Source organism: Zootoca vivipara, chromosome 13 (assembly GCF_965207765.1).
Source record: "Zootoca vivipara chromosome 13, rZooViv2.hap1.1, whole genome shotgun sequence".
Lineage (NCBI taxonomy): Eukaryota > Metazoa > Chordata > Lepidosauria > Squamata > Lacertidae > Zootoca > Zootoca vivipara.
In genome coordinates, this window is record NC_142596.1 from 38,925,979 (window position 1) to 39,029,609 (window position 103,631).

The 103,631-nt window shown below is 45.1% G+C and overlaps 3 protein-coding genes across 14 annotated transcripts; 2 read left to right on the forward strand and 1 right to left on the reverse strand.

Moving 5' to 3' along the window:
• The first annotated feature begins 679 nt into the window (after nucleotides 1–679).
• MPV17L (MPV17 mitochondrial inner membrane protein like) lies at nucleotides 680–11,292 on the forward strand. The gene is made up of 4 exons (XM_035131536.3): nucleotides 680–1,106; nucleotides 2,656–2,726; nucleotides 6,205–6,234; nucleotides 7,519–11,292. The coding sequence occupies exons 1-4, from the start codon at nucleotides 800–802 to the stop codon at nucleotides 7,696–7,698; spliced, it is 588 nt and encodes a 195-aa protein (XP_034987427.1). The 5' UTR covers nucleotides 680–799; the 3' UTR covers nucleotides 7,699–11,292.
• Nucleotides 11,293–19,296: 8,004 nt separating this feature from the next.
• On the forward strand, nucleotides 19,297–62,979 carry BMERB1 (bMERB domain containing 1). The gene is made up of 6 exons (XM_035131057.3): nucleotides 19,297–19,630; nucleotides 45,702–45,825; nucleotides 52,404–52,477; nucleotides 57,379–57,493; nucleotides 60,177–60,259; nucleotides 61,777–62,979. The coding sequence occupies exons 1-6, from the start codon at nucleotides 19,525–19,527 to the stop codon at nucleotides 61,896–61,898; spliced, it is 624 nt and encodes a 207-aa protein (XP_034986948.1). The 5' UTR covers nucleotides 19,297–19,524; the 3' UTR covers nucleotides 61,899–62,979.
• Nucleotides 62,980–63,006: 27 nt separating this feature from the next.
• Nucleotides 63,007–103,314, reverse strand: MARF1 (meiosis regulator and mRNA stability factor 1). 12 transcript variants are annotated; one of them, XM_035131054.3, is made up of 27 exons: nucleotides 103,174–103,314; nucleotides 100,898–101,102; nucleotides 99,144–99,830; nucleotides 97,310–97,484; nucleotides 95,898–96,124; nucleotides 95,257–95,374; nucleotides 93,089–93,261; nucleotides 91,666–92,094; nucleotides 88,484–88,650; nucleotides 88,245–88,403; nucleotides 86,837–87,020; nucleotides 86,081–86,259; nucleotides 85,208–85,288; nucleotides 84,845–85,081; nucleotides 83,317–83,436; nucleotides 81,805–81,980; nucleotides 80,190–80,410; nucleotides 79,254–79,396; nucleotides 77,957–78,090; nucleotides 76,926–77,128; nucleotides 75,416–75,643; nucleotides 73,934–74,164; nucleotides 70,449–70,658; nucleotides 68,806–68,866; nucleotides 68,590–68,697; nucleotides 66,913–67,083; nucleotides 63,007–65,674 (listed from the first exon to the last, which is right to left on the reverse strand). In XM_035131054.3, the coding sequence occupies exons 2-27, from the start codon at nucleotides 101,039–101,041 to the stop codon at nucleotides 65,439–65,441; spliced, it is 5,202 nt and encodes a 1,733-aa protein (XP_034986945.1). In that variant the 5' UTR covers nucleotides 101,042–101,102; nucleotides 103,174–103,314; the 3' UTR covers nucleotides 63,007–65,438. The 12 variants fall into 12 exon arrangements, with proteins under 12 accessions (XP_034986945.1, XP_088512683.1, XP_088512682.1 ...); XM_088656557.1 differs by having other exon boundaries at nucleotides 99,681–99,830; nucleotides 103,174–103,312; XM_088656556.1 differs by having other exon boundaries at nucleotides 97,298–97,484; nucleotides 99,681–99,830; nucleotides 103,174–103,312.
• Nucleotides 103,315–103,631: the final 317 nt, after the last annotated feature.

Below are 103,631 nucleotides of genomic sequence, written 5' to 3' on the forward strand. Positions count from 1 at the left end.
AAGACTTCCCTTAAGATGAGATATTTGTAGATAAAAAAGACCACTCAGAAAAAGTGATATACTCTCCCAAAGGATGCTAGGGGAACAGATACCGGTACAACCCTTGACTTTGCCAATGTCTCAAAACACTGTCACACTGTGGTGAGAAAAAGTGATCCCATAGCTCTTAATAGTGATCTGGAGTCTTGTGGCCACTCCTTTTAAAGACCAATCCACGTTTATTTACTTATTACATTAATATCCCTTTCCTGCGTGGACCTCAAGGCAGTTTACATGGTTATCTTCTTCCCCATCGGCATCTCTCTATCACAACAACCCTGTGAGGTAGGTTGGGTAGAGAGACTGTGACTGGCCCAAAGTCCACCAGTAAGTTTCATGGTGGAGCAGGGATTTGAACCCTGGCCTCCTGGGTCCAAATCCTCATTTCATAGTGCATATTTAGGCGCGCACCCCTCCGCAGGGTGCAGAGAGCTGGGTCACGCGTGGAGAGCGGGGGACCCGGGTTCCCATTTTCACATAGCTATGAAGCAATCGGAATGATCTTGGGCCAGTAGCACCAGTCTCTCAGCCTAACCTACCCCACAGGGTTGTTGTGTGGCGGGGAACCTAATCCCCCTGGCCAAAAAACGGGGGTGGCGGCGAGGAAGCTGCCCGCGTGCGTCGACGGCGAAGGAGGAAAAGGAGGCAGGGACTGAGGCGTCTCCCTCCGGCGGAGGAGGAGGAGGAGCAGGAGCTGCAAGGGTGAGGGAGCCGGCGATGCGAGCCGGGCGGCTTCCTTGAACCCCGAGGCGGGCGAGCGATGGCCCTGCTGGGCCGCCTGGTGCGGCGATCGCCCTGGCTGTGCAACGTGGCGCTCTACGGGAGCCTCTTCGCGGCGGGCGACGCGGCGCAGCAGCGGCTCCGGCGCCGGCCGGGCCAAAGCGCGGACTGGACGCAGACGCGGCACGTGGCGCTGGTGGCGCTCTCCTTCCACGGCCACTTCAACTACGTGTGGCTGAGGGCGCTGGAGAGGCTGCTGCCCGGCCGGGCGCCCGGCGCCGTGCTGGCCAAAGTGCTGTGCGACCAGCTCATGGGCGCGCCCGTCGCCGTGCTCGCCTTCTACACCGGTGAGTGAGGCCGCGAGAGGGGGAAGGAGGGAGGGGGCGAGCTCCGGGAATGGCTGCCGTGCCTCTGAGCGCACGCAGAGTGCAGGGAGCCAGCCAGTGCCGGATTTACGTATATAAGCTAAACAAGCTATAGCTTAGGGCCCCACTCTCTTGCCCCCTCCCCCCAAATTTCACTATTCATATATTTCTTCTTAATTGCATTTCAGTTCAACAATTACTTTGATAAAACACATACTTTGTTACGGTGCAAATGGATTTAGATACCCATTAGGTCCATAAATTAACATATGGCATATATTCAACACAAAAAACAGAGACAATTTGTTGTTGACAAAGGACAGCTGGACATATAAAGGACCACATTACCTTCAGTAGCTTAGGGGCTCATCAAACCTAAAGTCGGCCCTGGAGAGCCAGCCCTGGTGGAGCACCCGAAGCAGCCTTGCCTGACCTGGTTACGCTGGTGTTGTATTGCTTTATTGCATGTCTAGTGCACCTTTTTCCTCCTCCAAGGAGCTCAAGGTGCCATACATGGTTCTCCCCATGGTTCTTCTCATTTAATCCCCACAGCAATCCTGTGAGGTAGGTAGGCAGACAGGTTGGTTGGTTGGTTAGGCACCCTGTGAGCTCTGAGAGGGTATTTGAACCCTGGTATTCCGGGGTCCTAGTCCACTACCCTATAACCACTACACTGGCTTGCCATGTGCACTGAGTTTGGACTATGACTCCTATCAGCTTCCACCGGTAAAGCCTTGCTGGTTGTAGCCAAGGAGACAGATAAATTACCATTCTCAGTTGCATGGATGAATGGTCCAAGGCACTGGATTAAGGCTCCATTCTTTAAACCAGGGGCATGAGTTCGAATTCCACTCCTGCCTGTGCTTTGGGAAGGACCCTGACTCAGTGGTCCAGTATCTGCTCTGCACATGTTAAGTCCCAGGTTCAGCATCTCTAGTTAGGGCTGAGAGAGACCCTGGTCTGAAATGCTGGAGAGCAGCTGCCAGCCTGTGTAGACAAGATTGAGCTCGGTGGACCAAGGCCCTGACTGTATAAGGCAGTTTCCTATGTTAGGGAGAAAGGCCGCAGCTCACTGGTACAGCATCTGCTTTGCATTCAAAACCTCCCAGGTTCAGTCCCTGACATCTCTAGATAGAACTAGGAGAGAGACCTCTTTCTGAAATGCTGGACAGCTGCTGCAAGCCAGTGTAGAAAATACAGGGCTAGTGGACCAAGGATCTGATCTGGGCAGATTCTTGTGTTCCTATGTGAGGTTTGTTTATTTAAGAAATGGGTGGGGGACAGGAAGCAACTAATTCAAGAAATTAGGTTAGAATTGACAAGTTCAAGATGTGACTTTAACATGAAGCCATGCATTTTAAAAAAATAATAATTCAAGAGATCACAAGATACATATTTTATGGCAAGACAAACATGCTATTCAGGATGCATTCAGAAGGAAATGAAGTGAAGCAGAAGTGTGTGGCATAGTATTAAAGGCTGTGTAGATTTTACTTGTATTCTGACTTTCCTTAAAACATTTTGTGACCAGGCATGAGTATACTCCAGGGAAAAGAGGATGTCTTTGCCGACTGCAGGGATAAATTTTGGAATACCTATAAGGTAAGTGCAATGCTGCTTTGAACGTGGTCCCATCATCACACACACCTTACAAGTATGCCCACCTTTTTATATACTTACTTACTTACTTACTTACTTACTTACTTACTTACTTACTGACAGCATTTATACCCCAGCCTTAAGCCAAAAAGGCGCTTGGAGTGACTTCCAAAAATTATTTATTGGGCTGTCCCTGCCCTCAGACTCATCATCAAAAGACATGGCACATGAAGAAAAAAGGGAATGCTTAGGGAGGAGGAAAAAAGAAACTCAAGTTTACAGTGTTGGTTCTGGCTGTCTGGCCCTCTTCCCTTCCCTCGAATTATGCACACATTACATGCAGAATGCATCCTGCTTTTGTAGTGAGGGGTAAGGAGATAGGTAAGGTCCTTTGTCCCACAGCTGACCACTGGAACTTTTCCATTAGCTATCCTTTTGCCATTTGAGATTTCACCAAGTACTGTCCACTTGCATACAGGCCAGTTTTCACAGCTGCAAGGACTAGAAATGTGTTTTTAAGGACACAAACTGCGAGTCTGCAAAGACTTTCTGCTGGGGTCATAAGCCTTAAATTTTGTGATGAAGAAGCCCAGTCAGTAGATATGTGGGTAGGGTTGTATGGAGAGAATCAGTGCAGAAGACCCAGAACATAAATGGGGGCAGAAAGAGACGTTGAAAGTTATTCATATAAACACATTTTTTAAAAACCAGGTCTACAAGAGCATCTTGATTGCCTGCTGTCCCTAGCAACTCAGGACATTGTAAGGGAGAAATGCATTTATTTATTAGTAAGCAATTTCATAGAATATTGCCTGTATGCTTTTTCTTGTATCTCCACAACTGCAATGGCTAGAGGCTTGCCTTTTTCTTTTCAATGAAAGCTGAGCATGCAAGGTGTGGCTGTATCTCCACACAGCCCTTGCTTTTGTGGCCATGACATTGCTCATAACCAGTCTGCATTTCAGCTCTTACATCAAGCGTGCATTTATGTAACGCTCAGAAACGGTATTATGAGAGCAAGGAAGAAAAGAGTTTTGCAGGTGGTGTGAAATAAATATGGTTGTTCAGAGGCGTTTGTCCTCTGCGGTTGAAGGAAGCATTTGTTCCTCTATACCTTTGTTTGCCAATCTGGCACATGTGTGAGTATATCAGGTATCATGTAATTCTTGCGGCCCACTATGCTGTGCTTGTTGTGCTTAAAATGAAGCAGGGGTTCTTAAAGTGGCAGCTTGAGGAGGATTACCCAACTTCCCACTTGTGACAGGCCCCAACTGTGCTATACATTTAAAGCAGGACCATACCACTTTAAACAGTCATGGCTTTCCCCAAAGAATCCTGGGAACTGTAGTTTGTTAAGGGTGCTGAGAGTTGTGAGGAGACATTGTTCCCTGCACAGAGCCGCCATCTGTGCTTTAACAATCCATCCCTTTCCCCAGGGAATTCTGGGAATTGTAGTTCTCTGAGGGGAATAAGGGGGCTTCCTTTGGGTTGTGCAATATGATATCCAATGTAACAGTGGCACTAGCAGAAGCTGATTGTAGTAGGGAATAGCCAGGCTATCACAACCAGCCACAAGAATCATGCTGGCTTCTTGGCCTTCTCTTATGCAAACCATTCTTCTAGCACAGCTAGTACACCACTAAGGGACTTTAACTTAGCACAGCACTGAATTCCACCCATCTATGTTGTTGTTATTTCATACCTCTCGTGGGAGAAGGCAGAGGGCCTTCTCGGTAGTGGCACCCGCCCTGTGGAACGCCCTCCCACCAGATATCAAAAAGAAAAATAACTACCAGACTTTTAGAGGACATCTGAAGGCAGCCCTGTTTAGGGAAGCTTTTAATCTTTAAGAAATTACAGTAGTTACAGGTAGGTAGCCGTGTTGGTCTGACGTAGTCAAAACAAAAATAAAAAAAATCCTTCCAGTAGCACCTTAGAGACCAACTACGTTTGTCATAGGTATGAGCTTTCGTGTGCATGCACACTTCTTCAGATACACTGAAACAGAAGTCACCAGACCCTTATGTATAGTCAGAGAGTGGGGGTATTACTCAGAAGGGTGGTGGGAATGGGTGATTGGCTGATAGGAGTGGTAAACCTGTTGATGACTGTTAACGACTGCAATTGGTCTTGCAGGAAAAAGCAAGGGGTGAGGTGCTAAAGAAAGCTTTATCATGTATAATGAGATAAGAATCCATTGTCCTTATTCAGACCAGGTCTCTCCATGGTTTTAAGCTTGGTAATGAGTTGCAATTCAGTGACTTCTCTTGAATGACAAAGTTAGTTGGTCTCTAAGGTGCTACTGGAAGGATTTTTTTATTTTTGTTTGAAGAAATTAGTGTATTCTAATATTTCTGTTGGAAGCCGCCCAGAGTGGCTGGGAAACCCAGCCAGATGGGCGGGGTATAAATATTATTATTATTATTATTATTATTATTATTATTATTTTATGATGTACACCAAACAGAGAGAACAGTGATCACAACAGATGGAAATTAAAAGATGGAAAACAAAACTATAAAATAGGCACATGGAGTGAGTGCAAAGTACAAATAAAGACTATCAACACAACCAGGTCATCAAGTTTACGTAGTTCCAGATTTGCCGGGCTTGTGATGAGGGTTGCCTTGAAAATGATGGTTCTGCTGTATATGTCATAATGGAATGCCAAACCATATAAAATGTGTCTGGAGGTTCTAGTCTTGTGGAAATCTCAAATTATGGGTGACTTTCTCCATTTTATCCCAGAGTAAGCGGTACCAAGCATGAAGAATAAGATTTTTGGCTGTTTTCCGTTCCAATTACTATTTCTGCTGCCAAGATAATCTATAATCATAGAATCTTAGAACTGGAAGGGACCCAGGGGTCATCTAGTCCAACCCCCCTGCTATGCTGGAATCTCAGCTAAAGCATCCACGACAGATGGCCGTACAACCTCTGCTTAAAAACCTCTAAGGAAGGAGAGTCCACCACCTCTCGTGGGAGTCTGTTCCACTGCCAATTCCAAGACCAGTTCTTTTGAATATATGTTTACACTGGTAAAGGTAAAGGGACCCCTGACCATTAGGTCCAGTCGCGGACAACTCTGGGGTTGCGGCGCTCATCTCGCTTTATTGGCTGAGGGAGCTGGCGTACAGCTTCCAGGTCATGTGGCCAGCATGACAAAGCCACTTCTGGCGAACCAGAGCAGTGCACGGAAACGCTGTTTACCTTCCCGCCAGAGCAGTACCTATTTATCTACTTGCACTTTGACATGCGTTCGAACTGCTAGGTTGGCAGGAGCAGGGACCGAACAACAGGAGCTCACCCCATCACGGGGATTCGAACCGCCGACCTTCTGATCGGCAAGCCCTAGGCTCTGTGGTTTAACCCACAGCGCCACCTGCGCCCCCATTGGTAACTCTCATCTATTTTGATGGCTTTCTTGCGGTACTTTCCCCTCTCAATTAACTACTTTAAATATATTTTGCTTTTGTTTCAGACTGGGCTGATGTACTGGCCTTTTGTGCAGGTGAGTTTAAATTTACCTTCCTCCTCCTTAGAAACTCACGACAAAGACAACAGCAGCAGCTACAACAATGTCCTCATCAACACAGCCAGAAGATTGCCCTGAAGCATTCTTCACCACATCCCCATATCTCTAGTTCCTGAGTCTGGGGTTGTGGAGCAGCCAGAAACCTCCTATCTGTGTCTCCTTTGAATATTCAGCTGTCCCTGTTATTGCAGCAGCAGGAGAGGCATTCCTTGGGTGCTGGATCTGCTGTTCCTGTGGATCCTGCCGCCTGAGGCGGTTGACTCTCCTAGCCTCATGGGTCGGCCGGCCCTGACTCTTGACAGCCACCCCTCAAGAAGGTAACCCTCATGGGTTACCTCATGGCTAGATTCAGATGCTTTAAAATTGAGACACACCCTGTCAGGAACACTTGAGACGTCTGCTATTATATCCAGCAGCAAGGATTTTTTCCCACATGGGAAGGGAAAACCTTGGCCCAAAGTAATGAGGCAATTTGTAAACAAAACTGGAATTTTATTTAAACACACAAGGCGGGCTGTAGCTTAGTGGTTAATCTGATACGGCCCAATACTGTACTTCGTTTCAGTCAAAAACTATTTGCAGAGATAGTTAAAAACGTACTTGAAACTCATAATTTAAACCTCTCTCTAGAATGGTTATTGGTCTTGCACTACCAGTAAAACACTCCCAGCCCTTTTTATAATCTTTACCTTCCCCTTAGAAAACAATCTGGGTTGCCCTGCCTAGCTAATTGCTAATTTGGCCCTAACCAGGTTCAGAAACCAACATAAATAAATTCTCCCTGGCTTACCCCCATTCTGTTTCCCTTTTCAAAGCTTTTAGAACTCCAGACTGGAGTAGTTTTTAACTACAGTAAAATCCTAGAGTTTTGCCATTCTGTAGTGAAATAAACAACTATCCAACTTTTAGAAGACATCTGAAGGCAGCCATGTTTAGGGAAGTTTTTAATGTTTGACGTTTTATTCTGTTTTTTAATGTTCTGTTGAAAGCTGCCCAGAGTGGCTGCGGAAACCCAGCCAGATGGGCGGGGTAGAAATAAATTTTTATTTTATTTATTTTTTATAGTAGAGGAGGGTTTAGGAACCTGTGGCCAACTCCCATCGCCACACTAAATCTCACACTGCATCAGTTTGGCAAAGCAAGCTCATTTTGCAGCAAGTTGGACCTGTAACATAGATGACAAGGTGAAGGCTCTGATATTTCTCTGGTGTGTTTAACGCGGTTTCGTTCTGTTTTTCTTTTTTTCTTTCCCCCAAATAGCTTTCCAACTTCAGCCTGGTTCCGGTGCATTGGAGAACAGCGTACACTGGCCTGTGTGGTTTTATCTGGGCAACTTTCCTGTGCTTTTCCCAACAAAGCGGTGACGGAACTGCAAAATCAGTTTTCTTGTTGTTCCGAGGCAAGAAACCTGACACGGACGAGATGCCGCCAGGGAAATAAATATATTGCTGGTGCAAAGCATCCCTCACCTGTCAGGGAGTCAGCGAGATGCGTTGGCAGATGCCAGCTGCATTTTTTAAGAGGGTGGTGAGAGTGTACGTGAAGGTAGAACTAAAAGTGAACAAAATTGAGCATTTATGAAATGGTACCTTGTTGCTGTGGGAATGCACTCAGGTAACTTTTAGGGTTGTATCTTATTAATGGGCATGACTAACTTAGGCCCCTTAATTTTAATGCTTCTCCTCTGAGTGGGCTTTACTGTGGTACCTCTGATTAAGAACTTAATTTGTTCTGGAGGCCCGTTCTTAACCTGAAGCACCACTTTAGCTAATGGGGCCTCCTGCTGCTGCTGCCGCGTCGCCGGAGCACGATTTCTGTTCTCATCCTGAAGCAAAGTTCTTAACCTGAGGTACTATTTCTGGGTTAGCGGAGTTTGTAACCTGAAGCATTTGTAACCCGAGGTACCACTGTAATTGGCTGCCACCCATCCATTCTGCCAGTGCTATTTTTCTAGAAAAAGAGGTGCTGGAGCTCACCATGAACACCTCCCTTGTTCTCTTAGAATGGCAATGCGCCTACCTGAGAAGTGCCGGAACTGAGTTCTAGCGAATTCCGGCAGAAAAAAAAGCCCTGCATTCTGCAAAGATTACTTCTCTTTTATTTCAGTTGTGGATTTGAGGGTTCAGTGTGTGCCTGTAGAATTCGGGAACATAAAAAATGTGAACTACCAATCTATGGTTTAGGGCAGGATTGAGGAAGCTCTGTCTGGCTCTCAGGACTTTTCCTGTACTGCACTCCCCACCCCAGTCACACTCTCTTCCCCCAAAACGATACCCTTCGCTGTAGCTCCTTGAGTGATTTTGCTTTGCTGCGATGTGTTATTGAACTCTGATCATGCCTCTTGTTTGACTGGATGAAGGCTGTGTGCGTATAAACTACCCGGTTGCACAAAGGTAAAACTTAACATTTGTTGCCACACCCACATTTGTTCTGGCCCTGCCCACTACCAGCATGTGACTCCTAAAAGGTTATCCAGAAGGGAATACGGCCCCCGGGCTGAAAAATGGTTCCCCACACCTGGTCTGGAGAGATATAGTCCATTGCATTGCCTGATTTGGGTCTTTGTTGTGCTTCATGTGTAAATCCAGTCTGATGCATGGTTGCATCCTGCACAGTTGTAATTCAGCCTGTCATAACAACAAACAACAACAACAACAACAACAACAACAACATATTATTATTATTATTATTATTATTATTATTATTATTTATACCCCACCCATCTGACTGGGTTGCCCTAGCCACTCTGGGCAGCTTCCAACAATAGATTAAAAACACATTAAAACATAAGTCATTAAAAACTTTCCTAAACAGGGCTGCCTTCAGATGTCTTCTAAACATCAGGTAGTTGTTTATTTCTTTGACATCTGATGGAAGTAAGGGCCTATCCAAACTTGCCTTTTGCCCCACTCTTTTTTCAGCCAGAGGTCCACACTTTAATCCTCTGTGTATGAGTGTTTGTTTGTTTGTGCCCCTCCCCAGCTTTTCACATGAAAACTCACTCTTTGAAGCTGAATCGGAGCAAACATCAGCTTGGGCTTTTACTGCAGATTGAGATTTGCTCTGATTGAGCTTTAAAAAGCAGATTTTTTGCGGAGAAAGCTCTGGAGCAAAAAACACAGTGTTCAGATACAGAACTTTAAATGGCATGCCATGCCTGGAAAGAATGGAGGTAAGGTAAGTGTGGATAAGCCTTAGATTCCTAGTTGTTACATGGCCATATGTTTTTGCCTTTGACTGCAGTCAACTCCTGCCATCCTTGCCCATTGGCTATTCTGATGGGAGTTGGAATATGACAGTGTCTGAAAGGCAGCATGCTGACTTCTCCTGGAGTAAAGCCTTGGAGAAGTCCTGCATGAACACCTTGATCCACCTGAAGTCCAGGGGATTAACAACCCGCCCCTAATAGGTTTCACATGTATTGATTTATTTTTAATCTGTCCCTCCAGCTTAGAGAGGGTGAAGTCTGGTAGCAATTTCCGTTCTGCAGTTTGCCCAAGCAGTTCGATGTTCTGAACAGTCTTTCCAAGGTCGTTTTCCTCCAACCAAAAGCGCACAAAAGTGTTGCTATTCTTATTTTTATCTATTTACACCCTGTCGTTTTCTCTGACAGGACTCAAGGCAGCTTACAAATAAAAACAATGATCACTAAAAACAGAAAAAAAACAAATTTAAAAAATAAGCACTAATAGAATTAAAACTATGTACATATATAAAACCTGTTCAAAACATACAAAGAATGACAATAAAAATATTAATGGTGGCTTGGAGAAAGCCTGCAGTTTTAGTTAAAAATACGCAGACTGAGAAGCCCTGGTTAAGAAAACGCTCTGTGGAATCTCAGTTTCTGCCATTATGCCTCATAAGCAACAATAACTGATATTGCAGACAGAATGCAGCACCCTATGGCTCTAGTCCTTTAGGTTATTAAAATCAGGTTGAAAATAACGTGGGAAATGCCAAGGGAAATTGTGAGGGCTGGGCAGGGTCTTTAGTAGGCAGGGTGGGCCAACTAGAAGATTAAAAAGATTGCCAACCTGTTTTGGCAGCTGCTAGTTCCAGTCTCCAGTGCAGGAATGGGGAACGTTTTTCAGCCCAAGAACTGCCCAGGATGGGCAGGGCCGGATACAAAAGGAGGTGGAGCAACGGATGTAAAATTTTACCTTCAGAATACAGTAGGCTATATTCTAGCCACACAAAAACCAACTCACCACATGTATGCATCTAGGAGTTTTCAGGTGCTATCCTGGCATCTTCATTTAAATGGATCTCAAGGCTGGGGGGGAAACCCCTGCCTCGAAGCCTAAAGAACTACTATAATAATAATAATAATAATAATAATAATAATAATAATAAATATTTATACCCCGCCCATCTGGCTGGGTTTCCCCAGCCACTCTGGGCAGCTTCCAACAGAAAAATGAAATAAAATAAGCTATTAAACATTAAAAGCCTCCCTAAACAGGGCTGCCTTAAGATGTCTTCTAAAAATCTGGTAGCTGTTTTTCTCTTTGACATCTGATGGGAGGGCGTTCCACAGGGCAGGCGCCACCACCGAGAAGGCCCTCTGCCTGGTTCCCTGCAACTTGGCTTCTCGCAATGAGGGAACCGCCAGAAGGCCCTCAGTACTGGACCTCAGTGTCCAGGCAGAACGATGGGGGTGGAGACGCTCCTTCAGGTATACTACTGACTTTCATTGTAGTGGCTGGATGGCCTAATGCAGGCATAGACAAACTTGGCCCTCCAGATGTTTTGGCTTACAACTCCCATGATCCCTAGCTAGCAGGACCAGTGGTCAGGGATGATGGGAATTGTAGTGCCAAAACATCTGGAGGGCCAAGTTTGCCTATGCCTAGCCTAATGGACGGGGTGAATAAAAAGCCGTTTCATATATAAAGAATAATTTGAAAAACTAGCATATTTTTGTCCTAGGATTCAGATGTGATATAATGATAATTTGTTCTAGTTGAGAGCATGTTTTGTTGATTTTCGATTATATATTGTAATCCGTTTTATTAAAAAAGGAGTAATTCATGAATGGCAAAGGACACATTTCATTCAGAATCATGAAAGGCAGGAAGCAAAGGACAGAGGTCAGTTGGTTCATGAATGGAAAACAGTGTTCTCCTGTCTTAAGACTCATCCCTGCTCTTGCCCAGGTCCCATTAATTTCAACAGAGATAGTACAACAGAACTTCCAGGTCAACTGCACCTCCAAAATGACATCATTTATAAGTAACAAATATACCCCTTGATACGCCAGTGTTTAAGATCAGGGTTCCCATTTCATGAGTCACAAGTGTGTTATTGATCAGACAACTGAAGGTCAGTATATTCAGCAAATTGTTTGATTTTTGCTTCTATTTATTCCTGTGCAAAGGAGGCCAGTTGCTCGTTATTTCTCTCTTACAGTCTTTCTCTGTGCCGCAGGCCCATTTCTCGAGGGATTGAAGTGGCTTGCTTATTACAGGGCAGCACAAACATTTGCCTATCACAGCAGCTAACCTCACAGTGGAGAAACATTAACTGTATAATTTAATTTTATAGCAGAGTTTAATTGCTCAGATGGAAGGCGGGTGGAATATTGAGTCATCAGTGTTCTCCTTGCTAATTATTAAAATTCCTTGTGAATTATGCTTCCCCCTCTCCTGCAATGTACTTGTACTGGAAAAGCAAGGCAGCATGGGTTCTGTGCAAAGCTTGCAAGATCCTTTCATGAGGACCAAGAAAACATGGTGTAAAAAATTTAATCTTTAGTCTCATTCTGCTTCAGCATCTGGGCAGAAACGTAGCCCAACTTTCTAAAAAACCTGTTTCATCTGTTTTTGTTGACCCATATGTTTCCCCCCCCAAATGAATGGTGCTTTCTCTCTTTCTCTAACAATAGTGAAGTAATTAAAAAAATTGTATTATTTATTATACAGTTTTAAACTACTGACTCTGATCTGCTGCTGCTTTCAACTGCAGTATTGCTGCAGATATGTGAAATACTGCAGTTATGACAGAATAGTTAATATACAATGACATTCTCAATCATTTTAATAGTTTATTAAGTGTTTTAGGTTTTTTAAAAAAGAAAAATCTCTGTATATGTACACTGATTCCTTCTATTTGTTTCAAAGTAAATAAACTGGGTGGGGGTCCTGATAGCTAAAGAGAATATAAACCTTCTGCCTCAAGTAACCTGAAAATTATGTGGGGGTTTTAATGTGTTTTGGAAGCTTTGTTGTATTGCATTCTTTTGGGTTTTGGGGTGTGTGTTTTTGGGTGGGTTTTTTTTTTTTTTGCCTTGGGTGGACATGGTCCGGAAAGGCAGCATATAAATGTTTTTAATGATCAAGATAATAAAACTATGATATTGAAAACATTTTGCTGCTAACAGTATGTGGAAATGAACCATGTGACATGGACTACCTGTGGGATCAGCACTTTTATCTCAACCAAAGGGAAACCCATTTGGAAGAAGCTTGCAAGCAACAGAAGTAATGTAGAGACGTCTACCCTGGCCTGCTGCATTAGAGAAGGAGAAATTACCAGGTGGTTGTGCCACAGTGGGCCCATGAGCCTGCTTAGAACCACCAGGCCAATCCATGCCCCCCTGAACCTGCACCTGACGTCAGTGGTGGAACAGGTAAAGATGCAGCTGGAGTAAAAGGGACTTTGCAGACACCGCTGGTCAGAAGTGCTTGCAAAGCACTGTTGCACTTCGCTCTGCAAATGCCACCCCATAGCTGATTCTTGGGACTTTTAAAGCACTGTGCGTGGCGTTTTGTAAGCGGCACATTTCAAACTGCATTGGCGAAAACAGGTTGCCTGATGTGATGTCAGGTGATTGGTGGGCAGAAAGTGCCACCTACCTGCTGGACAGGAGGGCGGGAAGATAAGAATCCAACCCATCTGCTGACTTCATTTCTTCACCTCTGCCGTGCTCTGATTATTTATTTTGATTTATGTCCCACTTTTCCTCCAAGGAATTCAGGGTGGCTTACACAGTTTCCCCTGAGCCCGACTCATAAAGAGGAATCAAATGTTCCCCTGCTACTGTACCTGCCCAAGGGAGCATGCCAGGCTGGAGACCACCAAAAGGAGAAGTACCTGGGGCCACAATCCTTAAGCCAAGTGGCTGATGCTTGGGAGAGGTGACTTGAAGGGGAAGACCCCAGTTCACCTCCAGCCTTTGGGCAAGTTGTTCACTCAGAGCTATCCATGGTGCTGAGATCAAATACATAGAATCAGAATTGTAGAGCTGAAAGGGATCCCACGTGATATCTATTCCAACCCCTGCAATGTAGGAATCTCAACTAAAGCATCCATGACAGCTGGCCATCTAACCTCTGCTTAAAAACCTCCAATGAAGGAGAGGCTGCTGCCTTCCAAGGGAGCTATCCATGGTTCTGGAATAACGCGCCTGCCTTTCCCCCATGTGTTCCTGGCGCAGATTGGTCAAAACAAGAGTTGGGCCATAGTGCTCATGGGCTCACACCTCCTCTGCTGTCACACCCTGGATCTGTTCATTCACTGTGAGCATGACTGAAGCACAGCAGCCTCTTGATGTACGTGGGCTAACCCTGTAAGCTGGTTCCCAGTATGCCCACCCCCTGACAGCCGTTTTTAACTTTCAAAAAGCCAACTTCCTGATCATGGATCTATCATGCAAAATCTCATCTGACCAGATGACCCATACCAAATGCTGCGGTACGGCTAGGGTTGGATCTCAAGGTTGAGATCCAGACCCCTGCAGCCCAGAGGGCCTCCAGATGAGCACCCAGATAATGGTCATGGCAAACTGTCACCTTGGTTGCCACGGACATGCATCCTTATTTTTATTTTTTCTTAAAGCTTACAGCCAACTTGCAGCTGGGCAGACATGCACATGGTTACAGATGGCCGTATATAACATAAACTTTAAAAACACATTATCCTTTCCTCCAACAGTTCTTTTTGACGGCCCAAGTTGGTGGCCGTCACTGCTTCTAGTGGGAGTGAGTTCCATAGTTTAACTATGTGTTGTGTGAAGAAGCACTTTCTATTATCTGTCCAGAATCCTCCAAATTTCAGTTCCATTGGATATCCCTGAGTTTTAGTGCCATGAGAAACACTTCTCTGTCCACTCTCTCCATGCCATGCATAATTTTATAAACTTCTATCATGCCACCTCTTACTTGCATTTTCTCTCCATGCCCCACTCCCAAATCCAAACTTTCCAGGCACTGACCAATCTGACCTGGATAGAAATTCTCTCTGTTCTGCAATTGCTGGTTACACCTTTGGAACAAACAAACCCCATTCATTTTAACTCATGTACATATTTCCCTGGGCTTACATATTGCGAACAATCCAATCTGGTAGTCAGAACTTTGACATAACTGCAGTATGATTCATTTGCAGGATCTCTGCGTGTCAGCATTAGCCCTTTTCTTATCACCTGGCTAATACTTGAAAGATGGAGATGGAAGTCCTGCATTTATTTGTTCAATGAAATATGCTCAGCTGACTCCATTTCATGCACCACCTCTTTTTATATCCATAACCAAAGCTCAGCAGGGACATTAGCACTGAGCTGCTGTGGGGAAACCCATGACATTGATCGACGAACTTTACATGAAATTGTAAGCTCAATTGAGAATGGTCAAATACATGCTGAATAGCCCAGGTTCTATATATAGCAGTAATTCTGGCTTTAATCTAAATTGATTGGATAGGGCATAGATGAAGGATGGTGAGAGGGTTTTATAAAGAGTTGTGAGGATGGGGCTGTAGCTCAGTGGTGGAGCATGTGCTGAGCATGCAGAATGTCCCAGGTTCAATCCCAGCATCTCCAGATCAGGCTGGGAAAAGACTTAGGTCTGAAACCCTGGAGAGTCACTGCCAGTCAGTGTAGACAGTACTGAGCTAGATGGACCAATGGGCTGACTCACTATAAAGGTACAGATTTTGGCAACTTTTTCCTGCGAGAGATACTTCTGCGCACACTCAGACAAGGGGATGCGGAGATTCCTAGGGGCAGAAGAGAGCATCTAAAATGGGAACAAGCTGCCTATTTATTTATTTCATAAAAATTATACACACCCTGACTGTTAAAAAAAAACCCCCAAACCCTCATCACTGCCCATGTGAATGCAGAAGTGTGACACTTTAACAATCCCCTGAAAATGAGGGTATGATTTCCACTGGCAGCCAGCACACTTGCATTTACAAGTCCTATATACAAACCATTTCTTCTACCTCCAACCTCAGGTGCTGAGTGCTGTTGCTTATGTAGCCAGAACGTTGCCAGGAGGCAGTATTGTCATGCTGCTCAAGCCATGTGTTTTGTGGAAATATGTGCAATGTTTGGGGGAGATGACCCCCAAAACAGCCCAATGTGCACCAAGCATGCCCAGGGACCGCAGAATTATGGCTGCTGATTGGGCTGCTCTGCCACTGAGCTACGGCCAACAGGTGGCGGAACGGAGTGACTGGACTCCTGAACAGCAGCCCTCCATGCCACAACATTTTGCTGCAGTTTCCACTTGTGTGCTTATACTTCTATTTGAAAATTCCCCGTGGGCCGACTTGCTCTGCATTGTTTTTAATGGTGGCATTTTTAGCTGGCTGTTTTTATTACTGCTTTATGATACAGTTGTTATGGCTTTTCCCCCCTTTCTAAAATGAGAACTGCGTTTTATTTTATTTTTTGTTGACTCTTCAGGTGTTGGGCACGTGGCAAAGAATGCAGCACACCAGGTGCTGAAATTAAAAAAGTGGGAGCTGCAACAAAACATTGCTGTATACCCTTGCTTCATAGAACAGGAGTAGGGAACCCTTTTCATACCAAAGGCCACATTCCCTTCTGGGTAACCTTCTGAGGGCCACGTGCCAGTGTGGGTGGAGCCAGAGACAAAAGTGGGAGGAGCAACGAATGCACATTTTACAGTACCTTTCTCCTTGACTAGTTTCTCTATTCACTCACAAACCCCTCTCTATCCTCTAACCAGGCAAGCAAGAGGCATTAGCAGAGTTCAAGGACATTTTCCAGTCAGGCAAAAGCACGCAGGGTTGGACAAAAGACCAGTGAGGGGTGTGGTGTGGAGCGAGGAGTGTGTGACCTGAGGAGAGATCCAAGGGCGAGATGGAGAGGCTTGGTGGGCTGCAATTAGTCCCCAGGCCTGAGGTTCCTCACCTCTGTCCTAGAAGAATGTCCCCAATCAGGATTCATGCTAGTTTGTCATGGGCCCAGAGTCAGCTTCACCTGATGAACAGCAGCCTGAAGGGGGAGAAGGGGGAGTGACTCCACTTGCAGCTGATCCCCAGCAGGCATCCCCAAACTGCGGCCCTCCAGGTGCTTTGGCCTACAACTCCCATGATCCCTAGCTAACTGGACCAGTGGCCGGGGAAGATGGGAATTGTAGTCTAAAACATCTGGAGGGCCGAAGTTTGGGGATGCCTGGCCTTCAGGGACACAGAGAAGAAGCTGATTAGAACCAGCTGGCTTCAGCCTTCTTAAGCAGAGTTTCCAGCAGCAGCCAGATGCCTGGCCCTACCTTCCTGCTTGTCTTGACCCTTGACCCCCATGACCATCAGATTCCCTGACCCCTGGACCGTCTGACCACATGGCTTGCTGTTTGCTTGACCCTAGGCCTGGACCTGACTCTGCATCCAGGCAAGTACACCTCATGCACTCCGCTGGCCTCCCACTCCACTGAGCTCTGCTCGTTGTTGCTGAGCATGAGACTATTACACAGTTAACCAGAGCCTCTGTCCAGGATACTGTACTATAAACTGTAAGGATATCGATAAAAGTTCCTGATCCAGTGTGCTGTAGTTCCTGAGCATCCTCAGTCCTCCTTGAGCTGTTTTCTTGGGTGGGTGGGGGTGCCCCCTTAGGTTTGAGGCTTGTTTCAGATTTCTTTTGTCCTTCTGTGAAACCTAGGCATGTACAAAGCTGCCTTATACCGAGTGAAGCCTGTGACCCATCTTAACTCCGTATTGTCTACACTGACTGGCAGCAGCAGCTCTCCAGCCATGTCTCCCACATCCTATCTGGAGATACTGGAAATTGAACCTGGGAACTTCTGCCACAGCCCTCTCTCTTTACCCAAGCATTCTAAAATTTATTCCTTGCTGCACAACAGGTCCATTGGAGCTCCATTTCTGTTGGCACCCACCTCCAGCATTCACAATTAAAGGGAGAGAAAAGCCATTTCTCGCCGTCATATCTGGATTATTACTACTAGTATTTTAGAGGGTGGGCCGCTGCCGTCTTTTGAGCTGTATTCACCACCTCTTCCTCCACCATAACCCATATGGGTGCCTCGGCTTCCTCCCACTCCTGCACTGCTTCCAGTGAATCAGTTCAGCCCACCCCCAACAACATCTCCACACAGTCATCACCCCCAAATTAGCAGTAAAAACGGCACCACCACCTGCTGCTTAAGCTCCTGACTCATAGCACTGTCTGGCCTTTCTTGTTGTGGATGCACAACAACAGTCTGTAAGTTACTCTTGCATCTGCTGTCCTTTAAAATAGCCCAAGGGAAACTCTGCCGTGTCCAGACCAAATGGAAGATCAGGCAAGGTGGAAAGGCATGACCCAACCTTGGTATTCTTGCTGCCTGCGATGAAAATCTCACGAATAAACAGAGGTGGCAGGTGCCCTTTGAGGCTGGTAAGGTGGAAGGAAGGGAGACCAACAGCAGGTGGAGCTAGAACCATTGATGGGTGTAGCCAACTAATTCCAGAATAATAGAATTTTAGAGTTGGAAGGGACTCTGAGGATCATTCTAGTCCAACCCCCTGCAATGCAAGACTATGCAGCTGTCCCATATGGGGATCGAACCTGCAACCTTGGCATTATCAGCACCATGTTCCAACCAACTGAACTGCACTGTGATGGTGGTACTCAGAAAACAATATGCATTGATAATTGCATTTTAATTGCATTGACAAAGCAATCAGTGGGTTTGCTGTTTCCTATCCTAACTGAAAATTTGGCCTCTTCCTAACTTCCTCTGACCCACCTAATTTTCTGAAAGAATGTCTAAGTTTCCCAGTGTGTCATCACATCTGACAGAGCAATTCAAACCCTGGATGGACAGTGGTGGCAAAATGGCACAGCTACTGCCATCTCTGCAAACCCATTGCCCATGCTGGCTGGGGCAGAAGGCAGGGGTCAGGGAAAGCTCTCATATCCTGGCCAGATCACTGCCCTCTTCTGGAGAATCTGAATCTCCCCTCACTGCCCCACTCTTCTTTCATATTGATATAGTTTCTACACATAGCAAGGGTTTTAGTGTAAGGGTATCAATACTTTGGGGCACTATTCTCCGTTAAATCAGGCAGGCACCTACAATCCTGTTATTCTGTCACCTCCTCAAAATGTTTTTGTTTCACCAAGTATTTTATTTTATTTGTTTAGAAAATTAATTTAATTCAGCATTGGTTCTTTCTTCTGCACTTTATGAGTTTATGATATTTTCATGATTTTATTATAGACCCCCATTATATCAATATTTATTATTTATATCTATAGAGATTCAGAGATATAGACATATGCAATGCACAATAAAATAATTTGCAAACCACCAGAACTCTCTCATGAGTTGGTGGTTTGCAAATATCCTTATCAAACAAATAAACTCTCCTGAGTAGGGCCTTGGACTTTTTAACTTCTTCTGCCCCATCTGCCCCAAAGTCTTGCCCTGTTGTTGGCACCTCTGCTCTTAGGGTTGGGGATTTTTGGGGGGTGCTCCTGCTGCTGTGTTGTTGCCTCTTCCTCCCTACCCCACGCCCGAACACACACAGATAGCACAGAGACTCAGAAAAGGTTATCCAAGGACTGCATCTCCCTCTGACCCCCTGCTATGAGTGGGCACCGATTAGCATGTTCCCATACTCAGTCAATATGTATAGCTACATACCCTCCATCCCCACTACGGCATATTTGCCCTCATTGTTTGCCTGCTTCCCCCTCCCCTCCCCTGCGTTCCCTCGGGCGCTTCCTTTCACGAGCATCTTCGCACTGAGCATGCGCGCTGCATCCCTCCCCTCCCCTCCTCCTGTCTGGGTACCAGCGCGAGGCAGGGAGATGCAGTGAGCTCAGCGAGGCTGGCCAGCCCCGGCGTTGGAAGCAAACAAGCCGAGAAACGCGCACCGAGCAGCTCCCGAAGTCCCTCTGCGTCTCCCTTTCCTTCAACCCCCTTCCTCCGGCTGGGATGGTCTGCTAGGAGGAGGGGGAGCCCCCCGAGCAGCCGAGGGAACAGGGCCCAGGCAGAAAAGCGCTCCGGCATGGAGTTAAAGAGATCCATCTCGGCCAGCATGGAAGCAGAGAAGCCTCTGAGACGCTATGGGGCGGTGGAGGAGACGGCATGGCGAGCCGAGGGGCTAGGGAGAAGTAAGTACTTCCCACCTCCCCATGCGGGCTTCGTGGTCTGGGCTCCCCCGGTTTCTGCATCGGATAGGATAAGCTAGGGAGCTGGGCAGCTAACAACAATGTGAGGAGCTGCTTTTGCCCAGTCGAACATAGGTCCATCTGGCTCAGTGTTGCCTGCACTGGCTGGTAGCAGAAAATCCCCAGGGCTTCAGGCAAGGGGTCTTCTCTAGTCCCAATGCCAAGGATAGAACTTGGGACCTTCTGCATGAAAAGCAGGTGCTCTCACTGAGCTGTGTCCCTTCCCCAAAGCAGAACAACACTGTTTATCCTGGGTCAAGACATTGATCCCTCTCTGGCTCAATATTATTTGCACAGAACTGCAGTGGCTATCCAGGGTTTCAGAGAGGTTTCTTTCCAAGCTCTACTGGGAGATGCCAGGATTCAAACCTGGGACCTTCTGCATGCTAAGCACCGAGTAACAGCCCTTCCCCAAATGGCCTTCAGTCTGTCTGTCACACACACACACACACATACACTCTCTCTCTCTCTCTCTCTCTCTCTCTCTCTCTCTCTCTCTCTCTCTCTCACACACACACACACACACACACACACACACACCCTCCCTCTGTTCTAGTATCACCAAGCAGGCGTGCAACTGAGCAATTGCTTCCTAGGAACAAAAGGGAGTTGTGCCTATATTTGGCAAGGATGTTCTCTAGTGCTTTTCTGGTGATGCTTTTTGAGGCTGTGAGGAGGAGAGATCTCCGAGAAAAAGGTTTCTCTCTTATTACCCCTTAGTGGGAGAAAATAAACCAGGGAGAGGGACAGAAGAAAAGGGGATCTTCTGGAGGTCTCCCTCCACTCCACTCCTTATAACTCAAGTTAACCGTACACTTTATTATGTCTTTGCAAAAAACAAAAAAAAACCAACCCCCAATCCCGAAACCAGACAAACCCTGGCAAAGTGCTTTGCTGTTAGAGAAGGGGGTCGAGAGGCAGGTTTGTGGAAGCATCTCAGAGGCAGACTTTTCCTTTGTTATCTCTTTCTCAAATGGCATCACAAAAGCATGTGGATTTTTATTTTTATTTTAAAGAAAACTGCCAGCATCAGTACAGTATGTTTAAGTCATAGGAGAAGGGCAAGAGGGACATCTATGCACTTTGTTTTGCCCCATGGATGATGTCTTATGGGAGCGAGGGGGAGGATGGTCCCTTGTCAATGGCGTTTCAGACATGCTGAACGGGCTAACTTAACAAAGGCTCTGGTGTGCCAAATCTGTTGTCGGTTCAAGCCTTCTTGCTTCTTACAATCATTAATAATCACCCACACTCCAAAACCTCCAATGGAAAGAAGCTTGGATCCCCCCCTTCAAGTCAACTGCCCCAAAGACAGCAGCTGTTAACCTTTTCATTGGGAGGAAGAATTAAATTCAGTTGATTATGCACCAATTTGTTCCCTCTGAAACTTTCCTGGGAAATCAAGATGCCCCCAGAATTCATTGCAAAAATCACTCAAAGTCCTGGACTCCTGGGATATAAAATGCCTTCAGGTTTCTCCTGAAAGTGTAGAACTGATCTTACTGAGAAGCTTTCTGGGTGTGGCAGCCTCGCAGGACACACTAAGCTACCTTATGCCCACTCAGACCCGTTGGTTCATCTAGCTGTGTATTGTCTACATTCACTGGCAGCGACTTGCCAGGGTTGCAGACTTGAGTCTCTCCTAGCCAGTCTTACCTGGAGATGCTAGGGATCAACCAGGGACCTTCTGCATTCATAGCAGATGCTCTAATACTGAGTTATGGCCTTTTCCCTTTGGGGATAGGCAACGAAAATAATTTCCACCCCTACAGTTTGATGATGTGCATCAATGTATATTATTAGGAGGTTGCCCTACATCTTACACCAAAGAGCTTTTCAAACTGGTTGGTCCCATCGTTGGGTTTCAGCTGCCTCTCTTGGTCTTTGGCACCCCATCCCTAGACTCTGATAAGAATTTCCAGATGCCAGCAGCATTTTGATCTAACTCTGCCCCCACACCTACTGCTTCCATTGCAGCGATAGTTTTTGTTGCAGTCGTTGGCATTGATTCAGAACTGGTTGGCTTGGTGCTTCCCACAACAGAGCTGAACCAGACTAGCAGTGCAATCCTAGGCACATCTATTCAGAATAGGGCTTACTCCAGTGGTGACTGGTGCCCGTAAGGACTGGTAGGACAAAAGGCAGTGAGACCTACAGGTAGGTGGAGCCAAATCTAATAATTGGCAGAGAAAGTCCTCTAAGGAAGGCAGACTGAAGTTGGTGGGGGCAAGGCCCTAATGGACCAGACACCACTGGCTTACTCCCAGTAGGGATGGGGGAGAAATTTGATTCAGTTCACATTTAAAGCTGAATCCATCCCATTTGTACTTTCCCAATCCATATGAGAACTGGAGCACAGCCATCCTTTGAAATCCGCACTTGTTCAGATTTTCAATGTCTATTGAAATGCATCTATTGGGGGAAAAGTGTGGGTGAAAATGAATATAGAAGCAAACATACAAAAATGCTTCATACAAGGGGGGAATTGCTTGCAAAAACGTATGCATTAGTCAAAACTGCAAACAAAATTGTGCTCATTATTAGAAAGCCCCACTGAAATGCTGGTGAATTTTTATGAGCATTTAAAAACAAACAAAAACATAGACTGCATCGAAATGCGGAGAAATGAATTTAGGAATGAAAAAAAAGAGAAACCGAAAGAAACAAAATTGACAATTCCACTCCTACTCCCAGGAAATACTAAATATAGAGATTCCTATACAAACTTACCTGGGAGTAAGTTTTCAGCGAGATTTATTTCTGAGTAGCCATGCATAGGATCACACTGTAGAACACCTTTTTTGGTAAACGGCTTTGTTGCTGTTGTTTTACAATTGAATGGTGTATAGGGTTTATGAAATAAATAAGTAATAGACAAGACTGGGGTTAGCTTTGGTGTTGACCACTATGGCAAGTGGATTAGTTTCCTGGAAATGTTCTAAGAATCCAGAAGTGATTTTTCTTCTTGGTAACTTTCTGTCGCTGCTGGGCAAGGCACATGTTTTTTGGGTGAATCACAACTTATCAGTAAGTTTGAGTCTATTTGTTTGGGTATGAATAGAGATAAGGGCTTCCTGTCCCACTACAGACTGTGTGCTTAGCCATTACTGGTGTTGTGAATGTGACTGTGCTTATTTTGCATATGTTTAAGCTTTAATTGAATTGCCACGGACTGTACAGATACACCCATGTATAAACATAAGGTTGCACCCAACTCAATCCCAACCAGAGTAGACCCACTGAGACTGATGGGCAAAAGTTAGCTGTGTCCGTTAATTTCAATGGGTCTACCCTGAGTCGGACCAGCAGCGGCTACAGCCCATATTTGGATGGCACAACTGCAGATAAGCTTTGTGAACTAAGGACTGCGGGACTTCCTAAGTGTTATGTCTTAATAAGCCTGTTAGTCATAGGAGCATAGAAAGCTGCCTTAAACCAAGTTGGACCCAGCTCCTTTTTGTCTACACTGACTGGCAGCAGCTCTCCACTGCCTGAAACCTTGGAGATCCATTTCCAATCAGTGTAGACAATACTGAACAATATGGCCCAATATGACCAGACTTTATAAAAGGCAGCTTCCCATATTAGGGGTGATATAAGAATCAGAGACCCATTGCAATAGCTACAATAAACACTGGGTCCCTCCTGGATTCTCATGCTTTATTTAAAAGGTGGTTCCTCACCTGCATAACAAACAAAGTGGTGTAGAAGTAAATTCTTACCACAGGGGAAAGGTCCATGGCTCAGGGGCAACTGCTTTGTGTGCAGAAGGTCCCAGTTTCAAACCCTGGCATCTCCAGACAGAGCTGAAAAAAGACACTTTGCCTGAAACCCTGGACAGCTGCCACCAGTCAGTGTGTAGAGTAGAGTCCATGGGTAGGCAAACTAAGGCCTGGGGGCTGGATCCGGCCCAATCGCCTTCTAAATCCGGCCCGCAGATGGTCCAGGAATCAGCGTGTTTTTACATGAGTAGAATGTGTCCTTTTATTTAAAATGCATCTCTGGGTTATTTGTGGGGCCTGCCTGGTGTTTTTACATAAGTAGAATGTGTGCTTTCATTTAAAATGCATCTCTGGGTTATTTGTGGAGCCTGCCTGGTGTTTTTACATAAGTAGAATGTGTGCTTTTATTTAAAATGCATCTCTGGGTTATTTGTGGGGCATAGGAATTCGTTCATATTTTTCCCCAAAATATAGTCCGGCCCACCACATGGTCTGTGGGATGGTGGACCGGCCTCCAGCTGAAAAAGTTTGCTGACCCCTGGTGTAGACAATATCTTCATGGACCATTGGCCTGACTTAGGGAAAGGGCCATAGCTCAATGGTTGAGAATATGCCATGCTGCAGAAGGCCCTAGGTTCAATCCCTGGCATCTCCAGGCAGAAGAATAAAGTAGAAAAGTGAAGAGCCACAGCCAATCAGAACAGACCAGGGGCAGCGAACTTACTGCCCTCCAAGTGCTGTTGGACTCCAGCTCCCTTCATGCTGGCTGGGGTTGATGGACATTGGAGTCCAACAACATTCGGAGGCGGGGGGTCGTTTCCCTTTTTTACCCCTGGAAGAGACTGTGCTGAACGAGATGGACAGCGGATCTGACCTGCTACAAAGCAGTTTGCTGTGTTCCTAATTTATTGCTTCACAGTTAAAAGAGAAGATGATCTCCGTGATGCAGAGTGAGAACCCCTTGATTTACAAGCTTCTATAAATAGCAGCCCTCGTTCACACTTTCATATGGAGTTTTCACTCACTTGATGCATTTTTACACATTATGTTGGTGGCTGGGGGAGGTGGGGAAGCCATTTCTCGCCTGCTAGCGTTTTTCGGCTCTGTCAGTGCTGGGGATGATTTTCACAGCACTGGTAGGCTGGAGGGTTTTTATTTTTTTTAAAAAAAATACAAAATCATTTTTTAAAATTTGCAGTCGTAACAGAAAGAATGAAGCAAAAGAGAGATACTGCCTCTGACAGTGAACCGAGCCATTATGGCTAGCAGCCACTAATAGTCTTAGCCTGTATAGATTTGTCCAATCCTCTGATGTCCAAGGGTCTGGAAACCAAGCCTCATGAGGAACGGTTGAGGGAGTTGGGTGTGTTTAGCCTGGAAAAGAAGAGACCGAGAGGAGCTATCTCAAGGGCTGTGATGGAGCAATCTTGTTTTCTCCTGCTCTTGAGGCTAGGACCCGAACCAATGGTTTCAAGATAAAAAAAAAACGGGATTCCAACTAAACATCAGGAAGAACTTTCTGACAGTAAGAGCTGTTTGATAGTGGAACAGACTGCCCCGAGTGGTGGTGACTCTCCTTTTCCTTGGAGGTTTCTAAGCAGAGGTTGGATGGTCACCTGTCATCTATGATCTAGTTGAAATTTCTGCAGTGGGTTGGACTACAAAGTTTCAAAAGCAGTGTGGATACTGGTAATTCATGTCCAACTCTACAATTCTATGGTTTTATAAATCCGACAAAGGTTGAGTGGGGGAGAACTCACCCACACATCCAACAGTTGACATATTTTGTGAAACAACACCCAACCTATTCAGGTGTCCTGGCTCTCAGTGAATCAGGTGTCCTAGCTTTGTGTTCAGAGTCCTTTACCTTTACTCTTATGTATTTATTTTTTTTAAAAAAAATTATTGGATTTTATCGAGAAAAAAATACAAAAAAAGGAAAAATACAAATCCAATTTAACAAATCTTATTTCCCCAAATTCTTCACATCTCAATATCAATTAAAATAGATAAGAAAGAAGAAAACAAAAACAAAAACAAAAATAAGAATAAAAATAAAAATACAATAGCACAATTCTATAACTTCTGATCTAAACATTTCGGACTTCCCCATTTCCCCTTCTTGAGTTCTGGTTGTTATAATAACTCTCGCAGTTTCCAAATCTAAAATCACATTCTTTTTTCTAGGTTTTAACTTCTTTTTTACCAACAACCTTTCTCCCTTCAAAATTACTATTTAACTACTACTATTTAACTACTACTCTCTACCTCTTACCCAAAAATATTTAAACTTATCATCAAAATCTTTTACCCTATTATTCCCACCCACACAACAGAATCTCACCCCCCTTTCCCTGAAGTCGGTGTCTCCAGATGCATCAGCCAGATCCTTGATACAATCCTTAATAGATTCCGAGGTCAGACCATTTTATATCAATCAATACCAAATACCTTTACTCTTATGTAAGAACATAAAAGGAGTTTGCTGGATCAGGCCAGTGGCCCATCTAGTCCAGTATCCTGATCTCACAGTGGCCAACGAGATACCTTTGGGAAACCCGCAAGCAGGACCTGAACACAGAATGACAACAGGATTGTCCCACTGGAATGATCCTCGTGCAAGACACTCGAAAAGTAGTGGTAGTAGCAGCAACCACTAGTATCCTGGAGAAGAGAGGTCATTGGTGTTAAATGCCCCAGAAACTAAGGACCAAGATCTCCTTTCATGCTTCGAGGTGATGGCATAGTGGAGTTGTCCCCATTGTTTGTTGGCATGGACCTGAACACAAGAGTACTCTCCTCGCCATCAATGTGGTTTCCAGCAACTGCCTTCAGAAGCATTACTGCCTTCCTCCATAGAGGTGGAACATAGCCACTGATCCACCCTGAACTTGTTCAACTCTTTTGAAAGCCATTCAAGTGGCCACCACTGGTTCTTGTGCGAATGGGATCCAAAGTTTTAACCGTGTAAAGAGTACTTTCTTTTATCTGTTCTGCATCTTCACACATCCAGATTCACTGGATGTCCATGAGGTCTAGGGTTATGAGAAAGGGGGGAAACGTATGTCAAGGAAATAAACAACTATATGACTTTTAGAAGACATCTGAAGGCAGCCCTGTTTAGGGAAATTGTAAATGTTTGATGTTTTATCATGTTTTTAATATTCTGTTGGGAGCCGCCCCGAGTGGCTGGGAAAACCCAGTCAGGTGGGCAGGGTATAAATATATCATCATCATCATCATCGGCGTTTCCGTGTGCCGCTCTGGTTCGCCAGAAGCGGCTTTGTCATGCTGGCCACATGACCTGGAAGCTGTACGCCGGCTCCCTCGGCCAATAACGCGAGATGAGCACCGCAACCCCAGAGTCGGTCACGACTGGACCTAATGGTCAGGGGTCCCTTTACCTTTACCTGTATCTCCTCATGGTTGTGCCAAGTTGGAGTCTGAGACGGAGGTGGAGCATTTGAGGAAAGGTTGTAGCCTTTGAAGTTGTTGGTTTAGAGAAAAGGCAAGAGGTGGCTAGATAGTTTATGAATTTATGTGTGGTGATGGTGGTGGTGGTGATGATGATGATGATGATGGCAAGCAGATTCCAGGCACTGTAATAATCAATACAATGTAATAACTAAATGGGAATGCTTCCCCCCACCCCAAAGAGTCCTAATGCTGGGGGGTGGGGAGATAATTCAATCATGCTAGAATACGTTTAGCATGCAGGCTGGTTGAAACCTATGAAAGGAACGATCAATTATTCAAATGGCAGCAGTTTAGCCCTTTTTAGAAACGGTAGATTCTCGAGGAGATTAAAGAATGACCCAAAGCCTCCATGTTACTCTTGGATCCAAGTCATATTCATTTAGTTTCTACGTGAGCAAAGGCTTTTTAGCATAGTGGCACCAGTAATTTGGAATGCTAATTAAATCTGGCAGGCACCTGCAATTCTGATATTTCGTCGCCTGCTGAAAACGTCTTGTGTTTCCCCAAGAGTTTTCGGAGAATTAATTTGATTCAGTGTTGGTCATTTGTTCTGAGTTTTATGATTTTATAATTTTATGATGTTTCCATGGCCTTATGGCACACTGCCCTAATATTTTTAATGACTTGGCTATTTATAAATATTCTTCTAAATAAATGAAATTGAGAAGATATTTTGACTGGAAACATGCATGGAAAATAGCAGGGTCTGCCAACGACACAAGAGTCACTTAAGATAGCAGAACGGAAACTCGAGTATCTCTCTGGCTTTTATCAGTAGCTTTGACTCATTTGTTATCTAACGATGGAGAAACGAAGTTTTACCAGTCACCACACTGGGTTTCATAGGCAGGAAGCAGTACCAAACACTGTCAATGACTCAAATGCTGGATCCCTTATGGCTATGTGAAGGAGAGACATTCTCCACTTTGAAAGAATCTAGTCCAACACTCTGCAATGCATGAATTCCAACACACAGTTCCCCATCCAATCTGAAACCATACCCTGCTTAGCTTTGCAAATGTGCTAGCAGTTTTACTGCTGCACCACTAGGGGTTAATTATAATTGAATCATAAAACTGGAAACTAAAGCATCGATCCTAAGAATGCTTATTGGACATTAAAAAGGTAAAGGGACCCCTGACCATTAGGTCCAGTCGTGACCGACTCTGGGGTTGCGCGCTCATCTCGCATTATTGGCTGAGAGAGCCGGTGTATAGCTTCCAGGTCATGTGGCCAGCATGACAAAGCCGCTTCTGGCAAACCAGAGCAGCACATGGGAATGCCATTTACCTTCCCGCTGTAGCGGTTCCTATTTATCTACTTGCATTTTGATGTGCTTTCAAACTGCTAGGTTGGCAGGAGCTGGGACCAAGCAACGGGAGCTCATCCCATCACAGGGATTCGAACCGCCGACCTTCTGATCAGCAAACCCTAGGCTCAGTGGTTTAACCACAGCGCCACCTGGACATTAAAGTCCCTTAAAAGCAGTGGAACTTCCTTTGGAGAAACTGGGATGATATGCACTTTTGCTCCTCTGGTTCCCAATGGTCGCATCTATACTAGACATTTCAAGCACATTTACAAACTACAGTTCCCAGGATTCTTTGGGGGAAGCCATGCACTTAAATGTATGGTGTGGCAGATTTTATGTGTATTCTCCCCCCCCCCCCCGGGACTGGTCCAACACTGCATATGCAACTAAAGAATAAGACACCTGGAGTCTTTTTCACAAGCTTTGTAAGGGAGATCTAAGGTGTATCTGCTTCACACAGCTGCAAGATGCTATGCACTAAAACCAGTGTTGAAAAATAATTCTTCAAAACCAGCTTTGTTGGACTGGTCATGATGTTCGGATGCCTGATGATCGTCTTCCAAAGCAACTACTCTATTCCAAACTTAAAAATGGAAGGCTAAATGCTGGTGGGTCAACAAAAGAGGTTTAAAGACTCTCTCTTAAAAAGGTAGTATAAACACTGACAACTGGGAAACACTGGCCTGCAAGCGCTCCAATTGTAGAACAGCCTTTACCAAAGGTGTCATGGGCTTTGAAGATGCTCGAACTCAGGATGGGGGGGGGGTGACGTGCTAAGAGGAAGGCATGCTTGGTAAACCCTCACTGTGATCAGCTCCCGCCTGGAAACTTATGTCCCCACTGTGGAAGGATGTGTGGATCCAGAATTGGCCTCCACAGTCACTTACGGACTCACTATTAAAACCGTGTTTATGGAAGACAATCTTACTCTGCTACGAGTGATCGCCAAAGAAGAAGACTAAAACTGAAATGCAGCAACTGTATTCTGATGAGTGTAGGGTTTATTTTAAAAAAATGTCTTGAGATAGATGGCAACCCTCTTATTTGCTATATCGTACGGTTGTGATTCTCTAAAACTATGGGTAGACTCAAAGAGATCACAGAACACTTGGAGGGAAGGATGTAGAAATGTTGAGGGGAGAGGATCCTGAAATATTTTTATTTGTTTACAAAAATAATGGATTGCTTAATAATGGTTTTAAAAAACTCAGCAGTTTGCCATAAAAATGCAACTACCACTATAAAAACATAAACAACATTCAATAAAATTACCGCCCAAAAGTGGGTGAAAGCACAAGTGTATATCTCAAATGAAAATGAGCCATGTACAAAACAAAAATTAAACATTTCAGAGTCTAGGAAAGCTTAGGTAAATGTAAACATTTTAAAGAGGTGTTTAAAGGTCACTGCTGTCTCCACCTTGTGAATTAGCTGAGGGAAGGCATTCCAGAGGATTGGGTGCAATTGCTCAGAAGGCCTGATTCTGCATTGTCACCAGGTGACAATCTGCTGGTCGTGGAATGACTACCAATGTCTTCTCAGAAGATAATACAGATCAGCTTGGTCTGTACCAAGGGAGGTGGTCTATTTGGGGCTTTAAACATCAACTACAAAACTTTGAACTTTGCTTGGTAGCTAATAGGCGGCCAATACAGATCTTTTCACACTAGTACAGCTGCATTTGCACTATCAACAACTTCCAAACCGGGTGTAAGTGTAGTCCAACATTCAGCACATGACAGTAAGATGAACATGAGGTTTCCAATGTATGGACTGCCATAGCAAGGCTACCTCTATCTAGGATTGGTTGTAGCTGATGCACCAAGCAAAGTTGGGAATGGGGTGCTCAGAGCCATTGAGGTCACCTGGGACTCTAGTGACAGCAATGGATCAGTGAGCATCTCCTAAACTATGAGCCTGCTCCTTCAGAGGGAGTGTAGCTCCATCCAGAGCTGGTACACAACTGGGAGCCGCCCATCCGTAAGGTCTCCATCTTATCAGGATTCAGTCACTATTCATCCAACCCATTACTACATCCATGCACAGGATTGGGACATGCATGGTCTTTCCTGGTTCCAATGTTATAGAGGAATAGAGCTAGAGCTAGGACACAGGTGGCGCTGTGGGTTAAACCACTGTGCCTAGGGCTTGCCAATCAGAAGGTCGACGTTTCCGTGTGCTGCTCTGGTTCGCCAGAAGCGGCTTTGTCATGCTGGCCACATGACCTGGAAGCTGTACGCCGGCTCCCTCGGCCAATAACGTGAGATGAGCGCCGCAAACCCAAGAGTCGGTCACGACTGGACCTAATGGTCAGGGGTAGTGGCAGGATTTGGTTAAATTTGATGAGAGACAGGGGGTGAAGCTTGTGGATTTCATAGATTTCCCTCCCTTCCTCCTTATTTATTACCAAGCCAGAGGGGGCGGGGCATTGCCTGTGACAGCTTCCTCCTCTTAAGTCTCAGCTTTGCCCTTGTAGAACTCAACAGAGAGGAGGATGGGGATAAAAATGAGAATCAATTGGCTCTGCTTGTCATTGGCTCTGTCGCCACCTACTGTTAGGCTCCCTGCTGTCCACCCTACTAGTCTCAATGGCCTTGGCTCGGTGTGAGTATTTGGCAGGTAGAAAGCAGACAAATGAGGGACCTGGAGCAACACAATATTACTTGGTTTATAGGGAGATGCTGCCCCTTTAAAGCAGGGAACCTGTGGCCACTCAGATATTGCTGGACCACAACTCCCATCACCCCTGAGCATTGGCCATGATGGTTGGGGCCTGATGGAAGATGGAGTCCTACAGATTCCCCAACTCTGCTTTAAGCTCTAGTTTTACCCAATGGGTTTCTACCTTCTTTCTGCTACTGCTGGCACCATCCTCTGTCTCCCACTTGGAGGAAAGCAGAAAAGGTGTGTGGTGTGGTGTGTGGGTGTGGGTGGTCCTGCATTCCCCATTTCTGCTGCTCTCCATGGCCTGGGAGGTCTCCTCTATGGTAGGGCCTCCACCGGTGGCCTGCTCATTTGAGGCTGCTACAGTTTCAGCTATGGTTTTCCTGTTGCTCTGTTAAGTGCCAAGTTGATTAAAAAAAAAAAAAACACCATCCCACCTCCAAAACATCATTGTATTTGATAAGGGAAAGAAATTCCACCAGTTTGCATTAAACAGGGACAACTAGTGTAACGTTTCTACATAACAAAATGCATTGTGCAAGGCAACTCAGCAGAGTCTTTGGGTAGAATAAGAGAATAAATGTGTGTGGGAGAGAACTGCAATGGGAAAATTTATTCCAGACAATGAGTCAACTAAGAACATCTATCTATCTATCTATCTATCATCTATCTATCTATCTATCCTCCAATAATCAACAAATAACATGTGTCTTTCGTTTCCATTTATCTATGTAACATACTGGGAACAAGACTAGACACACAATAGCACCAGGATCACGCTAATAATTAATCTCTTGGCCCTTCAAGATAAGGCATCTCTCTGAACTGAGTAATAAGCTAATGGTAACTTCTAATTCTCCTCGCTTCTATTTATATATGCAAAGAATAGATACCGAATTCCTAGAGAATTTTCCTGTCTGACTGTCCCTCGCTGGGGAGGTGTGTCCCATTTCATTGCCTGAAGCAAAATAGGAAGGTGCCTCATCGCCCCTGCCCCACCACCAAAGCCCCCCCCTTACCAATGCCTCCGCTACCTGCCCATGAAGCAGTGAGGACAGCGGCGGGTTCCTGCGAGATCATGCGAGATCTCATGGAGCACATGGAATATCACGAGATCTCTCCCAAAGTCACTGCTGCTCTCCACCAGCCTTGGAGGCAGTGGGATGGGGTGCCCGGGGGGGGCACTGCTTCTTGAGGTTCTCACCCAAGGTGGCTGCCTCAGCTGACCTCATGGGTGGGCCAGCTCTGGTCTCTGACATCTGTCCACAAAAGCAAACCCTCCAACATTTCTTTGATGAAAATAGGGACGTCCTACTCCATCATCATCATCATCATCATCATCATCTTACTGTTATTATTTATACCCTGCCCATCTGACTGAGTTGCTTCAGCCACTCTGGGCAGCTTCCAACAAACATAAAAGCATATATAAAAACACTTAAAAACTTCCCTGTACAGGGTTGCCTTCAGATGTCTTCTAAATGCAGTATAGTTGCTTATCTCCTTGGCTCAGGGGGTCATATAACTCCATACTCTTCGAGATTTCTCTGATGAAAATAGGGACGTCCTAACTAAGGAAAAGAGGGATATTCTGGAATCAAATCGGAAACCAGGATGGCTTCTGTAAATCTGGGACTGTCCCTGGAAAATGGGGACACTTGGAGGCCCTGCTATAGCAGGGTAGTCCCAACTTTTCATACCAAGTGGGCCACAAGAGTACTTCAACATGGAAACTGTGGTATTTTTAACCCCTAGCCTACCTGGCAGCAAGTCAGTATGTCAAGTCCCCAGTCCGGAGTCAGTCCAAAGTCCCACAGAGATCCTCAAGCATCCAAGTTGAGATCCATCAACATCAGCAGATGAGCAGAACCCAACATCTCAGCTCTGCTGCCCTTTTTAATACTTTGCATGCTGATTGCAACATCTGGGCTTGATAAGGCAGGTGACCCTCACCTGTTCCAAGCCAACTCCAGCTGAAGAATCACACACCATCTCCCAGAGCTAGTGAGCCCCACCTGGCCAGCTAGGGAGCTGGGCTATGGGCTCTTGCCTGCCTCACCCTCCTGGAGTGCCACTCCTGTTTCCCTGGCACCTGCCGTGTTTGGGGAGACAGGAGCCCCTCTAGATCTGGTGATGGGTCCTGTTGCTCTGGTTCCTGTGCACTGGCCTCCATCACCTCGTCATCCTCCATCACCCTGTAAGTAGTTCCTATACCAACCTCTCTATTCTAGAGGCCTCCCTCCTCCTTCCCAAAGCCTGGTTACTGCTTTTCCAGCTCTGGGAATGAGGGGGAGGGCTCTAGGACTCTGCCAGAGCCTTGCAGCTCCTTCTCAAAGCCCAGCGCCTCACTTAGCCGGTTTCAGGAAGGCAGCGTGAAGGCTGAGGGGGGTGTTGTGACGTGGGGTTCGTGATTTCAGCTCTCTTGACATAATGTGCTGGAGACAGTTCTCTAGTAACACATCTTTATTAAAGCAAACAAGACTGAGCTCTGAGGAGAGGAAAGCTACATTTATAGGGACGGGGGACTAGCTAGAAAGGGATACATTTTGGAGGGAACAACATCAGGCAATCACAGTGCTGCCTTTTGGAGGAAACCAATAAGACAGAGGATCCAAATACAGCAGCTTAAATGAACCAATAGTAGCTGTAACTTCTGGAACCAAAAGTTAGTTACTTTACCCTAATGCAAATACATACAATAGTAATACAGAAATAAAATACACAACAGGGGGAGTCACATTTTGGCCTTGCTCCCCCACTCACGAAACAAGGCAGTGTGGAGCCCACATGTCATGAACTGGGAGGATAACGGGGAGGAGGAAGTTCGTACATTTTATTAGTTTTGAGCTCTTTCTGCTGCAATATTCTTTCCCTCTGGAGAAAAGGTATTTGCGTGTGACATCTTGCAGAATCCCTGTAGATTTTGTAGGAAAAGCTCCAAGACAAGGTGGGCAAGAATCTACTCTCTTGATCTCGCCAGTATTCCCGCCGTCCCTCATGAATTTTGCATTCTGGCCTAATGTGTCCCAGTTTGTGTGTTTTCTTCAGTGGAGGAAAATCTTACATCCAGCTCAATCTGGTGTTTAGCTTCTATACAAACTAAACCATTTGGTGATGTGCCATCCTACTTTGGAATACTGTTTCTTTTGAAATCAGAGTGGCACCTACCATTCAGAGATTTTTGGCTACTGGAAAGCGTCTGTTTCACGCAGGAGTTCTTAAAGAATTAATTCAGTTCGGTGTTGGTTATTTGCTTGGTGTTTTTTGATTCAAAAGCTTTATGGCGTTCACATGACTTTATCGTATACCACCATAATATTTTTTTAATGAATCGGTGGTTTACAAATGCTCTTATAAATCAATAATTAAGTAACCTTTCAAAAAGGTTTACGACACATTAGCAAATATAATCATACCTCTGTAGAAGGCTGGAGAACCATGAATGAACAACCTCAATGACAACCTCAATTTGCATCTTAAACCAAAAATAGATATGTTAAAGAAGAAGCACTGGAAAACAACCAGAAACGCTTTGGAGGATGAAGCATGAGTCTTCCCAGCATGAACGTAATTATTTTTGCATGATTTTTAAAAAGGCCTTTATTCGTGGAAGCGGATCCGTGGCAGTGATGCACTTGTTCATGCTATCATTGCAGTGATAAGCAAGGTTTTGTGAGTCATCCCCCTGTAAGAATAGGAGAGGTGTTAAGATTTTGTTGTACTGAAGTAACCATTTGTGAGAACATGTCTCAGGTAACGTGAGAACATAGTCATAATCACAATAGCAAAGGAGATTTATACCAGGTGTCAGATCACTGATATATCTGGCTCAGTGATGTCTACTCTGACTGACAGGCACCCTCTAGGTAGCACAGGGTAAGCAGAAGGTTGGGATGGAAGACTGTCACTCTGTCTTAATTTCTGCTGGTTTCTCTTTTTTCCAATGTTAAGTTCAGTTCTCCACATTTCCACACCAGTTTGCTGGGTTTTTTTGGTTTAAGTCTTCATGAAAATCACCACCATTTTGCTACAAATTTGTCAACTGTACACATTTTTATATGCCATTTCCCCTAATTTGCACAATTCTGCAAAGCGATCTTCCCTTGTGCAATCCATTTTTGTGTGTTATTTTCACTGATGCATGGATGTGTATGCACACACAAAATATGCATTTTGGTGCCTATTACTTGGCTGGGGAGAACTGCGTTGCAAAATTCAAGAAGGGCGGCTTTCGAAGGATGGACTGTGTTTTTCCAGCCTGTGTAATGAACTGGATCTGTCCTCCGCCCCTAGCAGAAGGTAAACTGGGATCTATTGAGCAATCTCGGGGTGATTTGCTGTAGACATGCAAGGGTCTCTGACTCCCAATAGCTGATAATTTAGAAAAAGTTCCTCTTGAACGGATGAACTTTTGCTAATCGCTTATCCTTTGGGCTCGGTGTTCCTCACTTGTAAAACAGGTGTACTAATTGGTTCCTTTGATCCGGTCTTTTTAGAGCTCCGCTGGCTGATTTTAGAGCTTTCTGTGGAAATCCTTAATTAATTATGTGGCAACGAAGTTCTTGTGAGCTCCCACCATTTGACTAAAGTAAACCTTGCTGGCCAACAGGAGGCCTTTTTCAAGACTAAATTCTGTATCACCTTGCCTACAAAGGTCCGTATAGTTAAAGCTATGGTTTTCCCAGTAGTGATGTATGGAAGTGAGAGCTGGACCATAAAGAAGGCTGATCGCCGAAGAATTGATGCTTTTGAATTATGGTGCTGGAGGAGACTCTTGAGAGTCCCATGGACTGCAAGAAGACCAAACCTATCCATTCTGAAGGAAATCAGCCCTGAGTGCTCACTGGAAGCACAGATCGTGAAGCTGAGGCTCCAATACTTTGGCCACCTCATGAGAAGAGAAGACTCCCTGGAAAAGACCCTGATGTTGGGAAAGATTGAGGGCACTAGGAGAAGGAGACAACAGAGGACGAGATGGTTGGACAGTGTTCTCGAAGCTATGAACATGAGTTTGACCAAACTGCGGGAGGCAGTGGAAGACAGGAGTGCCTGGCATGCTATGGTCCATGGGGTCACGAAGAGTCGGACATGACTAAACGACTAAACAAAAACAAATTCTGTATGAGAAGTGATTTGGAGGCGTTTATTGCTACTGAAATATTAAACTTTAATCTTCTAATTCCCTTCAGCGCCTCATCTGCATTTGGCCCGTGGCCCTTTCCCTACCACCCACCACCGCAAAGCAGGAAGACCTCCCTTCTCCCCCTGAACTTCTCTGCCTCCTGGCCATCTTTAATCATCATGCAAGGAGATGCTGATCCTGGGATTGGTCCAACCAAAAGGGGGAGGGGCAAGCAAGTGACCAGGCACTCGATAGGCTGTGGCGCTGAGGCCCACCTAAAAAAAAAGTAGCCTCTGATTGGTCCCAGCCCACTCTTTGAGAAACATCCATTGTTACAAAGCTTCTCTCTCATTTTCACCTGGCAGGGCAGGGTCTGGCTGCTCCTGTTTGGAAGTGCTGAACACCTGTCACTAAAGGAGAGCAATTAAATGCTTCATAAAGTCACCTCAGACGGCAGCAGTCAGCTATGAAATAGCACCAATCCATTTGCCAAGCAAGAGGCAACCGTGTAAAGCAAACAGCGGAGTCAATGTGTTGCTTGTAATGCTTTTGGAGGGCAAAGTGTTTGAAGAAAATCAACCGGAGGTGCCTCAGCCATTCTGGCTATTGCTCTTCAGAACTGGCAGCGAAGTCTTAATTAATCCCATTTTAATGACTCATAAGAGGAGAGGAAGCATTTTTTTGTTTTTTAAAAAAGGAACACTCTTTAAAGAGGAACGTTCAGCAAGGCGTGTGGTATGTTGATTCCAGTGGTGGGTGGAGGATGAGGGTGTGAGGGTGGGCAGAATTGTTTGCCAAAGTTTGTATTTTATTTTGCCTACACAGCAGGGCCTGTAATATCTGCTTGTTAGCCTAAGGCACTTGGCTTATTGAGTGGGGAATTAGTGGTTCCTGCGCAAACACACAGTTTGTGGATATCGACAAAATGCCTCGTCTCCAAGTTTGGCTCCTGACTCTCATCTTAGCATAGGAAGGGCAAGAAAAACTAACCGGGGGGAATCTTCCTTTTCCTCCTAGGCCCAGTGTGGTGTAGTGGTGAGAGTCTCAGACTTGGGACCTGTGAGACCAGGGTTCAAATCACTTTTCGACCACGAAGCTTGCTGGATGACCTTGGTTGGACCAGTCGCTGTCTCTTAGCCCCTAACCTACCTTACAGAGTTGCTATGAGGATTAAGTGGCGTGAGGGGGAACCATGTGTGGCACTTCGAGCTTGGAGGGAAGGTGGGGTATCAATGAAACAAGCAATAAAGGATTGTGGGTGCAATGGACAGGAAGCCAACAGTGAAATGTATGTGGGTACTATAGTCATTGTGCATTGCTATAATTTGACTACTGTTACTTTCAGCTTCGTTAACCCATTAGATTTGGCTTCAGGCTCCTCCTTCCTGAGACATATCCTGTCAGTCCCTTCCCCAATTTATTCAATGTATAATGTATTCTGCAACGGTTTGGACACAATGCTAGCATGTTAATGATGGAGCATCCACACATCATTCTGTTTTGTTAGTTGTTCTGTGGTGCTTCTCCAGTGTTTCCTCATTATTGCTGTCTGGAGAGATGTGCTTCTTCCACTCTAGGACAACAGAAGTTCTAAGACCTGTGCAGATTGGAAAAGTAGCAGTATGTCCACCCTGATACAGTGGTAACCCGGGTGGCGGATCCGTTCCGGGGTGCCGTTCGCACCCCGAAAAGTCCGCAACCCGAGCAGCGCTTTTGCGCATGCACAAAAGCCTGATAGAGCGCATCTGCGCATGCGTGCGTGGCGAAACCCGGAAGTAAACACTTCCAGGTCTGCCGCGTTCGTAACCTGGAAAAATGCAACCCGCAGCCGATGCAACATGAGGTATGACTGTACTTGTTCAGGAGCATGCAGCATTGAAACTGAGAACTCCTATAACCGCCCCAGGAGAACCAATTTAGCCACCTTGAGATCCTTGGATATACAGTGGTACCTCGGTTTAAGTACACAATTGGTTCTGGAAGTCCGTACTTAACCTGAAGCGTACTTAACCTGAAGTGAACTTTCCCATTGAAAGTAATGGAATGGAAAGTGGATTAATCCGTTCCAGATGGGTCCGCGGAGTACTTAAACTGAAAGTACTCAAACCGAAGCGTACTTAAACCAAGGTCTGACTGTAAATATAATATTAAAAATAAACAAATGCATCCAAGGACAGCAGCCCTGTGTTTAATCTCCATCTTCCAAGCTTCTGTGGAAAAAACCCCAACAACCGCTCAAACTATTTAATTACTGGCCTGTCTAGGAGTGTTTCATGCACCAGCTCTTGAAAAGAAATCTCCATAGCAGCCTTGCTTGGGCCTTTGTTGGTTTGGACACAGTCATCTAGAATTATTTATCCAGCTGCTGCAGAGATGGCTGAGAATATCCACTGGCTGATATGAAGTTGGCTCGCTTTTGCAAAGACTCCCCTGTGATTGTATTGTGTTTGAATGCTGGGTTGAGGAGGATGGAGAATTATTGGGGTGGTGGGGTGTTCTGTGAGACTAGGATTTCGGGGGTGGGGAGAGAGAACCAGGCTGCTATAAAAAACAGAAGATTGAAGATCCTGGAAGGGGTTTGGATCAGTGGCAGAGCATCTGGTCTCAGGTTTGATCCCTGGCATCTCCAGGCCAGGGTAGGAAGACTCTTAGGGAGCTGGGTATGTTTAGGATGTCATATGGAGGAGGGAGAAAGATTGTTTTCTGCTGCTCCAGAGAAGCGGACACGGAGCAATGGATTCAAACTACAAGAAAGAAGATTCCACCTAAACATTAGGAAGAACTTCCTGACAGTAAGAGCTGTTCGACAGTGGAACTTGCTTCCAAGGAGTGTGGTGGAGTCTCCTTCTTTGGAGGTCTTTAAGCAGAGGCTTGACAGGCATATGTCAAGAATGCTTTGATGGTGTTTCCTGCTTGGCAGGGGGTTGGACTGGATGGCCCTTGTGGTCTCTTCCAACTCTATGATTCTATGACATCCTTGTCTGTATCCCTGCAAAACTGCCACTGGATAAGCCAATTGACTCAGCATATGGCTGCTTCCAACCTTCCTGTGAAAGAGGAATAAAGGTAAAGGGACCCCTGACCATTAGGTCCAGTCGTGACTGACTCTGGGGTTGTGGTGCTCATCTCGTGTTATTGGCCAAGGGAGCCGGCGTACAGCTTCCAGGTCATGTGGCCAGCATGACAAAGCCGCTTCTGGCGAACCAGAGTAGCACATGGAAACGCCGTTTACCTTCCCGCTGTAGCGGTTCCTATTTATCTACTTGCACTTTGACATGCTTTTGAACTGCTAGGTTGGCAGGAGCTGGGACCGAACAACAGGAGCTCACCCCGTCACAGGGATTCGAACCGCCGACCTTCTGATCGGCAAGCCCTAGGCTCTGTGGTTTACCCCACAGCGCCGCCTGCGTCCTGAAAGAGGAATAGGAAGCAGCTAAATCAAGCATGGGAAACCTGAGACCCGGGGAGATGTCATGATTAAAATGGCACTACTGCAATCAAAGCACCCATTTGAATGCACTTAAGACCACAGAAAGCAAGGAGACTTTGCATGCTTCGTTGTGCACTAGGCTTTTGGAAGACTTCTACAAAGGCATTTTGTTAGTTAAGCTGGCAGAAATAGATTTTATTGAATATTTAGAGTAAATGATCTTAAGGCTTGATTCTCAGGGCTACCAATTTCCTCACCAAAAAAAAATGCAAAGGATGATGTTGCACAGACCTAGGAACCTAGAAAGCAGCAGGATACCGACCAACACAACTATCTCAGAATTGTCTGTCTACACTGAATATTATTATTATTATTATTAATTAATTAATTAATTAATTTATACCCCACCCATCTGGCTGGGTTTCCCCCACCATTCTGGGCGGCTTCCAACAAATACCAAAATACATTAAAATATCACAGATTAAAAACTTCTCTAAACAGGGCTGCCTTTAGGTGTTTTCTAAATGCCAGGTAGTTGTTTATCTCCTTGACCTCTGATGGAAGGGCGTTCCACAGGGTGGGTGCCATTACCGAGAAGGCCCTCTGCGTGGTTCCCTTTAGCTTTGCTTCTCACAGTGAGGGAACCGCCAGAAGGCCCTCGGCGCTGGATCTCAGTGTCCGGGCTGAACAATGGGGGTGGTATACAGGACCGAGGCTGTTATAGGGCTTTAAAGGTCAGCACCAATACTTTGAATTGTGCTCGGAAACGTACTGGGAGCCAATGTAGGTCTCTTAGGACTGGTGTTATGTGGTCTTGGTGGCCGCTCCCAGTCACCAGTCTAGCTGCCGCATTCTGGATTAATTGCAGAACCTGAATAGCAGTGACTTTCAGGCATCTTTTCCAGGACAAACTGAACATGCTGAGGACTGGAACTTGTAAAAGCATAAGAGCCTGCTGGATCAGACCAAAGGTCCATCTATTCCAGCATCTTGTTCTTGCAGTGGCCAACCAGGTCCTTATGGGAAAACCTGCAAGCAGAACCTGAACAACACAACACTCTGACCACTGGTCCTGCTAGCTAGGGATGTTGGGAGTTGTAGTCCAACCACAGCTGGAGATCCAAGTTTGGCAAATCCTGGCATAGGACAACCTAGAAGGAGATGCAAAGAGGCATTGGAGTTCTTGCATTAAAGGAAATGTACAGTAGGTTCCTTCATCTCTCTGAAATGTAATCATAGGAAGTAACAGATGAAATTATGGTACAGTTTGTTGCTGAAGGCCGGAACAAAGTCATTTATTTGTTGCACATGAGAAAAACTAAAAAGCTCGCCCCCCTCCCACTTTGGTGGGTTGGGAGGGGGAGAGAGGTAAAGTATGATGATCTTGGACTCTGTGATTAAACACTTAGCCAAAATAGAGCTGTTAAAAATTGACAGACACAGCAGACGAGGAATAATTAGTGTGTCAGAATTTCCCCATGAGGGAGGCAGCAAGCGTTAGCGGGTAACATGGACCATTTAATGAGAAAGGCAGAAAGGGATTTTGGAAACGTCAACAGCAGCACCATCAATCAATGCTTTTATAGGCCACAGCTGAGAAGCTCATGTCCAGAACCAAAGCTTGAGGACCACATTCAGTTGGGGAACACTAAATTGTTGTGTTGTGCTTAAATTCCATATTTTTATCCCAGGGCAGAAAACTTTGACTGGGATAATCATGGCTCCCTTCTAAACTGCTGTCTGTCTGTTGATTGAACCTTGCCTCGCGTGGCTTAGAATGAGGGCCAACCAAAATTTTCAGGGCTGAAGGAGTGAATTTGTGTGCATGCATTTCACTTGGGGTCAACATCTGTGGAGGTTTTTCAGCAGAGGCTTCCAGGCCACCTATCCTGTTCCTCCCAATAATACAATCCTCGACAATCGCTCCAAAACCTGCAATGGAAAGAAACTTAGATTCTCTTTCCCCTACTCTCATGCTGCCCCAATTCAAGTCAGCTGCCCCATTGATCTTTTTGTTGAGAGGAAGAATTAATTCCGGTCCATTAGACACCAATTCATTATCTTGGGCAGTTTCCTGGGGAATCCAAATGCAGTCTGCTTGCAAAATCACTCTGAAAGTCCCAGACTGTGGTGAGATAAAATGTCATCAGGTTTTCAGGAAAGCATAGAAGTGAGGAAGGTTTACCAAGAAGGTTTGGGGTGTGACAACCTCTCAGTTCTAATTATTACTGACTGTAATGTTTGCCTATCATTGCCATTCTACTTTCACCTTACAATTTTCTACTTTATATACCTGCCAACTAATATTTAATTCCATGCATCTGTCAAAATAGGCTTGAGTCTATGAAAGCTTACGTTACAATACATTAAAGGTAAAGGAACCCCTGACCATTAGGTCCAGTCGTGACCGACTCTGGGGTTGCGCGCTCATCTCGCATTATTGGCCGAGGGAGCCGGCGTACAGCTTCCAGGTCATGTGGCCAGCATGACAAAGCTGCTTCTGGCGAACCAGAGCAGCACACGGAAACGCTGTTTACCTTCCCGCCGGAGTGGTACCTATTTATCTACTTGCACTTTAACGTGCTTTCAAACTGCTAGGTTGGCAGGAGCTGGGACCAAGCAATGGGAGCTCACCCCATCACAGGGATTCAAACTGCCGACCTTCTGATCAGCAAGCCCTAGGCTCAGTGGTTTAACCCACAGCGCCACCTGGGTCCCTTTGTTGTATATTTTGGTTTATTATCTTCAGTCCGCAAGGCAGAGTATTCTGACAGCTGGGGACTTCCTTTATAGAATTTATTTTAGCATTAACAAAGAGAACCCAGACACCTGAAAATGCCTTTACCAAACGCTTCTCTAGAAATCAGCCTGCAGCTAAACCAAGCAAGGCAAGGGAAAAGGCAACATTTCCCCAGTTTTGCATGGCACAATGGTCAGGTTTATAAATGCATGTGCATCACTTTGACCTACCTGCACCCTGAGATAATATCGGAAGCTCTTCTTTGTGTGCCTCTTCCACAAGAGGTTTGGATTGTGACAACACAAGAACGGGCCTTCTCTGCAGTGGCTCCACATTTGTGGAATGCTCTCCCCTGGGACGTTCGGCTGGGGCCTTCATTATACACCTTTAAGCACCAGGCAAAAATGTTCCTCTTCACCCAGGCCTTGGGCTGGTTAACATCTCATGCCCCTCTTAAATGAGTTTGGGGGGGTATTGGTTTATTCGTTCTTGTTTTTATTACATATTTTGTTTTCCCCCCTTGTGTTTTTATGCTGTGAACCACCCTGAGATCTTTGGGTGAAGAATGGTATGCAATTGTAAACAACAAGAACAAGAACAACAACAACAACAACAACAACAACAACAACTGAAGATGCCTTTTCTAATTATTATTATTATTATTTATACTTTGCCCATCTGGCTGGGTTTTCACCAGCCACTCTGGGCGGCTTCCAACAGAAAAATAAAATACAATAATCTATTAAACATTAAAAGCCTCCCTAAACAGGGCTGCCTTCAGATGTCTTCTAAAAATCTGGTAGTTCTTTTTCTCTTTGACATCTGATGGGAGGGCGTTCCAGAGGGTGGGCGCCACTACCGAGAAGGCCCTCTGCCTGGTTCCCTGTAACTTGGCTTCTCGCAAGGAGGGAACCGCCAGAAGGCCCTCGGTACTGGACCTCAGTGTCCGGGCAGAACGATGGGAGTGGAGATACTCCTTCAGGTATACTGGACCGAGGCCATTTAGGGCTTTAAAAGTCAGCACCAACACTTTGAATTGTGCTCGGAAATGTACTGGGATCCTTGGTCTATCTAGATCCCTATTGTCCATGCTGGCTCTCCAGGGCTTTAGGAAGGAATGTCCTCACAACCCAACCTGGGGATGCCAGGAATTGAACCAGGGACCTTCTGTAGTGAATGAGCTACAGTCCTTCTCCTCAGGAATGCGTGTAGAATAAAGATAGGGACTGGGCAGAGGAGGAATGGTGGAGACAGCCTCCCCATTCTGACCCCTCCAGGGAGGAGGAAGACAGCATAGATTTACAACAGTGGTTTGAGGGAAGTCACAGCTCAGAGGCAGGTGAGGGGGAAAGTTGGGGAATCGTGGGAGAGCCGGAACAACACCCGGCTGACACGTCATTAGAAAGCATTCCAGACCCTCCATCTCCCAGAACACGGCAAGCCTTAAAAGTAGGAGAGCAAAGACCTTAAAGACAGAGGGCATGTAGCAGCACCTGTAGAAGAGACAAATGAGGAAGTGGGAGAGACGGGGGTGGGGGTGGAGATTCACTCAGGACAATGGCATTATCCAAGAGGCTGCATTCTATAGCCTCTCTGTGCGAAGACTGAAATAAAGAAGGACGGTAAGAAACTGTTCCTTGTCTTTATAATTCCTGGACAACCAGCCAGAAGCATCCTGACAGATAGGGAATATCTATCTGGCCCACTTCCCAGGTCATGCCTCTTCCCTAGCCACCCCCTTCACTGGTCTTGCTTCTCAGCTCCCTGGAGTATTTCTGCCTGTCCCAAATGTACCCTAGAAGCTTACTTGTCTAGATAGGGTACAGAAAGGTTGTGTGAGAGCTCACTTGACTCTGTGGACCTTTGGTCTGCTCCAGCTGGACTCTGCTTCCCACAGCGACATGCAGGGAGATGGAGTGGGCTACAACAGTAATTTTTAGAGTACCAAAATAACTTGAGCCAGCAAAAGGTAGAACCTGAGGTGGCCCCTTTTGACCTCTGCTGTTGTGAAATCGGTGACCTCCCTCTCTCCCATTCTCATGTATACCTATGTATTTTATATATATATATATCCAAGGTGATATTATTGTGCAGCCCCAGTGAATTTTCCCGCCCATTGCAATGATGTCCATTTCCACTAACGATGTTGTTTTAAAGCTTGTGCCATCTGGTTCTCCTCTCATCTGCTTTTAACCTGTGATCTTTCTACGGGTTGCTGTGCCATCACATAAATTATTGCTGAACTCTGAGGTCTCTGTCTTAATGCAATCCGTGTTCACAAATACTTTATTGCTCCACAACCTTCCTCTGGAACACTGGTGCAAAAAATATGCTTTTAAGCAAGCTACTGAATAATTTCATTTAAAAAGAAAAGAAAACCAGAAAAGTGAGTTTGTATTTGAAATGGGAACTCCTTAGCCAAACTATGAAAGTTGAAGTGAGGTTACTGTTTCATGATCACCGAGATGGAAGTAGCTAAGCAGCTGATCTGAGATTTTTCTTTCTCCGGGCTGTGTAAAATGATGAAGGAACCACAGTGGCTATCTCTGGCCCTGTGTATGTCAGAAGCTGCAGGATCTGACTGTAGCTCCCTGTGGAACTCAGCAGGTTCAGCAGAAAACCAAGATCTGCCAAACTACCCAAAATGTTTAAGGGGAAAACGAGGGAGGGAGAAGCTACAAAACAACAACAACAACAACAACCCCAAGAGGACAGAACATGCTCAGTGGGTTTTGAATTTCTTTTAGGGGGAATGAAAACCAAGATCAGGCATCCCCAAACTCCGGCCCTCCAGATGTTTTGGACTACAATTCCCATCTTCCCCGACCACTGGTCCTGTTAGCTAGGGATCATGGGAGTTGTAGGCCAAAACATCTGGAGGGCCGCAGTTTGAGGATGCCTGACCAAGATGAAGAATGGTAATGGAATGGAGTCTCCTGCGAGAGGGCATGGCTGGCTGTATGCAACCCTAAATACAGTGGTGCCTCGCTAGACGAATTTAATTCGTTCCACGGGTCTTTTCTTATAACGAAAAATCCGTCTAGCGAATCCCATAGGAATGCATTGAAATTTTTTTGAATTTTTTTTTTTTTGCCCATAGGAACACATTAATTGAATTTCAATGCATTCCTATGGGAAACGAAACCGCGATTTGCTAGACGAATTTTTCATAAAACGAATTCGTCTAGCGAGGCAACCTCCGCTCAAAAAATCCTTTCGTTAAGCGGAAATTTCGTTAAGCAGGGCATTCGTTAAGCGAGGTACCACTGTAAGAGCATTGCAGCTTCCGCTTGATATAGCTGTAGCTGTATAGCCCTATAGCTATACAGTTTGAGAATATTCAACTTATTTATAGGTAAATGGGAAGGCTTATGATATCATAACAGAACCCCTGAACACATTCAAGCATCACTAGCTAAGGTATGTGACTCTTCCCAAAGATGGAAGAACTCCATGTGATTTGTTCTGTCTTCTTTGATTTAAAGGACTCTTAAGCCAACATGAGCAAACCCTCATTTATTTCCTGTCTGTCTTAAATCCTGTACAGATCAGCTTGACATCATTTCGATGGCTGAAACTACCATGATGCCTGACGAGATAGAACTGGAGATGGCAAAGATCCAGAGACTCCGGGAAGTCTTAGTCAGGAGAGAATCGGAGCTCAGGTTTATGTAAGTAAATAATTTTTTCTCAGTGATGGGTGGTACCCATTGGGACTGGTGAGGTGGAAGGCAGGAAGCCCACACAGTGAATGGAGCCAGAGTCAATGGCAAGCGGGTCCAATATTCACAAGGAGGTTAAAAGTACATGGGGGAAAGTTATGCATGGGAAGGTCAAAAGTTCATCCTAGGAACCTGAAAATTCACAGGATGTAGAAACGTAACCAGGACTCTGTCCTCTTTCCGATTGGCAAAAAGGCCAGGGGGAATGGAAATACTGAATATAAGTCCAACCAGAAGATGGGGTAGTTAGTGGAAGGAAGTTGTGGAGTCAGAGAGTGGATCTATACTTGTCGTTTATAGCTTTAAAATGCATTATTAAAATGTGACACCAGAGGGCGATGCAGAGCACTGAGCCACTGACAAAGGGAAATTGCCATTGGACCTTATAGAATGTTCAATTTAATCACGTTTAGAAGATCAATGTAGATCCAACCAGAGATCTGAAGAACTGAAGTCCTGCAAAAGAAAAGAGTTGAAAAACTGGAAAGTGTTAGAGATGGGCACACATAATTTTGTATAGCTATTTTTTATTAGGCAACTAATATATGGAATTTTAAAATCCGCTCAGTAATTCTTCTGTTGTAGCAATGATGCATGATTTTAAACTTTTATTCCTTATAGTGTATTTTATTGTATTACAATTAAGTGTAAGTGTTCAACACAGGTATACCGTGGACCTCCCATACTGGATTGGACTGCATTGAATCCTGGGTAAATAAAGATGGCAGCCAGCCCCCACAGATGGCAGCCAAGCTTCACTCCCATTCAGTAGTGACTCGGCTGCCAATCCACCACTAAAATAGGCGCCCCGGCGCCCCAAGCGAAGGGTAATGAGTGGAGCTTCTCAGTCAGGCCAAGGAGGTGACCTTCTAGCCCCTGGACCCCTCAGCCATTGCCCAAGCCGACTGGCACCAGGCCTGCCCTTATCATTTCTTGCCCTGAGCAATCTCCTCCTATTACAACGTCAGTAAGTGAAGCCGAGTTTCAAGCCTGTAGCAAATTTACAGCAAGGGATTAAAAGCTTCTGGAAATGAAGGGCCTTGTCAGCACAGCCATTAAGTATCTCATGATCAAAATAGTAGTTAGGAGCAATTGCACCTTCAGGAGCAAGAGCAGGATTAGGAGCCACCCAGACCTGGTACTGCACAGTCAAGTAAACACTTGTCTTGTCAAATTCCATCTAGACCCAGTGAGTCAGAGTCAGATCCGTGCCTTGCAAGCACTGGATTTCCTCTGACGTTTTGCATCTCAAACAGTGCAGAGCATTTGCAATCAAAATGTTTTTTCTCCCCTGTAGAAAAGGCTACGGAGGGAGCCATCTGTCTATCGTGCTTTGTTCATTGACTTTGTTTTTCATTTCCAGTTTGCCCTTTTAATTTCCCCAGTGTTCACAATGGAAGCTTCGCTCAGTGCTATTTATTACTGATCAGGTGGGAAGATGTGAAGGCCGCCGCTGGGAGAGCTTTGGCAAACATCTCCTGTTTGACTGGGGCTTTGCCTTCTTTCCCCATAATTCGTCCTCCCAGGAACCAGGGCCGGCCCAAGACATTTTGCCGCTTGAGGCAATCTGGAAAATGATGCCTCCCACTGGCAATTGTAACTCTGTGAGGGGAACAGGAGTCTCTTAACCACTCTGAAAACTCTTAAACTAGAACTTCCATATAACTTTGGGGGAAGTCATGACTGTTTAAAAGTAGTATGCTTGTTCTTTAAACATACAGTGTGAATGTGGCCTAAGAATAGACCCAATTAAGTCAATGGGACATGTTACTGACTTCAATCCCATTCATTCCAATGGGGCTGTACTCCAAGCCAAGGGTAGTCTTTGTGCCCTCCAGATATTTAAAGGTAAAGGTAAAGGGACCCCTGACAGTTAATTCCAGTCGCGAACTACTATGGTGTTGCGGCGCTCATCTCGCTTTACTGGCCGAGGGAGCTGGCATTTGTCTGCTCCGCAGACAGTTTTTCAGGTCATGTGGCCAGCATGACTAAGCCGCTTCTGGCGAAACCAGAGCAGTGCATGGAAACGCCATTTACCTTCCCGCCGGAGCAGTACCTATTTATCTACTTGCACTTTGACGTGCTTTCGAACTGCTAGGTTGGCAGGAGCTGGGACTGAGCAACGGGAGCTCACCTCTTTGCAGGGATTCGAACCGCCAACCTTCTGATCGGCAATCCCTACGCTCAGTGGTTTAGACCACAGTGCCACCCGCGTCCCTCCAGATATTGCTAGATGGCAAATTCCATTGGTCATACTGGCTGGGGCTGATGGGAGTTGTAGTGCAACAATCTCTGGAGTATTAATGTTGATGTTTTACAGTTTTTAATGTTGGGAACTGCCCAGAGTGGCTAGGGCAACCCAGTCCGATGGGTAGCTAATAATAATAATAATAATAATAATAATAATAATAATAATCCCTATTTGGAGACTTGACACCTCACTGCTTGGCATCAGCAGATCCCCTGTTCCTCGCAATATCCAGTATCCATTCCCCAGAGATGCATTTCATTTCTTAAGTCAGTTAATAATAGCTACCAAGTGTGCTGCTTCATAATCTTGGGAGCAATTACCGTATATCTCATGTTGCTGAGCATGTAGAGAGACCCGACTTTGCACTGGTAATCAAGCGCCTAGCAGGCGGCCCAACCATTTTGTCTGCTGGCCAGAGAAGGCAATTAGTCCCTGTCCTCCTCTGGCTGCTTCCAATTAGAGAGCATTTTCTTCTTCCAGTTGCCCTCTTGCCTCCCCTCTGCAGAGAACCAAGATGACCCCCTACTTGGCCTGAAATACTTTCAGAAATATTAACTTGGCTTACTTTTTGAAACAGGGAATTTCCTCTGACGTTTTGCATCTCGAATAGTACAGAGCATTTGCAATCAAAATGTTTGCTCTGGGAAATCTTATACAGACAGAAGATCTGTGTAGAGGTGTGTGTGTGAGAGAGAGAGAGGGGGGGGGAGAGAGAGTGAGCACATCAGGATTGTGCCTGCCAGCCCTGTTTCCTGAAGTCCATACACACACCTCAGGCCAAGGGGTCTGTACCCATCTCTGCAGGCAACAGATGGTGCATTCCTTGATAATTATGGTTATAGTAATAGTAATATGCCGTCCATCTGACTGGGTTGTCCCAGCCACTCTGGGCGGCTCCCAACAGAATATTAAAAACACGATGAAACATGAAACATAAAAAACTTCCCTAAACAGATGTCTTCCCTAAACAGATGTCAGATACAGTGGTACCTCAACTTCTGAAGGCGATCCGTTCCACGGTGCTCTTCGGAATTTGAAACCTTTGGATGCCGAAGCGTCCATTCTGCGCATGCGCAAAGCACAATTTTAGGGCTTTAAAGGTCAGCACCAACACTTGATGAGTCGAGTAGTAGTCTGCACTGATGTGAAAACTCCTGCAGATACCAGCACCTTCAGGCTGTGCTGCCAGAAGTGTGGTTCTAGATCAGTTACTTCGCCCGTCTCCTCATATTATGGTGACTTCACTAGAGAGATGTCTGGCGGTGCCGGCTCAAGGATCTTCCCCATTCCCAGTGTTCCTTCTCCTCCAGACAAACTGTTGCCTTCTAATTAGCACAGTAATTTCTCTCAAATACAATTGTTCTCGTGATATGAATCCCATTTCTCAAGGTGCTGCTGCACAAAACGTAATAGGCAGTTTGCTCATCACTGAGCATGTGTTTAATATTGGTTCCTCCCCACCCCCAAGAGAGAAGCAACATTTTAAGATGGTTAATTAAAGGAAAAGGCGCTGCCGTTACTGCAATGAAGCCTGTGTGTGTGTGTGTGTGTGTGTGTGTGTGTGTGTAAAGCCGGTTTTGTGATCAGAAGGAACCAAGCAAGAGCCCCAGAGAGGAAACCTAAGAATTCTAAGCTGGGCTGCAATCCTTTGCTCCCTGGGAAAGCATTGCGGGAGCCGTAGGACAGCACAGATTTCCTCCTTTGTGGTGGATAGAGAGGTCTATGTGTGGAGCACATACCGGTAGTAGTGGCATCTGATGCCCATTGGGACTGGTTGGAGGGACAACAAGGAGCCCAACAGTAGGTGGCGCCAGAGCCAGCCAACCAATTCTAGGTTTTTCCCCATCCTCCTCCCTGCTGAGTTCCATAAGGGCAGCATTGAGACTAAAAAGTTGGAAGCTGATAGCCAGGACTGGTTTTGTAAGCAGGAAGCCAGGCAGGTGGTGTGTGGCTGAGGGCAGAATGAGGTTGGCAAGGCAGCACCCCATTCATCTGAATGGACTAGCTTCCACTGGCTGGTGCCAGTCATGCAATGGCTGCCATAAGGTGGTTTCCCAAAACACAAAATGGCTGCCATGGAGGCATAAGTGGCTGAGTCTACCCAAAGAGGAGCTGATCAGGAAGAGCAAACCAATTCTCAGGAGGATATCATTATGGAGACCTTTTGTGGGGATCTTAGGAGGTCATGGCAGCCACCCTGCCATATGTGGGAACTGTGACCTCTGGATTACACTTCTAAAAAGATATTTTTCATATAATTACTAGTAAAAAAAAAGAGCTGGATTTCGAAGGGGCAGAGGAACCAGAGACCAAATTGCAAACATGCGATGGATTATGGAGAAAGCTACAGGGTTCCAGAAAAACATCTACTTCTGCTTCATTGACTACACATTGACTGTGTTGACGACAACAAACTATGGCAAGTTCTTAAAGAAATGGGAGTGCCTGATCACCTCATCTGTCTCCTGAGAAATCTCTATGTGGGACAAAAAGCTACAGTTAGAACTGGATAGGGAATAACTGATTGGTTCAAAATTGGGAAAGGAGTACGACAAGGCTGTATATTGTCTCCCTGCTTATTTAACTTATATGCAGAATTCATCATGCGAAAGGCTGGACTGGATGAATCCCAAGACGGAATTAAGATTGCCGGAAGAAATACCAACAACCTCAGATATGCAGATGACACAACCTTGATGGCAGAAAGTGAGGAGGAATTAAAGAACTTTTTAATGAGGGTGAAAGAGGAGAGCGCAAAATATGGTCTGAAGCTCAACATCAAAAAAACTAAGATCATGGCCACTGGTCCCATCACCACCTGGCAAATAGAAGGAGAAGAAATGGAGGCAGTGAGAGATTTTACTTTCTTGGGTTCCATGATCACTGCAGATGGTGACAGCAGTCACGAAATTAAAGACGCCTGCTTTTTGAGAGAAAAGCAATGACAACCCTAGACAGCATCTTAAAACGCAGAGACATCACCTTGCCAACAAAGGTCCATATAGTTAAAGCTATGGTTTTCCCAGTAGTGATGTATGGAAGTGAGAGCTGGACCATAAAGAAGGCTGATCGCCGAAGAATTGATGCTTTTGAATTATGGTGCTGGAGGAGACTCTTGAGAGTCCCGTGGACTGCAAGAAGATCAAACCTATCCATTCTGAAGGAAATCAGCCCCGAGTGCTCACTGGAAGGACAGATTCTGAAGCTGAGGATCCAATACTTTGGCCACCTCATGAGAAGAGAAGACTCCCTGGAAAAGACCCTGATGTTGGGAAAGATGGAGGGCACTAGGAGAAGGGGACGACAGAGGATGAGATGGTTGGACAGTGTTCTCGAAGCTACAAACATGAGTTTGACCAAACTGTGGGAGGCAGTGGAAGACAGGAGTGCCTGGCGTGCTATGGTCCATGGGGTCACGAAGAGTCGGACACAACTAAACGACTAAACAACAGCAACAAACAAACAAACAAACAACAGACAGCAATCACCATCTTAGAACAAAAATACAAATCAACTAAGAACCTCCATTACTTTTTATTGACAAGCACACAGAAAAAATCCTCTGCAGCAAAGAGAATTAATATTTCGTATGATTGTAGGCTATGTTGTTGGAAAAAAATTCTGATCTCAGCAACAACAGATTATGATGCCAAAATGTATGAATGCAGTCATGACTAAGCTTACAAGTTGTATGAGTGGGAAAGAAGGAAGGCAGAAACTCAATAGATTATTATTTATTATATTTATTCATTGCCTTTTGCTCAAATGCCTCGAAGTGAATTTAAAAACAGCAAAAAAACAACAACAAGAAGACCTTAAGCACTTAACCATATATATCAGAACTGGAGTTTGTGAACTGTGAATGGAATATGTTTGTACTGTATTAACTTCTAAGCTGAACAATTCTTCTTCTTCAGGATTGTGAATGTAGTGACCAAAAATTGTACTTTCTTTATTCTTCTTCTTGCATATTAATGTTTCTATTTATTTGATTGCATTTTTTCCTTCCTGTTTTCCTATTTCTTACATGTTTTTGAACTTACATATTTTTAAAAATATAAACGCTGAATGTAACTGACCTGTAGAAAGGACTCTATGAACTGGAAAAAATGGTTGTAGGTACCCTTGTTAAGTATGAAAATCCTTTAATAAAAACAACTTCAAAAGGGAAATAAATAAACATTAATGAATTTATTTATTTATTTAATCAAACTGATTCCACAGGAAGATATAAGTAACACATATTATGCTCCCCCACCCTGATTTTTTTCTCTAGGATGGATGATATCCAGTTATGTAAGGACATCATGAACTTGAAGAAAGAGCTGCAGAATTTAGTGGCAATCCCAGGTATTTTCATTGTGAATATTGTTAACAAAGTCACTTAAATAACACAGATGGAGTCCAAAGAGAAAAGTCTTGATAACACTTTACTGAGAAAACTGAACCAAGCAGTGTATAATTTGAGGAGAAGAGAACAAAGGTTCCATTTTTCTTAGTTCAGGCTTTGTACATAGCATGGTGACATTCAACCAAATATACAGAAGAAAAATTACCTCAGAACTACACAGCCAATCAGAGCATGCACTCCCTCACTCTGCTTGGTTGCTAAGCAATGCCTCCATCCATCCCCCTGGCTAGTTAACTTTAACAGAATTAACCCCTAAATTGCACACTGAATGATCCCTGCTGTTGCACTTCCAGCAAATATTATTGGCTTGCATTTCAAACAAACAAACAAACAAACAAACAAACAAACAAACAAACAGTAACACCCAAATGAACAAAGGCTCCCTAAATTCTATCTTGCTCTGGTGCAACTGCCATCAACCAACTTGGAACCTGAGCTATGAACCAGGAGTTCCCTAGTTCGAATCTTGCTTCTGCCACAAACTCACTAGGAGGCCTTAAACAAGTCACCCATCTGCAAAATGGGGAATGATCCTGCAGCCCTCCCTTACATGTTTTTTTTAAAGCATCGCAATGCAAGCAAAGTGCTCTGAAGACTCAGAGTGCTATACAAATGTTAAGGATGGTGATTATTTATTACAAACTTGGCTCCCTTTCCATCTGTGAAACGCTGAAGGATACGAAGATAAGGATGTAGGAATAGCAGTTGTCACCTGTTCTAATTAATCAAAGCAGCATTGGACCAGAGGGTGGGGTGATGCATCAGTAACTAAGGCTGAGCATCAAAGCACCATTTTTTAAAAATGCTTTGTATGCCTGATTAATACAATCAGCCGTGATGGTGCAGTTATCGTTCACATATATAAAACCATATAGGCACAGTCAGTAGCTGTGTGCGTTTATAGTTTTACTGTGCTAGCAAGTACACATACAAAGCAAAAAACAACAACAACCAACCTTCAATATCATCCTTCCACTCTAAAATACCTAGAGAGGTAAACGGGGGCTGCATTACATGGCAGTTTATTCTGCTTTTGGGATGTTTCCCTAATTTGCACATTGCATTTGAGTTTTCAAACAACCTAAAAGCTACTTTGGGAAATATAGTAGAATAAAGCACAACCTTTGTTTTTTAAATTGTAATTGTTATAAAACAGAAAATGCTATAGGTGTGGTTAAAAAAAGAAAGAATGGAGAATTCCCCGGATGCCTGGGATCGAGGTTTAGGGCAAGTAATCTTTGGTGAGAGAACCGCAGCAGAGATTTAAAATCACAAAATATGCAGCAAAGTAAAGTATGGAAATATAGTCTGTTACACCTTTACAATATCCCCTTCCAAGTTTCTTCCAGAGTTCCCCACTTCCCTTAGCATATAAAGAGAACACATGTTTCGTAGTTAAAAATGGTTTATTTGCAAACTCTTCAAAGGTCAGCTTCATCGGCAAGAAAAGACAAGCAGCATAACTTAGTTTCACAATGGTAAATGTTTATGAGTTATTTGTATAGAAACACAAAGATGGTTTTCTAAAGTCATGCGGTCTAAGCTTGGAGCATCCAGCTTAGACATCCTCTCTGGTAGTTCACATGGTGGAAGAGAGAGAACAAAGAGTTTGGTTACCCTTCCTTCCAAGGTTAGGGGGTGGGATCTAGCTAAGCCTGGCAGAACAGCTTACTCTATGGCCTTAACCCCTTCATACATTAAGTAGACTTCAGCATGCCGGTTATATGAGGCTGATTTATCCCAAAACCTTCGCTCTCATTTCTGTGTTGTTGCAAACATTCCTCTCCCCACCCCCCACCACCACTGGAAGCAAATAGCACAGAGATAGGTGCTAAACTTGCACATGTTTAGGTCATGTGAAAACTCATATATGATGTGGAAATTAACAGATAGAGAGATGGACTAAACTGCCGTGTGAATGCAGCTTGGGACAGATTCTAGATGGCACAGATGCTTGCCCACTTTGTATGTAGCCGTTTAACAGAGAACCAAAGTCTCCTGAGAGATCCAGAAGTCATCTGTTTTGCTGAACAGTGTGAACTGATCTCAAGGATATGTTTTGGGAGACTCTCTGTTTGGCTGTGTTACAGTATCTTGGAGCCTAGAAAAAAACCAGCTGTTCAGGAAAAACAGCAGCTCAGGCTTGTCCTTGCCAAGCAAGCTTGGGTTCCTGAAGTGTGATAGTAACCAGGGCTACAAGCCCTAGAGAAGGGAGAGAAAAATGTTGACGTAGAGACTAAGAAGGAAAGAGAAAACCATCATTCTCTTCCTCCTTGTGCTCTTCTTCTGTGCACCTGATATAATACGGTTGAGACTAAGGGAAGGGGAATTAATTGTGCAAGTACGGACTGTTTCTTTGTAAACCATTCCTACATTTAAAACTGTTTGATCCTGTTTTATTACATATAACAACGCACACACTCACACAAGCACACTGACATACATAGATATGGGCAAACCAAAAAGGCAACCCCTGTATGTAATTGCCTATGCCAGGTATAGGGAACCTTTTGCAACTCCAGGGCCACATTCCCTTCTTAGCAATCATCCAGGGGCCACATGCCAGTGGTAGGAGGGGAGAGGTGTGCAGGATCAACCCATATATTCATCTAGGCCAGCATCCTCTTCCCACAGTGGCCAACCCAAGAGGCCTGCCACTCTCAATTTGGAGCAACAGAAGCACCCAACAGGAGTGGGGGTGGGGGCGCTAAGGCCTGCTACAGTAGCTACAGGGGGCTAGCCAGGGTTTTTGCCCCAGAGGGGTACCATTGAGGCTCCCAGCCTGTGTTTATGGGTATGCAAATGCGTGTGGAGGGTACCAAACTGGATCTTTTGATCTGGGTGCAATAAAGCCTAGTTTGGCCCCTGCTGCTACTACCCAGGAAAGCAGGAAACATGTAGTTAGCTTCTGAGGATGCAGCTGCTGCTCCATGTTCTACCCCAGCTTCTTTCCAGCTCTTTTCCATAGCCCCTTTTCACCACATTTTGCTGCAGGCAGATGAAAGGTTCACGCAGCGGTATGGTTAAAAGCTTTGGAATTTGATCCCACAAAAGGCAGTGATGGGCCGCCAACTCGGATGGCTTCAAAAGTGGATTAGCCAAAATCAAAGAGGAAACGGCTGTCAGCGGCTGCTCAATGGCATGGCTATGTCCTACCTCCACTGTAGTGGAGTGGTGTTTCTGAACACTGCTGCAAACTGTGGGATGCAAAACACAGAGCAGTCAAGTACAACATCCCTAGAGTGGACATAAAAAGGGGATGTCTGGGCCAGCCAGTCGGAACTTCCTGTTTCCTCCTAGGCTGGGACAGACATCCTCTACATGTGACCAGAGGTGGGTGTGGCCTCACCTGTGCAGGTAACAAAAGCATAGGGCTAGCCGCCATCTCTCTCTCTCTTGACTACATTCGTCAAAGAAGCAACATCTGCTTAGCCTAAGATGCTCTTTTGGAGAGGACAAAGGCACTGTCTCATTATGGGATAGTTTCCAGGTATATTATTTTTGTAACTTAAGTCTGCCTTCTGGGATCCATCTGTGAACAGAATGAGTGAGTGAGTAAACTTTTTTTATACAGTGGTCCCTCGACTTACGAATTACTCGACATCCAATGTTTTCAACTTACGAACGGGACAAATGGCCGCACGCTTACAAATTTTTCTACATCCGAAAGGAAACCGTTGGCGGTTTTAAATGCAGTTTCCCCGACTTACGAATTTTAAATGCGGTTTCCTCGACTTACGAATTTTTCCACATATTTTTTCCCTATGGGAAACGGCTTTTCGACTTAGGAACTTTTCGACCTACGAATGTGCATTCGGAACGGATTAAGTTCGTAAGTCGAGGGACCACTGTACTTTTTTTAGAAGACTGTGTCGTGTCTATTTCTTTGATGAGGGACTAAAGGGGAAATTACCAGGTAACTTATTTTAGAGGCTTTAGCGAGCCTGAGCAAACGCATCCGCTGTGCAAGTTTAAAAAGAGGAATGTTACTCTGCTAAATTGTTAACACAAGTTGGAAAGGATATAATCAAGCAATACACCCTCCCTGAACATTCCTATACAAACTGCAGGAGAGAAGAGTGCTCTTGCACTCAGGTGCTGCTTGTAAGCTTCCCGCAGGCAACTGGTTGGCCATTGTGAAAGCAAGATGCAGAATTAGATGGGCCACTGGGCTGATCCAGCAGGCATCTTCTTATGTTTTTATACTGCCTCCAGCAGTGGAGGTGTACAATACAGAAATTGTGTACAACATTGCCCTTGCTCTTGTGCAAGCTGTGTGCAACACCCCTTTGGATTGTGCCCAATTATTCCGTCCAAAAGAGTGACTTTTTTCTTCTTCATTCAAAGCATCGTTGCGTCTCATTGCAAAATATTTTACACCTCCCCCTGCCACAAACACACTCTATTGAGTCTGAGAGTGATTTATAGCTCTCCTGGTGGCTGTTTTCTACCCTAGTTGCAAAAGGTACACAATGTATTTACTTCCTTAAAGGCAGCTTACAAAGTGTTCCCATCCTGTTCCTGGGTGTTTGTGTGTAGATTTATTGCCTGGATTTTGAACAGGAGATGAAACCGGCAATGCCCAGGAGATTAAGTTGGTAATAAACAACTCCTTTCAAATGCCAAGTTTATTTAGAAACTTCTTTTAACCAGTGCTTTTTTTCTAGGAAAAAAAAAACACGTGCCAGTACTGCGTGCCCTTGAGTACCCGTAAAAAAAAGCACTGTGTATCCATTCCTATAGCACAAAATCGGGCAGAATCCGAAGAAAATTCTAACAAATGTATTCTTGCAATCTGCTCCTTCTTCTTCTTGTTTTTCCTCCACTGTCTTTTGAGCAGAAAAAGAGAAGACAAAGTTGCAGAAGCAAAGGGAAGATGAATTGATTCAGAAGATCCACAAACTGGTGCAGAAAAGAGACTTCCTTGTTGATGACGCCGAAGTAGAGAGATTAAGGTAATTGCATGGGAGAATGACTTGTTTCCAAGACTTGGAGGAGACTTGGTTTTGTTTTTTTGTTTTTTGTTTGCCTGGGATGCACTTTAACAAACTAACCAATACTCTGCCTTTTGACTGTCAGCTGACAACCTGAACTTTAAACACCCAATTGGTTCCCAACAAGAAAACTACAGAAAAGCAATGGTTAAAAAGCAACAACCACAAGCTGTAGCTTAGTAGAGGAGCATATCTTCCACCATATGCAAAAGGATTCCCCCACAGCATCTCCAGATAAACATACTTCCCAGGCCAGCTGAAATCCTGGAGAGTGTAGACAATATACAGTCATACCTCGGTTTAAGTACGCTTCGGTTTGAGTACTTTCAGTTTAAGTACTCCGCGGACCCGTCTGGAACGGATTAATCCACTTTCCATTACTTTCAATGGGAAAGTTCGCTTCAGGTTAAGTACGCTTCAGGTTAAGATCGGACTTCCAGAACCAATTACACTCATACTTCGGGTTAAGTACGCTTCAGGTTGAGTACTCCGCGGACCCGTCGGACCCACTTTCCATTACTTTCAATGGGAAAGTTCGCTTCAGGTTAAGTACGCTTCAGATTAAGTACAGACTTCCAGAACCAATTGTGTACTTAAACCGAGGTACCACTGTACTTTGTTCATTGAACCCTTATGCTTGAGCAGAGCACTTGTGCATATACTCTTGCATTTGCAAGAAAGACACTGGGATAAAGAAGGGCCATAGACTGAGTGGAAGGCATCTACTTTGCATGCAGAAGTTCCCAGGCTCAGTTTTTTGCCTCTCTGACCCATAAGTTAGGACTCTGTTTCTGCCTATATTCCTTGAATTCTTGTTATTATTTGCTTTTATGCTTTACTGGTTTCTCACTCCACACTTTTCCTTCCTATTTTTATTTAGGGAAGGGCCCTAGCTCAGTGGGAAAGCAAATGCATGCAGCTGTTATAAGAAAAATACTGCTCCCTTTCCCTTATCTAAGAAGAGCCCATATAGAGTCCTTAAGTAGGTTCTCTGTTGGTGGGAGAAAAAACAGAAGCCAACCAGAGAATATTGAGAAGCAAAGCAGCTACCGGTAGTAAGCATGATCTTTATCAAACTGTTGCAACAGGTTCCCTCGCTCACCCAATGCAGGGAGGGAGGAAAGGAACCCAGAACAAGGTGTGCAAGCTCTTATATAGACATGTGAAAATCGCCTCCCCTGTAGCTCAAGACCATGCCCCAAAACATCATACATACATTAATGAAGCGGTGGCCTACAGCAGAAAACCTGTCTGCCAGGATACCTGATAATAGTCACTGATTGCTTTTACCTGGGCGGGCATCCTGGCCATTCTTTTGTGATGGTTAATACGCTCACTACACAAATACACTCTTAAGACAGGATTTGTGAGCAAAGAGACAATGGGGAGGTTTCCCCATTTCCTTCCTCCTTGCAGAGAAACATTTGAAGTCAATTTGGGAGAGTCAAAATGGTTTCAGGATTGCTCTCCTGTACTATTTCAGACACGTAGTTTGTATACTTATGTGTTTGCCTTTTAAATTTACGAACATATGATTTATATGTTAGTATGACACCTTGCTGACAAAGGTCTGTATAGTTAAAGCTATGGTTTTCCCAGTAGTGATGTATGGAAGTGAGAGCTGGACCATAAAGAAGGCTGATCGCTGAAGAATTGAGGCTTTTGAATTATGGTGCTGGAGGAGACTCTTGAGAGTCCCATGGACTGCAAGAAGATCAAACCTATCCCTTCTGAAGGAAATCAGCCCCGAGTGCTCACTGGAAGGACAGATCCTGAAGCTGAGGCTCCAATACTTTGGCCACCTCATGAGAAGAGAAGACTCCCTGGAAAAGACCCTGATGTTGGGAAAGATGGAGGGCACTAGGAGAAGGGGACGACAGAGGATGAGATGGTTGGACAGTGTTCTCGAAGCTACAAACATGAGTTTGACCAAACTGTGGGAGGCAGTGGAAGACAGGAGTGCCATGGTCCATGGGGTCACGAAGAGTCGGACACGACTAAACGACTAAACAACAACAACATGAGACCTTAGAATTCCTATAACACAGCACAGGCCTTGGGTTCAATCCCCAGCATCTCCAAGTAGGGCTGGGAGTGTCTATTGCGTGAAAACCCCCCAGAGAAGTGCTGGCACCCAGTGTAGACAATGTTGAACTAGACATACAGATCATAGAACCATAGAATCATAACACCGTAGAGTTAGAAGCAGTGGCAGACTTGGGGTTTGCAAATTTCAGCAGGGCCTTGTGTGGTGCCAAAATCCAGCACCTCTCATTGTTTGTTCTTTCTTGCCACATCCCCTGTGGAGTCCTCTCGGCTTGGTGCCCAGTGCAGCCAAACTGGCCATGCTCCCCTAAATCGCCCTCTGTTGGGACTTCAGGGGTCAGCTACTCCAATCTGCTGCAAGCCAGGAATCTCAGCAAACCATGACAAAAATGGGCCTTCCAACCACTGCTTTGAAAACTGCTATGAAGGAGAGTCCACCACCTTCCAAGTCAGCTTCCCGTTATTTGTTGTGTAACTTCTGCTGATCATCACTTTTCATTGCACCTCTGAGTTACACACATTAAAATAAAAATAAAGCTGCTAGTTCCCACCCACCTCAAGTCCACTAGCTAATTTTGTTTTTTTTGCTTCAAAACAGAGAGAAGGAGGAAGACAAGGAGATGGCGGAGTTCCTCCGGATCAAGTTGAAACCCTTAGACAAAGCTGTGCGATCTCCAACTAGTGAGTTTTCAAAACTCTTCCAAGGACTTCAGTGAAGCTCTCTCTAATGATGAGCTGTAGAGTCTTCATGGTTTGCATAAAGCTAATGCAAGGATTGGATAGCAGCTTTATGCAAACCGTGAAGACTCCACAGCACCCATTCTCTTGCATGCACACTTTTTCTCTGCTCCTTCCAAGAAGGTAGCTGGCATGCAGTGAGATCACATCCACACCATATATTTAAAGCCAATTTGAAGTGGCGTTGTACACCCCCCCCAAAAAAAACCCTGGGAGCTGTAATTTGTGCTGAGAATCATAGCTCAGTCCCCAGGATTATTTGGGGAAGATTATATACTTTATATATATAATTTTTATTAAATTTTCTAATTTACATTTCAAAATATTCATTTAAACAACCTTAAACCAGTGACTTATAAAAGGGTAAGAGAATATATAATGAATTGGCCGGGGGGGGGGGGGTGATGTTTAAAAGTACCTTTACAAAAAAACCAGAGTCCTTTTTGTTGGGAAAAATTCAGAGGGAAATTCCCAGGAGTCAAAAAAGACTATTTATGTATGCTACTACTGCGGCCCGTGTCTTGTTAGCCCCAAACTCGAAAACGAGCAAAGTCCCAACCAAAGAACAGCAACTTAAGCTGATGGAATATGTGCAACTTGCAGATTTAACATATAGAATAAGAGAACAAGAAGAACATACGTTTAGAGAAGATTGGAAAATGTTTGCTGAATATATGGGTGAAAATGGTGTTCATTTAAAAACGCTGGTAGCATTAAGATAAATTCAACAGTGTACAGTCATACCTCGGTTTAAGTATGTCCCGGTTTGAGTATTTTCAGTTTTAAGTACTCCATGGACCCGTCTGGAACGGATTAATCCACTTTCCATGACTTTCAATGGGAAAGTTCGCTTCAGGTTAAGTACGGACTTCCACAACCAATTACACTCATACCTCGGGTTAAGTACGCTTCAGGCTGAGTACTCTGTGGACCCGTCTGGAACAGATTAATCCACTTTCCATTACTTTCAATGGGAAAGTTCGCTTCAGGTAAAGTACAGACTTCCGGAACCAATTGTGTTTGTAAACCGAGGTACCACTGTAAACAAGTTTGGATGGCTGTAACAATGGTTTACTGAATATTTAAGCTAATGTAAAATATGTGAAATAAAAAAAAATCCTTCAGTAGCACCTTAAAGACCAACTAAGTTTTAGTTGGTCTTTAAGGTGCTACTGAAGGAATTTTTTTTACTTTGCTTCAACTCAGACCAACACGGCTACCTACCTGTAAAATATGTGGGAATGTTTGGTATGCAAAGTGAACCTCAGAAAGAGAAGGGAAGTCACTGATTAAAGGGAAGACTATACAGTATACTTTAACTGGGCAACAACTTACCCAAAACTTTCCATCATGCACAGTGGGTTTTTTTTAAAAAAACAACAACACTGCTCCAGCAGATAACATTATTTTAAAGCCCCAGCCTAGGATATTAAAGATTTCCCCCATTTTGCCGACCACAGGTACGCCAGCAGAGAAGAAGGCGGAGCCCCCTCCTCTTCCTCCAAACAAGCCCACCATTGCGAAAGCAGGAATGGCTATCATTAAGGATTGTTGTGGCACCACCCAGTGCGTCATCATGTAGCTCCCTCGTCACGGGGCACCGCCTCCCCCCCCCTGCCCCCTACGCACTCAATCCAACAGACGGAAAAACTGTGGACGGAAGAGGACGTTAAGCATCCAAATATCTTGATAGTAGAGTTTCCTGTACTGTTTTTTTTACAGTAACTGTCGTGTACTGAATGTACCTGTCGGTGACTCCTTCACTATTGCACGGATCACTCAGTGAGCATGCCTAAGTTTAAGACAAGGAGTATATATAATATATCCCTCCCTCTAAGTATAACTGTATCTTGAGGAGAGGGAAATACTTGTGTAGGAAAAAAGAGACACAGACAGATACTGGGGAGAGGGCTCACAGGTAACAGGCAGGCACTTTTTATCCTTATATATAGATCTATGTGTATATAAAATAATATGTATATGGGGAGGAAGACACCCCCCCCAAACACACACTCTGCCAGCTGTGAAAAAAGAAAATCATACCAAGTAATATGTAGAATAGCAATTTTAATAGTCTGTGCGTAGAATAGGATGCACTTCACACTTCTTTCTGTTGACAATACAGCATTTGCTCCCGTGGGCAGAATAAAAACATGGCATGGCAGCTCCTTTTAGCATCTAACGGAATAAATAAATATTGTAAATACGACAAGGCAGTTGAGTCTACCTACAAGCTGCCAACCAGTTACCTGTCAGACTCTTTTATGCAAGCACGTGCTCTTACATAAATTCACTCAGTAAAGCCCGCAGGGAATTTGGGAGTCTCAGCAGCTCGCCGCATGTACAAATACAGTGAGAAACGGCAGGGACAAATGGCATGAAATTGGCATCACGCAAGTGGCCATTCAAAGCAAAATTCAGAGTGTGAAATCGCCTGTGCTTAATCTTAAGTGTTTTATCCAACAGAGTTCTACTCCAGCTCTAAGTCAGTAGCGTTCAGTCAGTTCAATGGGCTTGCTCCACATAGGACTATCATTGGACTAACTCTGCAGTTTTCAAGACCATCCCAGTGATGACGAGTTTCAGCTGGCCTCTTGCTTTTTAAAGAATGTGGGGTTTCTGCTGTGCAGAGAAGGGCTTTTAATCCGGCCTTATTTTTTTTTTTTTTAAACAAAACTGACGAGGTTGCATGCTTGCTTAGAAATTTTATTGACAACTGTTTGGTCCCAACACACAAAACAGCACTCGAGTCACAAAACTGTCCAAATGGGAGTAGACAACAGAGGAGAAAGGCGAGCTTTGTCTCCTTGAGAGTGCATAAGTTGAGGGCTTCAGTGATATTTTTTAAAACAACCAAGAAATCAAAATGAGTGAAGTGTAAAGGAAATAATTTCAATCCCTTAATTTTTCCAAATCAGTCCGGTCACATTATTTCTTCAAGCCTTCGTAGAAAAACAACCCCCCCCCCAAAAAAATTAGCTGGTTTCATACAATGAAAAACAAACTCCCCAAAAGGTGGTCTATAACTTTCATACAGCGATTTAGGTCAGAATTACACATGACTCCAGAAAGATTTCTCATTCTCTACAGGTGGCACAACTCACACCTGTAATCCAAGTCCATTAACAGCCCTGTTATTTCTCCTTGAGTTTTCACCAAAACTTGGTCTATTATAGATGACTTGCAACTGTGGCTCAAAATGATGACTGTTTTTGCATTTGCATGACAGGCCCCAATTGGTCAGGTCTTTGTTTTATGCAAGCAATACATAAGGTAAATGGAAGATGTGCTCACAATTAAAGTCATGAAATGGTTCCATTCTTTTATTATTATTATTAAAAAAATAACCACTCCTATAAACTCCATCTCTGTAGAGGAAACATAAGGATGTACACACACAACACTCTGTGCCTTGCCATGATCTCAGAAAAATCTTCCAGTCCTTCTCTGCATTCGTAATGGCTATATCATTATTTAGTACTGTTTAATATTTGGCTTTGTTTAAAAAACATTTTTAAAAACAAAATCTATTTCTTCTTATTTTTTAAAATAGGTTGTCTATAGCCATCAAGTGGCATTTTTTCAGTTGCTGGCTGTGAAATCTTAAGGCTGCTTTTTCAGTCTCACACACATTTCAAAAATATTATTTGTACGCACATATCCGTTCAGCCAGCGGAAGCCTTTGCTATAGGTTCCTTCTTTCTGACGAGCAATTAAAAATCCTTGCCTGGCAAATACAACCCATTGTAAGTGCCAAGTTTACCCAACGGGGGGTATAAAAGCTTTGGTCAGAAGACATTTTAGCTCTCTATAAAAAGAAAGTAGAAAGACTCCACTGACTCGCCTCCTTCGACAAAGGCCTGCCTTTCTAAACACCAACAGAAATGCCACTATAGGAACTGGAAGGGGGAAAAACCACACACGAGAGCAGGTTTGAGCACTCAGAGTACGTAAACATCAGAATGAAGACCAGACACAGCTAAAAACATACCGACTCACATTAAGCTTCCCATTTACTAGATCTTTAAAATGAGGGAAAGCACCATAACTTTGGCATTCCCATGTGCTGCTCATACTTTTGTGCAAATGGAAGTAGAATCATTACTTTCCATCTTTAAAAAAAGCTCATTTAAACCCCTTTGCTGTGATTTATAACGTATATACACTTAAATGAATATTTGAAATATCAAATACTCCCAAGTAATCTCATCGGCGGACGCTGCAAGAAGCACCTCAAAGCTTGCTTCAAAATGCAAAACACCAAGACTTGTTTTTCCTAAGCCAGAACAGCATCAACTTGGAGCGTTCAATAAAAGGGAAGCTTAAAAACATCCTCACCTTCCTACGAGATTCCTCATTGGAACTGATTACAGAAAGCATTTAAAAGGGGGGGTTGTAATAAATCAATGCAATCCTCTACAGCAGGAATGAGTAGCTTGGGCCCTCCAGATGTTATCGTACTACCACACCTATCATCATTGACCACAGGTCATGCTGGCTGGGGCTGTAGTTGGTCTACAACATCTGGAAGGCCATAGGTTCCCTAGCCATGCTCTACAGTCATCTTTTGACAAGTGTCAATTACAAGTCATCAGAAAAAATCCTAGAATTTGCTCTCACGAATTTAGCCCTGAAGATGCCACTGCAGGTTTTATTCCAATCTAATGACTTATTAAAAATGAAGTTCTCAATAGGCTGCTTTGCCAAGACAGATGATGCATTTGATTATTACCTGTCTGGAAAACACACATTAAAAATTGCCTGTAGATTCATATGCTATATGAAGGCTTTACATCAGTGATGAGGTTTCAGAAACTCAAATTCCATCCCACTCCAAGTTTAGCATTTGCTAGTTTTTTTCCTGACATTCGACAGAATGTAAAAAGGAACAGTAAAACATTTAATGCTTGAAGTTTCAAATAAAAATACCTGCCCGACTGAACTCAGTGTAAACTGAACAAAAATCTCACATAAGGTAGTCAACAGTGACAAAGATAAACACAAGTGACCACCCACCCGCCCGCCCCCCTGTCCCATCTGTGATTTAAAATATAAAGGGTAGCCAATAGCTTCATTTTCTGTGCAGTCTGACAATGTGTTGCCTCTCACAACACGACAAGGTTTAAAGCTTGGTTACAGGTGCAAGTGAAAAATTTGCTGCCAACTTCACTCTGTTTTTATGCTGCCTTTTGACTGGGCTGTCCATGGCTTCTTTGCTCGGCTGCGATTCAACTGAAGGGCAGGGAGGTGCTGGTGTATTTTCTGCAGTTTTAGAAGCTGCATGTAAGTGGCTCGCCTCTTCTTTAGCTCTCAAAGGACTAACAGCATTCTCCTCCTCTTTTGTTAAAACAATCCTCTCTAAAAAGGAAAGCGATAGCATGAAGTTTTCAGAGCAAAATTATTTTCAGATGCATCTGATCTGTGCACAAATACAGCAAGTTGTCTCCTTCAATGAAATGATGCATTGCTTGTGCAAGACATTATTTACATTATGCGGAATACATGAACGTTGATTGCCACTGGCTAGAAATGCAAGCAAACAGGATGTGGTCCTTGTTACATACAGTGGTACCTCTACTTACAAATAACTCTACTTACGAATGTTTCTACTTACGAATGGAGCTCCGTCCGCCATCTTGGATGTGGTTTAGATAGGATTATTTCTACTTACGAATTTTTAGATAGGGTGGCTTCGACTTACGATTTTTTTCTCCCAATGCATTCCTATGGGATTCGACTTACAATTTTTTTCAACTTACGAATGTGCGTTCGGAACACATTAAATTCGTAAGTAGAGGTACCACTGTATTGGATCCTGGTGTTCTGAAATCCAGTACCTGGGGGAAACTAAGGCTGCCAAAACTCACTGGAGAAAAAAGTTGCTCCAATAGGGATGCGCGTTATCTTAGCAGCATGTGCAAGCTGGAGTTGGATGTGGTTATACGGAACACTTCCATCTCTGGAAAAACTTGCTTAGGCCTTTGGAACAAAGGGTGGGAAGCAGACTAATGTATTGAGCTACTCTGAACAAGGTAACTTTTGAAAAGTGGAGACAATCAATGTGAAGTAGCATTCACTACTACTGCAAGGGGATTGCTAAAGGGCTGCGAATTCTACCAATTAACTTCTCACAAAACAGAAGTATTTCATTTTTGAAATGGAAGATAATCAAATCAAGAGTAAGTGTGTACATGTGTGCACACATACTCTGTTAATACTTCCTATGCCCTGTTGTTTAGGGCAGTGTTCCCCAATGTGCTGTGCCCTCCAGATATTTTGGAATACAGCACCCTGACCATGGCAGCTGGGCGGCAGGAGTCCAACATCTAGAGGGGACTAGTGCTGGGAAGACACAAGTCTCCCCTGCTGGTATTTTTGGTATTATATACATGAGAAGTTTATGCATTCAAACAGAGCATTTTGTTGCATTTATAGACTAGGCTTCCAATTGCAGTACTCCCCCCCCCCCTTGCTCAGGAAGGGAAGTCCAACATTTTGGAGGTCCTGAAACAAAGGCAGAATGGCTCCCTATTGGAAGCAGCTACTGGTCAGAACGTCCAAGGACAGACCTCCTTTAAGAGCACACTCATTTTTACCTGAAAGGGTTGGTGGATGTTCTTCAAACTGAATGAGATCTGCCGATACAAGGATGACTGGGTCTGGTCTCAGTTGCGGGGAAGGCAGACAGGAAGGGACAGGCTCACACAACAGATCCACAGGCGACATATTTGTGAGGCAAAGCAGCTCTTGCTCAGTTGAATTAGAGACTGCAGGAAAAACCAGAGGGGAGAAATTGTAACTCACTACCAGGAGTCAGGTGAAGGTCAGCAATAAAAAACAACTCATGTCAGTGAAGTTAACAACTCTATTCCAAGAAACCAAAACCGTGCAGGCCTAGTGATCCCAACGACTCTTCCCAGTAGGTCTTGGCCCAATGAGGCAGTTGCAAGGCCTTCCCACAGTTGCCCAAGTCCCCTGATCTTCAGGGTTTTCCCCAAGCAATCCGTTTGCGTCTCAGAGCAACCAATCTCTCTTCTGCTCATTTCTCTGCATGTTCTGGGAGACCAGCGGGGAGGGGAGCTGGTTGCAGCAGGAGGGAGACTCCTAGATGCTTCAGCAGCTGGCCTTCTCTCTCTCTCTGCCTCCTGGCCCCCTTCCTCTCTAGCTTCCAAATCAGGACTGCTCTCTGCCCCAGCCTCTTCCTGCTCACTAAACCCTGTTGCCTCTTCTGTTCCCAACACCTCCTCCTCCCAGTCTGTTCCCTCTTCTCCCTCTGACCGCTCATCATCATCCCCCCCACCAGTCCCCTGGCTCTGAGCTTTCTTCCCCTGAGGGTTCCCTTGGAGGTTTTCCAGCTGGTGCCTCCCACCACTCCTCTGAATCCAGCCAGTCCATCATAGGTTCCGACTTTCCTCTCAGAGTAGAAGCTGTGTACACTACTCTCAGACATCAACGGAGGTTTCCAGACCCAGTGGCCCAAGCTCAAAAGGAGGCACGAGTTAGGGAAACAGCTTTCTGGATTATAGCCACCGTGCCTGCCTTTACAGGGATTGTGACTACAATGCCAAATTTATCCCCAAGCAGATTTAATGTTGCATTCAACTCAGTCCTACTCAGAGCAGACCCACTGAAATCAATGAAGCTAAATCAGCCATGTTCACTATGTACAGCATGGGTCGGCAAACTAAGACCCAGGGGCCGGATCAGGCCCAATTGCCCTCTGGATCCGGCCCGTGGACAGTCCTGGAGTCGCCACTTGGATCGGCATGATCGTTCGGGCTGTGCCATTTTTTTTGCAAATTTTTTTTGCATCATTCCCCTCCTCCCCTCACACACCGTGGCGGCGGCACCTCCCTCCTGACTTCTCCCCGCCCTGCGGCGGAAGGGAGCTGGGCTTTGATCGGTGCTAGTCAATCCAAAGCCTTGGCACGGCCCAGACTCGCCACCCGCCACTGTCTTCTCCGTCCATGGCAGCTCTGTGGGCATCGTGATGGGCATGTCATGGGGCTTCGGCTGGAGCTTGGTGCGCCTGCTGGCTCCATGCCTGGGAAGGTTGGCCCAGAAAAGAGAGGCACCACCACCACTGCTGGCTCCCAACCACAGGCAGAGCGGCGGAGGACGTAAGAAAGCAGGGGGAGGGGGGAGAGAGAAGCCCCCCCTCCACTTTGTGTGTGCGCGCACACACACGCAGTCGGGCCCGCCACAAGCTCTGAGGGGCGGTGAACCGGCCCCCTCCTAAAAATGTTTGCTGACCCCTGATGTACAGCAATTACCAGAATCTGATGCTTCTAGTTTTAATTCCAAGGAGTCACTTGCTTCTGCTGTCTCTGTAGCTTGTCCATCACCATCGGCAAGAGGAAGGCCAGGCAAGCTAAAACGAGCTATGAGAAGGGAAGACGGTGAGCAATGCTTCCCTTGGGTAAATATGCTCACCAGTAATTCAAATATTTGTTTTTTAAAAAAGTTATCTCTAACCAGGGATTACTTACTTTTCATGTCGTTCTTAAGGACAATAATTCTCTTATGACCATGACCTTTTATCCAGACCACCTAATTAGAAGGCAACAATGACAATGTTTGAGGTAAGATGACTGAACTCAGCAAAACTCTCTATTTTGACTGTTTTTCTTCTCTCTCTTTTCTGGTATTTCTTCGTGAATCTAACTACATTCAATATTAGGCCGGATTCCAACAGTTGTTAAATATTCTCTCTGCCACCCCCCCCCCCGCCCCCAGCTTAACAAAATGTCAACTAAGAAAGGATTTGATTTCTTCCCTACCCTCCACTATAAGGTCCCAGTTGGGGGGGGGGGTTAACAGCAATTTAACACACACCAGGAGTTACAGCAATAGGGTGGGTTCTAAAAATTATTGTATCCCAAGTTTCAAAGGCCAGGGAAGGGTTAGGGTGCCCTATCCCCACCTGTCTATCATCTGACACCAGGTGACTAGCACCTGCTGAAGTTGGGCCCATGAGGGTGACGGAGGAGAGTTCAAAGGGCTTGCGCAAACCAGGGTGCTGTGCTTCCCAAACCATAAGCTCAGCGCTTTCCAGCTGGTTCCTGGGTGTTAGGAAGCACTGCATAGAGGGCAACTCCTGCAAAGTCCTGTTTGGCTAAGTCCTTCCCTTTATGTGCCCAGAATGACCTCGCAGGACCAAATCTGGCCCGCAGGACACAGGTCCTTCACCTTTGTTCTAAGCCAGTGGTTTTCAACCTGTGTGCTGTGGCACCCTGGGGTACCTTGAATGATAGTCAAGGGTGCCACGGGCAACACTGGCCTCTGTCCCTCTTTTCTTCCTTGCCTCCCCTGATGCCCTCTTGCACTTTCTGCCTTCCAGAGGCTTGCACAACTGTTTGTTGCAGCAGTCCTGGCTACAAGCTCCCCAGGTGAATGGTGCCTTTGGGGCTGGCCAGGGAGTGCTTCTCAGGCCACTGTGGGGCAGTGTGAGGAGGCACCTCTCTTTGGGGCATGGGTGGCGGAAGCAGCTGCCCGGAGGACTCCCAAGGAGAGGAGGCTCGGGGAATACTCCACAAGAGTGTTCGAAAAAGGTGAAAGGCTGCCAGCTCTGCAGGCAAGGGGGTGACATAACCGGGCTCCTGAGCCCCGGAGGGATGCCACAGAAAGACTGTAGTTGGTCAAGGGAGCCGTGGACTCAAAAAGGTTGAAAGCCTCTGTTCTAAGCACATTCAAAAGAATGAACTTAAGACTTTTCTCCATGATTCTCCACAGCAGGAACACTCCCAACTGGAGGTTTCGAAACATTCCCATCTGAATGCTTAAAATATCTTTTTAAGACCTCTGTACTGAAGGCCGGAAGGTCTAATGTGGAAGCACTGAGTGCAAGAGGTTGGGGTGGGGCCTGCTTAGCGCTTGCCTAAATGGCGAACATTTAGAAATGTAAAATATTTGAACATTTTGAAGCTGTGGAAAATCCCGTTTCCCAGTTTTTCCTCCCTTTTGAATTGAGGAGGGGCTCACAGCACAAAGCCAGGCGATTCTAGTCTTCAAATCACCTGTCTGACTTCGCAAGAGCACATCTATATTAAGAAGCACCGATTAAACTGCACATGGGGATCTAAGGATTCAATTAAGTACTACTACTAAAAAGAAAAACACAACTGCTACAAACCAGTGGAATTGCTCCCAGGAGTTCTTCGAGATTATTGTAGCCATATGCTTTGGGTTGCAACACTTCACCTGTGTATTTGCTATAAGCTGTTGAGAACTCATGAAAGAAGATCTGCTGGTAATGGTAGGTATGAAGTAAAGACCTCACTTTCTTGGCAAAAACATACAGGTTTGTGAGCTTGACATATTCTGCCTCACCATCAACAAAAACCTGTGGGAGGGAAAACCACACATATGAAATCTTCCAACCTTTGGGCACTGCAGAGTATTTAATAAAAGAACATTCCTGAACACATTTTTTACCCTGCTCTTCATTTTAATTGCAATTCGGTTTGGAGTTGTACACTTAAAAACAAATCCAACACATGTGATACTGTTACTAAAACATTAGGTAGTTCTGTACATGCAAGAAGCCGTAATTAAAAGCTTCACGTGGGTCACTAGCTGCAATCCTTCCTTGAGAATGCCTGTGTGCCTCATTTCAGTTACATTAAGGCTGGAATATAAAGCGACCTGGACTCTACAATTATCATCTGAGGCCATTCTTTGTGTGCCTCTTCGAGTCCAGAGGGTGGCAACATGAGAATGGGCATTTTCTGCAGCAGCTCCCCATTTGTGGAATGCTTTCCCCAGGGAGGTTTGCTGACGCCTTCATTATACATCTTTTAAGCACCAGGCAAAAATGTTCCTTTGGCTGATTAATATTCTACGTCCTTTTAAATGTTTTCTTGGGGGGGGGGGCTGGTGGTATTTTTTTGACCTATTTATTTTGTGCTTTTAGCCTGTATTTTTGTCATGTGAAGCATCCTTGGATCTTCTCATGAAGGAAGGTGACATACAAATTGAATAAATAATTGTAATAATACTGCAAGGCACTCTATGTGGGGCTTGGAAACAGCTCAGAATCTTCACCTGTTACAGAATGTTTGTGGAGCGGGCCAAACAAATGGAATGTATTACCCCATTTCTGGGCCCAACTTGAAGTGCTGGTTTCAGCCTCTGAAGTCCTAAACAACTGGCTTTTCGGAAGGACTCTCCACACCTCTGTGAACCAGCCTGGGTGTTAAGATCAATGTCCAAGGTCCTGCTATAGATGAGAGATGCTGAAAGGTACCAGGTTTGGGGCTTTTGCAATGGTGGCTCCACATTCTTGCAAACCCCTCCCCCCCACCAATAAAAATAGATTCACATGGTCCCATCATTGTCACTTTAAAAAGAACAAAAAAACTGTGTGTGTGCATATCTATCTAATCTATCTATCTATCTAAATTTTATGAATTTCTGTTCCTGATTAATTTCTATGGTTCATTTTAAATGAATATAATGCTTTAGTTTTATGGTGTTTTATATTTTTTATTCCTTTTTCTTTCTTTTTTAATCAGTGCCTTATATTATAATGGGCCTTGAGAAACTGCCTAGAAAAACAAAATGTGACAGATCCTGTCCAGAAGAGGCTGTAAGCAAATCCAGTTGCTGTCACTTCCTCTCAAGGTACAGTCTATGATCAGCAGCTTTGAGTCTAGGTCACCCTGCCCCTTCTACTGGAGGGAACAATCTTAAGTTTCTTCCAGTTGTTGGAGGCCACATACTGAAGGGCAATGTAACGAGGCAATCTCTTCAGGGTACGGCACAACGGATTGTGGATAGGAAACCGAGGGAACTAGTCTCTGCACTTGGAACTAAGCAGCAGCAGCTGCAAAAACAGATTCTAAACCACTGGGACCCTTCTTTCTCCTCCTTTGATCTCTGTTTTCTATGCCCACAAACTGAATCCTCGTCTGCACATACGATAGCTGTCCGTTTTTCTCAGCTGACTCTTCTGTTGTCCAATTTTATTTCAATGCTGCTGTTAACTTGAGCTCTCACACCTGCTCTCGAAAGGCTAATCTATGCCCAGTGGGCAGAGGTTTGATCCCTGACATCTCCAGATGTAAGCAGGGAACGGGAATGGTCCACTGCCTGAAACTTTAAAGACTTGTTGCCAGCCAAGACTATACTGAACTAAATGGGTGAAAGGCTGTAGCTCAGCTGTAGAGCACTGCCTTCTATGCAGAAGGTGCCAGGTTCAATCCCTGGAATCACCAGGTAGGGTTGAGAGATGGCACTGCCTGGAACTATGGAGAGCTGCTGCCAGTCTGTGTAGGTAACTCTGGGCTAGATGGACCAATAGCTTGACGCATAAGGCAGCTTCCTGCGGTGAATAGCTTGGTCTGGTTTAAAGCAGCTTGCTACATTCCGAAATCCATTTAATAGGCCGTTAATGTATGTCTGCACCACCACAAAACCTCAAACTTCAACAACCCCTCCACATTTGCTGTTACTCCTTCTCCACTAAAATTACTCTTCTCCATTTATCTCTTTGACTGTGACCTTGGGTTTCTTGGCCTCTAGTCAGCAATTGCTCAATTTCCTTGCTTTCCTTTATAAAGATAAAGGGACCCCTGACCATTAGGTCCAGTCGTGACCGACTCTGGGGTTGCGTGCTCATCTCGCATTATTGGCCGAGGGAGCCAGCGTATAGCTTCCAGGTCATGTGGCCAGCATGACAAAGCCGCTTCTGGCAAACCAGAGCAGCACATGGAAACGCCGTTTACCTTCCCGCTGTAGCGGTTCCTATTTATCTACTTGCATTTTGACATGCTTTCGAACTGCTAGGTTGGCAGGAGGCTTTCCATTATAGACTGTAGCTTATTTTAGGCCCTGAATCGCTAATTAATAACCAAAGTGAGGCCACATCCACACCATACATTTAAAGCTCTATTTCAATTTAAGTTATGGCTTACCATAAAGAACCCTGGGAACTGTAGTTTGTTAAGGGTGCTGAGAGTTCTTAAGAGACTCCCCCTACTCCCTTCACAGAGCAACAATTCCCAGAGTTCCCTAGGAAGAGAGCCCGATTGTTAAACTACTCAGAGTTGTAGCTCTATGAGAGGAAACTACAGTTCCCAGGATTCCTTGGAGGAAGCCATGGCTGTTAGAGTAGTATCATAGTGCTTTAAGCTTATAGAGCAGATGTGACCCAAGACCAGTGGTGTAGCAGGGAGATGAAGCTGTGGCCCCAGGCACAAATTTCTGAGGGAGTGCAACCAGGCACCCCCCCCACAGGTGCTGGCTTCTGTGGGGATCCCCACCCCACCCTGGCAAAGGCAGCAGAGCAGCCCAGGCCCAAGGTGAGCGGTTGTGGATGGATGGAGGTGGTCAAGGGGCAACCCCAGCACAGCCCAACGCTCTCTCCATGGACGTTGGGAGGATTTGCCTTCCAAGGGCCATGTCAGCTGGTAGGGCTCCCCACACAGCATGGCCCGGCTTCACTTCAGTGGCAGGAGTGCTCCGGCAGCATTGGTGATTTGCCCACCCCGGGCACTGGCAACCCACGCTATGCTTCTGCATTCATGAAGACTGATTCATGAAGAAAGGAAAACAGAGCCCAGCATAGCAAACAAGTGCTGCGCTGGGCATTAGGAGCCAAGCCATCTTCTCCCTTACCTCCGTGAGATAAGGCACGCTCATCAGGAGTTCAGTAAACGTCATGAAGCCATATTCACATGGATTCAGGGGAGCGCCCTGGGTGGTTTCATAATGCCTTTTAAGCTCTTCAACTGAAACAAAGTTGGTTTCATCCAAGGTCATCAGGAGCACCAGAAGCTGGGTAGCCAAGGTCCGGAGAGACTTTTTATTTATAAGCTGGAGCTGTTTACCAGATTCTACATCAACGACCTAGAGGAGTTTGAATAAAAATGGTGGTGGGTGGGGAAATCCAGTTACACCGATGCGTAAGGCAAAAGCTGCTAACACACTGCAGCCTTAAGAAGGGATTTTGCTGTTTAGCAGTCAGCTTTAAGAAGCATTCTGCACACTGTTTTATTTACATCCCCTATATATAACCCAATTAACAATATCCCCTTGGTGACTAATGATAAAAATAAAAAACCCCATAAAAGGCAGACAAGAGCATTAAAACTGAAACAGCAAAACCACAGTACAAAAAAAAAACCTAAACAAAAACCAACCAGAGTGAATCATGAATCACACATTAACAAAGCGGAACTTAAAGATGTGAAGATCTTAGAATGATCTTAAAATGAGAAATCTTCACCTGGCACAGAAAAGACCTAAGTTTGTTCCCAGCAAGCCAGGGTGGGAGGAGATATTCCATGATCTCCAGTGCCTCAAAGGCCCTTTCTCTGGACACTTCCAGCTGCTCCTCATTTGGAGGGGACCAGGATATTTGAAGGGCCACTTCTCTCTACATGAAGCTGCCTACCAACTATGTTCTTCATGGTTTTTGCTTCTTAAAAACCAAGCTGTTATTTTAGATGGAGCACTGGAAGGGTTCCAGTACACCACTGTGGTGGTGTTGTGTGTGTTGGATTTGGGACGACTAGAGATCAAATCCCCACGAAACTTCCTGGGTTGACTACGAGAACTCCTGCATCAGCCTAGCCTATCACAGAACATAACCCCTAGCCCTCCTTGGAAGAACGGCTTGCTACAAGTCATATCGAAGTAGCTTTGTCTGTAAAATCTGCTGCAACCAGTGGTTTTTTTTAACCAATTAACCTGATGTGCTCTTTTCATGGCTTTTGACAAAGCATCAGCTTCCTGTCACTTAATCTTCAATTCTGCTATGTGCCCCTGAGGCCTGATCATTTCTGGCAGGGGTAGGGGGAATCTATTCTTATTCTAAACTTATTCTAAACTTATTCTAACTGAGATTCTTGGGATTCTCTAGTGATCCAATTATACTGAAAACGAACACGAGTTCTTTAAAAAAACAACACCATCCATATTGTTTACACCGCACTTTACGCAGAGAGAAGTACCAGTCATTTTAAGATCTTGGCATTATTTTTCATCATGTATCTGAGCAATACAGCTCTCTCCCTCTCTACGCCACTCCCTCAGTCCCCACCAAATCTACTTTTGTCATGCCAAGTTGTTTTTTTTACACGTCGTGCTAACATATACCTTGATAGCATGGCAAAGTTTCTGCATCAGAGCTGGAACAGAGCCGACATCGTAGTCCTGGAGACGCAGCGGGTAGCCAAATGTTTTAGCATATTCAGTGAGCACATCTGCCATCATAAGGCATTTGTCTCTCTGAGATCGGAGCAATTTAACAAACTGGGCAGCTAAAGCTTTGACCTTTTCCGCATCTGTTAGTGCAAGGATTTTCTCTTCACCACATTCCAGCACCTGAGGGTAGAAGTCAGCTTCGTTAATGGAATAATTTAGGCGGGAGCTAGGGAAGGCAGTACTTACAATGCACAAATGGAGTATTAGCAATACGAAGGCTCCCCTGCTCCCACCTGGAATTCTTTTCAGGTGGTGTTGAAATACCATGCATTGAAATACCATTAATTAACAAGTTTTCCCTGCCAATTGTTGAATGGCTTTTTAAAAAGAAGTGGTTTACTTCCAAAGTTTGCCCAGGTAAGTGAAATAGCACCCAGTAAGCACTCTAAAAACAAGGCTCAGTTCTACAGGCAACAATAGTTATCCCCCAAACACTGAACACAACTCAATAAGGCCAGAAATGTTATTTAGTGTGGATGCACAAGGAATTTTATATGCAGAATTCATCATGCGAAAGGCTGGACTAGATGAATCCCAAGCCGGAATTAAGATTGCCGGAAGAAATATCAACAACCTCAGATATGCAGATGACACAACCTTGATGGCAGAAAGTGAGGAGGAATTAAAGAACCTTTTAATGAGGGTGAAAGAGGAGAGCGCAAAATATGGTCTGAAGCTCAACATCAAAAAAACCAAGATCATGGCCACTGGTCCCATTACCTCCTGGCAAATAGAAGGGGAAGAAATGGAGGCAGTGAGAGATTTTACTTTCTTGGGCTCCTTGATCACTGTAGATGGTGACAGCAGTCACGAAATTAAAAGACGCCTGCTTCTTGGGAGAAAAGCAATGACAAACCTAGAGAGCATCTTAAAAAGCAGAGACATCTCCTTGCCTACAAAGGTCCGTATAGTTAAAGCTATGGTTTTCCCAGTAGTGATGTATGGAAGTGAGAGCTGGACCATAAAGAAGGCTGATCGCCGAAGAATTGATGCTTTTGAATTATGGTGCTGGAGGAGACTGCAAGAAGATCAAACCTATCCATTCTGAAGGAAATCAGCCCTGAGTGCTCACTAGAAGGACAGATCGTGAAGCTGAGGCTCCAATACTTTGGCCACCTCATGAGAAGAGAAGAATCCTTGGAAAAGACCTTGATGTTGGGAAAGATGGAGGGCACTAGGAGAAGGGGACGACAGAGGACGAGATGGTTGGACAGTGTTCTCAAAGCTACGAACATGAGTTTGACCAAACTGCGGGAGGCAGTGGAAGACAGGAGTGCCTGGCGTGCTATGGTCCATGGGGTCACGAAGAGTCGGACACGACTAAACGACTAAACAACAACAACAACAAGGAATTGAGAATTGGCCCATTATCCACCTCTACCCCAGAGAATCTGGATCCTACCTGCAGGACATCTGGTATGGCTTCGAAGAGTTCAAGTAGTTTGGTAAATCCGTAATAGGCAAGTCTGCACTGGCGCCCAAAGTGGTGGTGATAGAATGGGATAAATTTATTGAAAGGCATGCGAAAATAGGGCTGGTGGCGCAACAAGTCCACTGCCTCCTTGGAGAACTGCTTTGTCCTTTCAACTTCTTCCTTAGTACGTTCTGAAAACCAGAGAAGAGATGCAAAACTAAGGAAAGTAAAAGCAACAAGACCAGTACTTTAGCACTCTCCCAGAAACAAGGATTCTATTCCAGCTCAACTGCTAGTGCAAAGGAGTGCTCTCCACAACACAGCAGCTACTAGCCAGTTAGCTCTGCTTCACCTCCAAGCTCAGAAGCGTTATGTGTTAGTTGGCCACCATGAGAAAAAGAACCTGGACCAGATGGGCCATTGGCCTGATCCAGCAGACTCACCTTACCTTGCATTGCTTCTCAAGACACATTCTGAATTTTTAGGAACTGATTACCATCATTCCCCCCCCCCCCAAATTGACTTCTAACACTTTTGTTTTCAAATTGCTGTAACCTGTCCTGGGACTTAATGGTGACGGAAGGTATGAAACAGAATGATAGCAATATATAACTTTTATTTTGCATCAGGTCATAAGCATCTTTACTCTTAAGGCTCAAGGCACCTGTGGGAATAGAATCATTGGCCGGGAAAGGGAGGGGGGGGCTCTTATGTTCTTTAGGTGTCATGCAAAAATGCTCTTCATTCTCTGCAGCTTTTTAGAGAGTTTGGATCTCAATCTTTTGTTAAATTGCATTCTGTTCTGTTTGTATTTACATGTAAACTACGCTGTGATCTTTTCTTTAAACAAAAGGATATACAAATTCCCCAATCAAAACACAGCTCCAAGTCTCTACCTGCTGCTCACCATAAACTTCAATTCATTCACAAAAAGCCAAAAGTATACTTGTCACCAGGGTACCAACTACAGTCTGACCTGTGTGTTTTAAAAAAGAAAGAAAGAGAGGAAGAGGGTGTACCTCTTTTGGGGATACAAATTACCATCTCATTATCTTGCATAGACAAACAGATTGTTGTGTCTGGAATTTCTGATATGAGATCCACTAACTCGCACACTCCGTATTCCGTCACATCCCAGTCTTTTGAGAAGCACCTAGATAATGGGATGGAAAGAAGTGAAATCGCATTAAAGGCATTTAGGGTAAAGAAGAACAGAAAAAGGTACAATCCAGCAACTTTTCCATTGCTACCATCTCCATATGAAGATATGAATAATACGAGAGGCAACGGTTAGTGTTCAACTCAGAATTAGACCCACTGAAGTTACTGAAGATGAGTAAGTTCATTAATGTCAATGGGTCTACTTTGAGTTTCAGGGGAATTTCGATCAGAAAGTTCTCAAGATTTCTCCTCCATTTAGGCAAACTAGGCCATGGCCTAGGGCGCCGAAATGGAGGGGGCGCTGTCGAGCCTGCCCGCCGACTGCTGGCGCCTCCACACGCATCGCCGGAGCCTGGCGGGCGGCTGCTCGGCTGTGCCCCTGAAATGGAGGGGGCGCTGGCGAGCCCGCCTGCTGCCAGCGCCGGGAGCAATGAGCGAGCGGTGGCAGCGGCAGCGCCCGTAGCTGAAGCCTTCAGCTATGGCCGCTGTTGCCGCCGCTGAAGAGCTCACAGCGTCCCCTCCATAGGCGGGAGGCGGGCGAGCCAAAATGAGAGCTCAGCGCCCTCCCGCCTATGGAGGGGACGCTGTGAGCTCCTCAGCGGCTGCAACGAGCGAGCGGTGGCGGTGGCAGCGCCCGTAGCTGAAGCCTTCAGATATGGGCGCTGTTGCTGCTGCCACTGCTCGCTCGCTGCCGCCGCTGAAGAACTCACAGCGTCCCCTCCATAGCCGGGAGGCGGGCCAGCCAAAATGAGAGCTCAGCGCCCTCCCGCCTATGGATGGGACGCAGGCGCGTCAGCGGCGTTGTGCACGCGTCATGACGCATGTGCCGGGGGGAGGCGCCAGAAGGTGATTTAGCCTAGGGCGCAAAAAGCCCTAGCACCGGCGCTGATCCTGCCTGCCTTTAGTACTGGCCAACTTCATAAGATTTAACACCAGCCATTTTTACCTTCCCTGCCCATCCCTCTTTCCCAAGTTGGCTTTTGTTTCTGCTCCTCAGATTCTGACTTTGGAAAGGAGAAAGCTGCTCCTTCCCCTTCGAAGGGGAAATGCTACTTCCCTGAAGCTCAAAGTCTTTATTTATTTTATTTTTTTTAAAAGCTTTGATGTGTCAATGTGTAAACACAGGCTATTCACATGCCACAGTTCTCTACGTACCAATGATAAGCTTGAAAGAACTCCCTCACAACCACTTGCTTGCTGGCCTGAGACTTGAGAAGCTTAAACAGGTCTTGAGTAAATCGCTTCACTTGGGCCCTATGCGTTAAGGTTAACAAACGCTTAGTGCCTATCCCGAGAATCTGGAAGGAAAAAGACACATTTTTAGACCTCGTCTTATAGATGGAAAAATACGGTATTCAAAACAAGGGGGTTCAACACATGGCTGAATCCCTGTTACCTCTTCAGCTTCCAACACCTCCTCTTCCCAGTCTTCTCCCTCTTCAATGTCCAACCACCACTCCCCAGGCTCTGAGCCTTCTTCCCTTTGGGGTTCCCCAGCAGGTTCCTCTGACCATTTCTCTGCGCCCAACCAGTTCATGACACATGACAGATGTGTTTTGGGCTACAGGCTGACCATAGGCCATTCTGGCGAAGGATGATGGGAGCTGGGAAACAGCCATTAAGCAGCTTGAGAAGACATCTGGCAAGATGAGGCAATGGCAAAGCTCTCCAGGTGGTGGGCAATAGCCAACATAGGATACATATTGGAATAGAGCTGCCAATCTCATCTTCTGGCATGCAACCTAGACAGATGCAAATGCCCTTGATGTCCTGGGTCACAGCAGTAAAGCTACACATCAAAAGATTTAAGGGTAAGAGAATCCCTTCCAAACAATTGGCAAGGTAAAAGCAGGACCTTGCTTGTCCTGTGTAAATTAAATTTCAACACCAGCTTCTTAAAGAGGGGATCTACAATATCCCTGAAGACTGTGGAAGGCACCAGAGAACTCTTCTTCACCGTTGCTATCCTGACACACCACTCTTAACTTCAAAATGAGGATTTTTACTGCAGTTAAAAGCTAGCCTTTTATGTGAACTGACAGTCATCACTCATGGAGAAATGCACTTCAATAAAATTGAGACTGAACTCACCTGCAACACATGAGGCACCGCTTCCAGCAACTCCATTAACTTGGAACACCCATAGTCAGACACACGACATTGCTTTGCAAAATGGTGATGGTATGTTGGGATGAATTTACTGACAGGCATGATACATGACGGCTGGTTTTTCAGGAGATCAATCACTTCTCTGCTGAACTGAATAAGTTGTGGGTTACCCACAGGGCTTGTAGAACGGAGAATCCAAGGCTCTAAAAATGGGGGGGGGGAGAGACATAACAAGAACTCTCTGGCTTAGGAGGTAAGGGACATAAATGGAATACAATGAAAACTACAGGCAAAACTAGAATCATAGAATCATAGAGTTGAAAGAGACCACAAGGGCCATCCAGTCCAACCCCCTGCCAAGCAGGAAACACCATCAAAGCATTATTGACATACGCTTGTCAAGCCTCTGCTTAAAGACCTCCAAAGGAGACGACTCCACCACACTCCTTCTAGGAGTAAATCAGAACAGGAACACCATGGATTTGGGGGAAGTATCACATCTCTACAGACTAAGTGACAAAAACAAAAAGGCCACTATCTGAAGACAAGCTCGTCTCACAACAAAGCAAAAATATGAACTGTGGCTGGAATTCCAGAGAGACAAACTTGGTATGTCCAAAAGGGGTTTCAGGCATTGGGTGGGAATTTTCCTTCCCTCACAGAATTGGGGTCTGAGTTCCAGAACACACAGCTACTATTTTGTTCCCTGTTTTCTGCTGCAAGCTGAATGGTCATTTGAAAGGCAAAGCTTGCTCAAGGAACTAAATAGAAGTCATAGTCTGAAACCTAGAACCAAAACCACTCATCTGAACTCACAGCTATCTGTCCAACAGAACACCCAGAAGACGGCAAGTCATCTCTAAATCATCTCTAAAAAAACCTTCATTCCCTCAATCTCTTTCATGAATACTCCCACCTCCCCTTGGTACTCTCTCTATACATGCTTCCCACATCCCATCCATCAAATACAGTTCTTATCCTCTCTCCCTGCCATGATCATACCTGTCCTCCTTTTGCTCTCCTCAAGGCTCCATCCACTTCCCCCCCCCATCATTCCATATTTCCTTCTCTATTCCATTCACATATATGCATAGCTCAGTCAACAATGATCCCCTTCTCCCCTGTCCAGCCAATTCTCAAAGCCCTGCTGTTGTCCCATCATGGAAGTGGGCATGTTTAGCAAAGACTCATTAAGGAACTGTTAGCAACCGGAGGGGCACAGGGAGACCATTTTCACCCTCTTTTCTTCTAATCTGGTGCAGCAGATAGCCTGGGAGGCACTGCAGCAGCCCTCTGGCAACATACTGGCGCACGCAGGCACCGTGTTGGTTATCCCACATCTAAATTCTAGGTTATATGCTTTTGCAGGAATGGGGAACCTGTGACCCTCCAAAAGCTGCTGGACTCCCAACTCCCATCAGCCCCAACCAGCATGGTCATTAGGTAGCGATGACAGTTGTAACCCGCCAAGATCTGGAGTGCCACAAATTCCCAAGCAAATCAGTCACACAAAGGAACAGAATTATTTGCACACTAGTAATGTTAGAAGCAAGAAACTAACACAAAATACTGATGCATAAAAGAGTGAAATATGCACCTGCTGTGGGAGGTGGTGGCTTGTTATGAATCCACTTTACAACTTTGATGCCGTTTTGTGCAGTGGCAATATTCACACCAGGGACACAAGTGATGAGATGCTCCAGAGGGACACCTCCCTGGCCTTCCTGCACCATTTGCAGATTGCTGAATTCTGAAGCATAGCAGTCAGGAAAGCTGCAAAATAGAACAACATAATATAAAAAGCGTTAGACCAGACTGCTCGCTTGTAATGAAACCTTTGGTCAATCTTGTAGCAAAACAGATGCAAACAAGCATTAGCAAGTCTCTGTTTACACTGCAAGTAAGAAAAGCAGGTTCAAATTAAAGGTGACTTGCTGTCGTGACCTTAATTTGACGCAACCTACAGCTGACTACCCAACAGCAATCTAGGAATTTGGAACTGGAGACATGGGTCTGAAAAAAACTGTTGCAGGGTTGCCATAGGTCAGCAGGTGGTGCTATGCATTTTATGACCTAAGGATCACAAAGACAATTGCTACACATTTAGGAAAGTCAAGAGAGTAGTCTATCTAGGTTGGTATCGTCTCCACTGACTGGCAGGAGCTCTCCAGGGTTTCAGACAGGGGACACTGCTATCATTCCTTGGAGATGCCAGGGACTGAACTTGGGACTTTTCGCATGATTCATTACTTGTGAACTAGGCAGTATGCACTCTGCAGCTATGTATTTGCATTGCGTGAGAGCAGAATTCAGAACACGTCTTTGGAAGATAGCATCTCTGCTGAATACTGTGGTATCTCGGGTTACAGATGCTTCAGGTTACAGACTCCACTAACCCAGACATAGTACCTCGGGTTAAGAACTTTGCTTCAGGATGAGAACAGAAAACACACAGTGGCGACAGGGTGGTGGCAGGAGGCCCCATTAGCTAAAGTGGTACCTCAGGTTAAGAACAGTTTCAGGTTAAGAATGGACCTCCAGAACGAATTAAGTTCTTAACCCAAGGTACCGGTGTACAATTGTCCAAATACAGCCAGCATTTAATAGACTTGTCTTGTCACTTGGAGCCCCTTCAGCAACCAGGGTAACCCTCAATGTGAGGAGTCAGAGAAAACCAATGAAGGGGAGGTGGGGTTAAGCAAGGAGAATGATTCCAAGTAGCCTAAAGGGAGGATGGCTTTTTTGCTCTGCACAGCATTTCACCTCTCACCTGTGACCAGAACTATTGCGGATCACAAAGCAAACGGACCTGACTTTTGGCGTGTTTTAATGCTTAATATTTAATTATTTCATCTTTAATTTGGATTTTTTTTTAAAAAAATGTATATATATTATTATGCTTAAGAGAACTCAGAAGCTTAACTACAGAGACACTCAAGTGGAATGGGGCCTGGAGGAGGTGTTTTTCTCTCAGTGATGAACCATTTCTAACTTGCCTAGTGGAGGGAGTTGGTGGAGCAATCTATCCAAGGATCCCCTTCACTACAGGGGGTATTTAACCCGGCTCATTACTGAACATTCAAACAACGGCAAAGAAACCTGATTTTACCTTAGTAACGGCACTGTCCCCTCGTGGGTCTGCAACAAGCTATGAACTTGTGGTGCAAAGGTCTTAAGAGACAATATCACAAAGGGAACTTTGTAGGAGTCAGGATCAAAGTCATGCTCACTAGAGAAACAGGAAAACATTGAACAGTTTTTTACTGGCGTAAGACAATAAGGTAATATATACAGCCCAGGGTTCTGGCAAGCTGCCACTCTTAATTTGCTACTGTGGAAGATTTGTCTTATGGACTTTGGCAGCCAACAGCTACTAGTCTAAACTGGAGTCATCACTATGGTATAACCTAAGTAGATTAGTGGTTCTTCCACATGGGCATGGATTTGCCATCTTTCAAAGATCTTATACAGTTCAGGAAGCTGATGTAACTCCACATATAATGTTGCTTCACAGCTAATAATGGAGAGTTATATGTGCCGGACAGTTCTGTAGATATATTCCCTTAAAAACCCAATAACCGCCAAACACTTGCAAAATTTTATTAAACCACAATGCTTACGTAGGTATGGAACTTCCTCCCTATAATGCCAGGGACTGCTGGATCTCTGTTTTAAGACATCAGATTAAGATAGGGTCATTTCCCCAAACTTATGGTTTGGGCTGAAAAGATCGCTTCAGTTTCTTGAGATTCTAATCTACAGTGGTACCTCACAAGACGAATTTAATTCGTTCCACCGGTCAATTCGTTTTACGAAAAATTCGTCTTGTGAAGCACGGTTTCCCATAGGAACGCATTGAAATTTAATTAATGTGTTCCTATGGGCTCCGGGGGACTGGCGGCGGTGGCGCTTGCTCGCTTGGCTCGGGGAAGGCAGGCAGGCGGGCGGCAACAGTGAGCAAGTGCCTCCGCCGCCAGTCACCCGGAGCCGAAGCCTGAGTCAAGGGGAAGCCAGGCGGCGGCAGCCCCGGCAAGCAGTGCCCGCCACGCTTCGGCTCCGTCCCCCTTGGCTCGGGGAAGACAGGCGGTGGCAGCCCCCGCACCGCCATGCTTCAGTTCCGCCCCCCAGTGCCGAAGCGCGGCGGATGCTGCTTGCCGGGGCTTGCCAAGGCAGGCGGCGACAATCCCGGCAAGCAGCGCCTGCTGCGCTTTGGCTCCAGGCGCTGCTTGCCGGGGCATGTTGCCACCTGCTTGGCAAGCCCCGGGGAACCAGCTGTAGCGTGGGAAGGCGGCAAAGGAAGATCAGCTGTCAGCTTCCCGCGCTGACAGCTGATCTTCCTTTGCCGCCTTCCCACGCTACATTCTATGGCCGTGCTTCGCAAGATGAAGCGGCGGCCATAGAAAACCTCGTCGTTTCGTGAGTCCCTCGCGCAACGCAAAACGCTTTCGTCTTGCGAGGTACCACTGTATTTTATATAGCTGTTGTTGCATTTCTCATACTGATTTGTGTATCTCAATATATTATTATGTATTACCCCAGGAACCACTGGAGGGCAGAAGTATATAAAAACGCTCCAATTTCAATTCCAGAGTTCACTTACAAGAGAAAGATGGAAGGACCTGAAAAACACCTCTTACCTGAAATCTTTATTTATGCAGTGCTGCTTGCAAATGGGCTCATGATATTCCAGTTCTTCAAATATGATAGGACTACAGTTAGCTGAAGAGCCATCATGAGACTGTGAAGACCCCAAAGGGCTCTGTCTAGCTTGACTACTGGGTAAAAGACATACAAGTCTTCCATTGCCTTGATCGCGGATGGCTACGACGTCAGTTATTTTATACAAGTCTGATACATTTAACTTGTGTCCAAACCTAAAAAAAGCCAGAATATTTGAAAACTCTAATGAAGTGAAAGGGGTATAGAGAACTACATAAAAGTAGTGAGTTATGAATATACCGAATTTCTTAAGTAATTTAGCATGCAGTTTTCAGACCTACTTTTTCTCGTAGATCTCTGTGAACTTGAGAAGAGGCAGGCAACAAGCCGGAGCATCTTGAAGAATGGACATTGCTTCTGAACTGCCAATGGAAGTGATTGGGTGTTAGGAAAGGCACGGTAAATAATTTTATTCTTAACTATTTTCTTCATTTACACTAGATCCACCAGAATATTTTTTAAAAGGAACAGTGCTGACATAGCCCAGGCAGGCATTTAACTCTTCACTAGTGCCAATACACCAACTGAGAGAGGTAGTCTTGCTCAAAATTCTTAAGAGTTTAACATACCCTGACCTCCAGTAATGAATACTCTTTGGGTATATAACTTACAAGGCAGAGGTGAGGAACTCTCCAGGTATTGTTGGACTTCAACAATTGGCATCCTTGACTTTAAGGTGACCTCAAGAAGTGAGCCAGTCATTCCCTACACCTTAATGGTTGACCACCTAAAACAGGCACCCCCAAACTCGGCCCTCCATATGTTTGGGGACTACAATCCCCATCATGATGGGATGATGGGAGTTGTAGTCTCAAAACATCCGGAGGGCCAGGTTTGGGGATGCCTGACCTAAAAATAACAAAACCAAGTTCTCAAAGTAGCTGTTCCTGTGCTTATGTCTAGCCTAAAATTCTCGGCTGTGGCTTGAATCCATAGAAAAGAGATAGATCCTTCCATTCATTTAAGGTTACTCTATTTGAAGACAGGTGAAGCCCCTCAGCATTCTTCATGCTAACACAGTCTACCATCTATATGCTTCAAATGTGGTATTCTATTCTATTCTATTCTATTCTATTCTATTCTATTCTATGCATAGCTAATCCTCAGCCTTCAAAAGTCTCCATGTAAGATGTTCTAGCTTATTTTAAAATTACCTAACCAGTGCCAGGGATTTATTGGTAGCTCCTGTAGCGAGCGAAACCTGGATCCTCTTGCTGCCAATTTTGTATCTATGAAGGTAGTTGACAGCACGGATTGCCTCTTGTAAATTCTCCATTTGTACTATAGCCTTCAGCTGATAATCAGTATGAGGACTGAGTTCCACAGTCTTTACCTGAAACAAGAGATCAAATCAGCGCACAAATACCAAGATTGACATACAGTGAGGGGGAAAGTATTTGATCCCCTGCTAAATTTGCCCGTTTGCCCTCTGACGAAGAAATGACCAGTCCATAATTTTAATGGCAGGCTTATTGTAGCTGTGAGAGACAGAATAACAACAGGAAAACCCCCAGAAACCCAGAAGACAGAAGTCAGAGATTGATGTGCATTAGAATGAGTGAAATAGGTGTTTGATTCCTTTGCAAAAGATGAGGGGCAAATTTAGCAGGGGATCAAATACTTTCCCCCCTCACTGTATGATACTTGTGTATGTACAGAACCATCAACACAACCAGCCGCGACTACCCTCTCCAACATGCCCTGGTTCTCTGCAAACAATAAAGCCAGTTGAATAATGGCTAGAGCACAGGTGGCACAATGGTCGCAGTTCATCCACTTCTATGTTTATGCCGATTTGTTTTAACGTGTGACCTGCTCTGAAATGATCAATGAGGAACAAGAGTTTCTGTTCTTGAGCTGCATCCACAAAACCCAAAACAGGGCAAATGAAAGTAAACTCAGATGTTTACCTTGCCATGCTTAGAGAAGATTTCTTGCAAAGTTTGCTGCAGCTCCTTTCTGGACAGTCTGTAGTCTATATTGCTAATCTGGATGTCTGCTCCATTTGCAAAAGGATCTGGGTAGTCCACGCTACCAGTGTGATTGATGAAGGCGAGTGGAGAAGATCTGTTTGAGAGGTTTGGAGACACACTCCTAATGAAGTAGGGAGGAAAGCAAGGGAGTTCTAGAATTATTCATTCCACTGTACATTACACACACAAGGAGAGAGAAATCGCTTTGGGCATTTAAAGAGCAAGGTAATTTTTCTTTAAGAGATATGAAATATCTCAAATACCGAATCCAGTTAGTTATACTAGAATCAGATTTTCGGTCTTCCTGGCTCAGGGATAGACAATGTGGCTCCCTCCAGGTGATGGTTGGGAGTACAGCTCCCATTATCCCTGACTGTCGATCATCTTGCCTGTGGTTGACAAGAATCATAATGCAAGAACATTTAGAGTGTGCCATGCTGGCTACCCCATCTCTAGGTCTTTACACTAGGGTTTTGGATGGGGTCTCAGGGATTGAACATGAACTTGAGACTTTTTACATGCAAAGCATGTACTCTTCCAGTGAGCAGCAAAAAATCCTGAACAGCTCTATTTCGCAACACATGGACTGGAGTTACACACATCTGTTCAATGAATATATGAAGTCAAAAAGCGTCACATTCACATAATACAGAAACACAGAGCAACCTTTAAATTCTTGTGTAAAAGTCCTCTTTTTTCACTTTTAAAAACAAAAGGTCTAGTGTCTCCAAACATCACCAGTCACGTGTTACAGAAATGGGTATTCCAGGTTAGTAACTGTGACCTTTCAATTCCACACACACCAAGGATGGTTATCTTCTGCTTGCATGTGCAGACAGATAATGGATCAACCACTAGCCAACACTCAAGAGTTGTTGAGCGGCAAGGGAATGAAAGAAGAGGAGAGAGCCTAAGGGCCATAGCTCAGAAGCAGAGCAATTTGCATGCACAAGGCATTTCCAGGTAGCACCAGGAATGTCCCTTGTTTGAAACCCTAGAGTGGCTTCCTGCTGGTGTAGACAATACTAAGTGATATGGACCAATGGGTCTTATATGCAGTATAAGCCAGTTTCTACATTCCTCAGTTTGGTTTCAGACCACTGCACTAATCCACTGGTGACAGGTATATATATGCAGACACACGTGCATACTGAGAAACAGGATTAAAACCCATTAAGTTTCCCAAGCATCTTGGGCTGGCTCTTAGACAAGCTTCTCTGCAGACCTCAGTGTCAGGATTCAACCGTGCACAAGCATTCCAAAGGAGCATTCAGAGAAATCCCCAAAATTGGAGCCCAGGGGTCTTCTGCTTTTGTCAGAGCTTTGGACTGCAAGAGATGCTTACCTAGAGGACCAGCGACTTTGAGATATCAGCACAGGACTGAGCTGCCTTGACGCTGTGAGCATACTGAAAGCAGATGGGTAGCTAACTTGGAATACATCATCCTTCTCTTTTTTATCTATTGGGGAGTTGTTGATGCTTCTGGCTGCCAGCGAATCTTTCCTGCATAAAGAAGAATGGCCTCATTAGCTTGCAATTTCGATTCTTGCTTTTTACAAATTTCAGACTTGCTCCTGACATACTTTAGACTGTTTTTGTGAACAGAGTCTCCTGCTCCTCCTTTCTTGGTTGCCAGGGCTATGGAACTTGATGCACTAGAGTTACTTTGCAATGATGCAGTATCCTCTTTTAGTGAGTCTTTGTGATTCTCGGTAATTTTCACATTCTTTGACTCCATGCGGCAAAGTTCCTTGAAGAAAAAAATTATGCAGGTCAGCAAGCGAGGGGATTATGGTAGGCTAAATGCAACCCACAACTTAGACATGAATATGAGACCTGCAGGTATAGGGCAGTATATAAATTCAATTCATAATAAGAATAATATCCCTTAGAAGAAGCACCTACACTTTGGAATTCTTGGCCTACTGACAACAGACAGGCACCTTCACAATACTCTTCAGTTTTTGCTTAAAACATTTTTGTTTGGGCAACTTATCCAGACATGTAGAAGTTACATGCAATTTATAGCTTTTTAGCTACTATTTATTTTAATCATCTTTTTAATGTTTTCATATACCTGGACTTCCTTGTTTTTATCAATACTTTGAATGTTTTATATTCCTGGTTAACCGCTTAGAGCAGGGGTGTCAAACTCAAATTCATCGGGGGCCGCATCAGCAGTTTGGTCACCCTCAAAGGGCCGGTTGTATCTGTAGGACTATGTGTCCACTCTTTATTATCATAAATTATTGTCACTGCATTCAATTATTACTGTTTTTTGTAATAATGTAAGTAATAACTAGCTCTGAAAGCAGAAACATAGTCAGAATAATGGCAAGTAGATATTCAAATGTACAATTATTGTACAATTTATTGAAAAATGATTTTTGGTAACTGCACTGGGTGGTGGAGGCTCGCTAGGGTTTCATGCAGGACCTTTGCAGAGCTACTAGTACCTGGAGATGCTGGGGTCCTTCTGCATGCAGGACAGATGTTCTGCCAGTGAGCCACCACCCTTCACCAAAGGGACTGGCTGAGGTTGACTCACTGGAGCTGCTCTCCTGGTTCCAGGGTTTAAGGGCCAGAAGTATAAAGCAGCATCCTATGTTTCTGAGGAGAGGGAAAGGGAGGGAGGGAGGAAGGAAGGAAGAAAAGAGGGAGTGGGAGGGAGAGAGGAAGGAAGGAAGGAAAGAGGGGAGAGAAAGAAGAGTAGGAAATAAGGAAGGGAATAAAGAAGGAAAGAAAAAGAAAGGGAGAGAAGACGGAAAGGGAGAAAGAAGGAAGGAAGTAGAGGGAAAGAAAGAATAAGAATGAGGGAGAGGAAGGAAGATGGGAAAGACGGAAGGAAGAAAGGAAGGAAGGAAGGAAGGAAGGAAGGAAGGAAGGAAGGAAGAAAAGAGGCAGCAGGAGGGAGAGAGGAAGGAAAGAGGTGAAAGAAGAGTAGGAAAGAAGGAATAAAGATGGAAATAAAAAGAAAGAGGGAGAGAAGACAGAGATAAAGAAGGAAGGAAGGAGAGGGAAAGAAAGAATAAGAACGAGAGAGAGGAAGGAAGAAAGGGAAGGGGGGGTCGCCGCCTTGATTCAGCGCCAGAAAAGAGCGCGAAGGGACCCAGGGGCAAAAAGCATTTCCCGTGCAGCGTGAGGCAGCGGGTGTCCGTTTTAGGAGAAGTGCGTAAAGCCTCAGAGTTGCACGTTCGTGAGGCTGAGCCACGGCAGCAGGAGGAGAAGGTGAGGCAAGAGGAGGAGGAGGAGGAGGAGGCGGCTTCCCGGGTCGGTGCCCGGCAGCACCGTGCAGAGAGTCCCGAGCCTCTGGGACGCAGCAGTGCTCTGTAGCACTTTGAATCCTCCTCCTCCTCCACACGGCGCTGCTGGGTGCTTTGTCTGTGCTTCAGCAGCAGCAGCAGCAGCCGTTTCCAGGCACCGAGCCGTGGCAGGAGGAGGAGGATTCAAAGTGCTACAGAGCACTGCTGCGTCCCAGAGGCTCGGGACTCTCCGTGCGGTGCTGCCGGGCGCTGACCCGGCAAGCTGCCTCCTCCTTCTCCTGCTGTGGCTCAGGGCTCTCCATGCAGTGCTGCTCCGGCCGCCTTTCTACCCCCCCCCGGCCCCAGCTGTTTGTCGGTGCTTTGTCGGCGCGGCGCTTCAGCAGCAAGGTCCCGCTGCTGGGTCCCACTGGCTGGGGCGCTCGGCGGGCCACATGATGAGGTCTGGCGGGCCTGATTTGGCCCCCGGGCCTTGTGTTTGACACCCGTGGCTTAGAGGGTGTTGCTGCTGTTCGTTTTTAACCAACAGTATACACATTTTGCTACATAAATGCATGAAAAACATTTATGTGTAAATTTATGTAACAACCTTCTCATAAAACTTCAGGAATACAAAACAATCAATAAGATGACTGTCCAAGAAAATCTGTAAGCAGCTGCAAGGTCTGTCAGAATAATAATACCTTCAAGACATGCCTGAAAATCAAATGCAATGATGCCTGCCAAATCTCTGCTGGAAAAATATTCTGCAGCATGGGACCAGCGACACTAGATGCCTGAATTCAGGTCAAAGCCAGCCAGGCCTCTGTAACACATGGGACAATTAAGAGCACTCCCCTAGATTATACGAGATCAAGCCTTTAAGGTAACCTGGACCCAATAGCCTTGAACCAGGTCCAGTAGCATGTGGGCAGCTAGTGCAGATGCTTGAGCAGCAAAAGCAGAATCTAAGTATGGGAAGCGCAATACAAGTCCTTCTTTTACACCAGCTAGTGGAACCTTGGGGTGCAACAAGCACAAACCCAGTTTCCAACATTGCATGTGGCACTGGCTGTGTGTCCCCTGCAAGTTCAGTAGAAACATCTGCAACTGGGTGGTTTTGCACAGAATGCAAAAGGGCGACCTATTTATGGACACCTGGGCTCAGTGTGCAGATTTTGAGGGACAGAGCCTGCAGGGCATGTGACACTAAGGCCAAAAGTGTGGTTTCCACTGTAACTTGACAAGACCACACATTTCAATAGAACTACTATGGGTTTGGCTACGAACATGAGTTTGACCAAACTGCGGGAGGCAGTGCAAGACAGGAGTGCCTGGCGTGCTATGGTCCATGGGGTCACAAAGAGTCGGACACGACTAAACAACAACTATGGGTTTGACTTAGATGGACACACTCCACAGAGGCTGGTGACAAAGGGTAGGGAAGACTAGTGGATTAACACCCCCCCCCTCTAAGGCTGAATATGTCTCACCCACCTCAGAGTTTTAAATCATGAAGCTATTACCTGCAAGCTCTTTACGCTGGTGTTCTTTGCAACAGAGCCGTGCAACTGAGGGCCTTTTCCCACAGCAGCTTTTGCTGATGGGTCAGTGGAGTCCTTGCCCACGAGGCACAGCTTTGTGCTCTTGTTCGCTTTTTTGGGCGACTTCACTTTTTCCGCTCCGGTAGAGCTTGCGTTCTTGGCTTCAGCAAGCTCCTTGTTTTTAGGGGTAAAAGAGACGACGATCCTGTTGCCGAAGACGTCTTCGTTCTCCATCCGCTTCTGAGCGCGCTCAGCGCTGTCTTGATTTAAGAAGCGGAGGATCGCGCTGCTGCCGGAAAGGGTCAGTACTTTCCCTCCGCAATTGTCTGACAAACGGCGGAGCCTGTAGCAGACACTTTTGCTGTCTCTGTTTGTTGGCAGGTTGTAAACATAAAGCAGGGTATGGCATGCCTAAAAGACAATGGTTGGTTTTTAGTGGGCTTCTAGAGAATAGGGGGTAGAATCATAGCTGAAGACACAGCATGCTGGTATTATATCATTAAGAAATGGCAACCCGGAAAAACCATAGCTTATGGACTATTTGTGCTCAAGAAAATTTGGAACATGGGCTGATAAAGACTCCGAAGATTAAGCTTTGGACAGACACCACTAATTGCCAGGCGATTTACCAGCTACCACTGCTGGCCTGGGTCTCCTCTTCTGCCTTTTTAACTGCCCATACTGCCCTGGGGCAATGTAGTATCCATCTTGGGTGTCTACTCATGCCCTAGGGCAGTGGACTATGATTCTATTTCACCTGAGATTTCTGCATTACTGGGGGCTGGAGTAGATGACCATCAGGATCTCTTCCAAATCTACAATTCTATGCCTGGGTAATTAAAATGGTGGCTGCCTAATGTTCATTGGAGTACGACACCCCTCCTCTTCTTCCTTTTCCTGTCTGTAAATCCATCCAATGCCCCCAACCCCACTGCAATATATGAGAGGGGACAAAGACCTGCAGTTGCACCAAGCCACCTGCTGCAATGAGGGGGCAAACCTGGGAGCAAACATCACTGCAAGCTTCTCCACAAAATCAAGAGCACTTCAACTTTTCATGAAAATCTGCAACAGAAGTCCCAAATTTTGCACTTGTTTCTGTATTCTGAGAGTTCACAAAACAGTTAAGTTTCATGCTCACTTTGAGCAACATAATGCTTATTGTTCCCAGAGTAAAGCCAGCATATGTTAAAAAGAAATTTTAACATGCAACTGGTGCATGGGAGAGTCTTGTTATGAAACTTGGAGCTAGCTGTTTAACCATGTATTGCTGGCACGTGAGTTGTTATTGCATGTCACACCCAGGACCAGCCTAAGCCACATCTAGAAATACAATTACTTTGGGCTGAATGGAAGCTAGTGCTCCAGTCAAGTCATCTAAAAACCAGAGAGGAAAATCACTTACTGGTTTTTTCAGTGGCAATCTTGGAGGCAAATCTGAAATGAATTCCTCAAATCTGATGAGCTCATGAGCATGATGCAAGAGAGCCTCAGAAGCTTGATTTTTATGCACCAGGATTATGTGGAAACCATGACGGTGTCTCAAGTCACTGAGCTCTAGTGCAAAGTTAACATCAGCTGAAAAACAAAAGCCCAACAGCAACAATAAATCATTGACTGAAGAGTTTTGACAAGTTCACATTTTCATAGGCTGTTTTCCCCCAAAAGCCTCAGCAGATCAATATATTTTGCAATATGGCAACAAAGCCATATTGGGACCCTGTTTTCTTTCCTGCTTGCCACTATTCATTGCATTGCCTGTGTTAAACAAAACAACAACAACCCTGCAAGGATAATTTCATTTCAAGAATCAGGTGGCAGCCTGCCTCCACAAAGAATAACCCAGACACACAGAATAATTCAGACTAAAAATGAGAACTTATTCTTGTGACTCACCGGTAAATGAAAAACATCATTTTGTTCATTCAGTAGCTTGTTTATTCCTCGCTCCCCCCCTTCCCCAAAATGGAATCCGCCAGCAATAAATTTATCTCACTCTTTGACTGCCTCTTTTCCTTCCACTTTGGAAGATGGGGAAAAGAGAAGGGGTGGGGAGAATGCCAGGAAGGGGACACAATACGAGAGGGTGTCTCTTGTGGACATGCGTAAAGTGTGACTTTAGAAAAGACTTGCTCACACTTAAAGGAGACAAAGGCAGGAATTCACAGAAGCTCTTTTCACCCTTAACCTTCAATGGCCTACCTTCATATGAAGGGCCACAGCTCATTGGCCAAGCATGTTTTGCATGCAGAAGGTCCCCTGGCTGCTCCAGTTAAAGGGGCCTCAAGCAGCAGGGCTGCTCCATCTGAGCCTTGGAGAGCCACTGCCAGTCAGAGTAGACACCACTGGGTTAGCGAGACCAATGGTCTGACTTGCTACAAGGCAGCTTTGTGTGCTCAAACAACTGCAGGCTGTACAAGGAGGCAGCAGTTTCTGACTGTTATTTCTACTACTGTCTCATTTAAAACAGCAGTTCCCAAATCCTGAATGAGTTAAGGGGAGGCTGTAGTTACTCAATATGGAGGAAACAGACTTCATACACACTCAGAGGGCAACTAGTTATTTGTGTTCCTTCCTCAACTGAGCCATGGCTCAGATTACACCCTGAACCGAGGAGAAAGAAGATACAGATGCATCAGACAGGCTGAGAAGGTGGCATAGCTGCCAAGTTATCCCTTTTTTTCAGGGATTTTCCATTATGCTGAATAGGCTTCCTCGCGAGAAAAGGGAAAACTTGGCAGCTATGGAAGGTGGTGCTCCAGAGTGTAAAGCAGAGCGAGGAAACATGTGGCTCTTGATATGTTATCCGACTACTGTATGGAGGACCAGGGGAATCTGCATCCCCAGCCCCACCCACTGCTGGTACAAGGCCCCTAGAAGGTTCCCCATGACTGATTGTGGCCCTAGCAATCTGTATTCTTCCTAAACCTGGAAACTTGAAGAAGGAACATTAATAGATATTTCAATGCAGCATTCACCGGCTTTGATAGAAGCCGAAAGCTGTTTCCAAGGACACTTGTACCTTGGAGGTCAAACAGCTTAATTTCCAAATGTTTTGGCTCCCGAACGCCGCAAACCCGGAAGTAATTGTTTCAGTTTGTGAACTGATGGGGCGTCTGCGGCTTCCGATTAGCTACAGGAGCTTTCTGCAGCCAATCAGAAGCCATGCTTTGGTTTTGAAATGTTTTGGAAGTTGAACTGACTTTCGGAATGGATTCTGTTTGACTTCCAAGGTACAACTGTATCTCGTTCCTTTGTTCTCTACAGTCCCACTTGAGCCAATGCAACCCTCCTGGCATGGACTGTAAAACCAAGACGAATTAAAACCCAGAATAGTTTTCTATTTAATGTTATGCTCATTTAAGCAAAATGGGGGTGGGGTGGGGGTGGGAAATCCCTGCTGATCATAACACGTTATGCAGAAGTTGTGCAAAACTCATTACCACTGTGATTAGGGTAGTTTGTGCATCGACCTGAATGAAACTGTGCAGATGTTCTTATACGTGGGCAAAAACCAACCAAATGACCACAAAAACGCATCCTCTCTCTTTTTAAAGCACTGTTTATACATACTTGATACAAGGACCACAGTGGCTGGTGCGGCGTGAGTATCGGCAAATCTTCTAAGACTCTGTCTGAGTTTGTCATCAGCTGCATTCTTTGCTGTTGCGTTAATGTGTGCAACTGTCACCTAAAGAAAGACAGGGAACATTCGTACTAAATATAACAGGACCCAATAAAACACCTGAGAAGCTTCCTGTAGATGCAGCAATGCAGCTGGAAAAATAAAAGTCTTTCCTGCTCCAGAGGGTAGGACCCAAATCAACGGAAGAAGGTTACAAGAAAGGAGATTCCAACTAAACATCAGAAAGAACTTTCTGATGGCAAGAGCTGTTCGACAGTGGACCCTCAGAAGGTGGTGGACTCTCCTTCATTGGAGGTTTTTAAGCCATAGCCAGGTTTTTTGCCCCGGGTGAAGTCTCCAGAGGGGTGCCATTGAGGGTCCCAGCCTGTGTGTTTGTGTGTATGCAAATGTGGGTGCCAAACTGAGTCTTTGACCCAGGTGAAATAAAGCCTAGTTTCGCCCCTGGGTTGTATGGCCATCTGCCATGGGTGCTCTAGTTGAAATTCCTGGCTTATGAGACCCTCCAACTCTGCAGTTTCAGGAACTATTCGCTTCCCTGGGTCAAACTTTAAACTGGAGAGAAGTTTACCTGACAGTTGTTCAGTTCTTCAATAACTTCTTTGCTCTCCTTACTGATATCACATACACAAATGAACTCTGCTTCTCTGTGGCCTTTGAAGAACTTTTCACGAATTCGCTGTACCACTGCAACAGCTGAACGTCCAGAAGGAACAGAACAGTTTTCAATATCCCAAAAGACTCCAATGGGAGGCAAATTTTCTAGCACTTGGCCTGTTAGAGCAACCTCTGGAGATCCTACAGTTGGAAAAGATAGAAAGTAGTCATATGCTATTGTTAGAATTTGCAGCAGTTTCACAAGTTTGCCAGACGTTAGAATGCTATATCTGGGGGATTAATTACACAGAAAACTGTTAAAGTCAGGATGGTTAACCTTTAGCTTTCCAGATGTTGCTGGACTACAACTCCCATAATCCCTGGCCAATGGCCATGCTGTTTAGGGGCTCTTCAACGATCCTGATCTAACCACATCTGGAGGGCCACAATTTAACCACCCATGGATTAAATCCATCTAGTTTAAGTGATATATCAGGGGAAATGTTCAGCATAATACCATTAGTTAAAACATCAGCCCCTCTGTGGTCCACATTACATTTACCCCAGAGCAAACTTTTTATGGCCAATGGAATCATGCCAGTATAAAGGCACTTTTTGACCCTTACATGGTGGAATTTCATTTCACTCCACCTGAGACAAACTGGGATCTTTAATTTCAATAAGCAGAACTAAGAAAAAAATCCATAGTGAGGCATCTGACATAAAGCAAATCAGCAGATTGAGACTTTGAGGTTTTAACCAAAGTTCTGTCTCACACATTATGCAATGCAAACGGCAATGGACGAGACCAGTGTACCCAGCACAGGGAGTAGACTGGGCTATTTAAAGTCCAGGTAGTTAAAAGGCTGTTAAGAGAGAAATAAGGATAGCCACTTGGTGACTGCAGTGAATAAGGATGGGTTGGTTTGGCTGACTGGCCTGCTTGCCTCCTCCCCAACCCCTGCCTGAATTCTGCAGGCTACATTCCATGCCATCACAGCCACAGATAATATGCTAACAGGATAATGATAGATATATTTTGCCCATCTACTTCCAAGAATGTAATAAAAAACCCTGCTGGATTTAAAAAAGAAAAGAAAACGGCTGATCTAGTTCAGCATTCCAAAATAACCATCAAGGTGCCTTCCGGAAGCCCATAAGCAGGATATGATTTCAACAGCCCCCCTTCCACATTTATTCTCCAGTAACTAGGAATTGCCTCTGAACCTGTTAGTCCCATGCAGCCATAATGACTAACACCCATTAACAGATGAATCTGTGAGAGGAAAAGGATGACCCCAAAAGGCAACACTTAAAAGAGATAATGCTCTTATAACAGATCAAACAGTCCATGGTTCATTTTTAAAAGCACACCTGCCAATTTACCGTATTTCTGTGGCAACTGACCAAAGCTGCTTGCCAAAAGTAAAGTCTTCTCTTTTCTTACTCCTTTGGTTCCGCAGCCATTACATATTGGGAGGGAGACAGGTGCAGCTTGGACATTTGGAGGAGCTGTATTTGGCCATAGGTTAGCTGCATCAACCACACTCTCTCTGGATGGCTGCTGGGAAAAGTTTAGCATCATTTATTAACCACATTAAGAGAGACATAAATGCAGCGTGCTGTCAACTGACCTACATTCCATGTGGACTAGGAGACCTGCTGTGATTTTGCAAGGGTCTATATAAGTTAAAGCTCATACATTTCATACATACCCTGGGTTGGCAACTTTTTAAAAAAAGGGGGGGGGGAGAAAGCTTCCTCACTTTGAAGAGGGGTGGAATCAAGTTTCTCTCTTTTGTTTCTGAAGTAGCTTCTTGGGGTGCAAGGAGTCCAGGGGAAAGCGCACAACTTGAGAACAGTGCAGGACTGAGACATACTGTAATTGCTTTACTGGATCTAGGCCAATGCACATCCCGTTCAGTCTCAACCACTGACAGGGCAGAGAAGAGAAAAAACGGGCTAAAAAACGGCCACATTAACTCAAGGGACAAATCCCAATGGTGCTGTAAATATATCTGTAGCAAAAATAGCACCTCACATTAATGGGAGATTGTGGATGCCCACAGCACAGGCTTCTGGTAACCAATCCCTACCCTGCTCTACTGTGGTAGGGTCTGGGTGGACATTAACATGTGATCACACATTGCAAGTTTTCCCTCTTAAAAGGCTTCGTTGCCCAAGTGCCAAAAAGTTGTCGCTGAAGAAGCAATATTTGCTAGCATCCATGTGATAGGGCTGCACTTATTAAAGAACCTCAACATTTATTACCGAGTTTAGGATTTGAGTTACTTCTACTGCTTTGGCATTAGTTTCAGGTAACAAACATGACTCACCTTTAAAAAGTACCCCCCCCCAAAAAATATGCTTTTTTCTTAGCATCTGTTTGGTGGGCCAAATAATAATGCAACAGGGGGAATGATGAAAAACACCTTTGCTTCAGTGAGAAAATGGCTGTCATGAAGTGCGCATGGCGTAACACAAAATGGTTGCTGTGGAGAGCTGTGGCAAAACGCAAAATGAGAGTGGCAACCACCAATGACAACCTTATGATTCCCATGGGATGTCAGCTATGCCCTGCTGGTCCCGATTATGGAGATCTCTTTCACATACACTGCTGCTATTGTTGTCTAATAAAACCAGTGATCACCCCTCAAATATAGAAGGTAGCCATATTACTCCCCTTTCACAAAAATCACTAACAAGGTACCTGCATATTTTGCCCCATTAGCTTCTTTTCTAAGAGGGCTAAAGACATTATTATTATTATTATTATTATTATTATTATTATTATTATTATTTTTAAATGAAAGTTCAGAGTCTAGGACACCTTCCCAGGGACAACACTGGGAACCTTCATGGGCGCCATGTCATCCGTGGGCTCCAGGCTGGCAACTCCTGATGTAGCATCTAACCACAGCTTGGAGCTTTAGCTGAACTGAACCTGTGTGCCAGCGAAAGTGAATACTAAGTTTATTATTCCAGAATGGTTAGATGAAGTATGCTGCTCCTCAAGAAACTACAGAACAGGATTAGGAGACTCAAGAGGGTTTTACATTTCTATGAAGCTGGCAACCATCCACCCCAATTCCAAATACAGTTTAAATCAACAAGATATTAATTGGAAGGCCGGAGAGATCAGATTAAAGCTACGAAACATCCAAATACTCTACTGACATTTTCACTATACACAGTATGTTATAAACGGTGTGGTACAAACCTTGGTTAGACACTCAGTGCAGTAGTGAGAGCCCTTTAAGCAAACTGAAGGTGCCACTTTTACGTGCAGCGAGTTGGTGCAAGCACAAGAAGTTCGCTCCGATTGTGCAACGTGCTCCTCCAAAAGCCCCGCAGCCCCGCTTGTGAATTCAGAACAGGAGAAGTAGCCCGAAGTTGTGCAGCTCTGATGGGTAGGAAATGGGTGCAGTTTGTGGACGTTGCTGTGGCAGGACTGGAAGTGTAGCTTCCCACAGCAGGGGAAATGTGGGCAAGAAGAGACATCGTTTTCCAAGCACACTCCAGACAAGTCACTGGCCACTCCTGCCACGCCACTTCGTGTTGGAACGTTCTTGAATGACGATGCAGACCGATAGGCAAACCCAGACCCTATCTGACAAGTGATTGTGCCTTGTGAGTCTAATACTGTGCCAGGGTGAATCAAGTTACCACCACCACTGTTGCTGCCGCCACCACTACCACCAAAACGTAGCTGAGGCACATGAATGGAAGAATCAGAGTTATGAGTACAACAGCTTACTTTGGAACCAGATGAAAGTTGGATTTGCTTTTGCTGAAGGGTGTGATCACTGGGAAGGGGGACAGCTGCGTACTGTTTCAAAGCAGTATGGCGGGGGGATGGAACATCCTTCAAATCCACAGCAGCTTTCTTATTCTCCATGGACTCGTTCTGAGGGGTAAAGAGCCATTATAAAGAAGATCAGAGGATACATTTAGTCTTATAGCACCAGGTTACGGCTCCAACAGACAAAACCTGCGAGGGCACGGAACTCGCATACTAAACACATTTAACTGGTTTGAACTATTATGTAGGCCAAAGGCAAACTTCATATATTCATTTTACATATTTACTGGGTTTTGAACCAATTTAGATTTATTTTTTTTAACACAAGAAGCGGAACAGAATGAAGATTTGATTACAGTTGCCAGCAGAACAAGGGTACTGATGGCAGAAAACAGATACTGTGTAAAAGGTAAAGGTACCCCTGACCATTAGGTCCAGTCGTGACCGACTCTGGGGTTGCGCGCTCATCTCGCATTATTGGCTGAGGGAGCCGGCGTATAGCTTCCAGGTCATGTGGCCAGCATGACAAAGCCGCTTCTGGCAAACCAGAGCAGCACATGGAAACGCCGTTTACCTTCCCGCTGTAGCGGTCCCTATTTATCTACTTGCATTTTGACGTGCTTTCGAACTGCTAGGTTGGCAGGAAAGAGAGGTAAAGAGTTGTTTAAAGGTAACTGCTGGCATACTCCAAGCCCTCCTCTTTTACTACCTGGATAGCTCAGTTGGTTAGAGTATGGTGCTGATAACGCCAAGGTGGCAGGTTAAATATAAAGAAAACCCCTCGATTTATCACCCACCATTGAACCCAACACGCTCTTATGTGATTTTGAGTTGCGGGCTTACTGGTCTAAACATTTAAAGCAAAAATGGGAATCTGTGTGTAATGTAGGAAACATATGAACCTCCAGTTGGACAACAAGTCCCATCTTCCCTGACCAGTGCCCATGCTGATGGCAGCTGAAGTCCACTATCCCAGGTTGGGGGCCTTATAGGGCAGGACACATTTATGAACAGTTTCTGGGATAGAGGGAAACTTCCCCTTAGGAGAGTATTAAATATCTTAATATACATTGCACCTTCTCTCTTTGATGACACAAACAGGACACTTAGAACCTTCAATAGGTCACTGGTGTACTAGTATTCCACTCAGCAAATGTATGCCAAAATCCTACCGCTTTTGCACTAGGAGGGAAACTCTGTTCAGTAGCTGAAAAGCAGTTAGAGAATTTCCACAGCCATGGTTTAGCATCGTTATTCTGTTGCTGAAGCCATCCAAACGATCTAGTACAGACGTCCTCAGTTATGTTTCCTTCCATTATACTGCCAAACAGAGGTCAACATTCTGACATCTTTCCTTTCTTTCATTCTCTGTACCTGCTAAAAAAAGAAAAGTATATATTTAAACCACAAAATCAATCCAGGTATGATAATTAAAATGACCTAACGTTTAGTTAATATTAACCTTTAGTTGCAAATGCTATGTGGAAACAATTTATGCAATCATCTGTTCTGCTTGTGGGGGAGGGGGAAATCCCACTGTTTTCTCAGCAAGCACCACAAATAAGCAAACATTGACTAACACTAACTACAGGAATACAGATTTCCTGATTCCGGCCAATTCTGGTAGTACTGTTACACGCCACCCTGATCTCTGAGAGGTGCAAGATTCCAGGGGTTCCAGAAGCTTACCCAGGGTTCGGTTTCCTTGGAATGAGGGACAGCGGAGATTGTGGTGTCTTTAGGATATGTGGCATATTTGCACATATATACAACCTGTGCCTAGAATGGAGAAGCTCACAGCTTTAGCAACCAAGGCTCCTCCCTTAGCTGCAGCCTTGGACTCAAGCAATAAAACAGGAATGGTTCTGTCTCTCCCAGCTGCCCAGGCTGCAACCTCTACCTTCTACCTCACATAACTTAACTCTCAACTCTGGCCTTTGTCTCAACTCTGGCCAAGTTGAGGGAGGGCACAGAGCCACTTCCTGACCTCAGGCACAGAGCCAAATCCTTTGTTCCCTTGGTGGCCCATTACCTCACTAGCAAGCCTGGCTTTTCCAGGAATTGAATCTGTGCTTGGTCCAAGAATTAGAAGGTGGCTCAGGCACAGAGCCTACCCCCCTAATACATAACAATACTACAGTATACCTTCACTAATAAGTAAATAATTTGTTAAAAGCATCCCAAATCTGCTCTATTTATATTATAAGATTTATATCCTGCCTTCCAGGACAAGTGTCCTCACAAGGCAACATATAAAACCAGTCATAAGAGACACAAAATCAACAATTTAAAATTTATGATTATCCCACTTTAAGCAGTCAACACCTCTGTAAGAAACAGCTATTAAAAATTTAAAGTAGACTGAAATTAAAATGCTCTACTAGCTTCCTTCTGTAGGCTCCCCAGTAAAGTTTCGCATATCCCCAGGTTCTTACAACTCCACATATTGCTATTAACATAACCCTGTGCCTTTACTATGCTGAATTGTGGTTACACCAACCCCACTCCACTACTACGGTAGGAGGCTGCTAAGGGAGTTGGGGTATGGAAAATGAATACGTAATGAAAAGTATTCTTAATAGACCTTTACTATGCCTTTTTAAAATTTCAAACTGCCCTGAGCGTTGGCTGAGAAACAGTTCACAAGCCTAACTACCAAGGGTGTATATATTTTAGATTAAAAAGTTTCACCTTGGGAGCTACTCTGCCGGGCCTTTGCTTTGGGCTATGGAATAAAGCAAGAGGACGCTTGAAGGAGCCGAGGAGTTGAGAGCAAGCTGCCAGAAGAGCAAGGGGAGCTACAAGCAGAGGGAAAAGAGCTCCCGGGGAGACGCCATGGGGGACGAGGAGTTTAATGCAGCTGCGGGGAGTGACTGAGTCACCCATGTGGCTACTAGAAGTTTTAAATTACAGTAATTACAAGGGAGGGAGAAAAACTCTACAGGAGAGCTCGTTGATTTGGCTTCTGAACCCTAGCGGTTCCCCTTTTCAGAGTTCTAGTTCATTTGTCGGGTTGCTTTATCCGCTACGCAATTTATTAAGCTATCACCGTCAGGTTCTTAAAATTGAAATTATTGATATTTGATTTTTTTTTAAGCCGCACTGCATGGGGAAACCAGGCTATATACTGTACTGTATACTTCACCCACACTTATAAGCAATAAACTATGTGTAAGGGGAGCAATGGGATGGAGGGGGCGCGACAAGCCACAAACGGGGAGGGGAAACCCTCGAGGAAAAAATAAAAGTCCCCCCAAGGCCACCCCTAACAACGTATGTAGAAGAGGGAGGGGGAGATATAAGGGGACACTGACCGGGAAAGAGAAGGGGAAAGGGCCCCTGAGCATGCACAGAACTCTTTCCCTCCCACATTCTCTCTCCGCCCCAAGTCTTCAGCCCCCCTCCTCCTCCGAGACACCCCACGCGCGTCCCAGCTGCGTCCCCTCACCTCTCCGGCCCCACGTCCTCCACCTCACATCCCAGCGCCCAGCGCCTGCGTCCCGCCGCCGCCGCCTCCTCTCCCTTTTTGTTTTGCTCCCCGCCTTCTCCTTTCCCCCTCTCCGACTTCCGCCTGCGCTCCGCTACTTCCGGCGCCTCCTGCCGTTAAGGGAAACCCGCTCGCTGTCGTAAAAGGACGCCGCTGCCGTAACACGCCCCTTTACCTATCCTCTTCTTGGAATTTAGGCCCGCGTTCCCCCCCCAGGGCCCCTCGCGCGCGCATGCGCGCGGGGTAAGCCCTGCTATTCTCCGCTAGTGTTAGCTCTCCTCGGTTAGTTTCCCCTGCCCCTCTAATTAGTGTTAATTATTTCTCGCCCCTTTCCATTGTGTGTTAGAGCTGAGAGCCGGTCACTGGCCTTCAAGGTCATGACTGAGTGGGGATTCGAACCCTGTTCTCCCGAGTCCTAG

Excerpts from the sequence above, each read along its gene's own strand:
- MPV17L (XM_035131536.3), top strand. The coding sequence starts at position 800 with ATGGCCCTGCTGGGCCGCCTGGTGCGGCGATCGCCCTGGCTGTGCAAC. Across the intron at positions 2,727-6,204 it reads AATTTTGGAATACCTATAAG|ACTGGGCTGATGTACTGGCC; the intron begins GTAAGTGCAATG and ends CTTTTGTTTCAG. Across the intron at positions 6,235-7,518 it reads TGTACTGGCCTTTTGTGCAG|CTTTCCAACTTCAGCCTGGT; the intron begins GTGAGTTTAAAT and ends TCCCCCAAATAG.
- BMERB1 (XM_035131057.3), top strand. The coding sequence starts at position 19,525 with ATGGAGTTAAAGAGATCCATCTCGGCCAGCATGGAAGCAGAGAAGCCT. Across the intron at positions 19,631-45,701 it reads AGCCGAGGGGCTAGGGAGAA|ATCAGCTTGACATCATTTCG; the intron begins GTAAGTACTTCC and ends AATCCTGTACAG. Across the intron at positions 57,494-60,176 it reads GCCGAAGTAGAGAGATTAAG|AGAGAAGGAGGAAGACAAGG; the intron begins GTAATTGCATGG and ends GCTTCAAAACAG.
- MARF1 (XM_035131051.3), bottom strand. The coding sequence starts at position 101,041 with ATGGAAGGAAACATAACTGAGGACGTCTGTACTAGATCGTTTGGATGG. Across the intron at positions 99,831-100,897 it reads TCCCTCCTAGTGCAAAAGCG|AACGAGTCCATGGAGAATAA; the intron begins GTAGGATTTTGG and ends TTTACCCCTCAG. Across the intron at positions 88,651-91,665 it reads CCAGCGTAAAGAGCTTGCAG|GAACTTTGCCGCATGGAGTC; the intron begins GTAATAGCTTCA and ends TTTTTCTTCAAG.